The sequence below is a fragment of the Trachypithecus francoisi genome, unplaced genomic scaffold (genome assembly GCF_009764315.1).
Source record: "Trachypithecus francoisi isolate TF-2019V2 unplaced genomic scaffold, Tfra_2.0 Lachesis_group4, whole genome shotgun sequence".
Lineage (NCBI taxonomy): Eukaryota > Metazoa > Chordata > Mammalia > Primates > Cercopithecidae > Trachypithecus > Trachypithecus francoisi.
Window position 1 is genome coordinate 70,420,819 of NW_022681469.1, and position 130,663 is coordinate 70,551,481.

Consider the following 130,663-nt stretch of genomic DNA (forward strand, 5'->3'; position numbering starts at 1 on the left):
AGCTCCGCCTCCTGGATTCACACCATACTCCTGCCTCGGCCTTCCCAGTAGCTGGGACTACAGGTGCCCACCACTTCGCCTGGCTAATTTTTTGTATTTTTAGTAGGGACAGGGTTTCACCGTGTTAGCTAGGATCGTCTCCATCTCCTGACCTCGTGATCCACCGGCCTCGGCCTCCCAAAGCATACACTGCCTTTTAGCTACATGTAAAGAAAAAGGCTTAGTGAAGTCTGGGGTGCCTAGTGCAGGAGACTTGCCAACAGCTTGTTTTAACTTAGTGAAGGCCTCCCTTATTTTTGGTGTGCATTCAATTGACTCATTCTCTGGTCCCCGCATGACTTCATAAAGGGGCTTTGCTATAAATCCAAAATTGGGAATTCATATTCTGCAAAATCCAGCCATCCCCAGAAAAGAACAAATTTGTTTGGTGTGGGGTGGGTCTAATCCACATATGGCTTGCACTTGCTCTGGGGATATCTGTTGGGATTGAACCGTCCCCCAGTGATTGAGGATGCAATCAAGGGGGAAGCCAGGTGAGACTGAAACTGAGTTTCTTATCTTCTATCTGTACACAACAAGGAAAACTTGAAATTTAGAACATTCTGGCCTAGGGCCACACATTGGGGTGTCCCCCATGGAAGGGCCTATGCTGGGGTTGAGGGTCAAGAGGGCATCCCCTGCTTGGGCCTCTTCGTGACATGCCATATGTCTCTGGCCTAAGATGGGCATCAGGACCACTTGAAGAAGGATTCCAGCATACTTGGTGACCTATGATTAAGATTCCCTTTAGTCCCCAGGTGCAGCCCTTGGCTTTTGGCATCGCTGTAGCTGCCCTAAATAGTTTTTTTTCCCAAATGGTTTCCTTAACTATTGTGGTAACTGTAGTTTGAAGGGCAAGGAATTGCAGACTGCCTAGCTTGAATTTGTTAAAATTGGCCTCTTGATAAGGGAAGAGAATGCCCTCTGACCAGATAAACTACGTGCAGTGATTTCCCCATGGATCCACTGTACAATTTATGCAATGATCCAAGAGTCTCCGCCAGGATGGATCCACTGCCCAACTTATGCGGTGATCCAAGAGTCTCCACCAGGATTTTTCTCTTAGCACCAGGTCTGCTAAACTAAAACGATCCAGATCTGGTCCCTCACAAAAGAAGCAGGGTTTTTTTTCCTTATTTAGCTATTGCCTTGGTCCTTTGGGTCGGGGTACACCAATTACTTGTTTCAACATTACGAAAGCAAAAACCAAAATATTATGTCTTGTCACACGCACAAATACCTCACAGGCACAGGGATTTGTCTTGCACCTGGCGAAGCCTAATTGCTCCATTCCCCACCAGGTTATCCTGTCCCGAGTCTTCCACCAGAAGGGCACCCTAGTGGCTCTTAACTGCCCATCTTGTGCCCCCAAAGAGCGCCATCAGAGGAAAGAAACAGAAAGCAAAACCAAAAATAAAAACCCCAAATTGGCGCTTACCAAAAATACTATGTTACCAGCTGATGTTGCAATGTCCCAGGTTCTTCACTGAACAAAGAACTGGACATGACATACAAACAGCACAGCAGCAAAAGATTTATTAAGCACAGTACAATTTTCAATGGACTGGGCTGACACCACTTGTGGGTCAGCCGATTTGTTACATTTCATGGCCTTTTATGTGTCTTTTTACTCTAACTTACTCTATTTTTTGTGTGACCAATTGCTCATCCTTACCTTTCCCTTATTGCACCTTAACCTTACTTTATCTCTTGTAGGCTAATTGCTTATCCTTGCCTTTCCCTTATTGTGCCAACTTACTGTTTGCCTCTTTTTATCTAGTATGCTCTGCTTTTGTTTATGTTTTGCTTTTGTTTTTGTTTTGAGATGGAGTCTCACTCTTCGCCCAGGCTGGAGTGCAATGGTACGATCTCAGCTCACTGCAACCTCTGCCTCCCAGGTTCAAGTAATTCTCCTAAGTCAGCCTCCAGAGTAGCTGGTACTATAGGTATGTGCCACCATGCCTGGTTAATTTTTGTATTTTTAGTAGAGACTGGGTTTCACCATGTTAGCCAGGCTGATCTCGAACTCTTGACCTCAAGTGATCCACCCACCTCAGCCTCCCAAAGTGCTGGGATTACAGGTGTGAGCCACCACACAGCCCTCTGCTTTTGTTATCTTGCATGCTCTCCTTAAGCTAGCCTACATCCAACAGGTCCCCCTTACCCCCAGCTTCCTCTGCTATTCACTTACCTCAATAGTGATACACTTACACTGTATTTCTTTTCGTTGATATTGGCCTGGTTTCTCTTTTGAATCTGTAATTTTTAGTTGTTCTGTGCTCTTGAGCTTTATGCTTAACTTTTATAAATAGCATATGTATGTATTTGTTTTAACGTAGTCTGAAAATTCTTTTAACTGAATAGCTTATTCCATTCATATTTCTGGTGATTACTGATACATTTGGATTATTGCCACCTTCTTTTTCTTTTTTTAGAGAGATAGGGTCTCTTCTGCCACCCCAGCTGGAGTGCAGTGGCGCCATCATAGCTCACTGTAACTTTGAACTCCTAGGCTCAAGCGATCCTCCTGCTTCAGCCTCCTGAGCAGCTAGGACTACAGTTGTGTGCCACCATACCCAGCTAATGTTTTATTTTTTGTGGAGACGAGGGGGTCTTGCTGTGTTGCCCAGGCTGGTCTCAAACTCCTGGCTTCAAATAACCCCCCATCTTGGCTACCCAAAGCACTGGGTTTACAAACATGAGCCACTGTGCCCAGCCTGTTTCCACCTTCTTATTAACTGATTTTTATTCGCTTCATTTTTTATGCCTTTTCCTCTTTCCCTAAATTTCCCTTCTTTTTCCTCACTCCCAGCAGACAACTTTGCATCTTATTTCACAGAGATAAAAGAAGCAATCAGAAGAGAACTTCCACATGCCCCCCACAACATCTAGCCACTTCACTGTATGAGGGACCCATCTATAACACTTTCTTCTATTGAGGATAAACTGTTCATTCTCCTAGCCAAGGCCAGCTTCACCATTTATCCACTAAATACCATCTCTTCTTGCCTACCCAATGACCTTGCTCAATTCTCTACTCTTTTAAATCATTAGTCTTTCAAACTCTGCTGGATCATTCCCATAACCATACATATATAGGATTGTTTTTCCATTTTAAAATATCTTTTTTTTTCTGGACTCTATCTTCTCCTTCAGCTACCACATGATTTCTCTTCTTCAGCTTACAACAAAACTCTTAAGAAGAGTTACTTGTACTTGCTGTCTCCAGTTTCTGTTTTCCCATTCCCTGAACCAATTCCTATCAGGTAAGTTACCAATAACCTTCTTCTTCTTTTCTTTTCTTTTCTTTTTTTTTTTGAGGCCAAAGTGCAGTGGTGTAATCATAGCTCACTGCTGAAGCCTCAAACTCTTGGACTCAAGTGATCCTCCTGCCTCAGCCACCCAAAGTACTGGAATTATAGGTATGTGCTACTGGGCCCCCGACCTGCACATTTTAAATGTTGTTCTCATTTCTCATTCTACTTGATCACTCAAAGGCCAAACTACTCAGGAGGCTGAGGTGGGAGGTTCACTTGAGGCCAGTATTTCAAGTCTTGACTGGGCAACATAGCAAGAACTCGTTTCTAAAAAAAGGAGAAAATAAAAAGTATTTGACACAGCTGATTATTCCCCTTTCCTTGAAATATTCTTTTCACTTGGCTTTCAGGACACTCAATTGTCCTGCTTTTTCTCTTACCTCATTAGTGGCATCTTCTTAGTTTCCTTTATCCTTACTCCTTATCTCCCTCACTACCAAACACTGGAATACTACAAAACTCAATCCTTCAAACAAAAGAGGGGTTCTCCTCTTTTCTAACTACTCTCATTCCATTGGTGATTTCATGGTTTGTATATCTTATATGCCAATAACTGCAATTAATATCTCTAGACTAGTCTTCTCCTCTGAACCCCAAACTCAAATATCCAACTCTTCACTTATCATCTCTAGCATAACATGCCCAAAACTGAATTCCTGATCTATTTGCCATCCTAATTTGTTTGATACAATCTTTACCTTCTCAGTGAATGACAACTCCAAGTCCTCCTGTTAATCAGGCCTAAAATCTTGCCATTATCTTTGACTCTTTTCTTTTCTCAGACCCCACATTCAATCTACCATCAAGTTCTGTTGGTTTTACTTTTAGAATACATTTGAGAATCCTACATTTCCCCTAACTCCACTCCTGCCACCTTCATCTGTTCCACTCTCACCTTCCACATGCATTATTACAATAGCCCCCTAACTAGCTTCCCTGCTTCCATCCTTGTCTCCCTTCAATCTATTTACCACACTGTAGCCAGAGTTAGTCTGTTAAAATGTAAATCAAATCCTATCACATCTACTTAAAATCCTCCATGGCTTCGCATCTCATTCTCTTAAATTCCTTACTTAGCCTGCAACACCTTGAACAATCTCAGCCCAACTGCATCCCCACATCCTACCTTCTGTCCAAGCTCTCTCACCTCATCTCCCACTAGTTGGTCTCATTCAGTCTTTTCTAGACAATCTGACTGTTCTGTGGACACAGCTCCTGTATGGCCTCAGGGTCTTTCCACTTGATTTCACACCTACTAGGACATTTTCCCCTAGCTGTCTACATGGCTTACCTACTTATCTCTCACTTCCCACTAAAATGTCACCTTGAAGGCCATTCCTGGCCATATTCCTTATTTACTTCCCTTCCTTACTTTATTTTTCCTGTAGCATTTATCATCAAACATGCTTATATTTTTATTTATACAACTTATGTATTGTCTGTCTTTCTTCAATAGAATTGATGCCTTATCTTTGGCATCTTGGTGCAAATTAGGAAATGATTCAGGCATGTGCATGTTTGCACAAACACACACACACACCCATCCCACCCCATGCACCGGATGTGGTTAGCAACTACATTTGTGCAAAGAAAAAGGCTTGGGTGGGAGCAGAGTAAAAGATGAATTTTTTTCACCTCCAGTGCCCCCCTCCCCATTCAACTCCTCAGCCAGGTACCTTTGGGCAGAACATGATGCACATGATTGACAGCCCTAAGTAGAATGTAAGCTTCATGAAGACAGGCATATTTTTTGTCTTATTGCTTGTTGTTCTGTCCCCAGTACCTTAGAGAGTGGCACACACTCAATAAATATTTGAAACATAAATTAATAGTGTGAAAAAAAAACAAAGGGTGAAAGTTATTAGTTGTTATTTTAAAATAAAAAACTAAATGACATAATCCTGGAAAAGAGGGCCTCAGAACATTGATGATGTTCATAAAATGGGTAAAGTGACTGCTGTAAAATAACCTAGGAATTAAGATAATAAGACTTAGCATACGTACCAAATATTGGAAAGTATGGAAATTATTTTATTATGTAATTGTATAATAAAAACAAGAACAGGAGAATGTTGTTCTTGGCACTTTTAAGTCAATGACCTACCTCTTACTTTTTGCCTTGACTAAGATGCACCGCAAATTTTAAAGTCCTTTGAATGGTACATTCTTTGGTGATTTACTTTTAGAGAGAAATATTTGATTGTTCAAAATTAATAAACAGGAAAAAATAAAAAGACTATGGAAAGTCTGTACACAGTACCTATCCCAGTGTCTCTTTTATTAAAAAGTTTTATTTCCTCTTTATTAAAATGTTTGCTCAATTCTCTTGCCCATTTATTGAAGCACAAACTGTTGCTTCTCGTCTGAATTTGTGTGAGCTATTTTGAAATATTTAAGACATTAATCTTTCATTAAGTTTAGAGTAAACATTTTCACTCAGTTTATGTTTTGGAAAAAATAAATAGAACTTTAAATTTTATTTAGTCAAATTTGTAAATCTTTATCTTTGAGATTGCTGTCATCTATTCAAGCTTAAGTAGTCCACCAGCAATATGACAAACATTCATTTCTGCTTTTTCTGATATTCTTTTCCATGTGACTTTGAAATTTTAAAACTTAAATATCTGATAGAAATTAGTTTGATGTATTGTATGAAACTGGTACTATAAAGCAATTTGTTGCTTAAAAACCCTGTATCAATTCTGGTAACATTTGTTTAGAAATAAACAGCAATCTCTTTTCAGAGATAGTTGGATTTAGAGTCATAAAATTCCAACGTTTCAAAGGACATTTCTGTTTTACTTAAATTTGTTTTAAAAATAAGTTAACTATGTTAAATGTATTTTAAAAGATAATAAAAGAGAGATTAAAATCAGCTCCTGCTTTAATATCTCCTCCATTACTAATCCTCTGATCTCTTTATAGTCATGAAGATCAAACATTTATGTTTCTAGAAACAGAAGTTGTATTTGTTTCTTAAAGCTGGTTTCTTTTATCAGGTATTAACAATGGGCATCAAAAAGGTGATGAAATGGTATGAAACCATGAAATAATGTATTTGTGATTTTTTTAAAAGAATAAAGCAGTGTTTGTGTCTGTAGTCGCAGCTACTTGGGAGGCTGATGAGAGAGGATTGCTTAAGCTTGGGAGTTTGAGGCTGCTGTGAGGTGTGATCACACCACTGCTATATCAACTTACTTAATAGTATATAGTATACACTATACTATACTATACATACTATATATAGTATTCCATATATATGCTCTCTATATATAATATTTGTATATATAGTATACTATATATGTAGAACTGATCACAGAACTGGTCAGTGTTTTTAAGTAACTATATATTTACACATTTATATTTATACTATATATAGTATACTATATATTTATACATTTATACATATTTATACATTTAGATTTATACTATATATTTATACATTTATATATACTATATATAGTATAAATATATTATACTATATATGTATACATTTATATTTATACTATATACAGTATAATAATTATACAGTATAGTATTTATATTTATACTATATATAGTAGACTAGTATTTCCCAACTTTGAATAAAATATGACTCATTTTAAAGAAAAAAGAAGGGGAAAAAACCCAGTGACTACACTGTTGACTTAAAACTTTTACATTAAAAATTGCATAAATATGTTCAAATATAAAATGAATTATAAATTTCTTATGATTAGAGCTTACACACAACTATAAAACCAAAAAAAAATTGCAAAATTGTTAAGTTATAAAATCTGGGCACTTTGCATATATCAACTTAATATTCACAACCCAATGAGGTGGCCATGATTATTATCGCCCTTTAATAGATGAGAAAACCAAAACTGGAAGAAGTTAAACAACTTGTCCAATGTCTCAAAACTGATAACAGAGCTGGATTTCACAGAAAAGTTAACAGACAAGCAAATGTGAAGAATGATATTGTTTTACAGAAATTAAATTGCTCCTTGTAATGTGAATATGGTATTGACTTTAACTGTAGATCTTCTGGCTTTAACATACATAAATTAAAATGAGCTGGATAGTGACTAATTTTTCCCACCACTTGTTTTTCTCTCCTGTCTACTGCTAAATATATATTGGTACATCACAAATTAATGTCATTTGGTCTTCATTTTAAGGGAATGGCTTGTTACAAATTAAGTCTACATCTGTTCTCTCAAGTTTTTTCTTACAATTCCTGATTACTATTTTTCTTTATTATTGGGATTTAATTCACATACTACACAATTTATCCTTTTGAAGAGTACAGTTCAGTGGCTTTTACTATATTCACAAACTTGTGCAGCCATTGTCACTAATTCCAGAATATTTTCATCATACCAAAAAGAAATCCCACACCCATTAAGCAGTTAATATAGTTTAGATATTCCCGCCTTCGAAATCTCATGTTAAAATTTGATCCCCCGTGTTGGAAGTGAGGCCTAGTAGGAGGTGTTTTAGTCATGGAGAGGCAGACCCCGAATGGTTTGGTGCCATTCTTATTGGAGTCAGTGAGTTCTCACTCTTCGTCCCATGAGAACTGGTTGTTAAAGACAGCCTGGCACCTCCCTCCTCTCTTTCCTTCTTTCTTGCCATGGGAAATCTGCTCCCCTTCGCCTTCTGCCATGAATGGAAGCTTCCTGAAGCCCTCACCAGAAGCGGATGCTGGCGCCATGGCCATGCTTCTTGTATAGCCTGTAGAATCGAGTCAAAAAAATTCTTCTCTTCATAAACTACCCAGCCTAGGCATTCCTTTATAGCAATGCCCCACACTCTTCCCCACCAGCCAGTAGGTTGGCAATTATTCAACTATTTTCTGTGGTGATTTTCCTATTCAGAACATTTTATATAAATGGAATCATAAAATATATGGGTCTTTAGGTCTGGCACCTTTCACTTAGCATAATTTTTCAAGGTTTATGTTGTAATCCATGCCAGCAGTGAATCCCTTTTTATACCTGAATAATGTTTCATTTGTGGATGGGATCATATACATTTCATTTACACTTTAATCAATTAATGGACATTTGGGTTGTTTCTACCTTTGAGCTATTATAATAATGCTGTGATGAATATTCGAGAGCAAGTTTTTGTGTAAAAATGTTTTCAGTTCCCTTGGGTATATAACTAGGAGTGAAATTGCCCAACTGTTTTCCAAAATAGTTACACATTTTACACTCCCACCAGCAATGTATGAGGATACTAATTTCTCCACTTTCTCACCAAGACTTCATATTGTGATACTGATTTTCTGATTATAGCCATCCCAGTGGGTGTGAGTGGTATCTCAGGTGGTTTTGATTTGCATTTATCTAAGGATTAAGGATATTGAGCAGCTTTTTACTTGTGTATTAGCCATGCATATCTTCTTTGAAGAAATGTGCATTCAAATTCTTTGGCCATTTTGTAATTCGGTTATTTGTCTTTTTATTCAGCTGAAAGAGTTCTCTCATTAAGATGTGACAGGTTAATACAACACCAGTGCAATGATAAATGCAAAAAACAGGGGCTCTGAAATTGCATGGTTGTACTCAGTTATAAGGTGGTCATCCATGAGATCCAGAATCAAATTTGATGAAATGTTTAAGATTATAATGTTTTATAATTTGTTTTTTGAAAATATACATTTTAAATATTTGCTAGAGAGCTCTAATATCCTCAAGAATACCTACAACGTAAACACTGTTCTATGCATAGACTAAATCCTTAGCAACAGACAGAAGGAGCTGAGTGCTGTTTGAGTGAGGGAATGGGCTTGACCAGTGTTTGAAGATTTAAAAGTCAATACGAAGACATGTTTTGACACTAGGACATGATTATATGTTTATATTTAAGGAGAGTCTGATTATCATCAGAAAAACTCTATAATTTTAAAATCTATAGCTGGCAATATCCATGAATTCAGCCCAGGTCATCAAATGCTAGAAGCACATGGGTCAGATTGACTGTCTCCATTTTTTCTTGCTAACTTCAAAGCTATGAAGAAATCCAAAGCCCTGCTGATAGTCTGCCACGATATATTCTTTTAAATGCCTGAAAAGTTTTCCCTTCCTACAGGGATCCCCCAAACACAGCTATCCTTACATCGAGCCCCTATTCAAATTGTGGTTCCTCTTTCTAACACTGGTTGTCAGTCAACTTTGCAGGTCTATACCAGCTGCAGATCTAGAGCCAATGCTTATAGCGGAAATTTTCTGAAAATTCCTTTAACTTCAGATAAATTTTTTGAATTACCACAAAATTAGTTTAGAAGAATTCGCAGAGAGGTACATTGGGAGGGAAATAGCTTTGACACCCTTTATGGATTTATGACCAAAGCTATCCAGTCAGGTATTTTTGCTATTTCCTAGGGATATATTGAAATTATACACATTTTAAAGCTTCCTTAATCAACTTAAACAAATACAAATAATAAAATTCAGTGCCAATGAGATACTGAATGTAAAAGATAAACGTACATCCATATTTTTATATATGATTTTTCAATTGTTATGGAAAGAAATATGAGACTATGTAAACAGAAAAATAAAATTTCTTTTAATTAAAGAAACCCACATTTAAAAATATATCCCAAGAAAATATTCCCATCACTTATTACCCCAAAGAGTAATTTGTTCAAGGAGGTTAAAGTGGTGTTACTTATAATAGTTAAAGAATCAGAAAATGTACTTTCCTAAAATTTAGGGTTCAGAAAACTAATCTAGGTCAAACACAGTGGCTCACACATGTAATCCCAGCACTTTGTGAGGGGGATGGGTGATGTGGGAAGATCACTTGAGCCTAGGAGTTTAAGATCAGCCTGGGCAACCTAGGGAGATCCCCTCTCTACAAGTAATAAATAATTAGCCAGGTATGGTGGCGTGTGCCCATAGTCCAGCTTCTGGGAGGCTGAGGCAGGAGAACCACTTGAGCTCAAGAGGTTGAGGCTGCAGTGAGCCTTGATCATGCCACTGCACTCTAGCTTAGATTACAGATTCAGACCCTGTCTCAAAAAAAAAAAAAAAAGAAAGAAAGAAAGAAAAGAAAAAAAACTAGTCTATACCAATATATAAATTATATGGCCATTAAGAATTATAAGACTTTAGACCAGGTTGATCTGTGGAAATATGTTCATGAAATAATGTTAATTATAAATATGTGTTTTGTACAGATGTACATTCAGGCATTTTAATAGATGTATAAATCCTTCTGTATCATTTTGTGTTCAAAGACAGTGTATTTCTTTTTTTTGTCATACTTAAACAATTCATTTTTTATTTTAATAGTTTCTGGGGAACACGTGGTTTTTTGTTACATGGACAAATTCTTTTCTAGTAATTTCTGATATTTCGGTGTACTCATCACCAGAGTAGTGTACACTATACTCAATATGTAGTATTTTACCCCTCACCCCACTTCCCCCTGAGTCTCCAAACTCCATTATACCATTCTGATGCCTTTGCATCCTCATAGCTTAGCTCCAGCTTATGAATGAGAACATATGATGTTTGGTTTTCCACTCTGAGTTACTTCACTTAGAATAATCTTCTCCAATTACATCCAGGTTGCTGAGAATGCCATTATTTCATTCCTTTTTATGGCTGAGTAGTATTCTGTGGTGTATATATACTACATTGTCTTTATCCACTCGGTTGATGGGCATTTAGGCTGGTTCCATATTTTTTGCAATTGTGAATTGTGCTGCTATAAACATGTGCAAACACAGTCTATTTCAAACAGATTGTATTTATATGTATAAATCTATTGAAGTATATGAATGTACATTGACAAATAAATGTAAGGGGATGTTAACAGAATTTTATGTTTATTAAATTCTTTGGTTTCAAAACAAACCAACATTTCACAAAAATTATTCTATTTTATTATAAGCGCTGCTTATAAACAAATTTGTTCAAAACAAAGTTGGGGTTTTGGGGAATAGGTTAAGTTAAGTGTTTTTACTATAGGAATTTTCAGAGCCTTTATTAACATACATTGTGGATCTCTAAAATGAGATTCCTCTTATTGTTTATCTCAAAATCTATTTACATCACGACGTACATTTATTTTGTGTAAATAAATCTGTATAAATCTTTTTTGCACTTGTTACTAATTTATTGTTTTCACCAAACTGTAACTTCTATCAGGACAGGTAAATATATCTGTCTTCTTCACCACTGTTCCTAGAGTGCCAGCCAGGGCATATAGAAGTGGCTCAAAAAATATTTTTATAGTGAATGAGTTCCTAGGGCAGCATTTAGGCAAACTAGTGCCTAAAGTCACACATTTGGAGAACTACCACTCTAAAGTCATTCAGTTGCATAATAACTTCAAAGGGAAAAAAAATGTGTTAATGCCTCTAGGCCACTAGAGATCCATTTAATAATTATTGCTTCGCTTCAGTTGAGTCACTTACTACTTTAGGGAACAGAAGAGATTTCTCAGAGAGCACCTCATGACCTGGAAAAGTCCTGCAAAATCATTTTCATACTCTGCATCTCCAACTGAAAAACAATGACAAAATTAGTTACCATGGAAGTTAAAGGAATCGTGCTTTGCATTAACACCAACAGTCTTCTGGAAGACATTTGGTAACATTGGATTTTCCATCAAAGATATTTGCTTATTTTAGTAGTTCAAGCATGAAAAAGAGATACCCCTTCTGGAAACTGCAAATTGTTGACTCACTGATTCTCATTTGGGAAAAGGGATTTCACATTACTTTATTTTCTCAATAGTCAAAGCCCATGTTAAGACAGCTTTTAAAAATATTTAAAATATATGGCTTACCTACATGTTTTACACTATAATTTATGGCTGTAGAAGTTAGAACGTGCAATTTGTTTTAATAACCCAGTGGGGAAGTTATATAATTCTATGGCTTTTTAAAATATATGGAAAACCTATATACGTTTTGTTAACTGCTAAGATTCATGAATTTTCTCCACAAGTTCTCCAGAAGAACTACTAGAAAAAACTCCATGAATCTCATTATTTGACAGTTTTGTTGAAGCGAAATTATTAAAATTGATATTAAATTTAATGACTTGTTTCCAGTAACCAAAATGGAAAGTATTCTACCAGCTGTCGATGGTTCCACACTCTGACACATCGTTAAAACCTGAGCTTCTGCCTAAACTTTAAACCTTAATAATATTTGGCGATAGGGGAGGGGTTACATTTCAAGTCAAACAAAGGATGTATTTCCAAAGCAGCATTTGCAAAGGTTAATCTGTGTATGGACTACAAAGGGGAAAGTGCAGTGCCCCAGTGATCGATCTAAGACCCCTTCTCGTTGTTGTTGTTGTTATTGTTTGTCTGGTTAATAAACCACCTAGAGGGATAATTTTTAAACTTAATTTGTTGAAATGGTACTTTACTAATGTAAGAAAAAAAATTTCCCCAAATTGCAGAATTTTTGTTAAATTGATTTTACATTTGGGAATAAAGATTTCTTGCTTCTTCTACTGACAACTTCTACACAAAAGATAAAAGGTACTTTTACTTGGTAATCTGCAGGGAGAAAATGTACAGAAACCCAGAGCCAAAGGTACTTTCAGGGGATTCCCTGAAACATTCAAAGCCATAGCTGCCCCAGAAGGTAAACGGCTTTGGCAGGAACACAGGTCTCCTGACTCAAGGCCTAACCTTCCTTTCCCCCACACCAAAGCTCGCGGGGCACCAGCTAGAGTGAAGGTCAAAGTCAACAGAATAATCTCAGCAGTTCACGGTCTGTGAGGGTCCTCCTATCCGAGGGAGTTTTCATGAAAGGGTATTTCGGAACATTTTATTCCAAGGACACAGTCTAGTCAAAAGACGTTTGGGGTGGGGCAAACATGAGGCAAAAGAACACTTACAAAAGAAAAAAGCGCAGTTTCTTGGAGGCTTGTCAGAAGCTAAGACTGGGGAGGTGGGAATCAGGGCCCTTTGGCGAGAGTTGGGGTAGGAATCGCGTCAGAAAAGCAATTTCTAGAGCGGAAAGGTGACCCCACATTACAAAAAGAAACGGAGTAGAAAAATGGGCTTTACTCTTCTAGAGCTGCTTCAGAATCTCCGGAAGACCAGGGAGGAACCCTGCAGGCGAGCCAGGCGGATACTCAGCCGCTCCCGTTAGAGGGGTGCGCAAAGCTGCGGAGCCGTGTGTGTGTGTGTGGCTCCCTAGTGCACTCACTTCTGGCTCCCCCTCGGTGCTCTGGGCCCTCCCCAGCTCCCCCAACACACCCCCGCCCCCTCCGAGCTCCCCGACTCCTCCCCCGCTTTCCACTGCTCTTCCCGACTCCAGTCGGCGTTCCTCCGGCCCTGGGTGCCACGAGCTGTCCAGAAGCGCAGCCCCTAGCGGCGCGTCACTGCCAAGCCGGCCTCCGCGCGCCTCCCTCCTTCCTCTTCCCTGGCTGTATGTGATCCAGCTTGGGTAGGCGGGGAAGCAGCTGGAGCGGGACCGCCGCCGCAGCCACCCTGCAGCCGCCAGTCGGAGGTGCAGTCCCTAGGCCCTGGCCCCCGGGTGGGCCCTGGGGAGTCGGCGCCGCTCACGGGGAGCTGCAAGGCTCGCCTCTGCCCGGCGTGGAGGGCGCGGGGGGCGCGGAGGTGAGCGGGTCGGGGAGGAGAGCGAAAGGAGGTGGCGGCGGCGGAGTTGAGGGTCAAGATGCAGTCGGCATCACGAGCTGCATCCATCCTCCCCGATTCCGCACCCTCTGCGGGCGTCCGCCCTGAGCTGCGGGGTCCCTGATCTCCTGGCACCTTGAGGTGGAAAGTGAGAAGGGTGGAGAAGGGTGTCTGTTCCACTGATTCCCCCTCCTCCTCCTCTTGGTCTCCTAGAGCTAAGGGCAAGTCCTAGAGGTTGGGCCCAAGAGAAAAAAGGCCAGGAGACATTGTCCCAGGTAGGATGGGTCCCAGCAGGAAAGGACAGGCAGATTACTTTCGCCCGCTTGGTAGTCTCCCTGCTACTTTGGGTTGATGCAGGGCATTTCATGGAAGATCGTGCAGTGCTGCTTGCGAACAGGTATTTCTAGCAGTCATTTTGTTTATTTCCGAGTAATGTAATCGTGGTGTGTTTAGGCCATTTCTGTTAGAAAGTAATTGGCCTCTTCTCTGACTGTCCTAAATTATCTTTGAGCCCTGTGTTCAGCCTCAGCCAAAACTTGTTGAAAATTATGCCCTAAAAATCTTGCTCTTAAAATAGAGCAGAGAGATAAAGAGCATTTTTGTTGGGAGATTTCCATTTATTATCTCTCCCACCCCGTGAAGAAGGATTGGTGTCAGTTTTTACTCCTCGGGCAGTTAGTTTTTTAGATGGAAAGACAGTCCAGGCCATAGTTAATTGTCGCTCATCACTATAGGAGAAACAGAATTCAGACTCCTGCCCCACCCCCACCCCCAACCTCCTGACTTAGATTCTAGTCCTTTTAACAGCCCCGCTGTTTGGAACCCTTTTTGTTTTCTAAAGCACCTCCTCATCCTTCCTTTTCTCCACTTGATTATTTCTTCATTTTATTGATCTCTGTTTATTTTTTCTTTCTTTAACCCTATAATTTTTTTTACTCCGATTCTCTCTCGGTTGCTTCAAAGCTTGAGGCTATTTAATGGAAAAACAAAACAAAACAAAACACCCGTCCTAAATAATTTGCAGGATGTTTAGAAACATAAGAGTAACTGTATATGCTGCCATTGGGATGGCTGCACTTTCTGCCTCTTAGCTAGTCACTCTGTCAGGATATTGGGAAATGAGACAATGTTGAGAATGATAACTTGAGCAAATTTGCAGTAAAGAAATGAAAAGCTTTATCCAAGTCACTTTTTATTGTACTGGTGCTATGGAAAATGTGGTGAATGAGCATAGTTGTATTTTAATACTGAAAAAAAACAGGACAGGTGAAGACAAATTTTTAAAGAAAGGATTGTAAATGAGTTAGAAAAGTGAGAAAGAGGATACACCAAAAATGCGAAAGAGTAAGACTGCAGGTGTGATAGAGGACATAGGACATCAGGAGATGTATTTATTCCTGCTGGGCCAGAAACCAGGACATTGAGGTAACTGAGACTTTAACATAACAATAACATTGATAAATCACCTACCCCTTCAGGGCCCACATGTCTTTTCAACAAAAAGAGAAGTCTGATCTAGAGAATTATTCACTTTTTGTCCTGAATTTTTTTGATGCATTACATAACAAAGAATTTTTATGGCATCCTAAGTTACACTGCCAGACAATGTGGAGGCAGTGATCACAGACAAGACAAACATGGTTCTTCCCTCATGCAGCTTATTGTTCAATGAGAGAAATAGTAAACAGAAAAGAAACAATTATATAAAATATTACAAAATAAATTTAACAAGGGCTGAGTGAATTATTCTGCTATAGAGATGGAACAGTATATGAAAAGTTCCCAAGGTACATAAAGTGGTTGTTCTTTTCTCCTTCTAGAAGAGGATGCTGTGGGTGAACAATACAGATAAGGTTAGAGAGGGGAAGCGGGGGCAAACTCATTCAGGACCTTTTATGTGTTAGGAAGGTGGCTGTAGTCCTAAGTACAAGGAGCACTGATTTTAAGGAGAGACTTTTTATGACGATTTACATTTTAAGGTGATCTTAGCTGCTGTGGAGATGGTTTGGAAAGGATCCAAAGAGAAAGTAGGCTGACCCATTAGGAAATGTTTGCAGAGTTCAGGTGAGATGATAGAAACCTGAACTAGCCTGGTATTGGTGGAGAGGGATTTATGAAATATATCGGAGAACAAGAGTTGGTGCAGGATTTTATGTCAAAACTGAGAGACAGCAAGGACTCAAGAATGACTCACAATTTTCTGATTGGAGCAACTGGTGGGTAATGGTGGCATTTACACATTTCCAGGCAAATGGGACCAGGTCTGGGTGGGAAAAGTTCAGGTTTGAACCTTTGAAGTTTGAGATGTCACAGAAAGACGTCATAACCATATCCCCTAGGGAGGCAAAAAAGGGAGGCTCTCCAGGACGTAAGTGGATAGACTGGTCTTTGATAGGTAAAGTTGGTGATTGTTAATTTAAGGTGAAACTAATGAGCTCAGTTTTCTGGTTTTTCCCCAACAACCTTCACCAACGTGGATACAGATACAGAGAAAATGGATAGCTGGGTTCTTCCAGGACTAGAGTTTTGCCAAGCAGAGATGATGGAGAGTGAGAGAGTTGAGGATCTTTTCAAGGGAGTGACTATAAATCTAGTCTTGTTTTAAAGAAAAACCAGAGCAGGCTGAGGGAGAGTGCAGGGTATTAAGCAATTAGAGAGGTCAAGGTCAACAGATCAGATTTCTTTTGCTGTCTAGAATTATCAGTGTGGATATTTAAACTAAGATTATTGGAAGTCCTGGAGATAGTGCTTGGAGATTTCAGGAAGTGAATGACTGAGGTGGGGTAGAGGCAAAAATTCATTACCTCCAATGAATAAGTTAAGGAAATAAGAGTCCCTGAAGTTGAATGGTTCATCCACTTGAATGATAAAGTCCAGGAAAAACATGATAGTTATTGGGGTAGAGAGGACGACCATGTGTATACTGGGAGCCAGAGTCTGCAGTCATAAGGAATAAACTAGAAATCAGTAGAGGACAGCAGTGAGGATAGCATTAAGGACAGGGAGAGGGTATGATGAAGTACCATGAGCTTCAAAGGAGCTGGGTGTTTACAGGAGAGACGATGAAGAAGAGATGTTCAGATGTGGGCTCACAAAGTGAAGGTTACACCACCCCACCTCATGACCCTGGAGAGTTATGTTTTCTTGATAGCCTCTCCAAATCAGCAGGTTGTGAAATATCATCAAAACCTCTGCGGACAGCCCTTTCAGAGTTGCTGTCATCCAATAATAAATGCCCTATTTATGTGTGAAACAAATTAGGTTCTATTTTTCAAAATTAACATAGCACAACAGCTGCCATTCAGCTTCAGGAATGTTCAGGAAATCCTTCTAAACTGAAAATCTTAAGAGGCTGTCTAGCTGAGTGTAACTGAATTCCCTATCATAATAATACATTCTCAAGTATTAAATGTGTACAGCAAGTCAAATGCCCATTCAAAAAAACTATGTCCTTGACACACACTTTTAGATTGAGCTCCCAAAGTTGAAGTGTTAACTATAGGGTGTTGATATTACCATTATCACACAGCTTCAAGACTTATTTAGTGTTGGAAACTACCACCAGAGTCAAGTATAACCTATTTGTTTGCCGTTTAACGAAGGAAATCGAGACTCAGAGGATCAAAGTGATTGCAGAAGCTTAGGCCTGCTCTTTCACCCCTACACCATGAAAACACAACTTTCTATAAATGACATAGTTGTTTTTTGTTTTTGTTTTTGTTTTGAGGCTGAGTCTCACTCTGTTGCCCGGGCTGGAGTCCAGTGGTGCGATCTCAGCTCACTGCAACCTCTGCTTCCCTGGTTCAAGCGATTCTCCTTCCTCAGCCTCCCAAGTAGCTGTGATTACAGGTACCTGCCACCACCACTGGCTACTTTTTGTGCATTTTTAGTAAAGACGGAGTTTCATCATGTTGGCCAGTCTGATCTCGAACTCCTGACCTCAAGTGATCCACCTGCCTTGGCCTCCCAAACTGCTGGGAGTACAGACGTGAGCCACCACACCAAGCCTATAAATGACATAGTTTTATCAGTTATTTAATTTGGATTCCTTATGAATAACATCAAAAGAAAAGGTAGAGACACTATGGGCATCACCTGGGAGCTTGTGAGAAATGCAGAATGTCTAACCTCCCTCTAGACCTAGAGAATCTGAATGTGCATTTTAAAAAGATCCCCAGGTGATAATATTTGCATTAAAGTTTGACAAGTGCCTTTCTAGTGAGTCGTTCCCTTGGAAACACTGGTCTGCTCAGGTCAGCAGGATCGTGATGTCTGGAGAACCGGGGAGGGGATCCCCTTATAGAACAGAAAGAAGAGATATAGTCATAGAAACATTCTGAATTTTGAATATTATGAAACAACAGGAACAAAGTGTGCTGTGCAAGGAGTGACGCATTTTAAGGAATGGCATTGCGCTTCCCAGAAAGTGAAGAGAGGAAATTGCAAAATAGTGAGTGGACCTTCTGATACTGCTCCTCCTTGAGTGGAAAAGGGGAAAGAACTGCATGCGTGTTATTCAGCGTCCTATATTCAAAGGTAACTGCTTGCTACTCTTTCGCAAGTGTAATTTTTCATTACTACAAACATAAAAATTAACATAAGTGAAGGTCAAAAAGCCACATCTACTATCGCCAAATGATGAAAGTATTAGATTGAATTCTGAATCTTTTAGTAGAGTGATTTTCAATCTTGATTGCGTAATAAAACATCTGCTAATCTTTTTTAAAAAATGCTGTGGCTCAGGGTGAACCCCAGACCAATTAAATGAAAACTGGGTGGTGGGGGTGACCTGTGATCACTGTGTTTTAAAACTCCCCAGATCATTAGAGCATGCACTTAGGGTTGAGAAACACTGCTTCAGTAGCTACATTCAGAAGCAACTCTGAGATTGCAGTTCTGCTTCTCCATGTGCCAAAACAGTGTGACTCTGCCTCACTGCCATAAGCATAGTGCCAAGCCAGGTCAGCAATATTCAGGTCACACTCACTGGCCAGTAGGGCTTTCAGAACATTGAGGGAAGTAGGATTTATTTCTTGAAGAAGCCTGCTTACACTAACTTTTAAAACAAATTGATACATGTTACATATTTATGGGGTACACATGAGTATTTGTTATATCCATGCAATGTGTAATGATCTGGTTGGGGTTTGGGGGGAATTCATCACCTTGAGTACTTAACCATATCTATGTGTTAAGAACATTTCAAGTCATCTCTTCTGGCCACTTTGAAATACACAGTACATTGTTACTAACTATAGGCAACCTACTTTGCTATTGAACATTAGAGCTTATTTCTTCTAACTGTACATTTGTATCCATGAACCAACATCTCTTCATCCCCTCCTCCCATCAACACATCCTTCCAGCATCTGATATCTCTTATGCTAATCTTTACCTCCATGGGATCCACTTTTTTAGCTCCCACACATGAGTGAAAACATGTGATATTTGCCTTTCTGTGCCTGGGTTATTTCACTTAACATAATGGCCTCCACTCCTATCCATGTTGCTGCAAATGACATGATTTCATTTTTTTAAGGCTGAATAATATTTCATTGTGTATACATACCACATTTTCTTTATCCTTTTGTTGATGGACATGTAGATTGATTCCATATCTTTGCTAGTGTGAATAGTGCGCAAAAAAAAAAAAAAAAAAAAACACACACACATACACACATGAGGACGGGTATCTCTTTGATATACTAATTTCTTTTCCTGTGGATAATACCCAGTAGTGAGATTACAGGATTGTATGGTAGTTCTATTTTTAGTCTTTTGAGAAACAACCCCATACTGTTGTCCATAGTGGCTGTACTAATTTACATTTCCACCAACAGCGTATAAGGGTTCCCTTTTCTCTGAATCCTTGTCAGCATCTGTTGTTTTTGTCTTTCAATAATAGCAGTTCTAATTGGGATAAATTGAAATCTCATTGTGGTTTTGATATGCATTTCCCTGGTGATTAGTGATGCTGAGTATTTTTTCATATACCTATTGACCATTTGTTTGTCTTCTTCAGAAAAATGTCTATTCATGACCTTTACCCATGTTTATGAGATTATTTGTTTTTTATTGTTGAGTTTTTTTAGTTCATTGTATATTCTGGGTATTAGTCCCTTGTCAGATGAATAATTTGAAAATATTTTCTCCTATTCAGTAGGTTGTCTCTTCACTCTGTTGATTGTTTCCTTTGCTGCACAGAAGTCTTTTAGTTTAATATAGTCCCATTTGTCTATTTTGTTGTTGTTGTTGTTGTTGTTGCTGTGCTTTTGAGGTCCTAGCCATAAAATCTTTGCCTAGACCAGTGTCTTCAAATATTTCTCCAATGTTTTCTTCTTGAAATTATATAGTTTTGGGTCGTATGTTTAAGTCTTTAGCTGATCTTGAGTTGATTTTTGTATATGGTGAGGGACAGGAGTCCAGTTTTATTCTGCATACAGATATCCAGTTCTCCAAGTACCATGTATTTGAAGAGGATATCCTTTCCCCAGTGTGTATTCCTAGTGCCTTTGTTGACAATCAGTTGGCTGTAAATGTGTGGATTTTTTTTGTGTGGATTCTCTTAATCTGTTGCATTCATTGGTCTGTGTGTCTGTTTTTATACTGGTACCGTGTTTTTTCGGTTACTATTGCCTTGTAATGCGTTTTGAAGTCAGGTAGTGTGATGCCTTCAGCTTTGTTCTTTGTGCTTGGGATTGCTGTAGCTATTCAGGATATTTTTTGGTTCATATGAATTTTAGGATTGCTTTTTCTAATTCTATGAAAAATGACATTGGTATTTTGATAGGGATTGCATTGAATCTGTATATTGCTTTTGGCAGTATGGCCATTTTAATGATATTAATTCTTCTAATCCATAAGCATGGAATGTTTTTCCATTTGTTTATATCATCTTTAATTTCTTTCTACAGTGCTTTGTAGTTTTCCATGTAGCAAACTTTCACCTCCTTGGTTAAATATATTCCTAGTTTTTTGTTTGTTTGTTTGTTTTTTGTTTTTAATAGCTATCGTAAATGGGATTGCCTTCTTGGTGTCCTTTTCAGCAAGTTCCTTGTTGGTGTATAGAAATGGTACCGATTTTTGTATGTCAATTTTGTATCCTGCAACTTTATTGAATTTATTTATCAGATCTAAGAGGTTTTTTTGTGAAATCTTTAGGTGTATCTAGATCTAAGATCATATCATCAGCAAAGAGGGACAATTTGACCTTCCTGTTTTCCAATTTGGGTACCTTTTATTCTTTCTCTTTCCTGGTTGCTCTGGCTAGGACTTCCAATACGATGTTGATTAGAAGTGGTGAAAGTGGCATCCTTGTCTTATTTCTGTTCATAGGGGAAAGGCTTTGAGCTTTTCCCTATTTCACAATAATGATAGCTATTATTATTATTATATAGATCATATAAACCCTTATTATGTTGAAGCGTATTTTTTCTATGCCTAGTTTGTTGAAAGTTTTATCATGAGGGGATGCTAAATTTTCTCAAATGTTTTTTCTGCATCTATTGAGATGATCATATAGTTATTGTCTTTCATTCTCTTTAGGTGATGTATCACAGTTATTGATTTGCATATGTTGAACCATCCTTGTATCCCTGGGATGTGTCCCTGGAATAAATCCCCTTTGATCATGATGTGTTTTTTTTATGAGTTGTTAGATTTGGTTTGCTTCTACAGACACACACACACACACTTTTTAGGAGACAGGGTCTTGCTGTGTTGCCCAGGAGGGAGTGCGGTTATGTAATCATAAATCACTGCAGGCTTCAACTTCTGGGCTCAAGTGATTCTCCTGCCTCAGCTCCCGAGTAGCTAGGACTTCAGGTGTGTGCCACCATGCCTAGCTAATTTTCAAATTTTTTGTAGAGATGAGGGTCTCATTATGTTGCCCAGGCTGGGCTTAAACTCCTAGCTTCAATCGATCCTCCTGCATTGGCCTCCCAAAGTGCTGGGATTACAGACATGAGCCATCATGTCTGGCCCTTGGTTTGCTAGTATTTTATTGAGAATTTTTGTATTTGTGCTCATCAGGAATATTAGTATGTAGTTTTCTTTTTGGTTGAGGCTTGTTTGCATTTGGTATGAAGCTAATGCTGATCTCATGGAATGAGTTAGGCAGAATTCCCTCCTGTTCAATGTTTCGGAATAGTTTGAAGAGAATTGGTGTTAGGTCTGTTTTGAAAGTTTGATAGAATTCGGCAGTGAAGCCATGTGGCCCTGGACTTTTCTTTATTGGTAGTTTTTAAATTACTGCCACAACTTTTTTGTTATTGGTCTGTCCAAGTTTTCTGTTTCTACCCATTTCAATCTTGGTAGGTTGTATGTGTGTACAATTTATCCATTTCCTCTAGGTTTTCCAGTTTGTTGGTGTGTAGTTGTTCATAATAACTTCTCATGATCTTATGTATTTCTGTGGTATCAATTGTAATGTTTCCTTTTCCATTTCTGATTTTTTATTGGAGTATTTCCTCTTTTTTTCTTGGTTAGTCTAGCAAGTGCTTTATCGATTTTATCTATTCAAAAAACAAAACTTTTTGTTTCATCCATCCTTTGTGTTGTTTTTTAAGTCCCAATTTGTCTAGTTCTGCTCAGATCTTTATTATTACTTTCCTTTTACCAATATGGAGTTTGGCTTGTTTTTGCTTTTCTAGTTCCTTGCGGTATATCATTATGTTGTTTATTTGAAATTGTTATGATTTTTGGTGTAGGTGCTTATTGCTATAAACTTCCATCTTAGCACTGCTTTTGCTGTATCTCATAGGTTTTGGTGTGTTGCATTTTTGTTTGTATTTGTTGAGGGAAATTTTGTGATTTCTTCCTTAATTTATTCTTTGCCACCGTAGTCATTTAGAAGCATGTTGTTTAATCATTTATTTTTACAGTTTCAAAAGGTCCTCATCTTATTGACTTCTAGTTTTATTCCATTGTGGTCTGAGGAAATACTTGATATGACTTTGATTTTTAAAAAATTTGTCAAGTCTTATTTTGTGTTCTAACATGGTCATTCTTAGAGAATGTCCATGTGCTGATGAGAATTTGTATTCTGTAACCGTTGTATAAAATGTTCTGTGAATGTTTGTTAGGTCCATTTGGTCTAACGTATAGTTTAAATCCAATGTTTCTTTGTTAACTTTCTGTCTAGATTATCTGTCAGATGCTGGCAGGGGGTGTTGAAGTCCCCAACTGTTGTTGTATTGGAGTCTGTCTCTCCTTTTAGATCTGATAACATTTTATTTATATTAATATATCTGAGTGGTCTGTTGTTGGGTGTATATATGTTTAGAATTGTTATATCCTCTTGCTAGAATTGATCCATTATCATTATTTAATGAGCTTCATTGTCTCTTTATACTGTTTTTGACTCAAACTCTGTGTTTTATTTGATAAAAGTATAGTGACTTTTGGTTTCCATTTGCATGGAATATCTTTCTCCATCCCTTTGCTTTCAGTCTTATATGTGTTTTTATAGGTTAGATGGGTTTCTTGTACCCAGCATACAGTTGGGTCGTGATTTTTTATCTCTTGCTAGTCTATATCTTTTAAGTGGAAATTTTAACCATTTGCGTTTGAAGTTATTCAACAATGAAAACTTCCCAAGTCTAGTGAGAAATGTAGACACCCAGATACCGGTAACTTGAGATCTCCAAAAAGATACAATACAAAAAGCTCTTCCCCACAGCACTTTATAGCCATATTGTCAAAAGTAAAAGACAAAGAGTAAATTCTAAAAACAGCAAGAGAAGAATGACTAGTCACCTATAAAGGAACCCCCAGCAAACTAAAATTTTTACCTGTTCACATTCTGATTTACAGAAGGGATTTGAACTTGCTTTGTAAAATAAGCAGATAATTGTTGTTTTGTTTTTGTTTCTGTTTGAAAAAGTCTTGATCATCATGATTGTTAGATTTAAAGATTTTGCAATTCTTATATTTTGGGAGATGCTACAGTATATACTCAGAAGAACTCCGGGCTGGGATATATAGGAAACTCGGATTCCCTTGTGTGAATCTAGCAAACTTTTTCACCCTTAGATAATGTACATGATTACCATTAACTTTTGAATGAAATGAGCATGGTTTTCATTACTTCTGGTTTCTTTAACCACTCTTGATTCCCAACATTGCCAGTGACATCTTTAAATGGATATTTACAGTTTTTTTCCTACCCTGGTACCTCTGACTCCTGCCTGCCCTTCTGGGTGCATGGACCACACCAAGGGAGTGGTCTGTCTTGAAAGGTGTGAAATGAAACATTTAATTGATTTAAAAATAGTAAAAGTTCTTCTTTCCCAGGATTGGTTACTCCTAGGTAATGCTGAGAAGAAATGAAATGACCAAAGAAAAATTGGATTTAAACTATACATTAGACCAAATGGACCTAACAAACATTCACAGAACATTTTATACAACGGTTACAGAATACAAATTCTCATCAGCACATGGACATTCTCTAAGAATGACCATGTTAGAACACAAAATAAGACTTGACAAATTTTTGTACTCAAATAACATACTAATTTGAGTGCAACCATAATTGTTACACCTTGATACTTATAACCCCAAGAAAATACCCTTTCCTAAACTCTGTACATGCACCTGAATAACACATGTCTTTGCTGGACTGACTACCTGGGTTCAAATCCTGGCACCCCTGTTTTCTGTCTTTATGTCCTTGGATAAATTAATTATCTTCTGCAGGTCTCAGTTTTCTCATCTACAAAGTGGGTATGACAGTGTTAGCACCTGTCTCTTAGAGTGGTTGTGGGGATTCAATCAGTTAATACATAAAAACCACAAGAGAGCTGAAATACATTATGTCCTATATAAGCATTAAGTAATATTACTATAATTATTGTCTTTCTAAAGTTTAACATACTGATGTATTTGGAGTTACTGGATGTGACTCATTTCTAGGGTAAAAAGTTGAATTTTCCTGGCTCTAGTCATTTCAAATTTCATTTAGTAAACCAACATATTTTTGAAACATTCCACCTGTGCCTGTAAAGTCCATTAAATCCTCTGAAGTGGTCCACATCTGCTATAAACATAAAAGAAATTGTGCAATGAGGGTAGAATGGAAGAGTATTTTTCTTTCAGACCCAATTTTGACACTAATTCATGGCAACCTGATTTGTATTCTTGAGCAAATTATTCCAAATATGAACATTTCAGATGTTAGTCTCTCAACTAAAAAATAATTTGAGAGATTTTTCCAGGAAGAATAACTGCATCATAGTTTATGCAGCCAACAAATAAAACGGCGTCATGTTGAGGTCCAAAGGGCGTGGGTGGAGGAGCAGAAAGAATGCTCAAACAGCTGTAGGCAGGTGAAAGATGATTTTATTCAACAGCAACTCTCATCAACAACTTTCTCACACTGTCCATCCTGTCTCAGCTGCTTAGTCTGGTGGCTCCCACACACAGCTGTGGGGCCTGCTTTCCCTTGCCTTTGGAGTCAGCACCTTAACTATTTCTATTTCTCTCTCTGGGCATGGGCAAACCAAGCTGTGTCCTGGCTCCCCCTGTCCGTCTGCAAAGACAGACAGCTCTGACTCTCTCTTTCTCTGGACACAAGAGTGCCTGTACAGTGTCAGCAGGGCAATTATACCTTTTACCGACAATAGTGTCTTAGAGCCAAGCGATGAGTTTTCCCTGTGTTATAGCGATGGTGGTGAGCTTCTCTGTTATGTCTACATGGCTATGATAACAAGTGAAGTTATATGCCTGTGCTGTAAACTCACTCTGGATGCTTACCTCTGCCTGTCCTTGACCAAAGCACCGCCATGTTTCTTACAAAGGGGAAGAAAAAGATTTCATAAATATTATATAATTTAAGACCATAAGCATATTACTAATCCCTTTTTCCACAGGTAAGCTATCTTTTTCAATGATACATTGTAAGATCTAGAGTGAATGATAGAAGTCCATGGTATTTACTCTTTTGTTATATTTTGATGCCTATTTTTCTTAAGATATTATTTAAGTGCCAGGGTTCATTGTTAGCTGATTTATCTAGCTCTCATTTAATGATAAAGTCACTAGCTACTGAAGTATATAGGGAACTTTATAACCTCCACCTCAAATGACTCTGGACAGTTTTGGTTTAAATGGCTTTTTAAAAAATGGTTTTTCTTTCTTCTCTTGTCTTGTGATCCATCACTTAGTATCACAGTCCTCTCTGCCTCTGGCAGCATTTGTGATTTGCTGCCTCCGATCTGCTCAGAAGCTGGGTAATCATGCTTGTTACAAGTGTGTTTTTCAAAAAAGTTGTGAGTGAAAACCTCAGTCCCTTTTCTCATGTGCTCTAGTGAGGTAGGAGGCAGATCTTGACTCCAGAGGCAAGGTTCAGATACTGGACCAAACTGAGGTCAGGGCAGAAGCACCTTCCCATAAGACATGCCCACCAGTGTGCCATGTCAGTTTACTATTGCCATGGCAATGCCCAGAAGTTACTACCCCTTTCCACGGCAACAGCACAACAAAAGTTACAACCCTCATCCTAGAAATTTCTACATAAATCACCCCTTAATTTGCATATAAATAAACTAGGTTTAAATATGAGTGCAGAGCTGCTGCTGCACTGCTACTCCTGGCACACTGCCTACCGGGTAGGCCTACTCTGTAAGGAGCAGTACCTCTGCTGCTGCTGTAAACTGCTGCTTCAGTAAACGTTACTGTTTAACACCACTAGCTTGTGCTTTTCCCACGCAAAGCCAAGTACCCTCCTGAGCTAAACCCCAATTTGGGGACTTTCCTGTCCTGTGTCACTAGTGCCTTGCTGCTCAAAGAGGGGTCCTCAGACCAGCATTGGTATTGCTTTCATTAGAAATGCAGAATATCGCATCTCCCTCCAGACCTACTCAATCAGAATCTATGTTTTAATGAGATTCCCAAGTGATCTGTGTGCACATTAAAATTTGAGAAGCTCCACTTTAGCACATCACCTTTGTGACAGTTAATTTTTCTATTGAGATGCTTTCTTAAAAAACGAAAGATTTATATGATATGAAGAGAAACCAGAATAGTGATCCTTTTTTAGCTTACAAATTGTGTCTTACTGTGCTCTATGTTAAAGTGTGGTGAAATATTTTACCTCAAGAAATACAGAACATTATTACAATGTCTAGAAGTGTTTTAATGTTCAGCAATAGGTAACTGATGAACATTTTATTTTCTCTCCCCTAGGATATTCTTGGTGATCTTGGAAGTGCCTGTATCATGGAATCAATCTCTATGATGGGAAGCCCTAAGAGCCTTAGTGAAACTTTTTTACCTAATGGCATAAATGGTATCAAAGATGCAAGGAAGGTCACTGTAGGTGTGATTGGAAGTGGAGATTTTGCCAAATCCTTGACCATTCGACTTATTAGATGTGGCTATCATGTGGTCATAGGAAGTAGAAATCCTAAGTTTGCTTCTGAATTTTTTCCTCATGTGGTAGATGTCACCCATCATGAAGATGCTCTCACAAAAACAAATATAATATTTGTTGCTATACACAGAGAACATTATACCTCCCTGTGGGACCTAAGACATCTGCTTGTGGGTAAAATCCTGATTGATGTGAGCAATAACATGAGGATAAACCAGTACCCAGAATCCAATGCTGAATATTTGGCTTCATTATTCCCAGATTCTTTGATTGTCAAAGGATTTAATGTTGTCTCAGCTTGGGCACTTCAGTTAGGACCCAAAGATGCCAGCCGGCAGGTATGTATTTTACATTTTTATTCTTATGTATCTGGTATTTTGTAGTTAAACAGCTAAGCAAATATCAAACATTTTAAAACCAAATTCTGACACTTTCCAATGATTATCATTTGAAAATTAATTATGAGCACCTGAAGATTAATGTCCTGACCTTGTAAGGGCACATTCCCATTCCCAAAATGATGTAGAAATCTGGGAAAATAATGTGAACTTCATCCAGTTCAACTTGAGAATAAAGCAGATGGGACGCTCAGTCAACACCATTGTGGAATGAGCTTTTATAAATAACACATAAAATATGTTTAAAAAAATTTTTAATGTGCTTATGCATTATAATTAAGCATGATTATAAAACACTTTTATTGTTTTTGTCCGTAAAGACAGTTGATTCAATTCCTTAGAAAATAAGTTTAAGTATTATATCATTGTATGCTGTATATCAGAGTCATGATAACCATTTACTTTCCAGTCTTTATTTTAATGACTAGTAAAAGGACATATGCTTTTCTATAGGCTATTTCTGAATCTTTTTTTTCTTTTGCATATCCACCAAAGTTTAGCAGTGGATATAGAATAAGCAAATTAGAACCAGGACCTGTGAGACAAACCTGAATTTAATCATATACCCATATTTATACCAAATTTAAAATTTTAACAGAAAAGTGGAACAGTGATGAAATTCAAAATAAGCTACAAAATAGTCTAAATTTGTATTTTGTAGTGTTTGTGCCTTTATTTTGAATGTTTGGTTTATTTTTAGACTTATTATATTGTATTATATCATATTATAATTTATACAAAATTTTTTCAAAATGAGTTTTTAAAAAAAATTTATTCCACCATTGTCACAACTATAATAAATTAATTTAGAATATTTTTTTCTTACCTCTGTTATAAAAGGACCTCTATTTTAAAAGTTCACAAATGATGATATAATATTCATTCAAATAGGATTTGTCATTCATCTGGCTAATGTTATCTAAGATTAATAATCCAGAGTGTTATATTGTCACCATTACATAAATAGAAACATGCAAATATTTCTATGTGGTCTATTTTAGAGTCCTTATACAAACATCTTTAGGGATATATTTAGGAATTTGTTTTCCCCAAACATTACTTGGAGACTTTATAGCAATATTTTTCTAGCCTTGAATGAGGTGGCCTACCCATTAGTACTAGCAGCTCACTCCAGTAATGAACTTGGGGCTCCATAAATACTTGTTGGATTTTCAACTATATTATAGTATCTAACAGATTTCGATAGTTTGAAAGCCTACCCTTGCCTCCACCCATCATGTCATTAGAGTTTCTGTAAAAGTAATATCTTTGTCTTAGAAAAGGACAGTTGCTTTTCTATTTAAATTAACTAAGCCTTATAATTTTTTTACTTGCCAGGTATATCATCATTATTTAGAGATGAAAGAATTTAATATACTGACCAATGAAATAGTATACCTGAGATTATTATGGTTTTTCTGAGATACTTGGTGTATTGGTTTCTAAGCCTAAATTTTATTTAAAATCTTACTAAATTTTATTTAAAAATACAGCATCATGACATAATTTAAAGGTTTTAATTGCAGATGGCCATCCAAAGTGTATGCCCACTTCCAGTCATGCTAAATATCTGTAAAGGGCAGTGTTTGCACTCATACTACTAGACAGAACTGCTACAGTCCTAAAACTACATATTGTTCATGACAGCAGGGAGTGCCAGCCCCACACTGTCTCCTGTGGGAATTAGAGAGGTGGAGTCGGGCAGGGACATGACCAGCAGCTCAAAGTCCACCTAAACCCCTGGAGAGGAGGCCTTACCTGGCTGCTGCTGCTGAACCATGTGGCCTAGAAGAGTACACTTTTCTTTCCACCTGCCCCCCTCCCACCTGGGGGATCCCCTCTGATGCTCGAGGTTGCAGCTACAATTTCCTGCATTTTATTGTCCTGTTATCATAAGTGGTAAGGACTTTTTTGTTTTCATGACACTGTTTAAAACCTATTAATAGTAGGTTAATACATTCATAAATGCCTTATCTCCTGAACTTTAACCATTTGTATCACTCAAGGTCATCACAGGTGATGCTCTGTAAGTGGAGCATGCGATTGCTACCATTTTTATAAACAGTGGTAATGCTGAGTCTTTTTATTTTTCCCACAGGTTTATATATGCAGCAACAATATTCAAGCCCGACAACAGGTTATTGAACTTGCCCGCCAGTTGAATTTCATTCCCGTTGACTTGGGATCCTTATCATCAGCCAGAGAGATTGAAAATTTACCCCTACGACTCTTTACTCTCTGGAGAGGGCCAGTGGTGGTAGCTATAAGCTTGGCCACATTTTTTTTCCTTTATTCCTTTGTCAGAGATGTGATTCATCCATATGCTAGAAACCAACAGAGTGACTTTTACAAAATTCCTATTGAGATTGTGAATAAAACCTTACCTATAGTTGCCATTACTTTGCTCTCCCTGGTATACCTAGCAGGTCTCCTGGCAGCTGCTTATCAACTTTATTATGGCACTAAGTATAGGAGATTTCCACCTTGGTTGGAAACCTGGTTGCAGTGTAGGAAACAGCTCGGATTACTAAGTTTTTTCTTCACTGTGGTCCATGTTGCCTACAGCCTCTGCTTACCAATGAGAAGGTCAGAGAGATATTTGTTTCTCAACATGGCTTATCAGCAGGTACTGAACGTGCTTGTTATTTATCTGATGCTAGTATAGTTTTTTTGTTTTATACTTTTTATTAGTATAAATTATAAAACAGAAAATTTTACATGCCTTTTAATGGAAATTTGATTTTCATATACTATGGGAGGGGAAAGAATTGTTCTTTAAACAATGTTTTCGCATAAGAATTATGTGGCTAATTCAAAATTATTTCCAGTAAAGGCTGTTACCATCCTTTTCCTTACAGAATAAAAGCAGAAACGTAGAGGGTTGGGTTCTCCCTTTTTTCCATGTTATAATTGCAATGAGTGCTTTCAGTATTCAACAATTCATTATTTTAATGTTTTATAATTGGTCGTGCTCCACAAAATGATGAGGCAACTCTCAGTAAATATATACAATAAAATTAGAACTAGTAAAAATACAAAACAGAACAGGAAGACAAGATCAGGAGAAAAAAGCTGAATACACCTCTGCTGAGAGTGTCTACACAGCTTCTCTTTTGGCTTTGAGATTTTCAACACAATGAGAAAGGAGACCCTATTATTTACAAAGCTCTTGTTATCAAAAACCAGAAAAGATAATAGTTCCACGGGTGAAGCTTTTCTAGCACTTAGCTCTCAAAAAAAAAAAAAAATCTTAGGGAGCACTTCATGGAAGGGGCTTGATGATAAGCTAGACTATGGTTTTCCTCCATAATTCCCAATCCACAAATGTAATTTAAGGGGTTTCCCTGAAGCTGTTTGGTATAGCATTTCTCAATGAAAGCCAAGAACATTGCATCAAAACAAATGTGTAAAACCATGTGCATTTTGTAAGGATCGAAGGCATCACAGTCCGAGTATGTGGCATCTAGTACTTAAGCTTGTTTCAACAATAAAACCTAAAATAATATTTTTCTAATTAGTAGATTGATAACCTTTAAGCCATTCACTTTCTGAAAAAAAAAAACAACAACACTTCTCTTAATGAGATACTAAGGCTTTTATAGTTGCTTAGTTGGCTCCCTTACCTCCTTCCAGTCATTTGCCCAGATCTCACCTTCTCAGTGAGTCCTACGCTGGATACCATTTTAAATGCTGCTGCTTCCACCCCAACCAGTATTCCGAATCCCGCTGACTTACCCTGCTCTACCTTTCTTTTTTTAATAACACTTAAACCATCTTCTAACACACTTGATTTCCATGTTAAAAATACATTTACCAATGTTTGCCTTCCCCCATCAGAATGTAAGTTCATGAGAAGAGGGATCTTTGTCTATCTTTTTCACTAATACATACCCAGTGCCTAGATCTGAGCCTAGACATTGTGGACACTCAAACAGCCCATTTGTGGGATGAATGAATGAACTGGAAGAGCAGGTAGATCCAGGTTGTAGTCTCTGAGTACACTGGGTAATGCTGTTGTTTTGTATTGTATAGATATCAAATAATAAGATGGTAGGAACTCTGGGGCCTCTTTCAAGATAATGGTATGATTGCCTCAGGGAACTAATGGTTAAGAAGCAGCTTTTTGTTGTTGTTAAATTTTAAGTATGTTTTGTTAACTGGAATTGGACAAAGTTAAACTGTTGTTAAGTTAGTATCTGGTTTCCATTAATAGATACTTATTTAAACAAAAAATTTCAGCTGATGGAGTCCAATACTTGATTTATACTCTAATTATATTCTGAGTGTAAATAGAACTTCTAAAGGTAGTCCCTACACAAAATACCATAAATTCAGAGTTAACTGTCTGACTTGATTATATACACATTATGAATGTAAGTAAAAGATGTTTGGAAAAATACTGTATATAAATGACACAGTCGGAGAGTTGGGAATCATATTAAATGAGGCAGTTCAAGTGGAGAAATATTTGAGCTCCATTGGCTTTATAGCCAGGGAAATCATAGCTTTCTAGGAAGAGAAGATGAGAAGAAAGACAAAACAGAGATATATTATTCATGTGATGGAAGAAGATACTGACGTAGTTTAGAAATTCCCTGCCTAGATCCAAGTTGAACTAAGGCCCGACTGTATCCCAGATATTCAACCAAGTTTAAACCAGCTTGTAAAAATACTTCAAAACTAAGTTTAACTCCAGTAACATCTTTTGTGTCACCCTAGAACCAACCACTAGGCATTTTATGGTGTTGGACTCCAGAGTCCCTGTAATGATGATGTATTACAAATGTGATGGCAAAGCTTTGCCCCTTTATTCTAGCACGTATACAAGGAAAGAGAAAGTTTTGTCCTCCTTTTGTTTAATTCTCTTTTCCCCTACACCTGGAGCAGTATCATCCAGTAACATGTTCTCTATAATGGTTTGTTAGATTGAATTAGTACAACTTAAATACGTCCATATATGACCAGGTTCTTCTTATGCCAAGAGTGAACTCTATGCTGAATCAGTTAATATTCTACTAAACAAAGGAAGTTCACATTTGCTTTCTTGTTAGGTTCATGCAAATATTGAAAACTCTTGGAATGAGGAAGAAGTTTGGAGAATTGAAATGTACATCTCCTTTGGCATAATGAGCCTTGGCTTACTTTCCCTCCTGGCAGTCACTTCTATCCCTTCAGTGAGCAATGCTTTAAACTGGAGAGAATTCAGTTTTATTCAGGTATGTGGGGTTTTGTTTGGTGAAGGACTGTGCAGGATAGGATTTCCTTGTTAGGAACAAATGAATTTTAAATATTTTCCTTATAAAAAGGGTGCCTTTGAGAGTGTATTTATGCATCTAGATACATTATGCTGGAAGCCAGCTTAGGACTGCTCTGGTTAAGTAAGTGAAACACCAGTCAGTATATGATTGTATTGGGAGACTTTGACAGCACTGCCTTCCAGTATACTATGTTAAGAATGAAAAGTTACCTTAAAAGAGAAAACAAAAATGAAAGTGGGGAAGGATGAGCTTAGATCAAATTTAATGTTGAAAGTAAATTTATTATTAGCCAAGTTAATGAAAAATTATTTTATGTTTTGAGTCATCTTGATCTGTCCAGAAAAATCTTATTAATTTGAACTCAAGTGGGGGTGTCACTCTGAATATTTTAAAGAAATGTGTGTGTATATACACACACATACAAACACAAGCAGTGGCAAACTAGGTAACTAGATTAATGGATTATAACATGCAGCCAGCCTTAAGAATTTTGTTAGTACAGGTATTTAGTGTATCAGTAGTACACTAATATGTATGGATGTCTGTAAAGGGATTTCAAACCACCATTGTATTCTTTAATAAGTTAAACACCCTCTCCAATAATATCTAAATAATAAGGTTGCATATTTTAAAAATATATAACTGAAACATAGACTCTTCCTATATTTTTGCAAAATCTCTACTGGTTGTATCCAAATGGTTTACAGCACAGTAGACAAATTCATGTCCTTTGGTGGTACACTTAAGTTTTGTTTCATTTCGTTGCTTATTTGCTTGTTTTTTTTTAAGGTCATGTAAAAATCTCATTCAAAGCAGGGCCATAATGCTTATCTGAATTTATTTTTCCTTTTCGAAGAAAAGGGAGAGTACTTTCCCAACAGCTAGTTTAAACATACCTGAAAAGAAATAGAAGGTTCTAGGCAGATGCAAATTATCATTATAAATTTAGATGAGTAATTGCAAATATTTTGCCTGCCAGAGGGTTGATATTTTCTCAGTAAAGTTAGACATTACATCATTATACGGATGTAATATTACTTTTATATAACAGACTATTTTTCAAAGTAAGCAGTCTTAAACATAATAATTTAGCAAACTAAAGAATGGTGATCTTTTAGAATTTAACCTGTAAAGTGCCTAACTGAAGTATTCTTATTAAACTCTGTATTTGAATTATTGTTTATATTAATACTGCAGGATTTTTCATACTTGCCTATTAACCAGTATGTATATGTGTGCGTGTGCCCATGAGGATGCTCATTTAATTTTAATTTAATTTAATTAATTGTAATACTTTTAAATGATTTTATTTAATTTTATCATATATCTGTGTATGTATTAACAGTGATGTGTCACCTAACAATGGGGAACATTCTGAGCAATGAGGCAATTTTGTCATGTGAACATCATAGAGCATATTTATACAAACCGTGACCTATTGCTCCCAGGCTGCAAACCTGTACAGCATGTTACTGTACTGAATACTATATGCACTTGTAACACAATGGTAAATATCTGTGTGCCTAAACATATCTAAACATAGAAAAGGTACAGTAAAAATAGGGTATATAATCTTATGGGACCACCGTTGTATATGCAGTCCATAGTTGACCAAAATGCCCTTATGTGGCACATGACTGTATTTATGTGTATGTGTACACACACACACACACATATACACACACACACATTTCTTTAATACACAACTGGTAGGAATGTGAATAATTTTTATAAAGAAGCATTTAGCAGTATGTATCAGTACCCTTAAGGAAAAGCTAGATGTTTTGACCAATAATCCTACTATTAGAAACCAGTCCTAAGAAAATCAATCAAAATATGGAAAATGGCCTAACATGACATTTATAGTTGAGGAAAATTGGAAACAGTAAATTATCAACAAAAAGGAATGGTTGAATAAATTATGCACATCCATTCAATAGAATATTATACAGTATTAATGTCATCTTCATACTTAATGACATGAGGAAGATGTTCTTGATAAAATAAATGAAGTAGTAAGAATATTGAAGTGTATGCAATCGCACCTCATTTGTGTAACATAAGGTGTGCATATAAATAATATATATGCATATATAAAAATATTAATATTGTTTAATTCAGTAGAGGACAAAGGTTAACTTGATAATTTAAGACAAAATAGTTTTATCAAAATATAAACATGGTATATCTTGAACTTAATTTATGGGTTTCAGTCATTTGTTTCTTATTCTTTGTTTCTTTTCCTTTCCCTCCTGGCCCAAGTCTACGCTTGGATATGTTGCTCTGCTCATAAGTACTTTCCATGTTTTAATTTATGGATGGAAACGAGCTTTTGAAGAAGAGTACTACAGATTTTATACACCACCAAACTTCGTTCTTGCTCTTGTTTTGCCCTCAGTTGTAATTCTGGGTAAGATCATTTTATTCATTCCATGTATAAGCCGAAAGCTAAAACGAATTAAAAAAGGCTGGGAAAAGAGCCAATTTCTGGAAGAAGGTATTGGAGAAACAATTCCTCATGTCTCCCCGGAGAGGGTCACAGTAATGTGATGATAAATGGTGTTCACAGCTGCCATATAAAATTCTATTCATGCCATTATTTTTATGACTTCTACATTCAGTTACCAAGTACGCTGTCAAATTATCGTGGGTTGAAATTTGTTAAATGAGATTTCAACTGAATTAGTGATAGAGTTTTCTTCAAGTTAATTTTCACAAATGTCATGTTTGCCAATGTGAATTTTTCTAGTCAATATATTATTGTAATTTAGGTATGTTTTGTTTTGTTTTGTTTTGCCCAACTATAACCCTATTGTTACTTTATATTTCATAATCAGGCAAAAATACTTACAGTTAATAATATAGATACAATTTTAAAAACAATTTGCAAACCAACAGAATTTTAAGCTTTTAAAATAATTCAATGGATGTACATTTTTTCTGAAGATTAAGATTTTAATATTCAACTTAAAAAGTAGAAATGCATTATTATATGTTATTTTTAAGAAAGGACATATTATGTTAGCATCTAGGTAAGGGTGCATGATAGCATTCCTATATTTCTATCATAAAATAGGATTTGAAGGATGAAATTAATTGTATGAAGCAATGTGATTATATGAACAGACACAAATTAAAAAGACAAATTAAACCTGAAATTATATTTAAAATATATTGGAGACATGAAATACATACTGATAATACATACCTCATGAAAGTTTTTATTCTTTATTGTGTTACAGAGCAGTTTCATTTTCATATTAATATACTGATCAGGAAGAGGATTCAGTAACATTTGGCCTCCAAAAGTGCTATCTCTTAATACAGTACCAATCCTGGGAACTGTATAATAGTTCGTACTTAGAACAAAAGTACCAAGTTTGCACACAAGTAGTCTGTCAGCTGACCTTTGTCGCACCTTAACCAGTCACCACTTGCTATGTATGGTATGGGATTATACTGATGTTCTTTGAGGGACCGTGATGTGCCAGGCGTGGTGCTAAGTACTTTACTTGTATTATCCCATTTAATACTTAGAACAATCCCATGAGATAAGTAGTTATTATCTTCATTTTACATATGAGGGACCAAAGGATAAAAAGTTATTTTCCAAAGGTCATGCAGTTAATAAATAGTGGAGTGAGCATTCAAGTCCAGGTAGTCATATTCCAGAGGCCATGGTTTTAACCACTAGGCTCTAGAGCTCCCGCCGCACCCCTATGCATTGTGTTCACAATGCCAATCTAGATGCTTCCTCTTTTGTATAAAGTCACTGACATCCTTTAGAGTGGGTTGGGTGCATCCAAAAATTGTATAAAAATATTATTATAATAAACTTATGACTGCTTGTAGGGTAATTCACAGTTACCCTATTCTTGCTTGTAACATGAGCCTGGAGACCCGTGGCAGTCCATATGTCTCCCTATGCAGTGAAGGGCCCTAGCAGTGTTAACAAATTGCTGAGATCCCATAGAGTCTTTAAAAAATCTCTGTAGACCTGGTCTTCTCCTTTTCTCTTCCTGAGAAGTTCTCCTGCCTGCATAACCATTCATTAGGTAGCAATTTACAAGCATGAAGGATATTAGGGTAAGTGGCTAATTATAAATCTACTCTAGAGACATGTAATCATACAGATTATTCATAAAATTTTTCAGTGCTGTCCTTCCACATTTAATTGCATTTTGCTCAAACCGTAGAATGTCCTACATTCCCCCCACCCCCATTTGCTATTTCTTTATTAAAATAGAAAATTATAGACAAGATACAATTATATGCATTCCTCTTCCTGAAATTATAACATTTCTAAACTTACCCACATAAGTACTACTGAATCCAGCTGCCAACAATAAAAAGACTTTTATTTAGTAGAGACTACCTTTCCCACCAGTGGCTCTTTTCCTACAACTGCATTGTCAGTTTGGTAATTCACTCATGATTCTCTAATGTTCTCCTCTTGGTGAATTTTATTATCTTGTACTTTCTAATGAGCTCTCTATTTTCTTTATTTTAATTATATTTCTCCCCACTTGATAATCACTTGTTAGTTCTTGGTAGGAATTCAGTTGGGCAATGATAACTTTTATGGGCAAATACCTAAACATTCTATTATAGTGAACTAATGAAAATAACAGCATATTTTCAGTATTTTCTTGTTCCTTAAATTCCAGTTAATACTATGCTTAACCATTTAATGTGACAACAAAATGAAATATTCCCAAAAGTTAGATGACTATTAAAGCATATATTGTTGCATGTATGTATTAAGTAGCCAATACTCTAAAAATATCACTGTTACAGATAAATGAGGCCTTTAAAAATATGAAAAACAAACTTTTGTGAAAATGTATAAAAGATGCATCTGTTGTTTCAAATGGCACTGTCTTCTTTTCAGTACTACAAAAACTGAATGATTTTGAAGTTTTAGAATAAATGTATATAATTCTAAATGTTTAAATGCTTTTCTAAAAATGCAAAACTATGATGTTTAGTTGCTTTATGTTAATTCTATGTGATTATTTTTCTTAATTGTTATTTTTTTATAATCATTATTTTTCTGAACCATTCTTCTGGCCTCAGAAGTAGGACTGAATTCTACTATTGCTAGATGTGAGAAAGTGGTGGTGAGAACCTTAGAGCAGTGGAGATTTGCTACCTGGTCTGTGTTTTGAGAAGTGCCCTTTAGAAAATTAAAAGAATGTAGAAAAGATACTCAGTCTTAATCCTATGCAAAAAAAAAAAAAAAATCAAGTAACTTTTTTCCTATGAGGAAAATAACCATGAGCTGTATCATGCTACTTAGCTTTTCTGTAAATATTTCATATGTCTCCTCTATTAAGAATATTTAAAATCATATTTAAATATGAATATATTCATGCTAACATTATTTTTCAAAACATACATGGAAATTTAGCCCAGATTGTCTACATGTAAGGTTTTTATTTAAACTGTAAAATATTTAAAAGTATGAATAAAATATATTTATAGGTATTTATCAGAGATGATTATTTTGTGCTACATACAGGTTGGCTAATGAGCTCTAGTGTTAAACTACCTGATTAATTTCTTATAAAGCAGCATAACCTTGGCTTGATTAAGGAATTTTACTTTCAAAAATTAATCTGATAATAATAACAAGGTATATTATACTTTCATTACAATCAAATTATAGAAATTACTTGTGTAAAAGGGCTTCAAGAATATACACAATTTTTAAATATTTTCATATATCTCCTATCTAATACGATAACTTAATTCTTCTAAATTACCACTTGCCATTAAGCTATTTCATAATAAATTCTGTACAGAGTTTCCCCCAAAAAAAGAGATTTATTTATGAAATATTTAAAGTTTCTAATGTGATATTTTAAAGTATCATAAATGTAATAAGTAAATATTTATTTAGGAATACTGTGAACACTGAACTAATTATACCTGTGTCAGTCTATGAAATCCCTGTTTTGAAATAAGTAAACAGCCTAAAATGTGTTGAAATTATTTTGTAAATCCATGACTTAAAGGAGGATACATACATAATATAACACACCTCACAGTGTTAAGATTTATATTGTGAAATGAGATGCCCTACCTTCAATTGTTCATCAATCAGTAAAACAAATTCTGATATATATTCAGTACAAATGATTAGCCCTAAATGAAATATAATAATTTCAGTGGAAACTGAATCTGTTTTTACCTTTAAACAGTGAATTTTACATGAATGAATGGTTTCTTCACTTTTTTTTTAGTATGAGAAAATTATACAGTGCTTAATTTTCAGAGATTCCGTCCATATGATACTAAAAATGTTTTGTTCAGCCTAACATACTGAGTTTTTTTAACTTTCTAAATTATTGAATTTCCATCGTGCATTCATCCAAAATTAAGGCAAACTATATGGATTCTTCCAGTGGCCAGATGAGCTAAATTAAATCACAAAAGCAGATGCTTTTGTATGATCTCCAAATTGCCAACTTTAAGGAAATATTCTCTTGAAATTGTCTTTAAAGATCTTTTGCAGCTTTGCAGATATTCAGACTGAGCTGGAACTGGAATTTGTCTTCCTATTGACTCTACTTCTTTAAAAGCTGCTGCCCATTACATTCCTCAGCTGTCCTTGCAGTTAGGTGTACATGTGACTGAGTGTTGGCTAGTGAGATGAAGTCTCCTCAAAGGAAGGCAGCATGTATCCTTTTTCATCCCTTCATCTTGCTGCTGGCATTGTGGATATAATAGGAGCCCTGGCAGCTGTCCCCAGAGGATCAAGGCCACACCCAAAAAGAGGAAGACAGATCAGAGACCAGAAAGACCTTGACTACTTCCCTACTTCCACTGCTTTTTCCTGCGTTTAAGCCATTGTAAATCTGGGTTTGTTACATGACGTGAAAATCCTTTCTGCCCTTCAGTTCTTTATCCTGATACCGTTTAACACCGTCTGAATTAACTAGACTGCAATAATTCTTACTTTTGAAAGCTTTTAAAGGATAATGTGCAATTCACATTAAAATTGATTTTCCATTGTCAATTAGTTATACTCATTTTCTTGCCTTGATCTTTCACTAGATATTTTGTATCTGCTTGGAATATATTGTCTTCTTTTTAACTGTGTAATTGGTAATTACTAAAACTCTGTAATCTCCAAAATATTGCTATCAAATTACACGTTTTCTATCATTCTCATACTGCCTTATAAACATTTAAATAAAAAGTAATTTAATGCTTTAACTTCTGTTTTGAAATGTTGTATACACGTGGATTTTTTTTCTTACTGAATAATAATTCCAGTATTTGATGGAGGCCTTCTAATAATTTTCTGAGTTATTTCTTTTCAGAAGCATCCAGAAAGCAATATACGTGATAGTTTTGGAGGGGTTTTGTTTGTTTTTACTGAAGTAGTCATTTAGAAAAACCTCCATTTACATTGATTTTATTACATTATTTCATTGTACTAGTATTCATTAAGCATCTTTAAATCAGAACACACAAAATATTCAAGCTATTCTGTAAACCCCCTGGTAGCAGAAATTTTATCTTATTTACTACTAAATCCCCAGTATCTAGTATAATATGGTCTATGATGGATACTAAAGAGATATTATAATAAGTCATTACTCATTTTTATAGAAAATTATGTTTTTTATTACCCCACATCCATGCAGCCATGCCTACAACCTTTTGCCTCTTCCTCATGCCCTTCCCATCACTGCTTCTGCCTCATGCCTTGCCTCCTGGCCAGTGGCCTAGCGCTACCCTGTTGTCCTAAAGAGGAATTTCTGCTGCTGCTGCCACTACCACCACTGTCACACTGCTATATGTTGATGAGTCCTGCACACGGTGCCACTGACAAGGAGAAACTGACCTTTGTACCTGTGCACCAGATCTGTCCGTGGAGGTTCTGGCTTCCCCAGCTGCTGCCTGGAAATGCTTAGGTGCTAATATCCTGAGAGTAGGATTGTCAGGTAAAATACAGAACTCTCAGTTAAATTTGAATTGCAAACAAACAATAAATTACTTTTTATTATAAGCATGGACTTTTTAAAATTTTTCTAAATCTGGCAACCCTACTTAAGGAGTGAACTTTGAACAAAGAGATACAGCACAAAATGAAGCTAGCAGATAAATCTCCCTTCCTTTCCCTCAGATAGTGTGTTCTAAAGTGCAATAATTCAGAAGACCTTCATGAAAATATCCTCAAAGACTGAGCAATTAACTGCACTTGTTGCAAACTATAACCAGCTCAGTAACACCTGCGTTTGTGTTCCCTTCTACTGCCTCACTTCCATTTTTTTCCTCACTTCTGTTTCTCAGAGATAGTACTCCCCATAGAGTGGCAGCAGGTGAATGTTGTTGTTTATTTATGGCAGGCTTGGGGAACCTAGATTAGTACAGTACTTTAGGTAGTGGATTCTTCTCTTCAACAAGAATCAAATGATGACTTTGAGAAAGTCAGGCACAGGACCCTGCAGACTCAAAATCCAGATTTGTTGAGACCCCTGAGAGTAGAAAAACCCCTCATGGGCAGATTCACATTGATCAAATGTACAGTGATACATTGTTAAATCAGAATAGTGACTTAGTACTACTGTGTGAAATATTAGTGTCCTGTAGTCAAGAATACCATTTGTGCCTTAATTAAACATACTCTATTCTTGAATCTGCTGTTTGTAAGAATTAAAGTTATAATTCAAAAGATATTGGGATCTGTTATGGGCTGAATTGAATTTCCTCGAAATTGATACATTGAAATCCTAACTCCCACACTACCTCAGAATGTATTTGGTGACAGGATCTTTAAAGAGGTAAAGTGAGGTCATACAGTTGGGCCCTAATCCAATATGACTGGTGTCCTCATAAAAAGAGGAGATTAGGAATCAGGCATGCACAGAGGGAAGAACACATGAAGTAAAAGGGAGAAGATGGCACGCCAAGGAGAGATGCCTCAAGATGAAACCAATCCTGCCAGCACCTTAGTCTTCAACTTCTAGCCTCCAGAACTGTAACAAAATAAATTTCTGTTGTTAAAGCCACCCAGTCTGTGGTATTTGTTACAGCAGTCCTCAAAAACTAACACAAGGTTCACAGAATCAGAACAAGTCAATTTAGATATAGAACTCAAATAATTAATGTCGTTGGAACAAACTTGTCTGATTAATCTTGCTCCACAATAAAGACAGTTCCATTCTGGGATTATTGCACTATAACCACCCACCATTTGAACACAATAATAGTTATTCTAAAATCTCAGGAACTTTTTTTTCATATAATTATTCCCATGTCATGGAACTGAAGCTTTGATTGGGTAAAAGTAGCACTTTATAAATTCTTCTTTTCATTTATTACAATTTGTTTACTTTTACACTAAACATGAGTAGTTCCTGCAGCTTCCTACTTAAATATCACTTGCAGTTTGGGTTATTGTTAGTATAATTTTCATTAGAATGGTTGACTTCAGGGGTGACTATTCTTTTACTTTCGTTTTCTGTTCCAGGTACTCATTCTTCCCAAATGTGCATTAATGATTCTGTTGGAAAGACGTAATTACTTTTGTTTTGTTTTTAGGCTTTGTTTCTATGCTGTCAACCTGAAAAAGTTTTTTAAAGCAGTGAAGTATAGGCTGGGAGTGGTGGCTCACGCCTGTGATCCTAGCACTTTGGGAGGCCAAAGTGGGCAGATCGTTTGAACTCAGGAGTTCAAGACCAACCTGGACAACATGGTGAAACCCCATCTCTACAAAAAATAACAAAAATTAGCCAGATGTGGTGGCATCCACTTGTAGTTCCAGCTGCTCGGGAGGCTAAGGTGGGAGGTGAGAGGTGGGAAGTGGGAGGATCACCTGAGCCCAGGGAGGTCGGGGCTGCAGCGAGCAGAGATCATGCCACTGCATCCCAGCCTGGGTGACAGAGTGAGCCCTGTTTCAAAAAAAAAAAAATTAAGTGTAATAAACTCTAGTTTTGTATGCATTTCTTCTGTTATAGAATTTCCCTAAAGCTAACCTATTAAAAACTATGATTAGATTTCATATGTGCTATAAACATTCTTTATTTATTTTTCTTTTTTTTTTTTTTTTTTTGAGGCGGAGTCTCGCTCTGCCGCCCAGGCTGGAGTACTGTGGCCAGATCTCAGCTCACTGCAAGCTCCGCCTCCCGGGTTCACGCCATTCTCCTGCCTCAGCCTCCCGAGTAGCTGGGACTACAGGCGCCCGCCACCTCGCCCGGCTAGTTTTTTGTATTTTTAGTAGAGACGGGGTTTCACCATGTTAGCCAGGATGGTCTCGATCTCCTGACCTCGTGATCCGCCCGTCTCGGCCTCCCAAAGTGCTGGGATTACAGGCTTGAGCCACCGCGCCCGGCCAAACATTCTTTATTTAAAATAAATTACTCTAATTAAGAAAGCAATAACATTTGCTTGAACATTTAGAACATCTGGCATTAGAGACTACCAAATTCATATGTAGTCTAAAATACTTATTAGACACATTCTTAATTCAAGAATATATAATTATTCATATGATTAGAAATAATTATAATTTTACTAAACACTGCTAATTAGGCAGAGTATAAACAAGAAAAAATCAGAAGGAAAATAGAACCACAATTTGTAATATATTTATTTTAAAACATATTTAGCTTTCTTTGTTACTTCTAAAAGTAAAAATTGTAAGTCAATATATTATTAAAACTTCCAGTTAATCTTTAAGTCTACAGGTGCTACTAAGAAATTGCAATTTGTAACTTAACAGAGATATTAAATTCTGCAGAACTGTTACCAGATTCAAGCATTTCTCTTCTCTAGGTATAACTCATTTCTCATGTTTCTCTGCTATTTATCTTTTTGCTGAAATAATTTACTCATTCAGTAGTCATTTCACCCTTTCACCCTTCTGTGTTTTTGTGTCATAACAGAAGAATCAATGAATAATGATTAAAATTAAGTCAACATACCTAATATAAACAGTTAAAGCTTTTATGAAGCTTAATCTTTGTGCACTTACCAAGAAGAAAAGTAAACCCAGTATTATTTGGGAACAAAGGACTTGGAAAATCCACAAATGGAATAATTAATGAAAGCCAATTTTATGGATGCTGTTAAAACTACTCCAAAGCAATAATAATGACAACACACACACACAAGTACACACACACACACGAGCAGTGCTTCTCAAATTTTGATGTGTGTACTGATCACCTGAGGATCTTGTTAAAATGGAGATTCTGAGTCAGTAGGTCCACCATGGGGCAAGAGAGTCTCCATTCCTAACAGAGCCCTTAGTAATGCCAGTGCAGGTAACCCAAGGACCCCATTTTGAGTAGTAAGGACGTGGAGTATTTACCTTACTTTGGATAACTTACAAAATGCTTTAATTTGGCTTCAAATCAAAATAAAAAGTAATTTATAATCCTTGAAATCTTTTAATGAACATTTTTTGAGTAACTAGTATGATATGGACCAGGAAGTCCCAAAGTATGTTCTCTAGACCAACAGCATCAACATTGTTTGGGAACTGGTTAAAAACGCATATCCTTGGGCCTCACCCAGACTTATTGAAGCAGAGACTCTGCAGGTAGGGCTCAAGATACTGTTTTAACTATTTCTCCAGATGATTCTGATACACATTAGGTTTTGAAAACTACTGCTCTAGACAATATGCTGAGGGTCTGGGGTGCATATCACAGTGACTGTCAAGAATCTCAGTACAGTAGGAAGGGATCCAGTTGCTGAACCAGTTGATACCATTTAGTATGTGATGAGTACAAAAACAGAATGACAGACAAGGTGGCACCCAACACAGAGGATGTAAAGGTTTCCTAGAAAATGTCACGTGAACTGAATTTCATAGGGATTAGCCATCTGAAGACAGTGGCATGTACAACATAATGCAAATGTTATGCAGGAGGAATCCTGCTGGCACCTTTGGAAAACTGCAGTAATTCACCCAAGATGGCTGGCTATGGGGTGTTTGAAGACCTCTCTATCCTTGTCCTTCTCATCTGTCCATGAGTAAAACAAATACCATTAGAGCTAGAAAAAAAAAAAAATTACAAAGCTGAGTCTATTAACTTGCCAAGCAAGAGAACTTACTCCGTGAAGAATTTCACTGAGGAGGGAAAGTCAGGGGGTTTAAATATTAGAAGTGGGGAGCTCATGGGGCTTATGCTAATTAAGCATTGGAAACCGGCACTCTGGATATAGGGCAGAATGAATATATAGGTCTCTAAGCCGTTGGTTAAATAAAATAAATATCCCATTGTTCACTAGTCAGGAAAGTCTCTTCAGTTAGGTCCAGTGAGGAAGGTGCCTGTCTAAGGTCACTGAGGCTTAAAGACCCTTATCAGCTTCAGCCTGTGGTGTTAAAATAGAAGAGTCAGTTGCTGTCTCCTAGGCAAGCTCTACCTTAAGTGGAAATTTTTCCTTTCCCCTCCCTCCTCTTCATCTTTCCTGATCCTGAGATGCTAGGATGACCACACAAAAGATATGCAAATAATCCAATTGTCAGCTCTCTGCCACCATCTTGGTCTGGGATGCCATTCTCACAGGACTTCATTGTGTTCATCCAAGTAGTTTCGGTCTCCTTTTGATGTGGTTTACTGGGACTGTGTAACAGCAATTAAGGTCTTATGAATAAAACACTTAACACAGTTTGCACTTTCCCTAGGTGGAAGCAACCTTAGACCTACTAAACTGCCCTCTAGATGTAAGGCCTAAGAGTGGTTCTAAAGAGATATCTATCAGTAGCTAGGTAGCAGAGTGGTGCAGCAGAAGTGTGTTGGGGCCATAAAGATACCAATGAGTAGCTGTAGAGATGAAAGGAAAACAAAAAGAATGTGGAAGCCTAGGCAAGGGGGTTGGAAAAAGAGGAGAGGGGTCAACAATGTAAAATACTACAGATTAGTACAACAGGATGAGAAATGAAAAGTGTTAATAGACTTTGACCCCAAGTGTCAGTGATCTCAGTTTCAGAAGGCTGAGAATGTGAAAAGTGGACGAATGACTAGAAGTGTGGAAACAGGTGCTAGAAGTGCTCACTACTGTCTCAACAACACTCGGCCTCTTTGGCTAGGATTTACAATCACGTGCTGCCAGTCCCAATCTAGTGTTCCCATTTTTCTTTTAGGGCCAGAAATATTCAACGTCTGAGGTAGAAGGAACCTTCAAAATCACTTATCAACCTCATTCTAGAAATGAGAAGTCCTGAGAAATGAAGTAATATTTATTTTCATTGAGTTTATACGTGATTTTAAATTCATAAATTCTATGGATGATACAAAAATGTACATTTAAATCTTGAATAATTTTTGAAAGTTTAAAAAACAGATTAAAAGAGTTAAAGTTTTTCTTAATTTTCACAGTTATGGTGTTTGAGTTATTAAATTATACTGATGATCATCATGAGAAGCTTTCTATTATAGTCTTGACCCTTCTTGTATTATTATTCAGGCTACAATGGATAGGCAACAACATGTCAACTGAAAAATCATGAGATCTATAAATTTAGAAAGGAGACTTTATTTCTTATAATGAGTTTCAACCTGCAGGCTGGCCATTCTGCAGGCTGGGAAGCCCATGCTCCCACAGAGACAGTCAACAGGCACTTTGAAGGAGGTGGGGTTGGAGCAGAAGCTTTATGCCGAATGAGTTGGCTAAACAGACATATTCAACAGATTTAAGATGAGCTGTGAATCTTCACTAAGAGGGGTGCTGAATAAACATGCATGTGACATGCATCCTGTGCTCTCTGTGGAGTGGAAACTTAACATTTAAATGCATTAAGTCCCTATACATCAAAAGGAGAAGCAGAGACATGAATGTACTAGTGCTTAGTCTCTGTAAACCTGCCAGAACCAGTCCATGGTGGGTGGTCTTTTATCAGGGGAAAGGTACTGAATCAGTCTCTTGTCCAATCAAACCTGCAGTTATGACTTGTGGAACAGGAGGATCTTGTTAGTCAACATCTGGCCATGGATGAGCTGCAATTACTTCATTGCTTATGTCGAGGGCAGTTCTTATTTAGCAGCTAGAGAAAAAGAAAAACATTGCAGCAGTTAAAACATAGGTTACTCTTTAAGTGTAGGTGTGAGTGACTTAACTCTTGCCTGGCATGGCCTTAGGTCTTGCTTATAATTTGTTATTGCCACAGAGTCCATTCTGTTAGCCTTCTGATCTCTATTTTAACATTAATGCTCGTCAGTTGTTGAGTCTAAGCCCTCAAAGGGACGGGGAGCCGAGCTTGGTGGCATGTGCACCTGTAGTCCCAGCTATTCCGGAGGCTGAAGCGGGAGGATCATTTGAGCCAAGGGTTGGAGGTTGCAGAGGTAAGATCCTGCCACTGCACTCCAGCCTGGGGCACACAGTAGACCATGTCTCAAAAAACGAGGAGTGAGTGGGGGCGTGAAAAGGGAGGAGGTTGGGGGTTATAGCGAGGCGTGTCCATCCTTCCCTCCTGTCAGGGCCAGGAATTCAGCTTTTAAGGTTTATCGGGGGTCCCCTTGGCCAAAAGGGGATCCGTTCAGTCGGTCGGGGGCCTTAGGATTTAATTTTTAGTTCTCAAGCAGTAATAAAGATAATGATAATCTTGACCATAAGGGGTGCTATGCCAAGCACCACTTAACAAACACTGTCATCTCATTCAATCCTCACAACAATCCCTTTACAGATGAGAAAAGTGGGATTCCAGGGATAACTCGCTCTAGATTCAATAATCTGACTCAAAAGTCTTTTTAACATTTTGTACAATACCTTTTATGTTTGTTTGTTTAACTGTCTAGTTGGGCCACTAAAGTACAGACAAAAGCTGGGGAATGTAAGCGATACTGGTCATTTCCCTGGGGTGAGAGAAACGCTTTCAACACTATCCGTCCCTAGTATCACGCCTAAGGTATGCCATAGACATCCCTCACCCCTCCACCCACTCATGCCTATTCGAAGCAAGACTATCAAGACCGAAACACACTGGGCGCCTAAGGCACCACTCCCCGCTACCTACCAAGGTGCCTCCTGCAGGCTCCTTACCGCAGGCCTGCAAACTCGCCCTGCCTGGAGCGAAGTGCAATTAGACTTTGAGGTGGTTTGGCTCTCCGGCTGTCCGTAGCCTCTGGCCCCGCCCCCTAGCAACGCGCTGGCTTGTGTTAACAACCGGCCGGGGATCAGATGCCTGCAACAGCTGAGGGGCGGCCGCGGCGTTAAGCGGTCTGTATGGCGGTGGCCTAGGCCCCTGGCGGAATTTTGGGACCTTTCGCGACTCTACCGACTCTCAGGCTGCCTTAACTTCTCAGTGGCGGGGCCTCTTTGGGCCCAGTGGCTGCAGGCGCGCTGTAGAACAGGAAGATTCCCCAACTCTCCACCCGGCCGCCACCGGCCATGTGGACAGAGGAAGCCGCGGCGACTGCCGAGGCCCGGGAATCCGACATCAGGAACAAGTCTAGCAGTTCCAGTCAAATCCCGGTGGTTGGGGTGGTGACGGAGGACGATGAGGCGCAGGTATGAGCAGGTGTCTGGGCTTTCAGAGGTGGAGGGGGTGGGGATGAGGTCTCGAGACGGGGTCCAGACCTGGGGGTGGCAAGGACGGAATTGGGGACAGGAGTGAAAATGGGGGAAGCCTCGGGATGGAGATTCCAAGCGCAAGCTAATCCCGATCCCCCACCCCCTGCGAACTGCACCGGTTGTGAGGGGCTGGTTGTTGTCAACCATCCTGTCCGGAGACCAGCGCTGTGTAGTCCTCCTGGAGAGTCCCAGCAAACTAAGCGGGGCTTTGCCGCACTTCTTCGAAAAGTGGTCACAGAGCTACTGGGAGGAAAGGAATCATTCTTAGCAAAATCTGATTTGATGGCCTGATCAGTTTGCACTGAACTTTTTAATACGTAGATTCCTGTTATCGAGTGATGTTCTTGATGTAGGTGTAAATTTTCCCATGCTTAAATTTGCTGCGACTAAAGCCTGCACCCAGAGGGGAGGAAAACGCTGTTAAAATTATAAATTAAGCATTTTTAAAATTTGAAATTGGAAGCTGGTTGTTACAGGTTGGGTCGGAGAGAACTGGGAGAGAATAGAGTTGATTTGTTTTATTGTGCTTGTACTGTATTTGGTTTTGGGTTTGCTTTTGTTATGACTACAAAATTCACTCTTGCAAGTTGATCTGTTGAGAAATTCCACTTGAGGGCCTTGGATCTCCATTCGAGGCGGAGGTGTTTAGAAACCCCAAGTTGTTTGTATCCTACTAGGATTCCATTGCTCCCCCGGAGAGCCTTGATCGTGCCTTAAAAGCCGCGAATTCCTGGAGGAACCCTGTACTGCCTCACACTAATGGTGTGGGGCCACTGTGGGAATTCCTGTTGAGGCTCCTCAAATCTCAAGCTGCGTCAGGAACCCTGTCTCTTGCGTTCACATCCTGGAGCCTTATAGAGTTCCTTGGGAATGGTCAGTTGACTGGGGACCTCTTCTACCATGGGAATAGAGTTGAGCTCTCTGAGGTCTGACATTTACGCAGTAACCTGCGGAGCAACAGCACTTTGCATGAGGAGAAATAGGTGTTAGGAGAATTTGCCTAATCCATTTTGTTGACCTGTTCTCATCTGGGCGGAGAGAATTTTGAGGAACAATAACTCTCCACTCCCTGGATTGCAAGAAAGATCAACAGTACAGCCATACTCCCAGGCACCGGGCAAAACTGAAAAGCATGTGAATTTGATAACTGATGGCTCTCAGTCTTCCTTTACTTGCTCCAAGAAAAATTGGGCAACGCTCTACAAGGCAAGCAAGAGTGGCTTTTTTTTTTTTTTTTTTTAAGGAGAAATACTTTTTAAAAGCCGTTGCCAAAATAGTCCAAAACATATTAAATAAAACAAGTATATTTGTATATATATGTGTGCATTTTCTCCCCTTTTTAATTTTCTTTCTTTTCTTTCATTACTATGGCTCTTTCCAGGGCCTAGGATTCTCTTCCAAGAAGAAATCAATCAATTTGCATTAATTCATGTTTCTGACTTGTTAATAACTCATTCTAGGAGTAGTAACATTTTCCAAGTACTGAGGAGAATTAGAAGAGGAACTTTTTAAAGCTGGGAGGAATCTTAGTGATCCTCAGCCTTCTTGTTTTTTGCCTGTGGCTGTTTTTACAAATGAGAACCCTAAGTTCATGAGAAGTTAACTGAGTTACTCAGTTTCTTTACTCATGGAATGGGAGTCTAGAGACCCTAGAATGAAAAAATGATAACCTTTTAGGCCTCTGCCTTAGACCAGTTTAGGAAAGATCCTCGGAACTGTTTCCAGTTCTTTCAACCACTGCACATTTGCAAACTTCTCTTCTGCCTGTATGTGCTTCCGAGACAGTATATGCTAGTGGCTAAAGGTGAGAGTATCACATCTACCTCAGTTCATTGTCAGATCATCACTTACCAGCTATGTGACCAAAGGCAAGTATCTTAACCTTTCTATCAAATGGAGATAATGATAGTACTCGTGTCCATTGTAAAGATTAAATGAAATAATATATATAGGCTGGGCACAGTGGCTCACGCCTGTAATCTCAGCACTTTGGGAGGCCGGGGAGGGCGGATCATGAGGTCAGGAGATCAAGACCATCCTGTCCAACATGGTGAAACCCCGTCTCTACTAAAAATACAAAAATTAGATGGGCAGGGTAACGCACGCCTGTAGTCCCAGCAACTGGGGAGGCTGAGGCAGGAGAATCACTTGAACATGGGAGGCAGAGGTTGAAGTGAGCCAAGATTGCGCCACTGCACTCCAGCCTGGCAAGAGAGTGAGACACCGTCTCAAAAAACAAAACAAAACAAAACAAAACAAAAAGAGATAATATATATAGCAAACTTATATAATAATATAGAGAACTTATACAGTGACCTATGTATTGAAAACAAGCAGTTATCAACATCATCCTTTATCCAGGGAAGTAGAGCTCCTAAAATTATTTGGGCCTTAAAGCTAAGGGATTCTCTAGAATTCTGAATGTACCCACTGGCTTCCAGGATGTGAGAGTGAGACTAGATGCCCCTGAAATCTTATTTGCTTTAATGCAGATTTTGGTCTGCTCACTTTATCCCTTCAGAGATGTTTCTCAGTTGCAGCTGGATTTCCTAATATAGAAATGCTACTTTGGCTACCTGGGCTTTTGATAGCTGTTTTGTATCATTTTCTTTATTACAGACCTAAATTGAACTTTTCAGTTACCCTAACCTTAGTTTATGTAATTAAGGAAATAGGCTTGAATATTGCTGCCTAAGGCAGCAGGTAAAATGTACAGGTTATTTTGCTGATTTTTCCTTGTGTATGATTTACTTCTGCATTAAGTGGTATTTTTTTCCTGCATCTTTCACAAAAATAACTTTCATAAAAGGCAATAGCTCTTATAAATTCTATCTAAGCTACTACAAATGGTATTCCTAGAGTATTAGATTTTTCTAACTTTAGTAACTTTGAAATGTTTTTTGATGGAATTATGGAAAATGTAAATATAGGTTATGAGTAAAGTTATTAGTAAATAGGGAAACAATAGTTTAGGAATCTGGGATTTTGAATTGTTATTTTTGTTCCATGTTGTGAATTTCTCATAGACATATTCTATGTAAGCATTCTATCTTCAAATTTTCTCTCTATAAAAATTTTGATAATCCCTACTGTCGTGATTCCAGTGTCTTCTTTTTTAAAGTGATTTATCATATTTTTCCAGTTTCAAAACAATAAAATAGTACCAGAATTTTGGTGGCCATTTTCTAATTGTGAGGAACTTAGGACACGTTGCTTGCCCTTTCTGTGTCTGCTTCCTCATCTGTAAAAGATATTTTTAGAAATGCCTACCTCATTGAATTGTTGTGAGAATTAAAGTATTTGTAAGGCATTTAGCACAGTGCCCAGCATATGCATTCCAAGTGCCCCACAAATGGCAACTTTCTGTTATTATTAATGACTCTTGTCATATCAGCTTTATTAAATTATTAAATAAATTCAGATGATATTTACAGGGTGATATGGTTTGGCTTTGTGTCCCCACCCAAATCTCATCTCAAATTGTAATCCCCAGGTGTTGAGGGAGGGACCTGGTGGAAGGTGATTGGATCATAGGTGTGATTTCCCCCATGCTGTTCTTGTGATAGTGAGTTCTCACGAGATCTGATGGTTTTATAAGGGGCTCTTACTCTTTGCTCTCTCTCTCTCTCTCTCTCTCTCTCTGTCTTTCCTGCCACCTGTAAAGGTCTTTGCTTTCCCTTTGCCTTCCACCATGATTGTTTTTCCTGAGGCCTCCCTAGCCAGGTGGAACTGTGAGTCAATTAAACCTCTTTCCTTTATAAATTACCCAGCCTCGGGTGTGTCTTTATAGCAGTGTGAAAACGGACTAATACACTGAGTATCAAAACCTACCAAATAGGAAGATAGTTCTCAGATTGTTTTTCTAGTATTAATCCCAGTGTTTATGTGTGTCTGGCTTCCTACAGGAAGGTAGAGGTAATGTGGTTTAACGAGAGCTTCAGCTCTTGGAGAGTGATGGGATTGGCAGTGAAATTCACCTTAATCATATGTTGAAATCACAAGATATCTAATTGGTTACCCTTTATTTTCTATTTAATGTTGTTCCCCTCATTCTAAAGAATCCCAACCCCCTTTAGAGCAGTGCTTCTCAAACTTTAATGTGCATATGGAGCACATGGGGATCTTATTAAAATGTGGATTCTGATTCTGTCAGTCTTAGATGAACCCCAGTACTCCGCTTTTCTAACAGGTTTCCAGGTGATGCTCGTGCTGCTAGTTGGAGGACCTCATTTCCCACTTTGAATAACAATTAATATAGTGATTAGTTGACTGGCATAGGTATCATGCCTGAACTTCCTTGCTCAAATTTGCTTTCCCTCTGAGAACCTATGAGAACTTCCACAATCTTTTAGTCGATGTCATATCCTGTCACTGTCTGTAATACTTCCATGAACTGTGTGCTTAAAATTGTCTAGCCTTGTTTATAGGGTTTTTGCAAGAAATAACCTGTGTAGTTGGTTGCATGTGTCTATAGTGCCAGCTACTTGAGAGGCTGAAGCAGGAAGATCGCTTGAGCCTAGGAATTCGAAGCCAGCCTGGGCAAACATAGGGAGACCCCCATCTCTTGAGAGAGAGAGAGAGAGATTGAGAGAGATTCCTTGGATGTCCGTTGAGGAGTCAGGCAGAGAAGTAAGGAACAAAGAACCAGAGTTTCTACATCAGACAGACCTGCTGGCCGATTTATTATTAATAGCTATGTGGCTTTAACAAGTTAGGTCCCAGGGCCTCAGTTTCATTAAGAGGGATAATAGTACTACCTTTACTTGGTAGATTTGAAGATTAATTGAGATAAAAAATGCCAGACATATAAAAGGACCACTATAAATGTTAGTCTCTTTCCCTGTAACTGAGTATCAAATGAGCAGGTTTCTCCCCTCTGAAATGTCCCTGGGTAAAGTGGGAAATAAGTTCATCCTATAATTTGAATGAAGTAAGTCTAATTTTCTTCAAAGCAATTTATTAAACTTTTGATCTTAAAAGGTTTTGTGAATGCTTTTACAGTTTCTCCATAAACATCTTAAGATGACAATATTTTGATATTTACATATGTATGTTCTGTTTTGTTTCTACTCTCTGCTTGTATGATCTCATTTACCCCAAATCTTCAATTATCATATTAAGCCTATGATTCAGAAACCTCTGCCCCAAATTTTTCGCATCTCCAACCCCCAACACAAACCTCTTCCTCCAGCTTTCCCTGTCTCAGGAAATGGTGAAATTATTTATATACTTCTTCAAGCCAGGGATTATCTTCAGCTTTTCCCTTCTTTCTCCCACTGCATCCAGTCACTCATTAGGTCTTGCTGAATCTACCTCTTTAGATGTTTTTAATTCCATTTGATGTTGTCTATACCAGTTGCTGCTACCTATTCAAGGCCCAAAGTTACAGTCTACCTCCAACCCAGTCTTCTCCAGTTCAGTCTCACACAGCATACAAGATGATCTTTTCGTAATTAAATTCTTCTGGTTAAATATTGTGGAAATAAATGAAGACTACCACGATAAACAGAGACTGTTTATTCAGCCGTTGCTGTAGGGAGGGAGTCAGCCACTATCACTTTTTGGCAAAGACTCCAATGCAGCCTGAGAAGCTTTAAAGTGGGGGAAAAAAAAAAAAAGGTGTGGGGGAGACTTCAGGTCTACTCTAATTGTAGGTTGCTGACATGGGAAACCTGGAGGTGGGCTAGCTAGAAGCAGGGTATCCTCTGTGATTGAATTGGAAGGCATATTTGGCTTTCTGTGGTTGGTCTGAAGTTGGAAACAGAGGGACAAAAACCAGGAAAGCTGGCAGTCATTGGCCACATCCTGACTTTTCTGAGCCAATTGCTGCAGAGGTTGTCGGCCAGAGTTATTTTGTCACATGTAGTCACATAGACCAGTTTTGTTTATATGTTCAGTCCCAAACCGTTCAATGGCTTTTTAAGATCCTTGGGTTACATACAAAGCCTTCTGTAAAATCCCATGCCAGACCAATAGCTGCATGAGATGAGGACATTGTTATTCCCCACACCTCGCACAATTCCTGAAACAAACAAACAAAAAAAACTACTAATAAATAGTTATAGGAGGAAAAGTCTAGGGAAGCTAAAGGGAGAGAGAGAAATCTTTAAAAATCTGCCAAGCAGGTAAAACCTAGAGTAACATCAAATGGATAATGCAAGATAAATCTAAGAGGAATCTATGCTTTAATCTTTACTACTCCCTGTTCTTTTAAAAATTATACCTGGTCATTTGGAGAAAAAAATCTGAAAATACACACAAATATTAGAAAGAAAATCCTACATTGGGCTGGCCCAAGTGCAGTGCTGTTTACAGCTAACTGATTACAACCAGTTACAGATTTCTTCCTTCTCCATTCCTACTGCTTCCCTTGATTAGTCTTTAAAAAAAAAAAAAAAAAAATCCTGCATTGACATTTCATTCCAATATCCTAGTCTAACCCTCTAAGCAAATATTTCAGAAAACCAGAAAAGAAAAACCCACTCTGTGTGTGTGTGTGTGTGTGTGTATAATTTGAGAGTGTAGGAGGAAAAGAAAAAAGACACCTGAGGTGCATTGGTGGATATCACTGCCAAATCCCCAAATCTTAAAAGGCAGAAGTCTATTTACCAACATTTTTGGTAACAGTAAATTTAACTATTTAACAGTAATATTTAACAATTTTTAATGGTAACATAAGACCAGGTATAGATTAGTATTTAGCAAATCCTTTTTAAAATTATTTTTAAAAGTAAAAATGGCTGGGCGTGTTGGCTCATGCCTGTAATTTCAAAACTTTGGGAGGCTGAGGCTGGCAGATGGCTTGAGCCCAGGCAGTCCAGAACAGCCTGGGCAACATGGCGACACTCTATCTCTACAAAAAAAAACAAAAACAAAAATTAGCAAAGTGTGAGGTGATATGCCTCTGCAGTCCCAGCTGCTCAGGAGGCTGAGGTGGAAAGATTACCTGAGCCCAGGGAGGTTGAGATATACAGTGAGCCGTGATTGCACCACTGCACTCCAGCCTGGGCAACAGAGTAAGACTCCATGTCAAAAATAAATAAAAATCAATATAATTTTGAGTAAATGAGCTCATTCAGATATTTACTCCACAGACTTAAAGTTAGCATGTTTCATTACAAATTGTTTTTGATGCCATGACATCTCAGTTAGGATTAATTTTTTTAAATTGTTTTTGAGAGAAATGTCTTGAGATCAGAATATATGAATTTGTAATTTTTAAGGGTAAGGAAATACTAAAACTAAGACAATGTAATAATGATTATGTAGAAGTATGGAAAAGTATATATTGCATATTTAAAACTCAGAAGCTGCCATGGTATTAACTAAGTGAAATTATGTGAAATACTTATGCATGTAAGGAAAAACAAAATATATAAAAATAAAAATAGATGCCATTTACTACATGATAGGAATAAATAGGATTTTTTCCCTTTTGTATATCTTTTGTATCACCATTACATCATCTTTTCAAACATTTATTTTAAAGTAGAAGTCAGTGTGAAAGCAGGACAGAGGATACAAAGGAAACTGGGAGAGCTTAACTCCTGTAATGGGGGTAAGCACTGTGACATAACACTGAATTAAGAATAAAATGTCAGGTAGCAAAGCATTAACCCCCAAGATAAATATAGTCAAAACCACACTTAGAATTTGTAGATCTCTGTATCATCATACTTTACCTTTGATCGGATCATTTCTTTTTTGTTGTTGTTGGGGTTTTTTGTTTTGTTTTGTTTCGCTATTTGTATTTGTTTGTTTGTTTTTTGAGACGGAGTCTCACTCTGTCACCCAGGCTGGAGTGCAGTGGCGCGATCTTGGCTCACTGCAACCTCCACCTCCCAGGTTCAAGCAATTCTTCTGCCTCAGCCTCCCAAATATCTGGAATTACAGGTGACCGCCATCACACCCGGCTAATTTTTTTTGTATTTTTAGTAGAGACAGGGTTTCACCATGTTTGCTAGGCTGGTCTCGAACTCCTGACCTCAGGTAATCCACCCGCCTCCGCCTCCCAAGGTGCTGGGATTACAGGCGTGAGCCACCGCGGCCAGCCTTGTTTTGCTATGGAGTTGTTTGTGTTCCTTGTATATTCTTATTAATCCCTTGTCAGATGGATAGATTGCAAATATTTTCTCCCATATTTTATGTTGTCTCTTCACTCTGTTTAACTGTTTTCTTTCCTGTGGGTACACTTTTTAGCTTGGTGTAATCCCGTTTGTCTATTTTTGCTTTTGTGGCCTGCACTTTTGAGGTCCTACCCAGAAAAACCTGTGCCCAGACCAGTGTCCTAAAATGTTTCCCCAATGTTTTATTCCAGTGACTTCATGGTTTAGGGTCTTATATTTAAGTCTTTAATCCATTTTGATTTTATTTTTTTGTTTGGTGGAATATAGGATTCTACTTTCATGCTTCTGCATATGTCTATCCAGTTTTCCCAACACCGTTTATTGAAGAAACTGTTCTTTCCCCACTGAATGTTCTTGGTACCTTTGTCGAACATGATTTGGCTATGAATGCAGGGACTTATTTCTGAGTTCTCTGTTCTGTTCCATTAGCCTATGTGTCTGTTTTTATGCCAGTACCATGCTGTGTTGGTTACTATAGTTTTGAAGTATATTTTGAAGTCAGGTAGTGTGGTGCCTCCAGCTCTTTTCTTTTTGCTCAGGATTGCTTTGGGTGCTCGGGGTCTGCTACTTAAACTTTGGATGATAATACCCATTTCCTTCCCCGTTTACCAATGAATAACTTTATTATAATATAGCCTCTTCTTGGTTGCATTTTCCAAGTATTTATTAAGCAACTAACAATATTATATGTCAGGCCCAGTGTTGGATTCTGGGAGTGCCTGAAAGCAAAAATTTTTGCTCTTAAGAGAACTTTGGGGCAGGGAGTGTTGGGGAACGAACATGTAGACCCTTTCAGAACAATGCAATGGTAATTTTAATGGGTTTAAACTTAGGGTGCAATGAGAGCACAGTATTTTTCTAGCCTTTTTCATCCTTTGGGAAGATAATACCTGAGCTTTGTCTTGAAGGACCTGTGGGAATTAACCAAGGAGAGGAATAGGAATGTAACAACATCAGTGTAAACAGAGGAGATGTGAGAGGCATTAATGGGGAGTCATTGAATAGTTTAGACGGGTCATGTTCAGATTTGAGTTTTATTGTTCTAATGGTGGAATAGAGGATGGTGTTGAAGGGTGCAAGAGTGGAGTCAGGGAGAACAGCAGGAACACCCTGAAATTAAGAGCTAAGAACTGAATAAATTAGTAAGATGGAATGGGCCCAAGAAATATTTAAGATGTAAAATCTGTAGAACTTGGAAGTTCCTGTTTTTTTAAATGTGGATGACTAGAAGAATGCTGGTACTAACTGACATAAGGGGATACCTAGTTGAGAAAAGCAATCTCCTACCTGTAGTTTAGAAGCTGCTCTTACCATGTATCTGCATAGGCAAACTTAGTGTAATGTGTATACAAGTACAAGATAATTTTATTTCTCAATGTATGGAAGTACTATTATTCTAAATATTTTCTTGGACCCTTCAGGGCTGATGAAATTTTAAAACGTTAAGATTATACGAAATACTAGAATTCAGGAGGGGTTTTTAACTCCAAAATCTACTTATTCCTGTAAGTTTTTATCTACTTTTCATTCTCCCCTTACTATCTTAGTGTCATAAAATGTTTTTTAAGTTACCAAGGGAAAGTATCATATAAATTAGTGTGTTAGATATGACTTATTGATATAGAAGATGATATAGAATAGTAAGAGTTGTGTGTTTTTTAGGGTGTCTTCAAGCCTATGGACCTTAATCGTGTCATCAAACTCCTTGAAGAGACTGATAAAGTGAGTAAGCTTTGAGAGAAAATTACTCCGCTGCATTACTTACAAACTATTTCCCTGAAAGGTAACATATATCCCTTCAAATGTAAGTCTCATTTATCTCCTTTTGTTGAAAACATTTTAAATAGTACATATCTTATATTCAAGGACTGTTTAAATTTAGTATGAATATATTTAATGAAGTGGGGAGACTGGAGGAAGAGAGTAGATTTGCTTTTATGAGATGGACAAACCCATGGTGGCTGTAACAGAAGGAATTTTAAGAGTAGAGAAAGGATCATTTAGCCTCTGTTAATGCTTGTTACCTAGTAGGACTAGAGGAGGGGAATGGTAGAAAACAGGGTACTGTGGTGTACTAAGTATGAAATCAGGATAGATACACACAAGCATGTACACATAGATAATTTATTTTGAGAACAATCATATATAGGATGTAATGGAAATTAAGTTATTATAGACACAGGACTCAAAATTGGGAAAGTAGGCATTGAGAGAAAAGATAACAAATGTATATGCACACATGCTCGTATACCACCTGATATTATCAATAATTGACTGGATGCCTTAAAGCCAGCACACGCTAGGAACTTATGTGGTGATTTCCAAAAAGGAATAAATATTGTTAGTAAACAGAAAATGAGTTGACCCCAAATGTCCATCAATGATAGACTGGATAAAGAAAATGTGGCACATATACACCATGGAATACTATGGAGCCATAAAAAAGGATGAGTTCCTGTCCTTTCCAGGGACATGGATGAAGCTGGAAACCACCATTCTCAGCAAACTAACACAGGAACAGGAAACCAAACACCCACATGTTCTCACTCATAAGTGAAAGGTGGACAATGAGAACACATGGATACAGGGAGGGGAACATCACACACCAGGGCCTGTCAGGGGATGGGGGACTAGGGGAGGGATAGCGTTAGGAAAAATACCTAATGTAGATGACGGGTTGATGGGTGCAGCAAACCACATGGCACATGTATACCTATGTAACAAATCTTCACATTCTTCATGTGTATCCCAGAACTTAAATTATAATAAAAAAAAATTTTTTAAAGAAGAAAATGGATTGACCATAGTGTAGCCTATCAAAAGAAAACAATGTCCCATGAATAGAAGTCACAAAAATTTGGTCACTGTTTTAACATTTTTTATTCTCTGATTTTTTACATAGAAAGGAGAAAAAATGACTATTGGAATAATTTATCTTTTGCTGGCTGTCATTGTTGTGAAAAGTATTTTTATTGTAACTATATCTACATTTCCTTTAAAAATGACAACTACATAGAGTGCCTATTAGCTGTTTAATAAGGCTACAGAGAAAAAGTATAGACAATATCACAGCTTTTCAGGAACATTTAAGATTAAAAGGACAGACAGAATTCAGTCATGGAAACCACTGTGTAGAAATTTTGCTTGCTTATTTTCATTTTTAATTGACTTAAGATGTTTGGCTTGCACAGAACACTGAGCATATTTTAGAGGTTAAAAATATAATTTCTACAGACAGCTTTCCAAATTTGACTTCTAACACCACCACTTTTTAGCTGTGTATTTTGGACACATTACTTTAAAATGTTTCAGCTTGTGTTTCCTATTCTGGAAAACAGAGATCATAGTAGTATCTTCCTAATAGGGTCATTTTGGAAATTAATGAAGTGATATGTATATATGGTGCCCATGTGGTACATGCCATAGAAAAAATATTCAATATACTTCAGCTGTTGTTAATATTATCTCTGGAAACAATTACTGCTTTTATATTAACCTAGTTTTGATTCCCAATTTCCTAATCAAATTTAAATGATAGTTTATTTTTGATACATAATGTCTGTAAATGTTTATGATATTATGATGATAACAAAATGTGGTATTTTGTTACATGCATAAAATGTATAATGATCAAGCCAGAGTATTTAGGATATCTACCACCTCTAGCTTTTATCATTTCTATGTTGGGAGCATTTCAAATCCCCTCTTCTAGCTAGTTTGAAATATACAATACATTGTTGTTAACTTTAGTCACCCTACTTTGCTAACAAATATTCGCTACCACAGTCTTCCTACCTTTTGTAAGTATCATTCTAGTCTGTATCTCCATGAGAACAACTTTTTAGCTTCCGCACATGAGTGAAAATGTGTGATATTTGTCTTTCTAAACCTGGCTTATTTCACTTAATATCTTCTAGTTCCATCCATGCTGCTACAAATGACAGGATTTCATTCCTTTTTATGGCTTAATAGTATTCCATTGTATATATAGACCATATTTTATTGATGGACACTTAAGTTGATTCCGTATCTTTGCTATTGTAAGTAGTGCTGCTATAAACATGGGACTATAGGTATCTCATTGATATACTGATTTCCTTTCCTTTGGATAAATACCCAGTAGCGAGATTGCTAGATCATACAATAGTTCTGATAGTTTATTTTTACCTTCACTGTTTCAGAAAACATTTTTTTAACACTTACATTATAATATAGTAACTTAAGAATTACTTGATAATTTTAAAGTATCTACTTTTTATGTTGAAGAATTTTTAAAAATCTCAACAGATTTAGTAGCACAAAAGAACTAAAATAGGTCATTTGTTTTAGGATGGCTTAGAAGAAAAACAACTTAAATTTGTCAAGAAACTGGTACAGTGTTTTCAGAACGGACTTGTATCCTTTATGTTTGTATGTATGTTCATTTCATTTATTCTGAAATGAGAGAATTTCTATTAGAAAATGTATTAGTTTTCTATTGCTGTTGTAACAAATTACCACAAATTTGATGGCTTAAAGCAACATAAAGTTATTATGTTAGAGTTTTGGAGGTTAGAAGTCCAAAATCAGCCTCACTGGACTAAAGTCAAGATGTTGGCAGGGCTGATTTCTCCTTAAGACTCTAGAGAAGAATCATTTCCTTGCCTGCCCCAGCTTCTGGAGGCTGCCTGCATTCCTTGCCTCATGCCCTCTTTCCCCCACTGGCATCATTCTCACCTCTGTGCCTGTCATCACATCATCTTCTCTCTCTGACCCTCCCTTCCTCCCTCTTTCCTTTATGAGGATCCCTGTGATTACAGTGGGCCCACCTGGATAATCTAGTATAATTTTCTTATCTCAAAATTCTTAATCATATGTGAAAAGTGCCTTTGCTATGTAACATAGTTACAGGTTCCGGGAATTGGGACATGGACATCTTGGGGAAGGCCATTAATCTGTCTACCACAGAAAAACTGGAGAGGCCATTATTCTGTCTACCACAGAGAATATCTAAGGTTTTATGTTCTTTACAAAACTGTATTTTGTATCAGAGAATGTAAATAAAATTGAAGAAACAATGTAACACAAGTAACTGTGGATAATATCAGTTTTTGTAGATTCAGAAAGACAATGGATGTAGTTAGAGGGCCAAGTCAAAGTCATTGTTTCTATTAATTTACATGGACAGTTGTACCTTTGATAAGCTTCTTAACTTCTTCATCCTTGTAAAGTAATAGAAGCTCATGAGGTTGTTAGGAAGATTAGATGAGATCATGCACATGCAAGTACTTGATAATCTGTAAAATATTATATAAATATACTATCCCTACTAAGTATACCACCCTGATCAGAATACATGAAAACCAGTGTGTCTTAAAACTATCTGTACATAAAAGCCAGGTGTGATGGCTTACACCTATAATCCCAGCACTTTGGGAGGCCAAGACAGGTGGGCTGCTTGAGGCTAGAAGTTCAAGACCAGACTGGTCAACATACCAAGACCCTGCCTCTACAAAAAAAATAAATAACCAGGTGTGGTGGTGTGTGCTAGCTACTGCGGAGGCTAAGGCAGGAGGATTGCTGAAACCCAAGAATTCAAGGTTACAGTGATTTAAGATTGTGACACTACACTCCAGTGTGGGCAACTGAGTGAGACCCTGTCTCAAAAACAAACAAACAAACAAATACTACCTATGGATAAGAACCAGTTTGTTGTTGGGTTGTGTTTTGTTTTGGGAGGTTTGTTTGTTTGTTTGTTTTAGAGACAGAGTCTCCATCCAGCCTTAGCTGCCCAGACTTGAGTACAGTGGCGCAGTCATAGCTCGCTACAACTTCAAACTCCTGGGCTTAAGCGACCCTCCTACCTCAGCATCCCAAGTAACTAGGACTACAGGAATGCACCCACCACACCCGGTTAATTTTTATTTTTTTGTGGAATCCCATTATGTTGTCCAGGTTGGTCTCAAATTACTGAGCTCAAACAATCCTCTCGCCTCAGCCTCCCAAAGTGCTGGGATTACTGGTGTGAGCCACTGCAGCTGGCCATTTTTTTTTTAACATTTACATATATATGCTATTGTAAAATACAATAGAAGTATCCCACAAGTATTAGATTGTTATAAAAGTTTTTATATGCCCACTCTCGCTTTCTGTATTCATTTTGTCACAGACTGGTAAATACACTTCCAGAACTGACAGTGGTCCATAGACCACACTTTGAATACTATTCATCTAAATCAAGCTTGTCCAACCCTCAGCCTGTGGGCTGCATGCTGCCCAGGATGGCTTTAAATGTGGCCCAACACAAATTTGTAAACTTCCTTAAAACATGGTGAGATTTTTTTTGACAATTTTTTTTAGTTCACCAGCTATCATTAGTGTTTGAGTATTTTATGTGTGACCCAAGAGAATTCTTCTTCTTCCAGTGATGGCCAGGGAAGCCAAAAGACTGGACACCCCTGAAAATGATCTTGAACAGTTGTCTGACTTGGTCTAAAGAAATTATTAAGCCAATGCATTGTGGCTCATGCCTGTAATCTCAACACCTTAGGAGTCTGGAGCAGGAGGATCATTTGAGGCCAGGAGTTTAAAACCAGCCTGGACAACATAGCAAGACCACACCTCTACAGAAAAAAATAGCCATGTATGGCGATGCACACTTATAGTTGTATCTTCTCCAGAGTCTGAGGCTGAGGTGGAAGGGTCATTTGAGCCTAGAAATTTGAGGCTGCAGTGAGCTATGTTTGCTCCACTGCACTCCAACCTGGGTATGGGTGGCTGAGTGAGACCCCGTCTCTAAAAAAAAGAAAAAAAGTTATCAGGCTCTAATATTAGCTCGTTCTAGTTCAAAACCTCTTAAGACTTCCATTCAGAAAAATGTTTCTTATAATTTTATCTAAATCTTTTATTATATTTTATTCTCGGTTTTATTTGGACCTGTTCAATCTTAGGGCTTGTGTATATCAAGCCCTATTTACTGGTAGCTGAAAATGTCTACTAGCAGGTGATTTCTTTTCCTATTTTAACCTGATACCTCAACACCTCCATTTTTTTTTTCTTCATGTAAACCATTGGTGGCAATTGCCTCTATTTCTGATTCCCTTTCATAGGCTGGCTATATAAATTGTAAAACTTAGCAAAGTTAGAGAAGTATCTTGGTCACTTCTCTAGGAAGTTAACAGAGTTTTCTATTTCCAGTGTACCCTGCTCTCCCATCTTTTCCTAAAAGGTCCCAGAAAAAGGCTAGAAGTAATAAAATTCAACCAAGAAGTGTAAGTCACATCTACTATAATTTCTTAGCTATAAAACAAAATCAGTTAAATGTATTTATGTGCCAATGCGATTTTTTTTTTTTTTTTTTGAGATGGAGTCTTACTGTGTCACTCAGGCTTCAGTGCAATGGTGCAATCTCAGCTCACTGCAACCTCCGCCTCCTGGATTCAAGCAATTCTCCTGCCTCAGCCTCCTGAATAGCTGGGATTACCATCACGCCCAGAGAATTTTTGTATTTTTAGTAGAGACAGGGTTTCACCATGTTGGTCAGACTGGTCTCGAACTCCTGACCTCGTGATCCGCCTGCCTCGGCCTCCCAAAGTGCTGGGATTACAGGCATGAGCCACCACGCCCAGCCAGCAGGATTTTTTAATGGATAAAATAAAAGATGCTTTTGTCTAAAGATCTAGAAAGGCTATATTTTGCTTTCATATTAGTTTCAGATAAAATCCTAACCAATTTTAGCCTTAAACACAGGAAAATGCATCTCAGTTTAATATTAATAAAATAGTAGAGTAAAGTAAGGTTTGGGTTGCTTATTCTGAGACAGCATATGTTTGTGTGGGCGGGGGTTGGGGGTGAAGATGAAGGGTATAATTGACCCTAATCAATAAGTTAATGTTTCCAATGTGCTATTACTCATTGCCAGTGGGAAGTTATTGATCAACTGAATCTGTGTTGTAGCAGTTGGTAATCCAATTCTAAAGTTGTGAGAGGAAAAAAATTTTGAATAGGTGTTTTTCTGAAGCAAAAATGAAATTTTTTTTTAAAAAATGTGGTTCTAAATTTCCTTTTTTAGACTTCAAAATAAGAAAAATTAAAACAGTATCTACCACATTTGGCAAAATAGTTGGAATTCTATAGACTTTCTTCACAGAAATACTATAAAGAATATGTTAATAAAGATATGAATCTTAATTTTATTTCTTAACTAAAAATATTAAAGCCATTAAGGGATTTAGCACAGATATTTAAAATTCTGAATCTGTGTGCAGGGAAAATAAAAAACCAGCCTCGTTTTGTCGAATCTGCATATGATATCATAAAACTGTGTGGGTAAGTTATCTTTAACTTTATTTTGCAATAACATGGAGTGTGTTGTTATGTTTCTTGTATCACAAACATACTATGCATTATAGTGTAGCAGATTGCTACAGAACTCAGAAAACTTCAGTTCATCACTTGATTCCAGCAGTTGGTATTTCAGGTAATCGGTTTGCTGTGGTCTGAGACTGCTAACCACAGGAGATTAAATTCTAAGTATATTGAAATGCTTTCTTGTAATTAGTTACTCTGAAGTAAATGATGAATATTAGATGTACCCAAGGAATTATAGTATTTTCAGAGAATCTTTGAGTGGACTTATGGATATGCTTGTAGTTTCAGTCTAGTTTTTTTCTCTGTCTTTAGAAAATTTGGGTCTCAAAGATATATTAGGTTATATGTCATGTTTTATCTGATTTTTGAAATTTGAGTGAAGAATAAAATATCACCACTTACATTTGATATATATTTTTAAAATGTAAATTAGAGGTAAGAATTGTAAAATTAACGTGCCTTACTCCTTCTACTGTTGGTTCTTTAACAAGCTCTGGGAACTGAATATATGGTGCTCCCTTGGTGCCACATGGTGGCTAATCTAGGTATATATTAAAATATCCATTGTTAGTTGCTTAATGTAATGTAGTAGGGAGGAATAAACCTTTCTGACAATTTTAGCTTCTGAACCTTTCTACCAATTTAACTTTTTAGATAGCAATTATTTATTTTAATATACAAATAATATATAAATAATTGAAAGGTTTAGTGGAATTATACATACATGGTAGGTTCTAACTGTCACTTTTAGATTTAGCAGCAATATTTAAAATGTTTGTAACCACTTAAATTTATTTTTTGATATCTGAATAAAATAACCAAAATAATATATTGAATGCCTATACCACGCCTTGCTTTTTAATAGATAGGGACAATGGAAAATAAATGGTTGCTCTGGTGTTTTCAAGGAACAGATTGGAAATTATTATTATATTGACATACGATTATATAATGTAAAACTTTTAAATCTCAAGGCTTTGCAAGTCCTAGAACACCAAGTTTATAAGCATTACTTTCAACATCTATGCTCCTACAGAGCTCTGCACAAAGTTCATTCTCTATGAAAACTTGTGACTGAATGTTTAATTGTATAGCTGCAGTCTTCATTTTCCCTCATATTTCATAATTATTCACGTTGTTAATTTTTTCTACTTTTCTAATTTCAGTTCACGTCTAGATAACTTCTCTATGCCTCACCCTCACTTGTTTCTCTTTTCAAGACATTTTTGGAAGATAAAAACAATAAAAATAGAATATTTCCATTTTGGCCTCCAAGTAGTATGGTTTTCTCACTGCATCAGAAGTATAATGCTAATTCTTTCATAAACTTTTTGGTTGAAAACTCTTCTGATGTTTTATCTTATAGATTGTCTCCTTTGCTAGAAAAGGAAAAAGTTAAAAAGTACTAGTTTTAGAGTCCTTTACTTTAGAGATCCAACAAGCAGCTGGATAACAAATATAATATGTTATTTGTTTCAAATGACAAATTTAGACAAACACTAGAAATGAACTTCTGTGGCATTTATAAAATTGTACTTTTTGTAGCTTGCTCTTCAGCTATTTATAATTCAAATTGGCCTGTATATTGCTATTAAGACATCCTCATGTGATAGTTCTCAATGCCATTTTCAACCACTTCTTTAATTTTTCTTGAAAAATATGAATGAAAAGTCCTCTTTATATAGGATACATTGTACTTTAAATAGCACAGGAGGTTCAAATTTTGAACTCATGAAATGTCAAGATAGTTTATATATTTAAAAAATAACTTTTATATTATCTTTGAAATTTAGACTGACCCAGGTTTATGTGCCAGATCTTTTAAGATTTATAAAGAAGTTACTTTCAAATAACTGGTTATGGTAATTGTGAAATGCAATTCTAATATAATTAATATTTCTTAACTTGAATGCCTTAATGTCTGCAAAAGCATTCTGTTACTTTGTGGATAGTTACTAACCCAGCTAATAAGGAAAAATGCACTGATCTTTAAGAATGAATAAACTATTGATTTTGCCTAGAGTTTTGAAAATTTCAGGAAACGCTCTTAACCAGTTTTTAAGTCATTGGTGAGCTTAGATCTATGGTTTGTATCAGATTATCCAATGTCGTACTAACTTTGATAGAATTATAGCTATAGTTTATTACTGTTTTGACCTCAAAGATAAAGAGGGTTCAGTTCCTAAGTTTTTTATTCATGAAGTGATGCAAAATGACTTTCTTAACCTATGCCTTTTACATCCATTTCTTAATTTTTATAATTAATATAATATTTTATTTTTGGTCTGTTCATTAGAAACATTTTTTTCTTTTCTTTTCTTTTCTTTTTTGATGGAGGCTCACTCGCTCTGTCACCAGGCTGGAGTGCAGTGGTGCAATCTCAGCATACGGCAACCTCCGCCTCCCAGGTTCTAGCGATTCTCCTGCTTCAGCCTCTCAAGTAGCTGGGACTACTGGCGCATGCCACCACGCCCAGTGAATTTTTGTATTTTTAGAAGAGACAGAATTTCACCATGTTGGCCAGGATGATCTCAATCTCTTGACCTCGTAATCCACCCACCTCAGCCTCCCAAAGTGCTGGGATTACAGGTGTGAGCCACTGCACCCGGCCCAAGAAACATTTTTTTTTTTTTTTTTTGAGACGGAGTCTCGCTCTGCCGCCCAGGCCGGAGTGCAGTGGCCGGATCTCAGCTCACTGCAAGCTCCGCCTCCCGAGTTTACGCTATTCTCCTGCCTCAGCCTCCCCAGTAGCTGGGACTACAGGCGGCCGCTACCTCGCCCGGCTAGTTTTTTGTATTTTTTAGTAGAGACAGGGTTTTACTGGGTTAGCCAGGGTGGTCTCGATCTCCTGACCTTGTGATCCGCCCGTCTCGGCCTCCCAAAGTGCTGGGATTACAGGCTTGAGCCACCGCGCCCGGCCAAGAAACATTTTTAATAGTTACAATACTGTTAAACTATAATACTATGTATTACAACTGGTAGTTAATAGTTGTCAATTCCCCAGGGCTAAAGAATAGAATATTATTATTAATTTATTCTTTAGAAATGAACTCTCCCCCATTTACAAATGATGCTTCAATCAAAGAGTTTATTAAAAATTACTCTTACAATTCTTCACTCTTATTGAAGCTTGCCATTTTTGAAAAAGAAAATATCGGATGAAATAACTTATGCTGAAGATACTGCTAATTCAATTGCGCTTCTGGGTAAGTTAAGATTTCCTTTAGGTATATGGATGTAATGTATGACAGGTCCTACTAACAAGGAAGTATCTGTTTCCCCAAGTTTCACTAAGAGGACTCCTTCTCCATGTCTAGGATCTTCTGTTGTTTCCTAGTAGTGAATTAATCACAGTGTGCTTGGTGATAATTCTGGTATTGTATTCTGCTCAGGTTGTTTCATGATACCAATAAAAGTCCGTCTTCTAAGTACAAGGACAGGCTGGTTATGTAGTTTGATGATTTGTTATTTAGTTTGTTGAAGTGTTTGTTCACTATTTTTGTAAATCAGAAAGTATACATCCCCCTTTCTAAGTAATCACAAAAACATTTCAACTTTGAACGCTAATATTTAATTGCTACAATCATAGAATTATTCATTAAATGATCTAAAATTTTAAACCAAATCATAAAATGATAGCATATTAAGAACTTAAGCATAATGCACATAAAGAGGCAGATGCCTGTGTTTTTGTACACAAAAATAAGAAAAATATCATAAAAGGGTAGGTATTTACATACGGGTTATCACTTGATTTTCAAAAGGAAGAAAACAATTTCCTGGGAAATTAGATTAGGGAAACACTGGCACTTTGAGTCAGCTCCTGGGACATGACAGCATGTTCCCAAAACAAATCGTACATTAAATCGATACTTACTAGTTTAGGTCTTTATTTGTACAGGAGGAATAAAAGATACACAATTGATCCAATACATCTTTAAAAATATTTGCTGAGTAGTGATGTTCCCAGCATTACACTCCATATAGAAAGATGTTAGAGATTCAACTGGAATGAAGGAAAAAAAGGATTTTTATTTTTAACATAGACACTAACCCTTTTATATCTCAGTAGGTTTTATAGTTTTTAATGTTAGTTACTTTGGGAAAACTACCTAGGGTTCACCTACTCTATAGCCTAGAGTAGGTGAAGGTGTTGTGGAGATTAGGTTAAACATGAGGGGGGCAGTTTAAAGAAAAACACCTTAGGAAGCAGGCAGGTTCAGAAATATGGGAATTTTTAATTATATGAATCTCTATCATCAGTGGAAATTTACAACGAGAAGCCAACCCAAAAGAGGACATGGTAGTATTAACAGAGAAAAAGTATAGTTTTTGTTGGTAACATTTTTTAAAATACCCCTGTTGCCATTATTTTTAAATATTGCTTCCAAAAGTGTTGACAGTCGCTTGTATTATAAATACAGGCCAATTTTTTACTGAGTGTCAGCTTGTTCTTTGCTCAATGATTGGTACCCTGCCTGCACAACATGTTACTATCTCATATGACAACAGTATGAACTCTTAACTTTAAATGAGTTTCCTTTGCTGATTACTGACTGCAAGTACTGCTCTTCTGTCTCTTGTTTTTTTTTTTTTTAATGGCTGGAAACATTAGTTTAAACTAAAATAATTGTATATAAGATGAAATATTTAACAAAAACTCTTCATGATTTTAGTAAGAACTTCCAGTTTCTACTGTGTGCTAATAAGTTATATTACATTTTCTTCCAAATGATACATAGATATTTCTGACTCAGAAGCAAGATTCTGGAAATGGATGAGGGAAGAAGTTGGTACTCTGCCCTGAGATTATGAAACAGGAAGCTATGATAAATTATCTAAATTTACAGGAACTAAAACAGTGGAAAAGCAGACGAAAGACCCTAGAATTTCCCATAAGCCTGCACATTTGGATAGTCTTGTTGGAAAAGCTTAGCTGTTCCTGTTGTGTAAAATTTTTAAAACCTAAGTAGTGATTTTGCAACTCCAAAAGAACAGTCCAAAAAATAAATAAAATTTAGAGTTAGAATAATCTTAAAACTGTCTTTTTTAAGTGATGTCTTTTGCAGAGGTCAGGCTTTCCTTTGTGCTTTCTCCTTCTGTCCACTTGCCACCCCACTTGCTAACCACCTCCAGAGATGAGCATCTTGCAAGGGCTAATGCAAAAGAGGAATTGCTAATTATTATTTTACCCTCAGAGAGTCCAATCAGTTCTAGTTTAGTTCTAAGGTCAATATCACTGACTACAGCTGTCCTCGGGCATTCAGAGAACCTGGATCATTTCCAGAGTCCCACAGATCATTTTCAGATACCCCTGGGGATCATGTTTATAGGACTTCAACAGAGTAGATGCAAATCCAGTTTGAAATACAGGCTGAAGCCAATTTAATTGTAGTTTAGATACGACCGAAAAGGAACCTTTCTATTCGCCAACCCCATGCAGACAGCTTGAACATAAAACTATTACCCTTGCCTGTGGGCCAGCTGCCTAAAAACTCACTCTCTTCCAGTCTGCCAACAAATTGAAGAGCAAAGTTCACCTGGAACTTCTCTAAGCAAAGAATGCATTAGTAAAGGCAGAAAATTACTGACGCTCTAGTAAGGGAGAAAAATGCTAACCCATATCTTGTCAAAGTAATAATAGTATCTAACACATGTAGAACTTACAATATGCTAGATGCTTTTCTCAGCCCTTTTCTCATATTAGCTAATTTAATCCTCACAACAATCTTAAATGTGGTAACTATTGTTATACCTGTTTATACATGATATAAACGTCATGCACATGTACCCTAGAACTTAAAGTATAATAAAAAAAAAAAAAAATAGATGAGAAAAGTAAGACACAAGTTTACACGGGTAGTAAATGGCAGAGCCAGGATTTAATCTTAGACAGTCTGGTTCTAGCATTTGTGTTAATAGTCATCATTCTTTTCTCCCTAGAAAGGAGAGGCTGAATTGATTGCGGGGCCAAATGTATAAGGATGGATTCAGGGTACTGTTTATATGTATATGTATGTATGTGTGTGAGTATATGTATAAAAATATGTATATAAATTGAACATGATCCAGTTTGAATCTCTGAGAATGTTGTTAATAATCATCATATTATTAACATTTTATGCCTAAATTCTACAAATAAACTTATGACAGTGTTGTTAAGTAGCACCTGTTTATCTTTCTGGCAGGTGACTTAATGAAAATACCAAGTTCTGAATTGAGGATACAAATTTGTAAGTGTATTGTTGATTTTTATCATGCAGAACCACCAAAGAAGCATATTCCAGGTGAAGTTTACAATGGTCTTTCAGTGATAACTTGTGTATTTCAAAAACAGAACATTCTCATTTCTCTTGGAATTTGACACACAGTGGGCTCATAAATGTAACACATTAAAAAGAAGACTTTTTTTGTAGTTTTGATCTCTTTGGTCATCTTTTAAAAGTTATATATGTATTTTTCAGTTTTTGATTTGCATATTTTTATTCTGATGCTAACTATGAACAAATTTGTAAAGTGATGCCCAATTTAGTTTATTAATAATCATAAATGTTACTATTATATTATGTAATACTATTGATAAAATTATTTTTAAACACTTTATAATTATTTATAATATCTGCCCCCACTCAGTTAAATGTTAAACTACCAATACCAGGGCCATTCTCCATCATGTTTGGGAAAATAGTTCTGTGTGTTATAGCTAAGGGACCTTAATATATAGTGGTAAGTGAACCACACTGAATTGGGCAGGAACAAGACAGCGGCACGTGCACTGTGAGGATATAATGTTAAGATGTACTTCTTACCTTCATAGTTTCCATAATTTCTAATCAATCTAGGAAGGGAGAGAAGATATAAACAATAACTTCTTAAATTATATGATTCTTAATAGGTGGAAATAAAAGTCTATGGTAGTTCAAAAGAAAGATTATTTAAGACTAAGGAAAAATGGGAACCAGAAGTCAATTTAAAAAAGACAATTTAAAAAAAGAAAAAAGAAATTCAGGGAAAACAGAATCAGTCAAAAAGTAAAACAAAAAAATGGAACAACAGCTAAACTAGAGAAATGAATAAGGAGATTCTTAAATGTCCAATTTGAACTATTGATGAGATAGATGGGTAGGAGTGTCTTGGTAGATAAAAGATATTGGATACTAAAAGCAACAGGGACCAGAAATACAGGTTTGGAATCCACCCAAATAGAGTTGAAAAGCCACCAGAATGGTTGAGTTTGCCAAGAGATAAAACAGATAAGCAGCAAGGCATGAAAAATGACATGGAGAGTGTCCATATTGAGGTTTGGAAAAAATGATTAAAAGAAATTGGCAGTGAAGGGAGGTTCAAAGAGGAGGAAGAAAACCTAAAGACTGCCATGTCTTGTGTGCCAATGAATGAAATATTTGACAAAGGAGGAGGAAGTTGTCTCAGTGTCAAATGCTGCAGAGTTTTCTGTAATCGAAGAGTTAAAAGGCCAAGTCAATGTGACACCTGAAAAGTTGTAGTTAATCTTTGACAGATCTATTGATGTACAGTGGTCAGGGCAGATGCAGGATTAAAGAATCAGAGGATTGGCCGGGCGCAGTGGCTCAGCATGTAATCCCAGCACTTTGCGAGGCCAAGGCGGGCGGATCACGAGGTCAGGAGATCGAGACCATCCTGGCTAACAAGGTGAAACCCCGTCTGTACTAAAAAGAATACAAAAAATTAGCCGGGCGTGGTGGCGGGCGCCTGTAGTCCCAGCTACTCTGGAGGCTGAGGCAGGAGAATGGCGTGAACCCGGGAGGCGGAGCTTGCAGAGAGCCGAGATTGCACCACTACACTCCAGCCTCGGCGACAGAGCCAGACTCCGTCTCAAAAAACAAACAAACAAAAACAACAACAACGTAAAAGAATCAGAGATTTGTGAGAGTAGAGGCACTGGATTTGAGACTGAGAGAGTAGTGGTAGTTCATGAATGCAGATATATCTTAAGATGAGATGGTGAAGAGAAAGAAAAGATGGAGAACAGCTCAACTAGTGCAAAGTCAGAGAAAGGTTATTTGGGTTTTTAGGATAGGAAGAAATCACATTTGTAGGCAGAGGAGCTAGAAGCTGGTAAGAAAGAAATGGGAAGGCCAAATTCTCAAAGAAAGCACAAGAGGATGGAATTAAGAGCACAAGCTTAGAGTTAACCTTGGCAAAATACAGACGCCCTTCAAAGAAAGGGAGACAAGTGGTGTAGGACTTAAGACAGAGGAGTATTATGGGGCAAAGACGTGAGGTTGATTTGGTCAGGCTCTGAAAATTAGGAGTCAGTGCTCTCACTATCACACAGTTGGTTTCAAGTAATGGGTGTGGCCAGACATCTGGGACCACAGCTGAAAAGTCCTCAGTACAGCAGTTGAAAGAGACACAGTCCTGGAGACAGGAATTAAGTCCATGAGCTTTAATAGTGTTATATCCCTCTATTAAAATGTACCTGCAATAGAAAAAGATACAGTAAGTATAAAGTACATTTTGGTCCATCCATATGATGCACTTAAAAATCATGATTTTAGAAAATATTTTATAGGATAGGGAAAAGCTTACAATAAAAGTTTAATGAGTACAGTAGAATATAAAATTCTGTATACTAGTATGTTGTTAAAATTGTATGCATACATTAAAAATATCACAAATATATGAAAATGTTAATGTTATCTCTAGATGATGAAAATACAGGCAATTTTTAATCTTCTTCTTACTTTTTAAATGCTTTTTAAAATTCATGTGGTGAGTAGCTAGAGCATATTATAGAAAGCTCATCACAGCATTGGACAGGGTCTTGTCCACAGCCAGAGATCATATTTAGAAAGATAAGACAAACTGACAGATACCTCAGAACTAGGGCAAAGTTAAGGAATCTAGTTGGACTCAAAAATCTAAAGTCAGGGAATTAGATAAGTGAGATCACTAAGAAAAAATAAAGCATCATCTCAGTAAATGAGGACCCTTTGGTATTTATTTAATCCCTCTAGTTGAATGTGGTTAGGTAAGCACCTGTATACCTGCATCAAAAGGAGAGTTAGTATTTCTCACAGGTGCTAAGACAGAAGGAATTTTTATAAAATGTGTCACCAAGAATCAAATTGCCCTAAAATACCATTAAATTCATTCACAATTATCAGAGTAGCATTACATTTTTCACCTCTTATTTTATTGCGGACACTACATAATTGTTGTCCCTTGAAAGTACTGAAGTAATGCATTGGACCCGAACAGTGAAACTGACTAGTGAAAACATTCCGTATTTGTAATCAAATCATTTTCCATTACAGAAAGTCATATCTACTGACAAGAAATATTGTTCTTTTTTAGAATTTAGGATGTTTCCAAAATGCATGGTCCTATTTTAAATACTACACCAGGGATCAGCAAACTCTGGGTCCCAGGTCAAACTAGGCCCACTGAAAACAAAATTGTGTTAGAACACAGCCATGCCCATTTATATTTGTACTGTTTATTACTGCTTTCTTGCCACAATGTGCTATAGAGCTGAGTAGTTGACAAGAAACTTTATAACCTGCAAAGCTTAAAATACTATATGCCCCTTTACAGAAAAAAGTATGGCTCATCCCTATGCTGCACAATTCATAAATTCCATACACTTTTGAAAAGTTGTTCTTGCTTTTGCTTCATAATAAATTACTCATTCTTTTGTCTTAATGATCATTCTGTGAGATAACTGTTTGTATTTATTAACTAATTGTTGTTAGGTTACCAGCAAGCGAGTTCATCATACAAGATTCAAATGGCTGAAGTTGGAGGATTAGCAAAAACAATGGTCCAGTCAATCACCTTGCTTGAAAATCAACTTGTTGAGAAACTTTGGGTACTTAAAGTTCTGCAGCATCTCTCAACTTCTGGTTTGTATATTATTAAGTTTAAACACTTCATTGTCAACTACTTTTGTTTCTGTCTGAAAATGTCAATATTGTAAAGCAAAAATAGTGTTTAAAATTTATTTTCAGAAGTTAATTGTACTATAATGATGAAAGCACAAGCAGCCAGTGGAATCTGTACTCACCTCAATGACCCAGATCCCTCTGGACAGCTTTTATTTCGTTCATCAGAAATACTTTGGAACTTGTTGGAAAAATCTTCAAAAGAAGAAGTCATACAACAGCTTAGTAACTTGGAATGTTTGCTGTAAGTGTATGTGGTTAGATAGGAATGTTCTTTTAATCTTAAAATGATAGCCAATGACATAACTAACATGTTTGTTTGAATCTGTGTTCAATTATGTTTTAGATTCATGTAATGGCTATGTTTCAGGACATCTTCTTTGTGCCATGGTATAAATGAATCTGCACAATAACAAGCCACACTTTTCTATGTGGAAGGCTCTTGAAGTAGCTTCTTAACAGTAAATTATACCTTGGAATATACATAAAGTAAAATTAGACTTTAGAAGAACGATTTCATGTATTTATCCAGTGAATCTATTATTGAGTGCTTACTATCTTCCAGATATTGCAGTAAGCATTAGCAACAAAATGTAAGCCTTCAAGTTGCTTCTTCACTTATTCGACAAAGAATTGTCTGCTCTATGCCAGCTTCAGTATTAAGCCATAGAAATACCACTGAAAACAATACAGATATTGTCTTTGCATTTGTGGAATTTACATTGTGTTAGGAGGGATGGACAAGTAAATAGACAACTAAAAGAGAACATACTAAATGTTACGAAACAGATTATTATAAGATGCTACATGTTCTTCAGAAGAAGGTCAATCAGCACATTTTTGTTTGCAAGTGACTAAAAACCCAACTGATCAAAGCAATATAGAAAAGGTATGGCTTATTTAACTACAAAGTCAAGGATAAAACTGGTTTGATGTACAGCTTTATTGAAGGATCAACAGGTATTAGGACTTGGTCCCCCCCTCTCTCTACATTGTCTTCCATAGTGTTGGTTTCATACCCAAGCCTATGTAGTAAGACCTAAGAAGTCTAGGATCACATCATCTCAACCTCAAATCAAGCAGAAGCAAAACCTTGCTATCCTGAAGGCTCAGAGAAAAGTCTTTGAATTGAGTCCAGTTTGGCCCTGAATGGTCTAATATTGGTCAAATGCCCATTCCACAGTGATTTATTAATGCCAAAAGAAAAAATGCTCTGACTGGTGAAAAGGCAGCTCAAGGCAGCTTCACAGGAGCAAAAATCAGGAAGGAGTAAATGCCTAAATAAAAATAAGAATGGTGTTCTTATAAAAGGGGCAAGTAGGTCCCAGGAGGCAAAGCAACAGATGTCTGCTATTAATACAAGGGAACCTAACTCAGAGTTGGAGAATTCATAACTGCTTCCTAATGAACTGAAGTCTAGTAACTGAATGACAGACAGGACTTGGTAACACAGAAAAGTTTTGCATGCAGAGAGCATCCTAGACAGGGAAAACAAGTGAAAATATAATTAGCAAAATCAGAAAACTAAAATTCAGTATGGTGAGAGCAGAAGGAACAGGTTACAATGGTGAGAGATGAGGCTAACAATGTTATCAGGGCCCATAACATGAAAGGCCTAATAAGCCTTGTTAAGGAGGTAGGACTTAATCCTAAGAACAAAGAATAGTCTTTAAATGGTTTTACAAAGGAAAATGACATGACTGAATGTATTATAGAGCTGTCTCTTTGACCACCATGTGTAATAGACTGGTTTAGTGGATTCTTATCTGGTACATAGAGAATTAGAGGCAGATTTCGAAGTGTAAAAAGTATTAGAAATATGTTCAAATCAATAGTATAAAAAGGGAGATTTTGTTGATAGACATTCAGGTAATATTTCCATAAAAGTATGTGTTTTAGTTTGAGCTGCTATAACAAAATACCATAAACTGGGTGGTTTGTAAACAACAGAAAGTTATTTTTCATAGTTTGGGAGGCTAGAATTCTGAGATCAGGGTGCCAGTGTGGTTGGGTTCTGATGAGGGTCCTCTTCTGGGTTACATACTGCTAATATCTTGTATCCTTACATGGAGGCAAGAGAGCGAGACAGCTCTCTGGAGTTCCTTTTATAAGGGCACTAATTCCATTCATGAGAGCTCATTACCTCCCTAAGACCTCACTCCTAAAACCGTCACATTGAGGGTTAGGATTTCAATATATGAATTTTGGAGGGACGTAAATATTTAGTGCATAGCAATATAGTTTTTAAAATATGATTTTACTTTCTAGGGCTTTGAAGGAAGTATTTACAAATCTGTTTGTGAGAGGTTTCAGTCATTATGACCGTCAGCTTAGAAATGACATATTAGTGATCACTACAATTATAGCTCAAAATCCTGAAGCACCAATGATTGTAAGTATGAATCAAATTGCATTAATTTTAATTGTGGAAGTGGTGGGCGTGAGTGAGAGAAGTCCTATATTATGTTGTAATATTTGTGTATTTTGTTGTAATGCTAAAGTTATGCTGTAATATCATGATGGTCACCAGTATGCTTATCACTCTGCCAATTCTTTGCAATCCTTTGGAAATTTGGAATCTTTCTCATATTGTGTGATTTATACATGTATTTACCACTTACGCTTTTCTCTCCTTCTTGATAATTCGAGTTTCCATCTGGCATCATTTCTCTTTCACTGGAAGAACTTTGTTTACAATTTCTTGTGGTGCAAACCTGCTGGCTGCTGGCAACAAATTATCTTAGTTTTCTTTTTATCTGAAAATATATTTAATTCATCTTAATTCTTAAAGTCTATGCTCATTGAATATAGAACTCTAGGCTGAATCTATAAATTACCTTGGGCAGTATGGCCATTTTCACGATATTGATTCTTGCTATCCATGAGCATAGTATGTTCTTCCATTTGTTTGTGTCCTCTTTTATTTCACTAAGCAGTGGTTTGTAGTTCTCCTTGAAGAGGTCCTTTACATCCCTTGTAAGTTGGATTCCTACATATTTTATTCTCTTTGAAGCAATTGTGAATGGAAATTCATTCATGATTTGGCTCTCTGTTTGTCTGTTACTGGTGTATAAGAATGCTTGTGATTTTGCACATTAATTTTGTATCCTGAGACTTTGCTGAAGTTGCTTATCAGCTTCAGGAGATTTTGGGCTGAGACAATGGGGTTTTCTAAATATACAATCATGTCATCTGCAAACAGGGACAATTGACTTCTTCTTTTCCTAACTGGATACCCTTGATTTCTTTCTCTTGCCTGATTGCCCTAGCCAGAACTTCCAACACTATGTTGAATAGGAGTGGTGAGAGAGGGCATCCCTGTCTTGTGCCAGTTTTCAAAGGGAATTTTTCCAGTTTTTGCCCATTCAGTATGATATTGGCTGTGGGTTTGTCATAAATAGCTCTTATTATTTTGAGATACGTTCCATCAATACCAAATTTATTGAGCATTTTTAGCATGAAGGACTGTTGAATTTTGTCAAAGGCCTTTTCTGCATCTATTGAGATAATCATGTGGTTTTTGTCTTTGGTTCTGTTTATATGCTGGATTACATTTATTGATTTGCATATGTTGAACCAGCCTTGCATCCCCGGATGAAGCCCACTTGATCATGGTGGATAAGCTTTTTGATGTGCTGCTGGATCCGGTTTGCCAGTATTTTATTGAGGATTTTTGCATCGATATTCATCAGGGATATTGGTCTAAAATTCTCTTTTTTTGTTGTATCTCTGTCAGGCTTTGGTATCAGGATGATGTTGGCCTCATAAAATGAGTTAGGGAGGATTCCTTCTTTTTCTATTGATTGGAATAGTTTCAGAAGGAATGGTGCCAGCTCCTCCTTGTACCTCTGGTAGAATTCAGCTGTGAATCCATCTGGTCTTGGACTTTTTTTGATTGGTAGGCTATTAATTATTGCCTCAATTTCAGAGCCTGCTATTGGTCTATTCAGGGATTCAACTTCTTCCTGGTTTAGTCTTAGGAGTGTGTAAGTGTCCAGGAAATTGTCCATTTCTTCTAGATTTTCTAGTTTATTTGCATAGAGGTGTTTATAGTATTCTCTGATGGTAGTTTGTATTTCTGTGGGGTCGGTGGTGATATCCCCTTTATCATTTTTTATTGCGTCTATTTGATTCTTCTCTCTTTTCTTCTTTTTTTTTTTTTTTTTTTTGAGACGGAGTCTTGCTCTGTCTCCCAGGCTGGAGTGCAGTGGCCGGATCTCAGCTCACTGCAAGCTCTGCCTCCGGGGTTTACGCTATTCTCCTGCCTCAGCCTCCCGAGTAGCTGGGACTACAGGCGCCCGCCACCTCGCCCGGCTAGTTTTTTGTATTTTTAGTAGAGACGGGGTTTCACCGTGTTAGCCAGGATGGTCTCGATCTCCTGACCTCGTGATCCACCCATCTCGGCCTCCCAAAGTGCTGGGATTACAGGCTTGAGCCACCGCGCCCGGCCTCTTTTCTTCTTTACCAATGAATTTCTTCACAGAATTGGAAAAAACTGCTTTAAAGTTCATATGGAACCAAAAACGAGCCCGCATTTCCAAGACAATCCTAAGTCAAAAGAACAAAGCTGGAGGCATCACGATACCTGATTTCAAACTATACTACAAGGCTACAGTAACCAAAACAGCATGGTACTGGTACCAAAACAGAGATATAGACCAATGGAACAGAACAGAGTCCTCAGAAATAATACCACACATCTACAACCATCTGATCTTTGATAAACCTGAGAAAAACAAGAAATGGGGAAAGGATTCCCTATTTAATAAATGGTGCTGGGAAAATTGGCTAGCCATAAGTAGAAAGCTGAAACTGGATCCTTTCCTTACTCCTTATACGAAAATTAATTCAAGATGGATTAGAGACTTAATGTTAGACCTAATACCATAAAAACCCTAGAAGAAAACCTAGGCAATACCATTCAGGACATAGACATGGGCAAGGACTTCATGTCTAAAACACCAAAAGCAACGGCAACAAAAGCCAAAATTGACAAATGGGATCTAATTAAACTAAAGAGCTTCTGCACAGCAAAAGAAACTACCATCAGAGTGAACAGGCAACCTACAGAATGGGAGAAAATTTTTGCAATCTACTCATCAGACAAAGGGCTAATATCCAAAACCTACAAAGAACTCAAGCAAATTTACAAGAAAAAAACAAACAACCCCATCAAAAAGTGGGCAAAGGATATGAACAGACATTTCTCAAAAGAAGACATTCATACAGCCAACAGACACATGAAAAACTGCTCATCATCACTGGCCATCAGAGAAATGCAAATCAAAACCACCATGAGATACCATCTCACACCAGTTAGAATGGCAATCATTAAAAAGACAGGAAACAACAGGTGCTGGAGAGGATGTGGAGAAATAGGAACACTTTTACACTGTTGGTGGGATTGTAAACTAGTTCAACCATTATGGAAAACAATATGGCGATTCCTTAAGGATCTAGAACTAGAAGTCCCATATGACCCAGCCATCCCATTACTGGGTATATACCTAGAGGATTATAAATCATGCTGGTATAAAGACCCATGCACACGTATGTTTATTGCGGCACTATTCACAATAGCAAAGACTTGGAATCAACCCAAATGTCCATCAGTGACAGACTGGATTAAGAAAATATGGCACATATACACCATGGAATACTATGCAGCCATAAAAAAGGATGAGTTTGTGTCCTTTGTAGGGACATGGATGCAGCTGGAAACCATCATTCTCAGCAAACTATCGCAAGAACAGAAAACCAAACACCGCATGTTCTCACTCATAGGTGGGAACTGAACAATGAGATCACTTGGACTCGGGAAGGGGAACATCACACACTGGGGCCTATCATGGGGAGAGGGGAGGGGGGAGGGATTGCACTGGGAGTTTTACCTGATGTAAATGATGAGTTGATGGGTGCAGCACACCAACATGGCACAAGTATACATATGTAACAAACCTGCACGTTATGCACATGTACCCTCGAACTTAAAGTATAATAAATAAATTTAAAAAAAAAGAACTTTAGGCTGAAAAGTTTTTGTTTAGCGTTTCAAAGATAAAGTTCTACTGTCTTCTGGAATCTGTTGTTTCTGATGAGAAATATTCAGTGTGAGGTTCCATGGTGTAGTGGTGAGTACCCTGGACTCTGATGAGAAGTATTCATAATTTCAAATCATTATTCCCCTGTGTATAACGTATCATCTTTTTCTCTCACTGTTTTCAAGATTTTCACTCTATCTTTGGTTTTTAGCAGTTTCGAAATGATGTGCTAAGGTGAGATCTCCTTTGTATTTGTTCTGCTTAGGTTTCATAGAGCTTCTTGGAGATATAAATTTAAGTCTTTAATAAGATTTGGAGAACTCTTGACCATTATTTCTTCAAATATTTTTTCAGTCCCATTCTCTCTCCCCACTTCTTCAGGGACTCTGGTAACTTTTATGTTTGACTTTTTGATATTGTCCCACAGGTTTGTGAGGCTCTGCTCACTTTTTTCAATCATTTCTCTCTCTATTCTTCAGGTTGGATAATTTGTATTAGTCTATATATTTAAATTCATTGACTTTTTTTTTCTGTCATCTCCATTCTGCTGTTAATCTCATCCATCACATTTTTACTTCAGATATATTTTTCAGTTTTAGAATTTATTTTGATTCCTTTTTATAGTGTCTCTCCTAAGAGTTCTTGTCTTTCTATTCATTATGAGCATCTTTACTGTAGATTCTGGTATACTCCTCTGATGAGTTTTTAATAACTATACATTTAACTTGGCTGTACTCATCCCTTTGAGGTATGGCATTCCAAATCTCAATTCAGTTCTTGCCTGGGATGCTTGAGTATTCTCTGCACTTGTGTGATTCAGATATCAGCCAGATATTTGGGAAGAGTTTGTACACAGAATTTAGCATTCTCTCTCTCTGGCTCTCTCCTTTATGGGATTTCTCCCTTCACTTTCTAGTGTCTATGGTTGCCTCTGTCTTCTGGTTCTTCAGGCCACTAAGACCACAGGGTTACTCTGAGTTTTAGCATTCCCACGAGGTATAGAATATGGCCTGCTCTCAGGTCAAAAGCCTTTTTTTTTTTTCTTCTGAGACAGAGTCTTGCTCTGTCACCCAGGCTGGAGTGCAGTGGTGCGATCTCAGCTCACTGTAAGCTCCGCCTCCTGGGTTCACACCATTCTCTTGCCTCAGCCTCCTGAGTAGCTGGGACTACAGGCGCCTGCCACCACATCGGGCTAATTTTTTTGTATTTTTAGTAGAGACAGGGTTTCACTGTGTTAGCCAGATGGTCTCGATCTCCTGACCTCATGATCTGCCCACCTTGGCCACCGAAAGTGCTGGGATTACAGGCGTGAGCCACCGCCCAGCCCCAAAAGCCTTTTTTAAAATGGGAAACTAATTTAGTACCATTCCCTTCTACAAAATTCTGACATCCCTCCAGTGTCTGCTTACTCTTGGTCACACAATAGTTTTATTTGTCACCAGCAGGAGAATTTCTCTTGGAGCTACTACTCATCTGTACCGGAAGCTGAGCCTTCACATATTTTTTAATTAAAAATCATTGAATGATTGAAATTATTTAATAGAGATCCTTGGCAACAAGATTCACAAGTCAGGCATGTAAGTTCTAGTTGTGCTACAAAGAACTGGCTCTGAAGACCTCAGCCCACTAACAGTGGACGTCAACATAGTCCCCATATAAGAGTCATGGAATTCATACTGTGCAAATAGGGAAACAGTCCTACATAGTATCCTAGTTAAAGCTGCGACTTACAGGTGAAACTTTGTTTCTCTAGAAGCCCCTGTTCAGTTAGTAATTTCTCATTAGTGTCCTTGCAAACATTCAGATGAATTTCACGAATGCGAGTCAAAGGAAATAATATCATCAGCATCTAAAGAAACCATATAGATCCTAAAGTAATGGGGCTATATAACTACAAGTTCATAAGCCCAGGGTTTGCCCCTGTAAACTCTCCCTAATGTGCAAAGTCCAACTAGGATATCTCTGTCAGGAATGCTGACATGCTAAAATGTTTGCAACTCTGGTGATTCTTCAGGGCTTTTCATGCTAAGTAGGAACTACTTTATTATCTCTTGACCAAACATTTGACATAGCAAGAATGGCTGGAGTAGAAGTGGAGGTGTTTAAGAGGAAAGACTGTTGAGAGTAACTGGATTTTCCTCCCTTACTGTGTCATTTGAAGTATAGATAATGAATTATAGAAGTAACTATGAAGACCTAATATACTTTGGATCCTTAACAATTTTAAATGGACTATTCATAGAATAATATAAAATATTTCTTAGAACCTACAGAAGTAAGTTTAAAATTAAATAAATCTGGCTTATTTAATTTTAAATAAGCTTATCTTGCTGTATGTTTTTATTTTTTGCTTCACCCTTTATTACTATTCATGCTTTATGAATTCAAATGAATGACAGTAGGATAATTTGATAAATGTACATAAGTAGTAAATATGAGCATGTGCATCATAACTTGCATCTTATTCATTCATCTTTCTGCTTATTTTATGTATTTATATTAGGAATGTGGCTTTACCAAGGATTTGATACTGTTTGCCACCTTTAATGAAGGTAAGAAACATAAACTTTCAACTTCTTATAATTATCTTGATGAGTCTTGTACAACATTTAAGCTTTCATTTTACTTTTTTTCCCTCACAGTTAAAAGTCAAAATCTTTTGGTGAAAGGACTTAAGCTTTCTAATTCCTATGAAGATTTTGAGTTGAAGAAATTACTATTCAACGTAATTGTGATCTTATGTAAAGATTTACCTACTGTACAGGTAAAGAGTAATCAAGGCAGGAAAATCAATAAAAATTGTCTCACTTTATAGTATAACTATTTTAAAGTCCTGACTGTAAATCTTTTATCAATTCATATATTTACCATAGAAAGTAGTAAATCTTACTGACCTGAATTTTAGCTTTAAAAATTTTTCTTTGCTTATCTGTTAGTAAACAGTGAAGTAGTTAAATTTAAACTACATAAACCAAAGAAAAATAGTAGAACCTAAGAGATTTAATGATACAGTTAGATCTCTTGAATTAGACAGCATAAAATGAAAGAAGCTTCATATAGGCTTCATATAGGCCCGTCCAGCCTAATAATCTGGTTACTATGGTCTCTGACCATAGTAACAAGGACTGATTTAATGCTGGAGAAAATTATTAACCTCTGTGATGCCAATCTCAAACTCTTATGAACCTATTTTTTCAACACACAAATCTAGTGTCTTTAATTACTTTTACTCTCTATGAATTCATCTTAATACTTTGTTTCCTGCATAACAGTATGATGTAATATGAAGAACATTGGAACTGAATTTCACTTCTGGCTTATCACCTACTAGCTACGTGGCCTTAGCAAAATTACCTCATCTATCTGTGGTTCATTTCCTCCTTCTGTAAAGGAAAGATTATAATGCTTCGGCCCTGCTCACAGGTCTATTGTGAAGTTGAGATGAAGGTTTTTTAAACTATAAAGTGATAGTAAATGTATTATTAACAATTCTGTTAGTTTAGTTAGTTGCTGCATTAAGTGAAATTTCCTTCTAGTCTAAAACTCTACCAAACTCCAAGGATTACCGTAAAAAAGTAGGAATTCAGTCAATCAGCTTCACCACCAATAATATAAAGATGGGATAGTCTAGCAGTAAAGGCTTTATAGTCAGACAGAATCTCAGTGCTACCACCTTCTAGCTATGTGGCATTGAATGGGTTGTTTGATTTCTCTAAATCCCAGGAACTCAACTTCAACATGGGGATAACATCTACCTCGAGATTATTATGAGGATTTAACTGAGTTGAGCATTTTCTTAGTAATGCAACTTTAAGGAATATATATATTTTCTAATGCTCAGGAAAAGAAAAATTGTCTTTACAATTATAACTTTGTTATTTGTGACAAAAAAAATACATACTGTGTAGAACCTAAATGCATTTTCCAAAATGCAAATGGAAAATCATTTGGAAAATTATTCCATAAAGTATGGTTTATTATTCCACTAGAGTATTATATAAATTTTAAAATTAGACCTATAAAGATAATAAAATTTACACTACAGTTTATAAATCAATTCTAATTGATTGAACAACATTTTATAGACAACAGAGCCAAGTAGCACAGATTATGGTGACGAGCTTCTTAAAACACTTTGTGAGCAGTGAAATCAACAATTTTTATGTGTCACATAATTTGTGGTCCAGTAATATTACTAGTAATGATAATGAATATGTACACTATCATTTGCAATACACAGGATTTTTTTTTGAAACATCATATACTTAATTCTAACAATAATGTTAGAACTAGTAGTTATTCCTGTTTTCTCAACCCTAAATCTTGCATTCTTTTCACATGGAGTAGTAAGGAATTAGAAAAATTAACTATTTTTTGTGAAAATCTTTCTAGAACAATGTTAAATTAAAAGAAAATTAAATATAATATAGCCTGTGGGATTTTATTCTCTTGTGAATCATAAATATGCATCCATCAGAATCAGCTGTTTTAATTCTGTTGTCATAATAGCTATGCATTTTAATCTCATTTTTATTAAAATGATGGGTTCAATACAATTTTAAAATACTGGGCATGTAATGAAACATGGCTTGTGACCTAATTGACATTTATTTGGTAGAATGTTTATGTAAGTTCTGTTGCATGTGGTTAAATATTCACTTAGTCATTACCTCACACAAAATTGTTTTTTATGGTACACAACTGAGTCTGTGAGATAGTTCCCTTTTAAGAAGAGAGTGAGGAAAGAAATGTCAGCACTTACCCCAAAATATTCTACTCCTGTGGTTTTATTATAAGCAGGAACTAAATTACATATATGAGCAGCAAAAACAAAAAATTAACACATATTTTATGTTATTGTCAGAGAGTACATACCTCAGAAAAGAGGATTATAATCGTTATTAAATTTTTGTTTTTTTATTATTTTTTTTGGTACCTATCATAGATGAGGATTATTTTATAAAGGAATTATTTTGAAATAATCCTCAATAAAACATCAAAATGTAAATTTTTAATTTAATTGCCTTAAAGGATTTTTAGCTATGTTTCTAACAAAGTATCCTTTGTTCTTTCTCACAGCTATTAATTGATGGCAAAGTTATTTTGGCTTTGTTTACCTATGTTAAGAAGCCTGAGAAACAAAAAATAATGGACTGGTCTGCAGCACAGCATGAAGAATTACAACTGCATGCAATTGCCACTTTGTCATCAGTGGCTCCTTTATTAATAGAAGAATACATGTCATGCCAGGGAAATGCTCGAGTCCTTGCATTTCTAGAATGGTGTGAGAGTGAAGGTGAGTGGCCCTTCAAGATTCTTGTCAAAATTTTAATCTTCATATTTCAACTGAATGCTCAATATATGCGTAGAAATAACAATGAAATTAATTAAAGCTATGAGAAGTAAAAACATATAGACCTGTCTTCTTAATGTATTTATATGTTGTTTTAAGAAAAACACAGATTTGATTTAAAGTCAGACATTAGTAAACCTCATAGTTGATGCACACCTGAAAGAAATCATACATGTAATTTAAATTTTTGTATTATTAGACCTATCTAAAAATTATATTTGGGAAGAAAATAAATCCTGGCAATGTTTTATTTGCTTTGTTTGTTTGTTGAGACAGGGTCTCACCCTGTCACCCAGGCTACAGTGCAATGGCATGCTGATGGCTCAGTGCAGCCTCAACCTCCTGGGCTCTAGCGATCCTCCCGCCCCAGCCTTCCCAGTAGCTGAGACTACAAGTGCATGCCACCACGCGAAGCTAATTTTTGTATTTTCTGTAGACAGGGTTTCGCCATGTTGCCCAGGCTGGTCTCAAACTCCTGGGTTCAAGCCGTCTGCCTACTTCGGCCTCTCACAGTGTTGCGATTACAGGCGTGAGCCTGAAATCAATTACAATATTGCCCAGTCTGGCAGTATTATAATACATTCATTCAACAAATATTTATGACTGCCTACTGGGTACTAGATACTGTCTTAACTACTGAAAATACAGTTAGGCTTTAAATAAATAAACATCGTTTTCTCTGTGGAGCTTAAAATCTAGACCTCTAGCCAGAAGTAATGACTCCAACGTGGTCTACCAAATTAGTAGAGCCCCAATTTGTTTGTATTTTGTTTCAGTTCTTAGAAAGGAAATAATAAATACATTCATTTTTTAATAAAGTTTTATAAGGAAGATATTGCTTCTTTTCTGGTAGTAAATTTGCTCTGGAAATAATTTTGTATGATGCATTTTCATTAGATCAAGAATACCACCCATTTATGCATGAAGGAGGAAAAAAAAGATAGCCTGTTTATTCTCTAGTTTCTAATATGCTGAGCTACTAAATTTAGTCGTGTAAAATTATTTTCCACTAAATGAAGCAAGTCTTCAGTCTATCCTTTATATCATTTATGTTCGTAGAAAACTTTAAGGCAAAAAGGGAAATGCTGGCTAATAAGAGAAAGACTGATAGCTGATAGTTTTTCAGAACCTACTATCTGGTGAGCCTTAAACACCTTCCAAGTATTAAGTCATTTTAATCCTCTCAACAAACCTAGGAGGTATAGGTACTATTATTATCCCTGTGTATCAGATGGGTAGAACTCAGTCTAAGAAGCTAAATAATTATTCCTGGCCACAAGTGGCAGAGCAAAAATTTAACTGAGATTCTATAATAGAACCCACAATTGTAACCAACATTCGATACTTAGAACAGTATTTTCAACTTTTTTTTTTTAGCTGGAAACATAAAGCTACTTCTAAAAGAAGCTTTTAAAGAAAGCATAGCATGCAGAAGGGAGGATTTGCCTTGCTACTTATCAAGACCTACCATAAGGCTATAGTAATTAAAATTTGTGGTACTGGGTCATGGATAGACCAATGGCATGGAATATATGGAAGGCTGGCATTATGAGAGATGATACTGCCAATCAGTGAGGGAAGGGTGGTGTTGGGGCAGTTGGTCCTCCATGTGAAAAGACAAAAATTAGACCTCTTCACTTTGTTTTTTCTAAAAATCAATTGCAAAGGTAACAAAGATGTAAATATGAAAAGTCATACAGAGAAACTCTTAGAAGAAAACATGGGAAAATATCTTTTTGCTAGATATCAGCATAGGAAAGGTTTCTTTAAAAATACTCATGAGTTTAAAGTATAAGAAAAGATCGATGCATTTAACTACTGTAAAACGTACAAATGTCTGTTTGACAAAATCTAAGTGAAATACTAATTTACAAATTGAGAGATGACATTTACTACCCCTGTGACTGATAGTAGATTAGAATCCAGGTTCATAAAGAACTCCTATATATCAACAAGAAAACAACTCGGTAGAGAAGTATACAAAGACTAGGAACTGCCATGTCACAGAGAAACCCCCACATTTTCAAAAACCATTTTAAAACTCTCAATCCCAAGGCAATCAGGTAAGTGCAAATTAACAACAATGAACTACCATTTCACATTTAACAGATTTCATGGGGGAAAATCAAGGCCAGGTGCAGTAGCTCACACCTGTAATCCTGACACTTTGAGAGGTCAAGGCAGGAGGATCACTTGAGGCCAGAAGTTCAAGACCAGCCTGGGCAACATGGTGAGACCCCATCTCTTAAAAAAAAAAAAAAAAAAAAAAATCAGCTGGTCATAGTGGCACACACCTTAGTCCTAGCTTCTTGGAAGGCTGAGGTGGGAGTATCACTTGAACCCAGGAGATTGAGGCTGCAATGAGCTGTTATTATACTGTTGCCCTCTAGCCTGGGCAACAGAGCAAGACCCTATCTCTTAAAAAGGAAAAATTAACTCATCTTATACATTGTATCTTTAGTAAAATTCAGTGTGGATGTATCCTATATTATTCTGGTCACCTGGAAAAATTCTTCTCAATGAATATAAGAGGACATGAACCAGAATGTTTATTGTAACAATTTATACTAGCAAATGGATAAACTATAATTCATTTATTAAGATGAATGCTGAAACCAATTAAAATGAATAATCTAGATCTACTTGTGACAACGTGAATAATTTTTAAAATAAACGTGTTGAGTAACAAAAGCAAATTGCAAAAGATACATATAATATGATACATTTGAGTAAAATTCTAAAACACCTACTTCTGAGAACAAGCGGGAAAAGGGATAATATTTTATTTCTCTAAAAAAAACTAAAGCAAATACGACAAAATTTTAACATTTGTTTAAAGTTTTGATAGATGTATAAGATATCTGATATATTTGTTTTATTTGAAATGTTTTTGTTTTAAATTATCAATTTTTCTCCACAGATCTGTTTTTCAGTCATGGTAACAGTTTTCATGGTACAGGTGGCCGAGGCAACAAGTTTGCCCAGATGCGTTACAGTTTAAGACTCCTGAGAGCCATGGTCTACCTCGAAGATGAGACTGTAAACACAGATCTTTGTGAAAAGGGAACAATTCAGCAAATGATAGGTAAAATATAATGTGATGGTTTACTGATGAAAGAGAAATATTTTTTATAGTAGTAGTTTTGTTTGAAATGTTTTTCCAAAATTTATTTTGTCTTTATGACTGAGAAACTCCTGAATATTTTCTTGATTTTTGTTTCATATTGTTGCTATAAATCAGTGTGTCTTCTTATTGAAATATCATACTCATTAACCCTTTAAACATTTATTTCTTCAACTCAGATATCATTTCATTTAGGATTATCTTTATCTTTTTTGAAAATGGGCTATTGTTATGTTTTATTCTTTTTGTAATAAAGGTCACCACTTTTGACCAAGCCTTTTGGAACTATTTTAAAACTGGATAACATGGCATGTTCCAATGCATGTTATTTCTTCAACTCAGATATCATGTCATTTAGGATTATCTTTATCTTTTTTGAAAATGGGCTATTGTTATGTTTTATTCTTTTTGTAATAAAGGTCACCACTTTTGACCAAGCCTTTTGGAACTATTTTAAAACTGGATAACATGGCATGTTCCAATGCATGTGTCATAACAGAACATTGGTACGTTGGTATTTACAGATATGTACAGAGGAGTTTCTTTTCTGATATGAAATATCAGAATATCCTTGACTTTCAACTTAACACTTGGCTATGCTAGATGAGAAAATAGAAACTATGTATATCATAGAAACATAGCATGTGTTACCCTATATGTCATCAAGTAGACACTTAATGAGTTTCCCCTAAAATAAGTACACATAAACTCAGTGTAAAATTCAGAACCCCTAAACAAAAGCTGCTTTGTCTTTTGTTATTTAAAAAATAAATAATTCTGTAGATCATACCTTTCCTTGATTTTGAAAAGAGCTATTTCATTCATATTCAGGCTTTGCTTCACTAGTCAATTATATAATCTGCTAGATGTCCATTAATTATAAATGTCTATTCAAAAACTCTTCTACTTGTTAAATTAAGATGATTACTCTTCCATCATTAGTGGAGTGGTGCTCTCCAATAATAATAATATAGGAAATAACAGGAAATCAAAGTATATTAAAAAGGAGCTAGGTGAAAACATTTACCTTTTTGCCCAGTTTGGGATGAACAAACCTGAAAGTACATTTTATCATTCCTGTGCACATTCTGTTGTACAAAACTCAGTCTAACCAGAGGAAATCCAGGACATGTAATCTTTCATATGTCTAAGAAGAACTCTTAATCCTACCTGCACTAGGGAATAGGGTAGGGAAAAGGGAAAACAAATAGCAATGGTTTTTTTCTTCTTAAAACCTTTTCCCTTTAACTGGAAAGAAGCTGATCTTTATGTTAAGTTCTTAGAGGCAGGGACCTTGTCTTATTGAGTCTCACATAGCTTTGTAGTAGTAACGTGCTCAATAAGTAGTAACTAGATTTTAAATGTAAATGTTTATATCCTTCCTGGGTACAATGTACACTGCAGTGATGGGTGCACCAATGTCTCAGAAACCACCAATAAAGAACTTATCCATGTAACCAAAAACCACCTGTTCCCCCAAAAACTATTGAAATAAAATATAAATGTTTTATTTCCTGTGTAGACACTGGGGTTACAAACATGTATAAAGCAGGACACTGAGGACCTTTTCCTTAATGAGAAAATAGAAACTATGTATATATCATAGAAAGATAGCATGTGTTGTCCTACACGTCATCAATTAGACACTTAGTGAGTAGTACAGAGTAAATGTTACAGAAACTAAGAATCTTGGGTAGTTTTCAAGGCTAGGAAGTCTTAGGATTCTGTGAGATCAGGGTAGTTTAGAGTGGAAAAGAAGAGATGGCCCTCAAGCAAGGAAATACCATGAACAGAGAGACATGGTCCTGAAATATGCATGGTGATGTGTTCAGAGCTAGTTTAACAGGAGCCAAAGTGTTATGAAGATAACACAAGACAGATTAACTGTATAGTCAGAGGCCAAGACGGAATGAGTTTTGAGTGATTGACAGTAGTTCGAACTTCATCCTCTTAAGTCATGGAGAGCCTCAAAGGGTTTTGATTAGTGAGGATATATGTACAATGTTGTGTTTTAGGAAGAAGAATCTGGGAGAAATAGAATGACCTATAACAAGGAGAGAATAAAGGCAAGGAGTTGAAAGGTACATAAATATGAGCATTATACTATGTGTTACGGGCAGCAGGGAAAGTTTCTCCCTGCACCCAGGTCAGAAGAAGAATGAGATGATCTAGAAAGAAGAAGCAGACATATGGCCAGTCAAATTGGATTCCCAGAAGATGTTCCTGATAAAGCGATATAGGCCCCTCTATCCATGGCATACCCCAGCACTGGGTCTCCAGCAGGCTCAACTAGCCTCTCTTAGGGTCTGATCCCCCACCTGTAATTCATCTAATGGGACCTCAAATAGTCGCTGAGGCCAGTTATGGAGATAGGCTGTGATTTCCGTGGCCCTTCTGCTTTGGAACATAGCTCCATACTTTCCTGCTAATGCCAGTTACCCCTTTAACAGAGAAAAAGTGACTTTTTTTCTTTATTTGAAGCTTAAAAAATCCTTTTTGGGGCAAAAGTGTATCATGAATATCATTTCATCAGTGTTAGTGGCCATCTTCAGTCCTTTTCAATTTCAATTACAAGCAAAAGAGGGATTTTAAAGGACATGGAATACTGTTACCTACAGTTGTTTAAAACACCTTCAGTTAGACATCAAGGAAAGATGCAGAAAGCAATAACAGGAGTAGAAAATGCACCTAAAGAGATCTGCCACCTTTGCCTAGAATTGACCCTGTTAACCATGAGGAGAAGAAGAGATTAGGCAAACCACAGTCAGGAAATTTGGTCATACATTTGCAAAGGCACTCATTTCCTACCTCATGAAACGCTGCATATTTTTAAACACAGTTTGCTGAGCAAAGTGTCCGGTTATTGGGGCATCCTTTAATGACATACTATTAATTCTGTACTAGAATTTCTATATATATGAGGCTATGGATTATACTGAGAAATTCTGTATATGTAGGTAGGGCTACTGATTGTATTGACAGCTCCAGGAATTCATTTATCATCTTCTTTTCACAGCCTCTAGGTTACTATGCAATGAAAATATCCTCTTCTAAAATAATTTTTATAGGCTGGGCGTGGTGGTGCACACCAGTAATCCCAACACTTTGCGATGCCGAGACAGGAGGATTACTTGAGTCGAGGAATTCAAGACTAGCCTGGGCAACATAATGAGACCCGGTCTCTTTATAACAAATAAAAATAAATAAGTAAATAAAATAAAAGTTTCTCTAGCCAAAGAAACTTTTTAGAAGAGATTTCCTAAAAGTAATTGATCAAAATAAAAGTAGTGTCCAATAACTATACATTCTTTGAACATTTTCATACCAGGAATCTTTAAAAATATAATAAGCAAGCCTAATGAAAAGGAAGAAGCCATTGTTTTGGAAATCCAGTCTGATATTTTACTTATCCTATCTGGTCTTTGTGAGAATCACATTCAGAGGAAGGTATGTATGCCTGTGAAAGTTTTGTTCAGGTCTCCCAGTCACCTAACACTATAAACTATTTTTGGAAGTTTCTATAATTGTATTAATTTTGTGAAAGTTTAATATTTTTGTTAATAATTAGAGCATAATTATATAAAGTAAAAGGTAAAAAATATACAACAGTATACACCCATTTAACTAATACCCCCAATTAAAACAGAGAATATTTCTATGTCTATAAAATTTCTTCATCCCATTAGAAGCCATGCCCCCACTCACTTCCAGACAAACTACTATTCTGTTTTCTATTCCTAAAGGTTGGTTTTGCCTATTCTTTAAGTTTATATGAATGGAATTGCACAATATTTACTCTTTTATTCTGGATTCTGTCATCCAGCATCATATTTTAGAAATATATCCATGTTGACCAGGCATGGTGGCTCAGGCCTGTAATCTCAGCACTTTGGGAGGCTGAGGCAGGTGGATTGCCTGAGGTCAGGAATTCAAGACCAGCCTGACCAACATGGCGAAACCTCATATCTACTAAAAATACAAAAATTAGCCAGGCATTGTGGTGCATGCCTGTAATCCCAGTTACTCAGGAGGCTGAGGCATGAGAATTGCTTGAACCTAGGAGGTTACAGTGAGCCCAGCTCTCACCACTGCACTCCAGCCTGGGTAACAGAGTAAGACTCCAAAGCAAAAAAAAAAAAAAGAAAGAAAGAGAGAAAGAGAGGGACAAAAAGAAATTCATGTCGTTGCATGTATCAATAATTCATTTCTTTTTATTGCTAAATTGTATTCCATTGTGTGAATATACCAAAATTTGTTTATCTGTTTCCCTATTGATAGGTAGGCACTTGGGTTGTTTTTATTTACAGCTATAATGAATAAAGCCTGAGTGAAAATTCTTGTGCTAGTCTTGTACTACTGGGTATAATGCTTTCATTTATCTTGGGTAAGTATCTATAATTGGAATTGATGTATCATAAAGTAGGTGTATCTTTATAAGAAGCTGCCAAAGAGTTTTCCAAAGTGGGCTATACCATTTTAAATGTTGTTTGGGGTTTGAATTGGGTTCAAGCCTAAAGCCAAAAGTTAGAACAAGATCTTAATCCCCTTTTATCTTTTGTAGCTCCATAGTGAACTCTGAGGCTCAGAGATTGATAATTTAAATATTAAATAGCAAGGGATGGAATTGTAAATATAAAAACAAAAAAATGGTGGTTTCAGTAGATAGATTTTAAGTGAATGCCTGTTTAGCTCCAAGCTTTGATGCAACTTCTCATCGTATTCTACCATCCTGTGCCTGGGCTCCTCTGGAAAAATAATCATAATCTTCCTTACTGGGAACCAGAACTGAACATCAAGGCAATGAGAAAGGTAATTAGTAAGAGAAAAATATTAAGTGGTTAAAACTTCGCATAAATTATTAAAGGTTTTAACTACATTTATATCCTATTTCTCTCTTCGGGTCATTAGAAAATCTTGCATGATAATTCTTACTATCTAAGAATTAATCTGACATAATGCTAGACTGCAGTCGTTATAATGTTGAAGAAAGAAATCAAGGTGCAAGTTTTATGACTTTTTTTAGGAGAAAGGGAATAAAACAAAAAATATCAAGGGATATTATTAAGCTGGCATGTTGATTGATGCCCCCTCTTAAAATGATTAGTTTTATAATAATTTATTTTAAATTCCTGAAAATAAGTAAGTACAGTTTTTAAAATTGTAGTAAAAATAGTATTTTTCTAACAATGTTGCTATATTTCTCTGGTAAAAAAAGCAATTTTAGGGGACAGATAAAGTAGGAAAGGGAAGAATTATTTATTTGAGAAATAATTTAAAACAAATATCTTAAACAGGAAATTTTCGGAACCGAAGGAGTAGATATAGTTCTTCATGTGATGAAAACAGACCCCAGGAAGTTACAGAGTGGTTTAGGCTATAATGTACTTCTTTTTAGTACATTGGACAGCATTTGGTGAGTATTACTGTACTCAAATTAAGTAGACTCACAGCAGTCATGCATCACTTTACAACAGTGAGGATACATTCTGAGAAATGTTTCCTTAGGCAATTTCATCTTATGCAAAAACATAGATGGTATAGCCTACTACACACTTAGGCTAGATGGTATAGCCTACTACACACTTAGGCTAGATGGTATAACCTAAAGGCTACAAACTGTCATGTTACTGTACTGAAGATTGTAGGCAACTGTAACACAATGGTAAGTATTTGTGTATCTAAACATGCCTAAACATGTAAAAAGGTACAGTAAGACTATAGAATAAAAGATTTTTAAAAATTAATATACTTGTTTAGGGCACTAATAAATGGAGCTTGCAGTACTAGTTGCTATGAGTGAGTCAGTGAGTGAATTGTGAATGAGTGTGAAGGCCTAGGACCATATTATACATTACTATAGGCTTTATCAACACTCTACACTTAGATTACACTAAACTTATTTTTTAAATATTTTTTCTTTTTTTCCTCAATAAATTAACCTTAGCTTACTGTAATTTTTTTTTACTTTATAGATGTTTTAATTTTCTTTAAGTTTTTGGCTCTTTCGTAATAGCATTTAGCTTAAAATACAAATACATTGTATAGCCATACAAAAAATATTTTCTTTATATTTTTTATTCTGTAAGCTTCTTCTGTTTTTAAAAACATTGCATTGTTTTTACTTGTTAAACATTGTTAAATATTTTGCTAAAAACTAAGATTCAAACACAAATTAGTCTAGGCTTATGAAAAAATTATTTCTGTGCATATATTTTATTAAACATGCATAGATATTTCTGTCCAGTATACACCTAGATGTAAAAATGGCTAGATCTGGGCATTTTTATGTCTGTTCAACTTTAGGAGATAATACCAAAAAATTTTCCAAAATACTTACATCAGTTACACCTTTCCCAGTAGCGTGGAGGTTTCTCCTTGCTCCACACCCTTACCAACACATTACATTATATCTTTCATTGCAGCCATTCTTGTGGACTTGTGCCAGTGTCTCTTTGTAGTTTTAATTTTTATATTTCTGATTGCTAGTGAGTTCATTTGCCATTTGAATAGCCTCTTTTTTGTGAAATCCTTACTCAAGTCTCTTGCTCACTTTTCTACTGAATTACCTATTGTTTTTTATAGAGTTCTTTATATGTCCCGGACATGAGCCTTTTTCTGTTGTATGTTTGTCAAATATATTCTGCCACTCTCAGGCTTACATTTTTCACTCTCTTCACTCTCTTTTTGTTGAACCAATAGTCTTAATTTCAGTGTGGTCTAATTTGCCAGTCTTTTTTTATCGTCGGTACTTATAGTGCCCTGTTTAAACGGTCTTTCCTTACCCCATAGTCATGAAGATCACTGCCTATATTTCTTCTAGAAGCTTTATTGTTTTTGCCGTTTACATTTAGACCTACAATCTACCCAGAATTGATTGATATGTATGGTGTAAGGTGAGGTACAAGTTTTCCTTTTTTTGTGTGGATGTAATTCAATGCTGTTTTTGGATAAACCATCCTTTACCCACTGCTTTGCAGTACCTTCTTTGTATAAATCAAATGTCCATATATATCTGGATCTATTTCTAGGCTTTCTGTACTGTTCTACTAGTCTTTTGTCTATCCTTTTGTAATGTACTATTTTAATAATTAGGTCTTTTTAATAAGTCTAGACATCTGGTAGAGTAAGTCTTTCTACTTTTTCCTTCTCCATTAAAATTGTCTTAGCTTTTGCTGACTCCTTGCATTTGGACAGTCAAGGTTCCCTAGAGAGACAGAACCAGTAGGAAAAAACATAGAGGGAGACTGAGATTTATTATAAGGAATTGGCTCACACAATTATGAAGACTGAAAAGTCCCAAGAATTACCGTCGGCAAGTGGAATACCCAGGAGTACCGATGATGCAGTTCCAGTCTGAGACTGAAGGCCCAAAGACCAGAAAACCCGGTGGTCTAAGTGCCAATCTGAAAGCTGGATGCTTGAAGCACAAGAAGAGCAAATATATCCGTATGAGTCCCAGCTCAGCAGTCAGGCAGAGGAGTTCCTTCTTACTCAGCCTTTACGTTCTGTTTATATCTTCAGTTGCTTGCATAAGGCCCACCCACATTAGTAAGGGCAGGCTACCTTTTTCAGTTTACTGATTAAAATGTTAATTACATACAGAAACAGTTTCACAGACACATCCAGAATAAAGTTTGCCCAAATCTCTGGCCACCCCAGGGGTAAAACCTGGGACCACTTGAATGGGAGGAGCAAAGCTGATGGCATTTTATATACCAGCCTCTACCCCACTCCTACTGTCTACACACCATGATGAAACAGGCAGTAGAAGCAATGTCTTTTCTTTTTTTTCAAGAGGAAGCTATGTTTAGAAAGGGGACACAGGAAAGTGACCACAGCAGGCTTGCAATTTCTGGGAGGAACTGAGAATAGTATCTGTTGCTACCACCAGTGATAGCTTGTTCAGTCCACATTCCCTATCAGGAAAAAAAGTGTAAGTAGCCCCAGCAGCAGCTTTAACCCCTGATTCCACAAACTTTAACCCCTGAGCTGCACAAACCAAAGTAGGCACTTTACAAATCGTTACAGAAAAGGGGTCCTGATCCAGACCGAAAGAGAGGGTTCTTGGATCACACACAGGAAAGAATTCAGGGTGAGTCCAAAGGATAAAGGGAAAGCAAGTTAATTAGGAAAGTAAAGCAATAAAAGAATGGTTACTCCATCATCAGAGCAGCGCTGAGGGCTGCTGGTTTCCCATTTGTATGGTTATTTCTTGATGACATGCCAAACACGGTGGATTATTCATGCCTCCCCTTTATAGACCATATAAGGTAACTTCCTGATGTTGCTGTGGCATTTGTAAACTGCCATTGCACTGGTAGGAATGTAGCAGTGAGAACAAGCAGAGGTCACTTGTGTCACCATCTTGGTTTTGGTGAGTTTTACCTGGCTTATTCACTGCAACCTGTTTTATCCCCAAGGTCTTCATGACCAGTGTTTTTTGTGACCTATCTCATCCTGTGACTTAGAATGCCTTAACCATCTGGGAATGCAGCACAGTAGGTCTCAGCTTCATTTTAGCCAGCCCCTATTCAAGATGGAGTTGCTCTGGTTCAAATGCATCTGACATTTTCCCCATCCCTTTTATAAGAGAAGCCTTAATCCTAAGGGTTGCAGAGGGATGAAGATCCGTCTTCTGTAACACCTTCAGGCTGAAGAGGGGTGATAATATTCCTGCCTATCTATTATGGTCTCTTGTGTTCAGGGTACAGGGAGCTCAGTCAGAAAGCATCGGTATGTCAAGGGTCATTCATAACTCCTGAGTTCTGACAAAAATGATATCTGAAAGATTAATAATTGAATATTAATTGTTGATTAATATTGACAAAAATGAATAGAATATTGATTTGGGTTTTCCCATTATCTAGCCCTCTTGTTTCTTCTGAGCAGCAGTCAGAGATCACTGGTGGGTTCCCAGGAATGAGCAGCATTAGTCTAAATTGTGGAAACAAACTTGAAAACAGCTGATGAGACTAGAACCTTACAACAGGTGTATCATAGTTCTTGAAACATATTTCTCTCTCCAGTTTCCCATTTATCCTAAAGACAAATGATAGTAAGACCAATTTGCTTTATTATACTTGGCCTGATTATTTGTATAAGGTACAGCAAGAATAATTATTTGCCATATGGACTATTTGAATTGACTTTGATGGAACTCTGTTCCATAAGGAATCTCAGATAAGACTTTTTTAAAGCCAAGCCCAGCCATGGGTTTGTACCCTCACATACCTAAGAGTTAGGTAAATCCCTCTTCTCATGAGGTCCCAAGATAACTTGGGGCTCCTGTGCCTGTCAGAAAGTGACATTCTTTACTTACCACAGGTCAGGAACCCTATATAGAGACTGTGTAGATAAAGTATCCAGTTTTCCCAAAGGACTTTTATTGGCTTTACACATCAAGTCTGATTCCTCAAAGCACACCATTCCGGTCAAAGCCTTAGTAAAATAACCAGTGTCTCCAGTTGTGTCCTGTTGCAAAAGAAAATAGATTCTTATTGCACTTCTTGTTGCAAATACCTATATTGCCATAAATTAAGAATACTCACGAATAGTTGTCAAATTCTGGTGAAATTGAGTAGAGAAAAACAAATATGCTCCAAATTCTGTTCACAGGAGCATACTTTACCTAATTGTTAAAAGCTGTAAATAGCTCCAAAGATGAATTGTCTTGACTCTGGGGGGAAAAAAGGATCAGCAGTGTTTTAAGCAACAAATTAAAAAGATTAGTTTAGTTTAGTCTGCACAATTAATTTCTGTTTGATATTCATGAACATTTCAGCTCTCTATGAGAGTTCTGAAAGATTTTTTCCTCTATTCAGAAGTCACAATCTCCAAAGTTATCAGAAACCTGCATTTAAGAATGCCTATGATAATTCTATAGCTGACTATAAATGATCTTTTGAAGAGGATCAAAACAAAACAATTGTTTATGGATGACAAAATATCACATAGTCAAAAACACAATTGACAAAGCAGTTTAGTCACCTCGGTGGTATACAATGATTTTATGTAGCAATTATAACTATTAATGACCTATACTAAGTCATATCAGAATTGTAGGAGTTTCCCATCATTTTGGAACACATGCCAGTAACACATTTATGCAAATATAGCCCAAAGAAAGCTAAATACTGTTTCACATTTGACAATGCTTCCTATATGATGTTTATACCAAATAAGCCAAATTTTACCTTTACATTAGTGTACTATTTTAAACTCAATTCTTAATAAAACCTTATAGACATATCTACCCAATTTTAATGTTTGAATAATACCCCTTTAATGTTAGCCAATGGCCACACACAGAATTTCTTTTACAATTTTTCACAAACCTGCCCCAGCTTGCTTAAACCTTCAGCTTTATCTTATCTAATTGTAAAATATCCTTTAACCCTTTAATATAAGCAAAAAAAAAAAAAAAATCCACATTCCCATGACTTCTTATAATCTTTTGACAAAAACACATTTCACTTTCTTTATACACCTTACATATAAAACTGTTTCTTTAGTAGTCTCAAATACATGTTACACTGTTAACTCTTGGTGACTTTTGCTTTTGGCAAAAAGCTCGGTAAGTTCAGCATTCTAATTATATACTAAATATGGAGCCTAGGATCCAGACAGAAGTACAGATAAGGCCAGCATCGTATTCCATGTGGCCCAGGCCTTACCTAGCCATAAAACAGGCAAGTTACAGTAAAAGTCATAGTGGCATTTTATGAAGCATTAAGGGGGCCTAATGACCTTCAAATTGTACAACATTTCTTGCACAAATTCCCTTTCACTAATCCTTTCACAACTTACATAGACTATGACATGCTTAGACTTTCCAACTTGTCCTAAACATCCCTCTTTTTAAACAACCGGTTGTTTTACCTTAGGACAAGAATCTACCATACAAGATTGTTTTTTATATAAAATCTGTTTTCTTTATAACCTTCTTTGCATAGCTAGGGGGCATGGCTAATTTCACATGTCCCCAGGCCCTATCTACAATCTAATGCTCCTAAATAAATTGAACAATTTTCAAAAGTCAAAGAAGCCACTTATGACCTTACAGCATTTGGAAAACCTGATACCTGACCTGCATAATTTACACCAAATGTTTACGTTTTTGAAGAAATTTTTCTTTTACCAATAATCTTTATTAAAACCGTTTTGATTTCTCAAAGATTACTAAAGTCACATGAACTAAAAGGCATTCTACTTTTTACTTTTGATTTTTTTAGTCAAAAAAAGTTTGATTTAAGCTCTTATTATTAATAAACTAATTAGAGCTCTTTCATATATAAACATCACACACATAATACATTTAAATACAGAAATACACAGATGATAAAGGACTCCTTCCCTAAGCTAGGAATTGAACCCTGAACCTGGGCCACCATTGTGGAAAGAGAAAGCATGGCCACACGGTTAAACAAGGTCAAGCTCCCAAGGACATACAAGGCAAGAGGGAAATCATGTCCAGTTTTAGATTTTTGGGGGACCTGCAGCAAAGTTTGTAACTGACCAGTTTGCTGGGCCATCTTGAAAGCAGGCTTACAGGTGCCCTATGATCTCTCCTAAGGTACCCCTCTTTATGACAGAACCATACAGAAAAACAAAGTACACCAGATTGGCTACAGCTTAAGATTAGGCTTGCAAATCATTTCTTCCATTAATCAAAACTTTACAGAGGAGACAGTGATTTTACCATTCATTCAACTGGTTTGCACAGAAGGGAAGGGAAGGGAGCATTGCTTGTGGCAGTGTGAGGAAGGTGAGGTGCTCAGGGAGGCCAGAGAAAGACCTGCCCATTGGTGCCAACACCGAATCAAAAGTGCAGCCAGTTGCTTTTAAGTCAAGAAGGGATCCCTTCCAGCATTCCCATTTGCTCTCAAGGTTCCCCTTTTAGGGAGGAAAAAGCTCCCTATGTCCCACAATCCTGTACATGCCTAATCCTCTCACCCGTAACCATAAGCAAAAAGTGCAAGGCAGATTGTTCCAAAGAGAATAACAGTTAACATCCCATAGTGCCAAACCCATTCTTAGCCAAAAGGGACTTTACTGAGAGGGGCCTCTAACCCCCTAAATCTTATAAGGGATTCTAACCCTCCTACATTGGCCTTCAAACCAGGGTCAGTCAAGTTTCCTTGCTTTTTAATAAGAGAGGCTTTTACCCACTTTAACTTAAGGAGAGACTCTAACTCCCCTAAGTTGACCTCTAACCCAATGCCATCCTTTAGCTGAGTACCCCACCACTTACCCAAGGTCAGCCAACCAGTGCTGCCATCTCTTTCCTTTGGATTGGGGCTGAGGGCTTTCTTCAGTATTGTCCCTTCGGGGCTTGCCAGAAAGATGTCACGAGACCCCAACACTTACCCAATATTAGCCTTTAGGTCAGGGTTTTCTCACTATCATCCCTCCCATGGTTGCCAGAAGGATGTTACAGGAAAGGGGTCCCAATCCAGACCCCAGGGGAAGGTTCTCGGATCGGGTGCAGGAAAGAATTCAGGGCAAGTCCGCAAGGTAAAGTGAAAGCAAGTTTATTAGGAAAGTAAAGGAATGAAAGAATGGCTACTCCATAATCAGAGCAGCCCTGAGGACTGCTGGTTGCCCATTCGTATTGTTATTTCTTGATGATATGCCAAACATGGGGTGGATTATTTATGCCTCCCCTTTATAGTCCATATAGGGTAACATCCTCATGTTGCCATGGCCTTTGTAAACTGTCATTGTGCTGGTGGGAGTGTAGCAGTGAGGATGACCAGGGGTCACTTTTGTCAGCATCTTGGTTTTGGTGGGTTTTAGCTGGCTTCTTTACTGCAACCTGTTTTATCTGCAAGACCTTGATAACCTGTGTCTTGTGCTGCACTCCTGTCTCATCCTTTGATTTAGACTGCCTTAACCTTCTGGAAATGCAGCCCAGTAGGTCTCAGCCTTATTTCACCCAGTCCCTATTCAAGATGGAGTTGCTCTCGTTCAAACACCTCTGACAAAATAATCTCAACTGCAAAGATGAGATATAATCATTATCCAATGTTTGAAGTGCACCAACATCTTGAAACAGCAATGTTGACAAGGCCTGTAAATATTTTACAGAGTTTCATTCTGAGCCCAATATGATTGACCAAGGCCTGAGGCACAGTTGTTTGTTTGTTTTTTTGTTTGTTTTTTAGACAGAGTCTCATTCTGTCACCCAGTCAGTGGCATGATCTCAGCTCACTGCAACCTCCACCTCCTGGGTTCAAGCTATTCTCCTGCTTCAGGCTCCTGAGTAACTGGGATTACAGGTGCCCACCACCATGCCTGGCTGATTCTTGTATATTATTAGAGACCTCATTTTGCCATGTTGTTCAGGCTGATCTCGAACTCCTGACCTTAGGTGATCCTCACCCCTCAGCCTCCCAAAGTGCTGGTATTATAGGCATGATCACCACGCACAGCCTGAGGCACAGTTTTAAGAGGTCCTGAGAAAATGTGCCTGAGGTGACTGGGCTACAGCTTGGTTTTATACGTTTTATGGAGATATAAGACATCAATCAATACACATAAGGTATGCATTGGCTTGGTTCGGAAAGGAAAGGCAACTCAAAGCGGGATTTTACAGGTCAGAGGTGGATTCAAAAATTTCCTGATTGCTATCTGTTGAAATGGGTAAGTTATTATTTAAAAACTGGGGATCAATAGAAAGGAGTATCTGGGTTAAAATAAGGGATTGTTGAGGCCAAGTTTCTTGTTATGTAGAATAGTTGGTAAATGTACTCTTATCAGACCTTAAAAGGTGCCGGACTTAGTTAAATCACTCCTGGATCAGGAAAATACTTGGACAGGGGAGGGGATTCTCTACACAATGTAGATTTTCCCCAGAAGAGACTGCTTTGATGGACCATTTAAAAATAAGTCAAAGGAATATATTTTGGAGCAAAATACTTCGATTTCTTTGAGAGCCTACTGTCATGTGATGCTATAGCAGAGTCAAGTTGGAATTCGGTATCTCATTGCTGTGAAGTCTGTTTTTTCATTCTTAAGATCTCTGTTTTAATGTTAATACTCACTGGTCAGTTGTGCCTGAATTCCAAAGGGAGGAAGGTATAATGAGGCATGTCCAACCCCTGCTTCCCATCATGGCCTGAACTAGTTTTTCAAGTTTACTTTGGAATGCCTTGGCTGAGAGAAGGGTTTGTTCAGTTGATTGGGGGGCTTAGAATTTTATTTTTGGTTTACAGCAACAATAAATGGATATATCTTGCAAAAAAGTTACGAGACCAGCCAGAGAAGATCACTAAGAGTAATATCACGAAAGCAAAGGAGAATGTTTTATCTGTAGGAAAGAAATAGGCAGTTATGAAAAAGAATTGATATTGGTTTTTAAAAACGTTGAAACTAAACAATGCTGGTAAAGTTTCTTCGAAGTTCTATTTTTTTAGGTAAAACCATTAGCTACTTGATTTAAGAAGATGAAGAAAACATATTCTTTGAAAATGCTTTGATAAAAATAAAGTTGTACAAATTGAGTTTAAGGATAAATGTTTGTCAAATGAATTACTTTCTTTTAATTTAAGGTGCTGTATTTTGGGATGTTATCCTTCAGAGGATTATTTTCTTGAAAAGGAAGGCATTTTTCTCCTTTTGGATGTGTTGGCAGTAAGTATGGCTATAACAATTGTAAGACAAAAGACAAATATGTCTAATAAAGACCTCTTCCAAATTGAATGCCACAGAGCATTATTCTATGAATAAATGTGCCCCAAATCATGTTCAAAGGTATGGTCCTAAACAAAATTGCTCCTAGAGATTCATAATACACAGTGTATTAAAGGCTCTGAAAATTCCTCTGGTTGGAAAAGCATTTTACCAGTATTTTTTCAATGTTTTCAAATACACGGGAATAAAGAATTTGTTTTTTCTTTGTACTCCATCAGCCTACTAAGAAACAGCTTGTGAAGAGCTCGACCATATCAAAACCCATAGTCATTTATTAATAACTTCTAGTTTCTTCCCCTGATATTAAAATATAAGGGCCACGTTAGACAAGGAGCAAAGATAAGCATTTTTAAAGAACTATGTATTATTTGGAGGTAATGTGAAGAAGTCTAGTGAGTCATAGATCATTGTTTTGCAGAATGAGCAGGTGTGAGCAAGCTAGGCCTTCCAATAGAGATAGTGCCATCTAGCAGCTGTGAAGAATGTAGCCCCTTAATAGCCTCAATTCTAACCGGAGTCCTTAGTCAGGATGATATGGGAGGAAACATACAATTTTGTTTCAATAAAACTTTGAGATTCTCACACAGGGATCTAGCCAGATCCCTGTGATTCTGTGATTGCCACCATTCTTGATTTTATTAACAGAATAACAAACCTACTTTGATTTAGCAAAGGTGCTAAAATTATTTGTGCCCCTTAACCTCCCTGAAAGTTAGTTCATTTCTCTCTTTTCAATTTCTTTACCTGTAAAACAGAGATAACAACATTATATATCTTGTTGTATTGTTGGAAGGATTAAATGAGTGATTGTATGTGTGCATGTGCATCTGAGTGTGCATGCATACATATATATTATGGATTAAATATAGTACCTAAGACATGATTCCTGTGTTTACTGTTATTATGAATATTATTATTAGAGTATGTTTAATGCTGATTCAACCAAATTAATTGCAAATTACAAATATTATTTAATGAAATTTTATATCAATTTCAATCTTTCACATTTGCCTGTCTCCTTGTAGAGAAATAAAAAAACTAATTTCCTTGAGTGTTTTGCTTAATACAATTCTGCTGAAATAAAAAGTATGCAATGATAACTGCTAATCATGGTTAAATATTAATGAGAGCTTACTATGTGCCAGGCAGTCTCATATAACTCATAATAACCCTTTGCAGGTAATATTATTATCCTTTCATTTTATAAAAGGAAATGATGATGTTTGCAATTGAAACAAAAGCTTACATATTTCCTTTGCTATATTCAAATAGCAGTATACTATAAAAGTTAATCAACAAAAAGTATTTCACACAGAAGAATTAGATTATGGAGGCCATTGCTTTGGATGGAATTTTCTATACCTAAATTTTGGTGTGCTGAAAACTACTTGTAGCAAAATAAAGGAAATATGCTTTATAATAGGAGAATTTTTTTGAATCCTTAAATACTCTTTTATGGAGGATGATTGCCACAAAACCAAATTACATCTTGTTTTATTTTCATATGTGATTGTCATTTGCAGTTACCATCAGTTACTCTCTTAATAACAAAGAGATTACAGTTAGTATGAATCTTTGCAAGCCTTAATAAAGCATATAAATTGGAAAGATCCTGTAATTACAGTGAACTCTGTATAACACTATTGAGCTTCACCACTTAAAACCAACATCTTCACTTATTTTTGCAAATCTCCTTTTTCCAACTCAACCACATCAGTCACATTTTGGTCATGATATATGTTTATAATGACTTCAGCATTACATTAAATCTTTTTCTTTTTATCCTTTTAAATTTCTAATGTTTGAAAATATAGTCATTACAATGGGTGTCCATTTTAACAGATTTTCCTGACTCTGAGTTTAGAAGAAACTTAATGATAATACAAGTGTTTCTCTCTCTTTTTTTTGAAGACAATAATTCTTAATATTTATTGCAACTTTTTTCCTTTTCTGTTTCCTCGCTAAAGTTGAACCAAAAAAAATTTTGTAATCTAATACTTGGAATAATGGTTGAATTTTGTGATAATCCCAAAACTGCAGCTCATGTCAATGCTTGGCAAGGGACGAAGGATCAAACAGCTGCTAGTCTTTTAATTAAATTGTGGAGAAAGGAGGAAAAAGAACTAGGAGTAAAACGTGATAAAAATGGGAGGATCATTGGTGAGTATATTTATAATTGTTAGTAGAAGCAATTAATGTATATATTTTAAAAGATCTTTAAATGGTATTAGGAAAGCATCAGGCCTTTCACTCCTTTGTCTAAATTTTTTTTTTTTTAACAAGGGTTTGAAAAATTTGCTATAATAAGTGATTGGAAGAAAACTAAGTAAGTTAGTAGTAGGTTCATATTATTAGAGAAATTTTTAAGAAATGGTATTTAATTGTATTCTTTAACTAAAAAAAATTAAAGTAGTTCCTAAAGATGCTTCTTTGAGTTTTCTGCTTTTACAGATAGATTCGGTAATATTTCATTGAGATGTAAATAGATTGCTTCAAAATAATATTTTGGCATTTTATACATTTCTGTTCATTTTTCCTTTTTTAAATCTATTAAGTATTATCCATAAAAAATCCATAAAAAGTGGGTTTTTTAAATCCATTTTTCCTTTTTTTAATCCATTTAATCCATGATCTGATTAATGTTTACAGAGTTTACTTTTTATATGAAAGAAGATTTTCCTAAATAAAAATAGTCCAAATGTTCAAAAATTTTAGTTACTAGATTCTAAATTAATGATACTTACAGTATCATAATTTTTAGTTCATTTACATATTCCATAGTGCTATATTACTTTTTTTGTGTGTGTGTGTGAGACAGGGTTTCACTCAGGTCACCCACACTGGAGTGTGATAGTACAATCTTGGCTCACTGAAACCTCTGCCTCCCAGGCTCAAGCAATTTTCCTGCCTTAGCCTCCCAAGTAGCTGGAACTATAGGCATGCGCTACCACACCCAGCTAATTTTTGTATTTTTTGTAGAGATGAGGTTTCACCATGTTGCCCAGGCTGATCTCAAGCTCCTGGGCTTAAGCAATCCACTCACCTCAGCCTCCACAAGCGTTGGGATTATAGGCATGAGCCACCACACCTTTCAATATATTACATTTTCTTTTTTTTCTTTCTTTCTTTTTTTTTTTTTTTGGAGACAGAGTCTCGCTCTGTTGCCCAGGCTGGAGAGCAGTGGCACGATCTCGGCTCACTGCCACTTCCGCCTCCCTGGTTCAAAGGATCCTTCTGCCTCAGCCTCCCAAGTAGCTGGGTCTACAGGCACGTGCCACCATACCCAGCTAATTTTTGTATTTTTTTATTAGAGACAGGGTTTCACCATGTTGGCTAGGCTGGTCTCGAACTCCTGACCTCAGGGGATCTGCCTGCCACCACTTGCCAAAGTGCTGGGATTACAGATGTGAGCCACTGTACCCCGCCTACATTTTCTAAGCCTTTTAAGATTCTTACGGTTTCATCTAAATGGTTCACATTTTTATTTATTTTATTTTAGGTTCAGGGGCACACATGCAGGTTTGTTATATGGGTAAACTCATGTCACAGGGGTTTGTTGTACAGATTATTTTGTCACCCAGGTACTAAGCCTAGTACCCAATAGTTATTTTTTTCTGACCCTCTCCCTCCTCCCACTCTCCACCTTCTAATAGGCCTCAGTGTATGTTGTTCTCTATGTGTCTATGAATTCTCATCATTTAGATCCCACTTATAAGTGAGGACATGCGGTGTTTAGTTTTCTGTTCCTGTGTTAGTTTGCTAAGGATAATGGCCTCCACCTCCATCCATGTTCCCTCAGAATACATGATCTCATTGTTTTTATGGCTGCATAGCATTCCATGGTGTATATGGACCACATTTTCTTTATCCAGTCTGTCATCATGAACATTTAGGTTGATTCCATGTCTTTGCTATTGTGAACAGTGCTACAGTGAACATTCATGTGTGTGTGTCTTTAAGGCAGAATGATTTATATTCCTCTGAGCATATACTCAGTCATGGGATTGCTGGGTCGAATAGTAGTTCTGTTTTTAGCTCTTCGGGGAATTGCCCCACTGCTTTCCACAATGGCTGAATTAATTTACACTCCCAGCATTGGTGTATAAGCATCCCATGTTCTCCACAACCTTGCCAGCATGTTATTTTTTGACTTTTTAATAACAGCTATTCTGACTGATGTGAGATGCTATTTCATTGTGATTTCAATTTGCATTTTTCTAATAATCAGTGATATTGAGCTTTTTTCATATGCTTGTTGGCTGCATGTATGACTTCTTTTGAAAAGTGTCTGTTCATGTCCTTTGCCCACTTTTTAATGGGGTTGTGTTTTTTCTTATAAATTTGTTTAAGTTTCTTATAGATGCTGGATATTAGACCTTTGTCATATGCATAGTTTGCAAAAATTTTCTCCTATTCTGTTGGATGGCTTTTCATCCCGTTGATAGTTTCTTTTACTGTGCAGAAGTTCTTAAGTTTAATTAGATCCCATTTGTCAGTTTTTGCTTGTGTTCCAATTCCTTTTGGCATCTTTGTCATGAAATCTTTGCCCATTCCTCAGTCCAGGTTGGTATTGCCTAGGTTGTCTTCCAGGGTCCTTATAGTTTTGGGTTTTACATTTAAGTCTTTAATCCAACTTGAGTTGATTTTTGTATATGGCATAAGGAAGAGGTCCAGTTTCAATTTTCTGCATATGCCTGGCCAGTTATCCCATCACCATTTATTAAATAGGGAGTTCTTTCCCCACTGCTTGTTTCTGTCAGCTTTGTTGAAGATCAAATAGTTGTAGGTGTGTAGCCTTATTTCTGGGGTCTCTATTCTGTTCCATTGAACTGTGTCTGTTTTCGTACCAGTACTATGCTGTTTTGGTTACTGTGGTCTTGTAGTTTAGTCTGAACTTAGGTAATGTGATGCCTCTAGTGTTGCTCTTTTTGTTTAGAATTTCCTTGGCTATTGGGGCTCTTTCTGGTTCCATAGGAGTTTTTAAATAGTTTTCTCTAGTTGTGTGAAGATTGTTGTTGATAGTTTTATAGAAATAGTATTGAATCTGTAAATTGCTTTGGGCAGTATAACCATTTTAATGATATTGATTCTTCCTATCCTTGAGCATGGGATGTTTTTCCATTTGTTTGTGTCATCTCTGATTTCTTTAAGCAGTATTTTGTAATTCTCATCATAGAGATCTTTTGGCTGCCTGGTTAGCTGTATTCCTAGGTATTTTATTCTCTTTATGGCAATTGTGAATGGGATTGTGTTTTTGACTTGGTTGTTGGCTTGGCTGTTGTTGGTGTGTAGGAATGCTAGTGACTTTTGTACATTGATTTCATATCCCAAAACTTTGCTAGTTGTTTATCAGCTAAAGGAGCTTTTGGGCCGAGACTATGGAGTTCTCTAGATACAGACTCATGTAATCTGCAAACAGAGACAGTTTGACTTCCTCTCTTCCTGTTTGGATACCTTTTTTTTTCTTTCTCTTGCTTGATTGCTCTGGCCAAGATTTCCAATACTATGTGGTAAAAGAGCGCATGCCAGTCTTCTGCCAGTTTACGAAGGGAATGCTTCCAGCTTTTCTCCATTCCATATAATGTTGGCTGTGGGTTTGTCATAGATGGCTCTTATTATTTTTAGATATGTTTCTTTAAGTATTGTTTATTTTTAAATGAAAATACTTCCCCCTTCTGATGACTTGTATCTTCCTTCAATCTATTTTTATTGTTTCTGAATTTTGACCTATAGCATCATAAAATAGTTTTTATATTTATAGCATAATATATAGAAACCAAAAGTAAAGAAGGTTACATCACTGTTAAACTGACATTACTCATGTTCTGGATTTCAAAATTTTTAAAATTAGCTACATAGAAGTTTTACTTTTAAAAGGTAATTTTGTTAAATTTTAATATTTTCCATAAACAATAAAAATGAAAGCTCTAAGTTTTGCCACAGAGTGGGGAAGAAATAGCTGCTTAATTATTATTTCAAAAGTGTAACCATGTAATAGGCACTATTTTTTTTTTGGCTACAATATTTTTATGTGTTTTATGTTATCTAGGGTAAAATCTCAAAATTAAGTATTTGTTTACTATGGTTTTGATCTGTCCCTTTTCTATTTTCATGCTATCCAATGGTTAGATACAAAAAAACCTCTATTTACTAGCTTTCAAGAAGAGCAAAAAATCATCCCACTGCCTGCTAACTGCCCATCTATTGCGGTTATGGATGTTTCTGAGAATATTAGAGCAAAAATTTATGCTATATTGGGCAAACTAGGTAAGAAGTTCTCTTCAAATTTGCAAGAGTCTATCTGTTTTGCTAAGTATACACACTGATTTTACTTTGGAGTCAGTTTTTCAAATATAATGAGCAAAAGTCTCTTTACACAGAGAAATGCATTTTCCATTGTTACCCCAATTCCCAAACTGCACCCCTCACCAATTAAATCAGAATCTCTGTGTGTGGGATCCATGCAATAGTATTTTTTAAAGTTCCCCAGGCAATTTCCAATGTGCAGATAGGATTAAGGATAGTTAGTTTAGATGATTAAGCTTAAAATACTAACATTCTGAGTCACTTAAGTTTTTTTTTAAGTCTTTGCTTTCTATTAAGTAAAAAGTTATCAAACACTTTTCAGCTTCTGAAGTAAGATATTATTGTCTGACTACAACACAGAAAGAAACTATTCCTATATATTGGATGACCTGGCAGAAATTTGTTATAGAAGGAAGCCTACTCACCAGCTACTCACAGAATTAACTTTATCATAAAGCAAGATGAAATCAAAAGTAACTTTGCATTTGTTTTAAGACAGATAGATAGATAGATAGATAGATAGATAGATAGATAGATTCTTTTAATCACTTGCTCTGCTAAAGTAATTCTGTCTTTATAAACTTTATTTTAGATTTTGAAAATTTACCTGGCCTCTCCTCTGAAGATTTTGTCACCCTCTGTATCATACATAGATATCTTGATTTTAAAGTAAGTATATTTTTAATAACCTGATTATTAAAATCTAGACAGCAAAAAAAAATAACTGGAAAATAAAAGATCTATTCATGGTTGTAAGCAATCATCTACATACTGTATAGTTTTTATTTTTCATTTTGCATCTGATGCTGTTGAAGAAATACAGCATACAGCCATCCCATGATTGGGTGTTTTCCATGGGTTAAGATTTCATCCAACTTAGTTTATGAAAGAAGATGTACAAAACTGATATAAGCTGGGCGCGGTGGCTCACGCCTATAATCCCAGCACTTTGGGAGGCCGAGGCAGGCGGATCATGAGGTCAGGAGATCGAGACCATCCTGGCTAACACGGTGAAACCCTGTCTCTACTAAAAATACAAAAATTAGCCAGGCATGGTGGAGGGTGCCTGTAGTCCCAGCTACTTGGGAGGCTGAGGCAGGAGAATGGTGTGAACCCGGGAGGCAGAGCTTGCAGTGAGCCGAGATCATACCACTGCACTCCAGCCTGGGCGACAGAGCGAGACTCTGTCTCAAAAACAAACAACAACAACAAAACCTGATATAAAACTATTCAGAAGCCTACCAAAATATATACATATATATTTTTTTTGAGATGGAGATTTTGCTCTTGTCACCAGGCTGGAGTACAATGGCATGATCTTGGCTCACTGCAACCTCTGCCTCCCAGGTTCCAGTGATTCTTCTGCCTCAGCCTCCCAAGTAGCTGGGATTACAGGCACCTGCCACCACACCCAGCTAATTTTTGTATTTTTAAATTTTTGTATTCTCATGCTTGTAATCCCAGCACCTTGGGAGGCTGAGGTGGGTAGATCACACGAGGTCGGGGGTTCGGGACCAACCTGGCCATACAGTTTCTTCTCTTTGGAGTTGGAATTAAATAAGTTATTACTTATTAAAACAAATTATTAATACGTATTAAAGTTTATTTTATCATTATATTATGATCCAATCTTGATTAAAAGATAGTAGGTTACTTACCTTGCTAGTTATAATTTTGTCAGTAAATACTTTTGAAGTCTCAAGAAAGTCTTTTTAACATTCTCCTACTAATATTAGTGCTGTGTATTTGAATGTTGTAAATGAGTAAACATCTGTCTTCTTTCTTTCTTTCTTCCTTTTTTTTTTTTTTTTGAGGCAGAGTCTCACCCTGTCACCTAGCCTAAAGTGCAGTTGCATGATTACAACTCACTGCAGCCTCAACCTCCCACACTCAAGTGATCCTCCAGCCTCATCCTCCCAAGTAGCTGGGACTACAAGTGTGTACCACCATACCCAGCTTTTTGTTTTTTTTGTTTTTTTTTGGATAGAGACAGGGTCTCACTCTGTTGCTCAGGCTGCCCTCAAACTCCTAGGCTCTAGTGATGTACCCACTCCACTCAGCCCAAAGATGAATTTTTTCCTTATCATAGATATTTTTTTCTTTAATTTTATGGGTCCAGCACACTTCTGCTGCACAACTCTGCTCTTTTTCCTCTAATTCTAAATACACTCAAGAACATTAATTTCTAGACAGCCTAGAATATGAAATGGAGCCACTAGCATGATGGAACTATGGAGTTAAAAGCTTGAGATTCCATTATAATTTTCCTTAGCTAGAAGGTGAGGGGCAGGGCCCCTTTTCTCAGGGTGGCTGTGTTCTAGGGTCCTAGTAATCCCCATGTTCATTCTCCTACAAGTTCATCTTGACCTAGCCTTCAATACATAGCTTTAGGGAGGAAAGTAACAGTAATTCAAAAAGATGAGAATAAATCAGCAGTTTCTGCAGCTGTGAAATCAAGGTAACTATAAACTAGAAGGCAGTGATGATGGTGATGATGGCAGTGAACTAGGCATAGGAGAGCCTTATCCATGAATAAGGCTCCATTGAAAAACATTTGATAAATTCCTACTGAGTACTCAAATGTAGCTGGTACCCTCAATCATTCCCAGTGCACTGATTCCCAAAAAGTAATTTAGGAAAAGTTTAAGTGTTAACAGGAGTAACTAACCATTTAAAAGATTGTATAATTGTACAATTGCATTATTTATTTTTGGTTAATTTAACTTTGTTAAACTTTGTTGTAACAGATTGGAGAAATATGGAATGAAATATATGAAGAAATAAAATTAGAAAAATTAAGACCAGTCACTACAGATAAAAAAGCTTTGGAAGCTATTACAACAGCATCAGAAAATGTTGGAAAGATGGTTGCTTCTCTGCAAAGTGAGATAATTGAAAGCCAAGCACGCCAAGATGTGCAAAATGAACAAAAAGTATATGCAAAAGTAAGCTACATAGGTAGTGAGAAGGGAGAATGAAGATAGGTTGGTTAATGGGTACAAAAATACAGTTAGATAGAATAGGTTCTGTTGTTCAATAGCACAGTAGGACAACTATAGTAACAATAATTTATTGTATATTTCAAAATACCCAGAAGACTTGGAATGCTTCTAACACAAAGAAATGATAAGCGTTTGAGGGGATGGATGTCCCAGTCACCCTGATCATTACACATTGTATGCACATATCAAAATATCGCATGTATGCCATAGATATGTACAACTATTATATATCAATAAAAAAGTAAGCCACAGATACCATTAAGGCACAAGATATTAATTTCAATGTATAAACCCAGATGAAGTTATCCATAGGATTTATTTTTCTTACTTGTGTTTCAGCCTTGAGTTATTTTGTAATTTTCTCTTAGAGTCATTTTCAGTGTCTCTGTGCAGTTTTAAAAGAAACTATGAGGCCGGGCGCGGTGGCTCAAGCCTGTAATCCCAGCACTTTGGGAGGCCGAGACGGGCGGATCACGAGGTCAGGAGATCGAGACCATCCTGGCTAACACTGTGAAACCCCGTCTCTACTAAAAAATACAAAAAACTAGCCGGGCGACGTGGCGGGCGCCTATAGTCCAGCTACTCGGGAGGCTGAGGCAGGAGAATGTCGTGAACCCGGAAGGCGGAGCTTGCAGTGAGCTGAGATCCGGCCACTGCACTCCAGCCCGGGCGACAGAGCGAGACTCCGTCTCAAAAAAAAATAAAAATAAAAAAAAAAATAAATAAATAAATAAAAATAAAAAATAAAAGAAACTATGAAGTTTGAGATTCAGTTACTGTATTCAGTGCTTTTTTTTTGCATTATAATTTTATTTCTACAGTCTTAAATTTTTAAAAGGCAGAGAGATACTTGAGACATGCCACTGCACTCCAGCCTGGGTGACAGAGTGAGATTCTGTCTCAAAAAAAAAAAAGAAACTGAAACTTAATTATCTTTCTCATTTCAGATACAGGCCACACACAAGCAAAGAGAGCTGGCTAATAAATCATGGGAAAATTTCTTGGCTAGAACATCAAATGCGAAAACGTTAAAGGTAGGATTTTTAATGTATTACAGTATCCACACAGCCAACTCTTAACAGACAGACTTTTTCAGGAACAAATATTCATTCATTTTTTCCTAGTGACCTTTCCATATACTACCAACACTATTAGATGCTCATATGCAATTTAGAGTGATAACTGAAACTGCATTTCACAGTTACAGAAGATGCTGCTTTGAGTTTCATTTGGTTTATCAGGGAGAAGCAAGGCTGATGTTCTTGACCTACATAAAGAAGAAGATGATAGCCAGGAATGAGCAGGAAAAATGTGTTCTGCTTTCCATTCTGAACTTGCTTATTCATTGATTTCTTTTCTGTGAGAGGCAAAGTAAAGGACACAAAGTGCAACTATCTTGTATTACTCTCTCCCCCATAGAGCTTTCCCCTCTGTGATCACCAAAAGAAGCATTATGTTAAAACTTAAATGTGAACTGGGGATAAATATGCCTTTGTAGAAAAATGTGGTAAGCTACTTCAACTGTAAGCTAGAAACTCATCTAAAAAATGTATAGTGCTAATCATTCACTTGAAATATGTGAGAAACACCATGGATTTCCAGAATTTCATTACTTTCCCCAACCTTTTTCCATTAATATATTGGATACACTTTTTAAAAATTCTCTCCTTCATTTCTGATACTTTGGATACACTTTACCTAATGTTCCAATTCTTCCTGTAGATATAAAATTGCTAAATGTTATGTTAGTCCACAAAGACAGTGGAACCATATTAAGATAGCAAAACCATAGTTAAGAACAAGCTCACTCAAGGTACCAAGTTATCTCCCTTTTCACTGATAGTTCTTCTCAACTCTACTTATAAAATATCTTCCTGACTGCCTGTATTTTTAACACTAGTTAATGAAAATCAGCTCCTTTCCTGCAGATGGTTTATTACTTCACATTTCACTTGTTTAGTGTCGCAAATAACTTGAAAATAACTTCAAATAGCTTAAATATAACTGCAATGAATTACATAATTTATATTATTCGGAATGCTTAATATGTAAGTATACTTAATCAGTTGGTAATTTATGCAACATATTTTGCAACATGCATCACCTGATATAAATTTAATAGCTTATTAAATTATATGCTAAAAATTGAACCTGATTTCTTTAGGACCTGCTTGACTCCTTGGTCATGTATGACCAGTACTTCCGGAAATCTCTGGAAGACTTTTAGGTGACAGGAATCTTCTTCAATGTGCAAAGTATCTAACTTACTAATTACTGTCTTTTTAGTCTAAATGAGTAAATGCAAATGTCAGCGCTATCTAATAAACAGCCAAAGCATAAGCTAGACACAATTAAATATATTTTTCATTGTAAGTACCATCATTACTGATTTCATAGCAATTAATGTTTTCTTTCTAATTAAAAAATCCTCAGAAAGCAAAAAGGCTTCAAGAAAAAGCTATAGAAGCCTCCAGATACCATAAACGACCACAAAATGCAGTGTTTCACCAAACAGATATTAAAGGCCTTAACACAACGGTAAGATTTTCTCCATAACATTTTCTTAATAGACATTAAATTTAGGGTGTTTGTACAACTGTGCAAATGTACTGAAAACCATTGAATTTTACACTTTAAATGGGTGGATTATATGGTATTTAATTATATCTCAATAAAACTGCTCAAAAAAGAAAAAAAATTTAAATTTAAAAATTAGAAGTTAAAAAATTTAATTAAAAAAAAAAACTTAGGTTCCCAAAATTTTATTTATATGGGATTTTCATCTCACATTTTTTCTTTTTGCTGTTCAAATTTCACATCATTAAGACATGTTTATCTCCAAGGTATATCCACTCTTGCCCAGTTCTGGTTTAGAGTAGGCCCAGTCCTCCAGGGTTTCTAAGAAACTGCTATAAACACTAGTCAGCTTATAACTGTCCTTATCTCTCTTTGACAGAAAAGATGCAGTGCTTTGTTTTCCTGGCAAATAGATCCCAAGTGTTCCTGGTATCCTCTGCTAGACTTAATTTGCCCCCAGTTACAAAACTGATAAGCAATAGAAATAGAGTTCAAACCTACTTTTCCTGGCTCCAATGCCCTTATGTTTCTATTATACCATAACTACCTCCTAGTTACTCATATGTATATTTGTGTCTTTTCAAAAGTAAGTTGAAGGATGAATTTTTCTCTTGTTGAAAATTGTGTAAATGGACTTTTGACATTTACCTTTTACCTTTTTTAGGTGCCCGCCGGTGGGGTAGTAACAGTGGAAAGCACTCCTGCCCGATTGGTAGGAGGACCTCTGGCTGATACGGATATTGCTCTTAAAAAACTGCCCACTCGAGGAGGAGCCTTGCAGAGGGTGAAAGCAGTTGAAAATGTGGATACACCAAAAAAGAGTATTCCTACGTAATATACTCTAGAGACTTTTTGAAATAAAATCAGCTCGTAATTTTTTAGTTGAATATATCTTTATACATATGTAAAGCCAATATTTTAGAATAAGTATTTTAGTATAAATATGTTAGTAAAATACTATAAAAATAAAAGGACATGTAATTTATTTTTATGGAAAACATCAACATGTAATATCAGAAGAGTTGTCATTAGTTTCTTTGGAAAGGCTACCAATTTTATTAAGTGAAATTGTAAAACATCAGTTAGGACTCTGTTGGTTGCATGTGAACTATTCTAACTAGTTTAAGCCAGAAAAAAAATTTCTTACAGGCTCTGTATCTATCAAATCTAGGAGGAATTTAAACTACAGGCATTGCTGAATCTAAGGACTAAAACTATATGAGTAGGATCTTCTCCTTCCCTAGCAGCTCCTGGCTTATATTCTCTTAGGTTCATGCCTGTGTCTCCTGGTTTTGCATCTCAGGACCCCGATTGCCCACATGCCTACTTCTGAGCCATTCACCATGACTTTGGCCATGGCTGAGTACTGCCTATTCCTGGAGCCAGAAGCAGGGCAACTCCATCCAAAACATATGGATAGAGTGGGGAATCAGGGTACTATTACCAGAAGCACGTATATATGAATATTGGGCAGCAAGATAAACAATAACTCTGCAACAAATATGTTGGTCAAAATAAAATTATGTTTTCTCTGCTATAAAAGCAAATGTTAGTCATGAGCTAAATGGTAAAAAAGAAAAATACAGCTGGTTTTACTCTTAATGTATAAATATGCAAAGCAAACTCTAATGCTACTTCTCTTCTTTAATGGGGAAGAGAAAGGTGTAATGGGGGAAGTGTTTTCCCTCATTTGGTGGTAGAGGTATCTTGTCAAAGAATAGGAGATAAATGCCTTTATGCTAGACATAGAGCAAATCTGTGTCCCTGGATGCCGTTATGAAATCTCCCTCTCCTGCCTTCATTCCCTTCACAATCCTCCTCCAGCCTGGAAGCCATAAAGTTGAGTTCGTGTCCCAGGATCAGAGAAACAAGGACCTGTTTCTTAGGAAAATAAACGAATTCGAGTCTAGATTCTGGACCCATGGGGCACACTCAGCAGTGTACTGGTAAATGTATAACTACTGGCTTTCCAGGAGGGAAAAGCCCTGATTTACATCATGTTCTCACCAATTCACACGGTATAAATACTGCCACTATTACCAATCTCAGGCTACCAACGTGATGCCATTGAATACAGGGTTGGGAAAACATAGATAGGGTCTTTCATTATTAGATAAGAGCAGGCTGTATCACCTCAGTGGACCCACATTTTCCTCCCTCTTCTTTCTTCCTTCCTCCCCCCTCCTCCTCCTCCTCCTCCTCCTCCTCTTCCCTCAACTCATATTCTTCTAGGGATTTTCCATTATCCTGTCTGTGAAGATAGTAACGTCTTCATTGAGGGGTAGAGGTTGCAGCTGTTGTTACTGTTCTAATTAGAATGAGTTGCCAGTTCACCTCTGGCGGCCTCTCACCCTGGCCCAGATGCCCATCCTCTTGTGCCCCATAGGAGTAGATAACATGCATCAGTTTATCAGTGAGCTTTGTTCTCTCCTGAATCCCTTCCTCTAGTCTACCACCCTCAAGAAGATATTAGAAGGCATAATTTGTTTCTTTCCTTCACAGGAAACCCTAAGCATGGGTAGGAGCATACAACAATGAGATGCCCATACAAAAAGCACCAGATACATCTTAGGTACACGTCAGTAAACCCAGAATTGATGTAAAGTGTCCATGGCTAAGAACAACGCATCTTTGCTCCATTTTGTAGACTATAAGCTCTCTAAGAACAAGGTAGACACCATATCTCATTACCTGTACCCCTGAACCTAAAATAAAAGTTTAAAAAATAAACAAAAGTTTATTTAAAGTTCAAAAAAGAGTCTGGCCAGGCTTGGTGGCTTATGCCTGTAATCCCAGCACTTTGGGAGGCAGAGGCAGGTGGATCACCTGAGGTCAGGAGTTCGAGACCAGCCTGGTGAACATGGTGAAACCAATCTCCACTAAAAATACAAAAAATTAGCCAGGCATGGTGGCAGGTGCCTGTAATCCCACCTACTCGGGAGGCTGAGGCAGGATAATCACTTGAACCCGGGAGGCGGAGGCTGCAGTGAGCCAAGATCACGCCATTGCACTCCAGCCCGAGCAACAAGAGCGAAACTCCGTCTCAAAAAAAAAAAAGAAAAAATAAAGATTTGATAGAAACAGCAGAGGAACTTTAGGCATAGATAATAATTATCCCTTGTATCATCTTATGAAGAAATATTTGCGGGGTCAATATTAGATCCTTTGCCACCTTTTTTCTCCTCAGCCTTAAGCTCTCTGAAAAATAACTGATTATGAACTAAGCCAAATGAGCTCAGCATAAACCCAAAGCTGTGAAACTGAGTCTTTACCATGGTACCACTACAAGAATTGGTGGTTTGTTTGTTTTTTAAAATGATCTCTTGACTGATCTAGTCAAACGATTTTGGATAGGACAAAAGAGAAATACATATTGTCCCCATTCAGCTTCATTTTGACCACCCTCTTTTTTATCTTCTGTTCTGATATCATAAAATTGCTTTTGAATTAGATATTTCAGTCTATCCCCTGCATTGTCCCACTTCAGTGTCAACTCTGTGAGTCAAGGATTACATCTGGATTGTTCACTAATGTACCCTAAAGCTTAATGAATATTTGTTGAATGAATGAATAATGAACAGAAAGAATAAGTTTTTTTTATGTGCAGATGACACTATTTGTGCCAAAAACTGGGAGGAATTTACGTTATGTAATCACCATCAAAAAGCTTAAGATAAACTGTTTTAAAACCAGATTGCCCAGTTTAGCAAATATTCTTATTTTTAACCCAATATAGTATGTGAATTCAATTAAAAGAACTAGAAAACCATTTTGCCATTAACTGGAAGACTAATTTTATTGATTTAAGCTAAAATGTTTATCATTACTGCAACAAAAAATTGTCATGACAACTATGAGTGATTGAGGACAACTGGTTGAATGATTTTTTAGACTAAAATTACATGGTCTTGCTTTACAGCATTGAACTTTTGATCTTCAATCAGTTGCCCAGATTGTAAAAGAGAACTGTTTTTTAAGGCAAATCATAACACTGCCTCTAGGTACCACTTCAGCTCCTCTGCAGGAAATGAATTCTAGGTGGATAGCTGTCTGGTCATTTTTATGAGAACATTAGCCCTACCCTCCAACCAGTTGATTTTCTGAGCTTAGGGATCCACCCTTAATTGGCAAGATAAGAAGTTTTCAATCTAGGCAATTATTAGCCCTACAATCTCATATTATCTGCTACTCATGCAAAACTGTTTATATGAAATAATATTACTGAATGCTATGAGGTCCTTCTTTAATATTGAATATTCCTAACCTGGGGTTTATGCAGCCCCCTGAAATTACATGCAAAATGTAATTTTGCGAGTGTTTATATATAAAACCCCTAATAAATGGTCTATATGTCATCAGAATTTGAAAGTGGCCCATAATGTAGAGAATGACCCTCCTTTAATTCAGTTTATTCTTGAATCAAGTCAAACCATCAGACAGCTCGTTACTTGTTCAGTATTATTTTAGCTGATTTTAAAACTTTTTATATTTGAGTTTAAGTGTACTGGAACCGGCTTGTATAGGACAGAACCTGTCATTGTAAGGATACTTGAAACCAGTGCTATAAACCGTGGTAGCCACTATGAAAACCTATGGGTCAGATTTTTATTGATTCTTTGTCCTGGAAAAGTCTGGGCCTCTATTGAACATGTGGTTTGGTTTTTCTTATAAGCATGTGAATCTTGAAACTGTTCATGTGTCCCTCTTCACTATGAGAAGCGGGAAACAGACCAAATTTATAGGCACCCTTTATCAAAGGTATAGGCATTTACGACATGCATTCAAAAAGTATTAATCTAAACCATAACTCCACTGTATTACTTCCCTGTCTTCATGTCCCATTGTTCAATTTCCTCCACTACTTCATGTTTTCCTTTTCTTCTGTATATGTCTTTAAAGCTTCACATCCTTTTTGAAATAAGATGTGAGATATAAATAGGCAATATAAAAAACAACTCATCTAACACAAAAATTCCATCAAATTGTACTTTACTAAAACGAAGTTTCTTTTTGTTTATTGTTCCTTTTTCAAAACAAAGACAATAAAAATGAGAACATAAAAAGATTTTATCCTTAATGCATAGAAAAATACTTTAATATAGAAGATGGCTTGGTAATGAAATGTACATTTCAGAAACCACACAATATACTACATTAAATATTACTTTTTAGGATAATACTGCCATTAATTTTGGCACAGTTTAAAAGTCAATATTAATGTATAAGGTACCTTATAAAATTGGTTACAATTTTATTCCATTGACTATTGTATTAAAAATATATATCACATTTGCCTTTCAATTGATGTTTTCTTTAAAACAAAGCTTCTGAGTAAAATATTATTGAGAAATTACCTGAAAATGTTGGAATAATTCAATAGCAATAAAGCAATTACAACAAAATATGACCAGTATTAAAGAAATAATTTGTATAACTACTACAAGAAATATTTGACCTCATAAATACAAGTTTTCAGGTCGCTGTCATCTTGCTTGAGGTATTTTCCATGTTTTCTCTTAATGTAATACTCTCATTTTGTAAAATCTAGTCCTGTAAGATTTAAAAGAAGAAATTGTTAATATTCATTCCAATATGACTCTTAAGATTTCCTGCTTTTATACAACCCTATTGAAAAAATTAATTTCAAAAGCCTAAATACATGTCTGATGTTTAAAATTTCTTCAACAAATGTAGTATGAATAATTACAGGGTTAAATGGCTTTCTTACAAACTATTCACGGGGAAGCAAGGCTAATTTTAATTATCTACCAAAGTGTATTATATTCCAAGATCATTTAGAATTGTTTGTGTATCAGAGCTTGTGTGGTTTGTAAATAATATAAAATGAGTAAAAATGAAAATCAAAACCTATCATTTTAGGGAAAAAAACTAAATATGGCAAATTTGCTACTTTGTTGGATAACTGGAAAAAATCAGAAGAATTAAATAGTGACTTTTAAAGAAAAGTAAACTGCTATTCTCTTACACACACATTTAAATTACCTCCTGTTTTTTTCTGTGGAAAATTATATTCGGGGGGCATCACCTGTCTTCTGCCCATTCCATGAGACCTTGAAAGCAAGCAGTCTACATACATGTCCCAGAAATCCTGAGCTGTGTTTAAGAAGAGATTATAATGTCCAGGCCGCTGAGATTTTTGCAAGAACAACATGAAATTCCAAAAAGCATCCACATTGTGCTGTATCTTGAGTTCCTTGAGATTTATCAATGTCAAAGAGCAAGCTTTCCAGCACTGGAGATCAATGTCTTCGGTGATTCCTGGGCTAATGCTGGCAAGCACTCCTTTTTGAAACTCAAAGTCAGCGTTAATCAGATTGATCAGCATCATGCAGCCCAGCTGTAGACAGAACCATCTTCTTGTAGCAAAACACATATTCTATACAGAAAAAAAATGAGGGAGGATATGTTTAACTTTAAAAAGTTATTCAATCACTTGATCTAAAAAACTATAAATACACATATATTTGCTTTTGATCAAGCCAAATTTGCTCACTAGGTATTTGTTAGTTTTTTCTAAGCCACTGATTCTTTCACACCTTCCTTTAGGATGTTACAGTTCCAGTTGGATTTCCAACGTTCTGATCAAGAGACTTTGGGAGTCATTGAAATCCAACACATTTATGAAAATGCAAAGGTTCATTTCATCACAGACCTTTAAAACTGGCAGAAACCTTAAAGAGCTTGCGCTCCAACCTTCTCCCTTTACCGATTAGAACAGTCATAAGTGATACCGTTCCACGAGTCTTCAGACTCCTGACTGCCTATCCAAGACTCCTGCCTACCACAACACATTTCAACTAAGTGGATCGAAATGTAGTCCTTTCTACATGTAACCATAAGAAGTATTTTGTTGTTGTTAATTGAGATATTATTAACCCAAATGGTACTAGATCTCACAAGCACCGTTTAAGTTTCAAAGTTACTGCTGTTTCCATTTTGATGTATTGAAAAATCCTTGTTACGCACTAATGTCCTGTGTATTCCTGGCTTCCCTCAGTTTGTTCAGGAGCTGGCTGGAGAAGATGAACATAGACATACATGAAGTGGCACGAAAACAAAGATGATAAAAATCTTTCTAATGCCTCTTTGCATGTTTCCTTGCCAACTGATTGTTCGGTAAAATCGGCCCAAAGCACATAAGAGGAAGTTAAGGACTAAGTTGGCATTGAATTGCCACACACCTACTATTCAAGGCTGCTGTTGGAAATGTCCCTTTTACAACATTGACAGCCAATGGGGAGGGATAGGGGGAGAACAGATCCAGAACACAGGACTCACCTTTTCCCCTGTACACCGCCGTCTGCCACCTCCCCAAAAAAGCTGGGCTGAAGAGAGAAATCACACGAAACAAATCTAAATAGTACATTCAAGTCGTTTCACATCGTCGAAAATTGTGCAAATTCCCCAGACAAAGCTGAAAGCCGGCAGTTTATGACACGTGTTGTATCGGAGGTGCTAGGGTAGTAGAACCAGGGAATTTCTTCCCCCTCAATTTCAGGTTAGCGCCTCGCCCAGTGTCCCCCGCACCAGGTCAGGTCACCTGGGCGCAAAAGAGGGAGCCCACGCGTGAGTCGAGGGCCTCGGGTCGACGTCCGACGCGCGCGTCGCGGAGCGGGGTCCTGAGTGCGCTGCGCTCGCTGGGAGGAGGACCGGGCGCCTCCTGCTCAGGAGGACCCCTGTCCTCCCTGGGTCCCGCCCCCTGCCCAGCGCGCCGCTGCCCAGCGGACCCACTCCCCGAGGCAGGCGAACTGGGCGAGGCAGCCCTGTGACACCCACCCCGAGCGCTCACCGGGCGTCCGAGCTCTCCCAGCGGAACCGTCTGGTCCACGTTGCACTCCGGCGCTGGGAGGCTCTGGCTGGCACTGGCTAACCGCGGGTGGCGCTGCTGGTTCTGCTGCGGCCGCGCGGGGTTCCCGAGACAGACCTGCTGATGGGACCGCTATCCTTTTCTAGAGGCTGATTGAGGGGACAGAGCGTGGGTGGCCGCGCTCTCGAGGCCCCTCCCTGAGCTCGCCCAACTTCCCAGCCTCCAGACCTCGGGGCCCTCTGTGCCCTGCGCCGCTGCCTTGGACGCTGCTCTCGACTCTCCAGCCCTCCTCCGACTTTCTTGCTATGCCAAAGGGTCAGAGTCTTCTTGGTCTCTCCTTCTTACTTTGTTCCTTCTTTTTTCCTAGCTGAGAAGATCCATCTCGGCGGTAGTCAGACCACATACTCAAGTTATCTTCTCCCTCCGCCGCCCACCTATGCTCCACACCATATTCTCCTACCCAGAGAAAAATTCTCTTAAGGCTGTGGACTCTATAAAAATCCTAAACCTCCCTGAACGGTTCTAATCTCTAGCTAAACACCGTTTATTATTAACACTAACACATACACACGAACAAACATATCCTTGTTCTACCTAAATACACACTCTGGGGGAAAAGTTTCCTTTAGCCCTTCATGGATGAAGACCTCAGCAAGTACCTTGAATTTCACATATGTATGTTGTCCATCAATCTCAGCCCCAACACATCACTTGGACTAAATATGAGTTTAAGTCTATCTGCTCTGCCCAGCAGCGATGATCAGATGGGGCTAGGGAAATCAATCCAAATCCAGCTGCCTTATCCCCATTTCCCCTCACGCAGGCCACCCTTCTCACAGGTTCTTGAGCTGGGGTGGTGAAATCACGGGGTGAGATGAGTGCCAAACCAAACAGCCCAGTTCCTCAGTCATTGTCCCTGCTAAAGTTCACTTCTCCCAGCACCCGCTATTACTCAAAGCTCCACCCTGTTCTCATCATGTCGGTGGAGCTAACGTGGTCAATCATTAGTTCTGCCCTGGCAATGCCTTTCTGTGCCCCTTCTATCTGCAGGACCACCTACTGCACAAAAGAGAACTGAGAAAAGGAGAAGACGTGTTTACTCGGATTCGGTGGGACACACACGAATTCATCTCACACCAAATATTCTTCTGCTCTAGACTTCCAAGTGTTTTAGTCCACCATTAATCATAGACTCTCACAATTAGCAGAGACTCAGAGTGACCTAATCCAACATCCCAGCTGAAACTTGAACAAACCACCCTCCCAAGGAATTTGCACATCCACCAAAGCTGTTGTCCAATGTGACTTAACCTTGGGCACACGTCCCCACCCCCAAAGGAAGCAACCCCTTCCATCCTTGGGATAATGTTGGCCTTTCAATGCTTCCTTCTAAAACGAATTGGCTCCATTTCTCTGTTGAATAACCACATAGTTCCTGTCCGTCTTTTCTTGCAAGATATACTTTATTTTTCATAAAACTTTTTTATCTGAATACAAGTATTGCAAAGCCTATTGAAAAGTTGTAAAATATAGAAAAATATAAGGAGACAGGTAATAGTTGTCATTAAAATGCGTTTTTAAAGAATATTCTAATATTAGAGTAATGTACTAAATAGGAGTACATATTTGGGTATGATTATTATAACACACACAGAGGAATGGTATTCTGAATAGAGAACTTACATAAATCAATAATAGAAAAATAAGGGTAATTCACAGAAGAGTAGACCTTAATATTCAGTAAACATGATAAAAATACTGAAATATTTTAAATTTAGATAGACTTAGTAACGAAGCCATTTCAAGGAAATGATATATTGTCTTCCCCAAATAAAGCCTAACAAAAATTAATTTGGTAAAATATAATCTCAGCAATTTTTTGAGAAAATGAACACTTCTTATGCTTTTGATGAGACTATCAGCTGATATAATCACCACGGAAGAAAATTGGCATTATCTGCTTAATCTGAAAGTGATCCAGAAATTCTACTCTTGGTGTCTACCCCCAAGTCAGTGAGAGAAGATATTCTTTATGTGACTGATTTTTCTGAAGAGTCTACTTGCTACATTCAAACAGAATCTGGCAAAATGATGACAAACATAATTTTAAAATCATCATTGGGTAATCAAGAAAGTGAAATCTCCAGGGAAAAAGGGGGTGGAGGGGAAGCATAAAGAATCAGAGTAAGGAAAAGAAGAAGGAAGAAAAAGAGAGAAGGAGGAGAGGAAAGTGAGATGTAGGTAGTAAGTTTAGGCTTTATTAAAACTGATAAGTATCTACAGTAAAGACTGAGATATAGATATTGCATTTAGACTTCATAAAGTTGTTAAATATGTATGCTAAAATTTCTTGGGCAATTTCTAAGTGACAGAAATAGAGAACAACACTCTTGAACCGGGGAGAATAAAAAACGAATAAGAAAAACAGATTGACAAATAAAAAAACCAAGAAAGCAAGAAGAGAGAAAAAAGCACAGCAAAAGTGACAAGCACAAAGTGCATTTATAAGATTCAAGTCAACAATCATGATAAATAGTCTGAACTTGATGATTAAAGGAAGGAAGATGTGGTTGGATTTTAAATTCTGCTATGTGCTTTTACAAAAGATACACACACAAGAAATGAGGACAGAGAAACTTGAAAAGAATGGAAATAAATATACCATGCGACTGTTAATTGTATTTTAAACTGACAACTTTATTAATACAAAAAAGCATGATAAAGGAGAAAGGAGAACACTACATAATGATAAAATACTCAATTCAGAAGAAGATAAAAATATTCTAAATTTAGATATACCTAATAACAAAGCCACAGAATACATAAAGCAAAAACTGACAGAAGTAGAGGGAAATTTTGACAAACTCACTATCATAGTGGGAGAGTTCAACAAGCCTTTAGGTTAAGATGACAAATAATTACTAAATGTGTAGATGATTTGAACCATCAAGTTTATAAGGAACCATGAAACTTGTAGTTGAAGAACACATTCCTCCCATTAGAAAATGAAGCAAGTCTCATGAAATTTAAAGCAAGTCTCAACAACTTTCAAAACCTAGTATCACTCAAACTTTGTTGCCTGACCACAACAAAGTTTAAAAATCTAAAAAGTGTTTTAAGAAATATAAAAACAAGAACGTAGTTTTTCATGTTTTGAAATTTAAGCAATAAATGTACCTATTTATGCAATAACTTTAAAAATAGATTTTAAAATAAAATACAATGGAAATTATAAAATACTTCAAACTGTGTGATTAAAAAACATTGCATATCAAAACTTGTGAGAAGCCAGTAAGAGAGTCCTTTAAAGGAAATTAACAGCTTTAAACACTTGTGCCAAAAGAAGAGAGGCTGAAAATCTGACATGAGTGACAAATGCAACCAAATTTAACAGCTGGTAAAATAGAAAAGAAAGGCTCCCAAAAGTTAAGAGATTTTACAAAAACACACATTAGTGAACTAGGGCAAAAAAAGTTGATTCTTTGAATAAAATAAAGCAACCTCTGATGAGGCTGATCAAGAAAGAATATGAAAGGTAGAAAATGATATATATCTACAGATAGCAAAAAAAAAGATTAAAATTAGATACACAAATACTAAGAACCAACATATACCATATATTTGAAATTTTAAATGAAATTAATAAATTCCTAGAAAAATATGTATACAACTTGGCTGGGCGTGGTGGCTTACGCCTATAATGCTAGCACTTTGGGAGTCTGAGGTAGGTGGATCATCTGAGATCAAGAGTTAGAGACTAGCCTGGTGAACGTGGTGAAACCCCATCTCTTCTAAAAATACAAAAATTAGCCAGGCATGGTGGTGCATGCCTGTAATCTCAACTACCTGGGAGGCTGAGGCAGGAGAATCACTGGAAACCAGGAGACAGAGGCTGCAGTGAGCCAAGATCGTGCCACTGCACTCTAGCCTGGGCAACAAAGAAAGACTACAGAAAAAAAAAAAAAAGAAAGAAAAAAAATCTATAAAACTCATGTAAGAATAACTGCAAAACCAGAATAGTAATGTTGTTTAAAGACCCTAAATAAGTAGTTCAAAATCTTCCCACTGGAAAAAAAAAAAAAAAAAATCAAGCCCATATGATTTTGCAGGGCTACTTTGAAGAATCAAGTACTTCCTGAAAATTAGAAAAGAAGGAAATCTCCCAGACTCATTCTAACAAAATGAGACAAGGACAATCTGAAAAACAGTAAAGTCACAGGCCATCTTAGTAATGATTACAGACAAAAAATTCTGAACAAAATATTGACATACCAAATTCAGTAGGACTTACAAAAACACAGCCATATCAAGCTTGGATTATCCTCGGGATGCACAGGTAGTTTAACACAGGGGTGCCCAGGCCATAGACTGGAACCAGTCTTGGTCTGTTAAGGACCCAGCCGTACAGCAGGAGGTGAGCTGTGGACCAGCGAGCATTATCACCTGAGTTTGCCTCCTGTCAGATCAGCAGCAGCATTATTCTCATAGGAGCATGAACCTTAGTGTGAACTGCACATGCAAGGGATCTAGGTTGCTGCTCCTTATGAGAATCTAATGCCTGATGATCTGAGGTGGAAAAGTTTCATTCTGAAACATTCCTCCCTGCCCTCCCCACCCACCCCATCTGTGGAAAACTTGTCCTCCACAAAACCTGTCCCCAGTGCCAAAAAGGTTGGGGACTATCGATTTAACATATTAAAATCAATGACTATATTTACCACGTACACAAATTAAATGGGAGGCTGGGCACAGTGGCTCATGCCTGTAATCCTAGCACTTTGGGGGGCCAAGATAGGCAAATTGCTTGAGTTCAGGAGTTCAAGACCAGCCTAGGCAACATGGCAAAAACTTGTCTCTACAAAAAATACTAAAAGTAGCCAGGCACAGGGGCACACGCTTGAGAGGCTGAGTCCAGGAGGTAGAGGCTGCAGTGAGCTAAGATCACGCCATTGCACTCCAGTCTAGGTAACAGAGCAAGACTCTGTCTCAAAAAAAAAAAAAAAAAAAAAAATTAAAGGAAAATAAATTGATAAAATTCAACACCCATTCATGATTAAAGAACAAAAACAACTGTTAGCAAACTAAGACTAAAGGAAATTTTCTTAACCTCATAAATGTTATCCACCAGAACCCTACAGCAAACATCTTTCTTATGGTAAAATATTAAAAGAATTCTCTTTTAAATTAGAAGAAAAGACGTGCATCATCTCTGCTAACATTTAAAATAATACCTGCAAAGAAAGGTTTAGAAAAAAAGTGGGCAGCAGTACAAGGAAAAGAAAGAAAGAAAGAGCAAGAGCAAGAGAAAGGAAGGAAGGGAGAGGAGGGGAGGGATGGTAGGGGAGGGAAGGGCAAGGGAGGGTAGGGCAGGGAAGGGGAGGGCAGGGAAGGGAAGGGAAGGGAAGGGAAGGATCAGAACTGTATAGCCTAGCAGAGAGGCAGCAAAGCTCTTGGTGGGCACAGAGCTTGGAAATCAACTGCCTGGGTTTAAGTTCTGCCTTCTGCATTCAGATGATAATTTGTGATTTGGGGCAAGTGATTTAATCTCTTCGTGGTTAATTTCTTTGTGAGTAAAATGGAGATGAAAAATGAACCTGCTTAAAAGGGCTGTTGTGATAAATATTTAGTGTTCTGAATGAACAGTGCCTAGCACAGCATGCTATATGGAATCATTTGTTTAGAAATAATAATAACATAAATTATATTGATAAATTAACAAGTTTTGTTAGGTGGTTGAATATAAGATCAATCTACAAAATCTATTGCATCAACTACATACGAGCAAAAGACCAGAACATATAAATTAAAAAAGAGATACCATTTACAATAGCAATAAGATGTATAAGGTAACTAGGAATATATTTAACATAGGTATATGAATTCTTAGTGGAGGTTTTTAAAATTTTTATTGAAAGACATTAAAGACAATCTAAATAAAAATAATGCTAATATATGATCTATAAAGATATCTGCCCAAAGTAATATATGCATTTTCAATCAAAATCACAATAGGGTTAATGAAAATGTGATGCTAAAAGTTAAATGGTAAAGCAAAGTCTCAAGAGAGCCAAAATTCTCCTAAAGAAGGCCAGGCACAGTGGCTTATGCCTGTAATCCCAGCATTTGGGGAGGCCAAAGAAAGAGGACTGCTTGAGCCCAGGAGTTCAAGACCAACCTGGGCAACACAGTGGGACTTAGTTGCTACAAAAAATTAAAAAATTAGCCAGGCATTGTGGTGTATGCCTGTAGTCCCAGCTACTTGGGAGGCTGAGGTGGGAGGATCACTTGAGCCAGGGAGGTTGAGGCTACAGTGAGCCATGATCATACCACTGCATGCCAACCTGGGCAACAGAGTGAAACCCTGTCTCAAAAAAAAAAAATTCTCCTGAAGAAGAACAGTAAGGAGCAGGGTACTCACTAGTTATTAAACAGGAGGTTATTGGCTCAGGAATAAAGAAATTAAACAATGGACCCTAAAAATAAACCTATCCATTTATAGAAACCCTATATAAGACTCACATTGGATTTTCTTTTTTTTTTAATTATACTTTAAGTTCTAGGGTACATGTGCACAACGTGCAGGTCTGTTACACAAGTATACATGTGCCATGTTGGTGTGCTGCACCCATTAACTTGTCATTTACATTAGGTATATCTCCTAATACTATCCTTCCCTGCTACCCCCACCCGACAACAGGCCCCGGTGTGTGATGTTCCCCACCCTATGTCCAGGTGTTCTCATTAGAACAGTAGATTTTCAGTAAATAAAGCTGGAAAAACTAGTTATCGACATGGAAAACAAAATTAGATTCCTACG

The 130,663-nt window shown here is 37.0% G+C and overlaps 2 protein-coding genes across 7 annotated transcripts; both read left to right on the forward strand.

The window, feature by feature from the left end:
- The first annotated feature begins 13,648 nt into the window (after positions 1–13,648).
- STEAP2 (STEAP2 metalloreductase) lies at positions 13,649–40,272 on the forward strand. Of its 3 annotated transcripts, XM_033193142.1 has the most exons (7): positions 13,649–13,943; positions 18,326–18,497; positions 27,147–27,671; positions 29,830–30,357; positions 32,783–32,947; positions 35,252–35,399; positions 39,496–40,272. In XM_033193142.1, the coding sequence occupies exons 3-7, from the start codon at positions 27,180–27,182 to the stop codon at positions 39,525–39,527; spliced, it is 1,365 nt and encodes a 454-aa protein (XP_033049033.1). In that variant the 5' UTR covers positions 13,649–13,943; positions 18,326–18,497; positions 27,147–27,179; the 3' UTR covers positions 39,528–40,272. The 3 variants fall into 3 exon arrangements, with proteins under 3 accessions (XP_033049033.1, XP_033049031.1, XP_033049032.1); XM_033193140.1 differs by lacking the exon at positions 39,496–40,272 and having other exon boundaries at positions 35,252–38,476; XM_033193141.1 differs by lacking the exons at positions 13,649–13,943; positions 39,496–40,272 and adding an exon at positions 13,994–14,358 and having other exon boundaries at positions 35,252–38,476.
- A 7,815-nt stretch (positions 40,273–48,087) lies between these two features.
- CFAP69 (cilia and flagella associated protein 69) lies at positions 48,088–117,641 on the forward strand. 4 transcript variants are annotated; one of them, XM_033193233.1, is made up of 23 exons: positions 48,088–48,460; positions 58,312–58,371; positions 60,979–61,044; positions 64,847–64,956; positions 68,128–68,204; positions 71,187–71,285; positions 74,736–74,885; positions 74,991–75,168; positions 77,193–77,316; positions 83,469–83,517; positions 83,608–83,729; positions 86,045–86,261; positions 89,239–89,403; positions 92,771–92,889; positions 94,737–94,855; positions 103,992–104,073; positions 106,101–106,293; positions 110,263–110,400; positions 111,032–111,108; positions 113,187–113,384; positions 114,389–114,475; positions 115,875–115,979; positions 116,683–117,641. In XM_033193233.1, exons 1-23 carry the CDS (start codon positions 48,341–48,343, stop codon positions 116,851–116,853), a joined length of 2,826 nt encoding a protein of 941 aa, XP_033049124.1. In that variant the 5' UTR covers positions 48,088–48,340; the 3' UTR covers positions 116,854–117,641. The 4 variants fall into 4 exon arrangements, with proteins under 4 accessions (XP_033049124.1, XP_033049125.1, XP_033049126.1 ...); XM_033193234.1 differs by having other exon boundaries at positions 71,187–71,231; XM_033193235.1 differs by lacking the exon at positions 64,847–64,956.
- The last annotated feature ends 13,022 nt before the right edge of the window (positions 117,642–130,663 follow it).

Coding starts and splice junctions, on each gene's coding strand:
- STEAP2 (XM_033193140.1), top strand. CDS start 27,180: ATGGAATCAATCTCTATGATGGGAAGCCCTAAGAGCCTTAGTGAAACT. Junction 27,672..29,829: donor CCAAAGATGCCAGCCGGCAG/GTATGTATTTTA, acceptor TTTTTCCCACAG/GTTTATATATGCAGCAACAA. Junction 30,358..32,782: donor TCAACATGGCTTATCAGCAG/GTACTGAACGTG, acceptor CTTTCTTGTTAG/GTTCATGCAAATATTGAAAA.
- CFAP69 (XM_033193233.1), top strand. CDS start 48,341: ATGTGGACAGAGGAAGCCGCGGCGACTGCCGAGGCCCGGGAATCCGAC. Junction 94,856..103,991: donor AGTACATTGGACAGCATTTG/GTGAGTATTACT, acceptor TTTTAATTTAAG/GTGCTGTATTTTGGGATGTT. Junction 111,109..113,186: donor ATAGATATCTTGATTTTAAA/GTAAGTATATTT, acceptor TTGTTGTAACAG/ATTGGAGAAATATGGAATGA.